Source organism: Populus alba, chromosome 6 (genome assembly GCF_005239225.2).
Source record: "Populus alba chromosome 6, ASM523922v2, whole genome shotgun sequence".
NCBI lineage: Eukaryota > Viridiplantae > Streptophyta > Magnoliopsida > Malpighiales > Salicaceae > Populus > Populus alba.
In genome coordinates this window covers 4,229,731-4,373,489 of record NC_133289.1, presented here as the reverse complement: position 1 = coordinate 4,373,489, position 143,759 = coordinate 4,229,731, and the positions used below count along the sequence as shown (strand labels likewise).

At 32.7% G+C, this 143,759-nt stretch overlaps 10 protein-coding genes, 1 long non-coding RNA gene and 1 other non-coding gene across 26 annotated transcripts in view; 6 read left to right on the top strand and 6 right to left on the bottom strand.

Annotated features, from left to right (window-relative positions):
- Positions 1-1,101: 1,101 nt before the first annotated feature.
- Positions 1,102-22,672, bottom strand: LOC118032535 (DNA-directed RNA polymerase I subunit 1). Of its 2 annotated transcripts, XM_035037246.2 has the most exons (21): positions 22,485-22,672; positions 21,980-22,146; positions 20,339-20,498; positions 19,863-20,180; positions 18,036-18,260; positions 17,732-17,905; positions 17,294-17,453; positions 15,120-15,304; positions 14,215-14,451; positions 13,061-13,149; positions 12,758-12,905; positions 12,430-12,648; positions 11,714-12,076; positions 11,464-11,611; positions 10,538-10,746; positions 9,040-9,242; positions 7,938-8,136; positions 7,541-7,824; positions 5,588-5,728; positions 2,756-3,749; positions 1,102-1,971 (listed from the first exon to the last, which is right to left on the bottom strand). In XM_035037246.2, exons 1-21 carry the CDS (start codon positions 22,497-22,499, stop codon positions 1,375-1,377), a joined length of 5,235 nt encoding a protein of 1,744 aa, XP_034893137.1. In that variant the 5' UTR covers positions 22,500-22,672; the 3' UTR covers positions 1,102-1,374. The 2 variants fall into 2 exon arrangements, with proteins under 2 accessions (XP_034893137.1, XP_073265910.1); XM_073409809.1 differs by lacking the exon at positions 22,485-22,672 and having other exon boundaries at positions 20,461-20,498; positions 21,980-22,122.
- Positions 22,673-42,453: 19,781 nt separating this feature from the next.
- On the bottom strand, positions 42,454-47,083 carry LOC118032536 (1-acyl-sn-glycerol-3-phosphate acyltransferase 2). 2 transcript variants are annotated; one of them, XR_004684666.2, is made up of 12 exons: positions 46,702-47,083; positions 46,419-46,541; positions 46,008-46,047; positions 45,802-45,875; positions 45,470-45,529; positions 44,847-44,924; positions 44,527-44,685; positions 44,104-44,229; positions 43,629-43,721; positions 43,347-43,433; positions 42,900-43,240; positions 42,454-42,722 (listed from the first exon to the last, which is right to left on the bottom strand). XR_004684666.2 is itself a non-coding variant. In XM_035037249.2 (11 exons), the coding sequence occupies exons 1-11, from the start codon at positions 46,780-46,782 to the stop codon at positions 43,004-43,006; spliced, it is 1,158 nt and encodes a 385-aa protein (XP_034893140.1). In that variant the 5' UTR covers positions 46,783-47,083; the 3' UTR covers positions 42,713-43,003. The 2 variants fall into 2 exon arrangements, 1 of the variants encoding a protein (XP_034893140.1); XM_035037249.2 differs by having other exon boundaries at positions 42,713-43,240.
- A 7,577-nt stretch (positions 47,084-54,660) lies between these two features.
- On the top strand, positions 54,661-56,180 carry LOC118032537 (uncharacterized). Its single transcript, XM_035037250.2, has 4 exons — positions 54,661-55,079; positions 55,201-55,256; positions 55,354-55,415; positions 55,509-56,180. The coding sequence occupies exons 1-4, from the start codon at positions 54,932-54,934 to the stop codon at positions 55,993-55,995; spliced, it is 753 nt and encodes a 250-aa protein (XP_034893141.1). The 5' UTR covers positions 54,661-54,931; the 3' UTR covers positions 55,996-56,180.
- A 4,906-nt stretch (positions 56,181-61,086) lies between these two features.
- Positions 61,087-69,672, top strand: LOC118032538 (uncharacterized). Of its 4 annotated transcripts, none has more exons than XR_004684667.2 (17): positions 61,087-61,345; positions 61,428-61,469; positions 61,880-62,264; positions 62,513-62,606; positions 63,110-63,296; positions 63,392-63,647; positions 64,252-64,467; positions 64,543-64,629; positions 64,704-64,838; positions 66,187-66,300; positions 66,428-66,675; positions 66,766-66,846; positions 67,137-67,368; positions 67,742-67,840; positions 67,928-68,113; positions 69,079-69,328; positions 69,442-69,672. XR_004684667.2 is itself a non-coding variant. In XM_035037252.2 (16 exons), the coding sequence occupies exons 3-16, from the start codon at positions 61,920-61,922 to the stop codon at positions 69,178-69,180; spliced, it is 2,382 nt and encodes a 793-aa protein (XP_034893143.1). In that variant the 5' UTR covers positions 61,087-61,276; positions 61,428-61,469; positions 61,880-61,919; the 3' UTR covers positions 69,181-69,672. The 4 variants fall into 4 exon arrangements, 2 of the variants coding, with proteins under 2 accessions (XP_034893143.1, XP_034893142.1); XR_004684668.2 differs by having other exon boundaries at positions 69,402-69,672; XM_035037252.2 differs by having other exon boundaries at positions 61,087-61,276; positions 69,079-69,672.
- Positions 69,673-73,505: 3,833 nt separating this feature from the next.
- On the top strand, positions 73,506-73,665 carry LOC118032680 (U1 spliceosomal RNA). The gene has a single exon (XR_004684685.2). It is a non-coding gene; the product is annotated as a U1 spliceosomal RNA (small nuclear RNA).
- Positions 73,666-78,933: 5,268 nt separating this feature from the next.
- On the top strand, positions 78,934-84,075 carry LOC118032539 (cation/H(+) antiporter 20). Its single transcript, XM_035037253.2, has 4 exons — positions 78,934-79,250; positions 79,337-80,353; positions 82,456-83,382; positions 83,495-84,075. Exons 1-4 carry the CDS (start codon positions 79,050-79,052, stop codon positions 83,882-83,884), a joined length of 2,535 nt encoding a protein of 844 aa, XP_034893144.1. The 5' UTR covers positions 78,934-79,049; the 3' UTR covers positions 83,885-84,075.
- Positions 84,076-88,363: 4,288 nt separating this feature from the next.
- LOC118032540 (uncharacterized) lies at positions 88,364-95,705 on the top strand. Of its 2 annotated transcripts, XM_035037254.2 has the most exons (15): positions 88,364-88,533; positions 88,664-88,768; positions 88,849-88,917; positions 89,006-89,095; positions 89,208-89,291; positions 89,846-90,010; positions 90,496-90,683; positions 91,028-91,100; positions 91,629-91,682; positions 92,789-93,046; positions 93,748-93,954; positions 94,075-94,178; positions 94,753-94,897; positions 95,042-95,176; positions 95,301-95,705. In XM_035037254.2, exons 1-15 carry the CDS (start codon positions 88,444-88,446, stop codon positions 95,475-95,477), a joined length of 1,944 nt encoding a protein of 647 aa, XP_034893145.1. In that variant the 5' UTR covers positions 88,364-88,443; the 3' UTR covers positions 95,478-95,705. The 2 variants fall into 2 exon arrangements, with proteins under 2 accessions (XP_034893145.1, XP_034893146.1); XM_035037255.2 differs by lacking the exon at positions 88,364-88,533 and having other exon boundaries at positions 88,675-88,768; positions 88,853-88,917.
- Positions 95,706-96,167: 462 nt separating this feature from the next.
- On the bottom strand, positions 96,168-97,701 carry LOC118032542 (dehydration-responsive element-binding protein 2F). The gene has a single exon (XM_035037256.2). The coding sequence runs from the start codon at positions 97,625-97,627 to the stop codon at positions 96,770-96,772; it is 858 nt and encodes a 285-aa protein (XP_034893147.1). The 5' UTR covers positions 97,628-97,701; the 3' UTR covers positions 96,168-96,769.
- A 5,722-nt stretch (positions 97,702-103,423) lies between these two features.
- Positions 103,424-104,290, top strand: LOC118032543 (uncharacterized). 3 transcript variants are annotated; one of them, XR_004684670.2, is made up of 3 exons: positions 103,424-103,545; positions 103,761-103,966; positions 104,053-104,290. It is a non-coding gene; the product is annotated as an uncharacterized lncRNA (long non-coding RNA). The 3 variants fall into 3 exon arrangements; XR_004684671.2 differs by having other exon boundaries at positions 103,430-103,545; positions 103,785-103,966; XR_012170104.1 differs by lacking the exon at positions 103,424-103,545 and having other exon boundaries at positions 103,552-103,966.
- Positions 104,291-108,910: 4,620 nt separating this feature from the next.
- On the bottom strand, positions 108,911-125,997 carry LOC118032544 (uncharacterized). Of its 3 annotated transcripts, XM_035037259.2 has the most exons (24): positions 125,685-125,997; positions 125,507-125,607; positions 125,216-125,426; positions 125,040-125,121; positions 124,374-124,656; positions 123,538-123,640; positions 123,303-123,439; positions 122,656-122,829; positions 121,595-121,797; positions 121,374-121,517; positions 121,187-121,275; positions 115,349-115,493; positions 115,157-115,209; positions 114,544-114,599; positions 114,025-114,188; positions 113,286-113,476; positions 112,003-112,063; positions 111,841-111,913; positions 110,935-111,036; positions 110,743-110,839; positions 110,544-110,669; positions 110,216-110,457; positions 109,963-110,103; positions 108,911-109,291 (listed from the first exon to the last, which is right to left on the bottom strand). In XM_035037259.2, the coding sequence occupies exons 1-24, from the start codon at positions 125,857-125,859 to the stop codon at positions 109,109-109,111; spliced, it is 3,336 nt and encodes a 1,111-aa protein (XP_034893150.1). In that variant the 5' UTR covers positions 125,860-125,997; the 3' UTR covers positions 108,911-109,108. The 3 variants fall into 3 exon arrangements, with proteins under 3 accessions (XP_034893150.1, XP_073266074.1, XP_073266073.1); XM_073409973.1 differs by lacking the exon at positions 125,685-125,997 and having other exon boundaries at positions 125,216-125,359; XM_073409972.1 differs by lacking the exons at positions 115,157-115,209; positions 115,349-115,493.
- A 5,058-nt stretch (positions 125,998-131,055) lies between these two features.
- On the bottom strand, positions 131,056-135,980 carry LOC118032546 (zinc finger CCCH domain-containing protein 30). Its single transcript, XM_035037266.2, has 2 exons — positions 135,645-135,980; positions 131,056-134,405 (listed from the first exon to the last, which is right to left on the bottom strand). The coding sequence occupies exon 2, from the start codon at positions 134,291-134,293 to the stop codon at positions 132,194-132,196; it is 2,100 nt and encodes a 699-aa protein (XP_034893157.1). The 5' UTR covers positions 134,294-134,405; positions 135,645-135,980; the 3' UTR covers positions 131,056-132,193.
- Positions 135,981-141,549: 5,569 nt separating this feature from the next.
- Positions 141,550-143,759, bottom strand: part of LOC118032545 (zinc finger CCCH domain-containing protein 30) — a 3,870-nt gene continuing 1,660 nt past the window's right edge. For all 5 annotated transcript variants that reach the window (XM_035037264.2, XM_035037265.2, XM_035037263.2 and 2 more), the window contains exon 2: positions 141,550-143,759. This exon is cut by the window's right edge. In XM_035037264.2, the coding sequence (XP_034893155.1) occupies positions 141,921-143,759 (1,839 nt within the window). In that variant the 3' untranslated portion in view covers positions 141,550-141,920.

Sequence of the window (143,759 nt, the reverse complement as noted above, 5' to 3'; positions counted from 1 at the left end):
CTTTCATGACGCGAATCCCAGGTTTTACAGGATAACCTGGTTTGAAGGGTTAACCCAATTAATTCATTTTTTTTCTTTTTGTTCATAGTTTTTTCCTTCCTGTTGATTTTTTTTCTTTGTTTTTTTTTAATTAGTCTATTTAATTACCACACTTTTATGACACGACCTTATAGTCAGACCCACATCCAATATTCTTGAGTCCGGTGTTGCAGTCAAGCTCACTTAAACTTAAGTCATGCAAGTTTAATTTTATTATTAATATTATAAATATTATTTTTAGGTCAGGCGTTGCAGCCAAACCCAAGATTCTTGGGTATGACCTTGCAAAAAAACTCAAGATTTTTAAATTTTTATTTTTTTTAATATTTTTTATATAAAAAAAAATAACCTGCGGCATCGCGCGGGTCATGTGTCTAGTAGAAATGATTGCTTGTGGGATTGGGTAATGAGCTTTGCTTCCCTTTAGTTTAAAGCATAGATCATAAAAAAATAATAAAAAAATAACTTATGAATTTTTAATTTGAATATCTTATGCTTGTTCGGAGTTTCATCGCTTAATGAATAGGGCACGAGGATAACGCCTCAGGAAAGCATCTGTCGCATAATTTTCTTGGCATGCATCAAAGCTGTAAGCATATTCTCCCTACCCTTCGGTTTTCTTTGAAAATTTGATGTTTTCTTCTCTGTAACGTGTTGGGGGTGATATTTCTTACCATATAGCTCTCTTTAATGCTACATTTAGGACTTAAATTGGTGACAGAAATATTTTTGTATATACATAATTACTCTTTATCACATGTCTTAACGGTAACGGAGGACCAAAATGAAATGTTTCCTCTCCTTGACTTGATCAAAAACTTTTAACACAGACCGGTCTGCACCTCAAAGCACAGCTCCAAATTATTCGGCGTATTTATGAATTTATAAACGGGAACTCGAATTCCCCAAGTACATAAAAATTTAACTGCTAAAATGCTTGAATTTTGTGAAATACATTTTTCTCACGACAGATCCATTATCAAAACTGCATGTTTGGAATTCAAATGTCTTGGAAAGGAAAAAAAAATGTCTTCCATGAAAACTATAAATTCAAAATGATAATGACTGATACAATATCTCATGTCATTGAAAAAAAAGGCATCTCTTAACCCCTCTTATCTAAACAAAAGTATGATTTGCTTACACCTATATTACAAGGAAAAAAAATAACTTAAAAAAAAAAAAAAAAACAATGAAAGGGAATTTCCAAGAAAAAGAAAAAATAAGGCGCGTGATAGACTAGATACGTTCATCAGAATAATTAACCAGCAAGCACCTCAGAGCCCCCCTTCAGTATGATTTAACAGGTGAAAAAAAATTAAAAATTACAGGGTATCAAATTTCCAGTTTCTGCATCAAATCAAAAGATCCAGTGCCCATTTTCACTGGCAATCCAAGACAAACCCTAGCAGATGGAGCTTCCAAATTATCGACCTCCCCGTGCAATGCTGCTTCAACTATGAATTTGGACGCTGTCTCAAAAGACATTTTACTTAAGGGTGATATCGACTCTGATATGCCCCCAATACGGCTCATCGGGCGGTACTCACCGGTATGGGTCATATAATCAGCAATAAGAGACAAATGCCGTGTATTGACAGATATTCCATAAGAATTGAACACGTGCTTTATCTCCCTAATGATTGTCTCTCTTGCGGCCTCTACTCCATAAGCTTTCAACATACCATGAATGCTATTTGAATACATATACCTAACATCAAGGTGATCTTGCATTTTCCAAAATGTATTGAAGTCCACTCCAATTGTATGAAGCGCTGGGATTTTTTGTTTTTCCCCAGGTTCAATATCAATTCTTCTCTTGGGGTCTTTCCCATAGTAAATCACTTGATTTTCTTTGCAGTCAGTCACTTGACACCGTTGAACCTTCCCGGGATTCTGGATACAGACCTTCTTGGCTGTCTTCTGAGCAATCTATACAAAATTAAATGAAAAACTTTAATTTCATCTATGGACAAAGTGATTAACAAAATATAAAAAATGCTTGGATGTTGAAGAAACAAAGCAATAAATGCACACAAGAATGTACCAGCATGATTCTCCCCCCGGAGGATATGCTCTAATCCAGCTAGTTGTTGAAATAAGATGATAGAAATGATGCTAAAATTACCTTTCTTATTTAGGCATTTATGTTAAGAAATTTTGAATGCCAATCTAACTTGTATTCAAAGCATGCTAGAAGATCATCCAACTTATATTTCCAAGTGTTCTATCTGCTTTACAGATGATGTTATTCCCGCAAAAGTACAGAGATCAAAGCAAATGATAAATTGTAGCCCTGAGAAAAAAGCAAGCCATAAACGTGTAATTTGTGACCCAAGTTGCAAGGAATATTGAACATAGCTTCCTATTTATCTCAACTAATGCTAAGAACAAAAAAATTGCATAAGCATGTATACAAGTGCCTGCATATTTTTAAAGTTTCTTGGCGGAGGGGAGGAAATCACACTTTGAAGAAGAAAACATAAAAGTAAATTTCAGCACCAACCAGACAGTAAACAGAGAGATACCAAAAACTAATGTTTTCAAGGTCAATTTCCATAAATAGGCAACAAAGACAAGAAAAAAAAAAAAAAAAAACAGAAAATTGCAACCTATCACAGAGAACATACTTGGCTAGTAGATTGAGTGCCCACAAACAAATAGTCATATAAATAGTTTCTACAATGGAAGCTCTAAACTCTATACGATAACATACCTCGGCCAGTAAAATATGAGGTTCTTTGTCGAATTTAAGATGGATTTCAAAGTGCAATCCCTTGGCTTCCACAAAGATTGATCTATCAAAGTCCTTTTTAACTAATTTTGATCTAACTTTCTTTCCCTTGGCCTTTTGTTTCTTCTTTTCTGTTGACTTTAGCTTAGAATGCATTTCGACTTGTGATGAACTTTCTGAGGTTTTCTTCCTTGACTTTGGCTTAGAGTAATTTCCAAGATGTGTTGGCTTTTCAAAATATTCACTGTCATAGTCAACCATATCGGTGTTACTGATCTCACTTTCTTTATCAGCCAGTTCAGTATCACTTTCAGATCCAGATGGAACCTGGCTTCCTGATAAATCCCCTTCATCTTCATTCAGTAACCCCTCAGAGCCATCATCATAATCCATCTCATCTGTAACTTGCTGTTTTCTTTTCTGCACATCTAACCCCTCAGAGCCATCATCATAATCCATCTCATCTGTAACTTGCTGTTTTCTTTTCTGCACATCTAACCCCTCAGAGCCATCATCATAATCCATCTCATCTGTAACTTGCTGTTTTCTTTTCTGCACATCTAAACCTAGATCATCAGCCTCTTCCCCTTCTTCATCATCACTATCATCATCATTTTCACCCTCGCGTGATATGTTGCCAGAAACATCTTCTTCTGCTTCAATTGGCGTCCCTGAATGTGATGCCTTCAAAAAATTCTTAATGCCGCTAATTTTAGAAAGCAAAACCAGATGATTTTGTATAGCATCCTCCAACTCTCTCACAAACAACACCTCAAGGGTTTCTTCCCAATTTTCTACTGATATATCAGTATGTTGTGGGTAGTGCGCTGGTGTATAAAGCTTCATTTTAAGCTTATAAATTCTGCAAAGGTCATCATTCTGAACAGCAAATGGCATGACAGACACTTCCATGCTCTCTACTATATCAGCTACAGTGACCTTCTTCAACTTATCAGAAAGGCGCTCAGCATCCTCTCTGCAGATAACAATATATCAGGAACTCAATCAACAAATTCTCTCATCTGTACAGGGGTGTGGCCTAGATGTCTATTCTTAAAAGAAGGAAACGACAGAAAAACCTGTACAGATAAGTTCTAAGAAAAAAATGAATTTGAAAATACAATAGAATACAGCTCTTGGCAATCTAAATGTTGATTTTATAAGAAGATAATGCCTGGCTGTCCAGAGACAAGTTCAATGACCAAATACTAAACAGCAAACATTGGCTGTCATAAAAGTTTGTGCAGCAATTTAAAGAACTTCAGAGACAGAAAATTTACATGTTTGGATAATGGATCAAAATGCGAACTTCCATAGAATTTACGTGCTGATGATGAAACCATAATCTCCATCGGCCTCTTCTTTTTTGTTTTTATTAATTCCTTACATAATTAATCTTCTGATTTATTCATCATATGTAATTAAACAAGCTGCAGTATGCCACTAAACAAAGCAAACTACAAGCTAATGCCAGCTCTTTTCCGATACCCCTCATAACTACTCTTAATAAATAAAGACAATAATTGGTAAAAGAAAACCTTCAAGCAGAAGATGGTTGATGCATGTCTCCACCAATGTTACCAAGAACACGGATCACAAGTAACAGCAGTTAAATGGTAACTATACATAACAATTTTCATAGCCAGTTGAAACAGATTACCATTTGCAATACTAACAATTTGAAATAATTCTCAATATGTAATAATCTTGAGGAGTTATATTTAAAAAGATATGAATTTTTAAGTTAGATCAATTTCAATTTAGTGGTCGTTACATTTGTGTTAGTGTATTTGAAGTTAGTTTGGTTTAGACATGATCTGGGACCGCCCACTAAAACAAATGGCACATGCCAAGCACTTAAGACTTGAATACATATTATTTTAGTTGGTAGCATGGTAACGCTTGCAAGGGGAATAGATACAAGTATCTAGGTCTTATCTGGCGCAAATGATGAAGCATCTTCTTGATTTATTTCTGGAGTTTTAGGACCTGGTGGATGCTGTCCTTATTTCCCCTTTTCTTCCCCTCCTTTCCCATTTCATTTCCTCTACCTCTATTGCAGCTTTCTCCCTCCCCTTTCCCCTTTACTTTCTGTATAGTTTCAGGTTCTTTCCCTAATTCTTTACTGCTGTCTTATTCCTCTCCTCTGTTTCCTCTCTGTATCAATAAATTGAAGCACAAAAAAGTTGTCTCGGGCTCTCAGCTAGTTGCTTAGCTTTTCCTTCCAATCAGCTACAGTCTACATCAGTCTTGATGCCTCAGTTTAAAGACAAGACTATATCACTCTTACACGAATTGACTTTCTCAACTTGCTTTCATCCTATCCTTAGTTCACTTTAAAAATAGACAGATTGGTTTTGTTTAACTACGTTTAGACTAGCTTGCTGTTTAGACAGTTTTCAGCTTGTGTATCTGGGTTGGAATGAAATATTTAATCTGACAAATGCTACAGTACAGATATAGCTTCATTATTGACGCTGTGTACTTTACCATCTTATGATCTCTAAATTAATATGATAGTCCTGAAGCTGCACCATAATCTCATATCACAAAAGTTCCACTGTTAGATTAAACACCCCAGATAAAGTTGCTAGCATTGGGGATTAATGGGTAGCTTCGGTTTTACATAATGTCACTGCAGTCCTAAATTGATTGTCAAAACCAATATTTCTGTGAAATGACATACGAGATGCTTTGATGACATTAAGTGGAAGCAACAGACAAGTATATGTTACTCTTATAAGAGACTGGCCAAATTTGTTGACAGTAAAATAAACAGAAATAACAGATGTCAGTAAAGATTTAACAACTTACTTAGTTCTCCCTTCCTGCAAGGGGCAGGTCATGATCGGAGTCTTGATATCAGCTGAAGCAGTCATCAAAATCTCTTGGAGACGTGGAATTCCAAGTGTTACATTCATTTCACCACGCCCGGCTAGATGGAAAGTGTTCAGCCTGAAAATTAGGAGCAATATTAAATAACCTGGGGAAAATGAAGAGCACACATTGATAAATGATGTTTTGCTTAAACAAACAAAAGAAAATTATAAACTCTACCCTACAAAAACAAATATTAACTCTGCCTAGTAATGCCAGATTTGGAGCCCTATCAATGGGTGCATTGTATTTACAAAGCAAAAGGAGAAATATGAACCATTTTATCTCAGCCATACACATGTTAAATACATATTATGAAGTGGTTATTTTGAAAATAGGGGATTAATTGTTGGTGGAGAAATTCTTACTTGGGTAATGATTAAGGTTATAGTTGGCTTCCCAAAATGATTGGTGAATTTGCTTATTCTAAAGGGCACAAAAGACAGAGATACAGAGACTAGGGATGTGCGAAGGTCAAATAACCAGCCTACGAGCTAACTTTCAACCAAACTGAACAGAATCTGCACAAAATGAGAATCCACCATTGAACCAGTTGCTGTGATAATCACTGGCATTGAGTTATTTTATCAGTTTCATCTGCCACAACAGGCTATCAGGTTGATGCAGGAGCTTATGAAGTCCCTTTGCTTTCCCTTTTAGTTTCAGTGTTCTTATGTGGTATATGAATCATTTTGATATTTGCATTTTCTTCTTGTCATGATATTGGCATGAGACTTCCAATCAATTATTTCTTTTCCAACAAGTATTAGGAGGGCTTTAGACCATTATAAATAGATTATCAAGGGATATTTTACTAGAAAATCTTGTTTTGTGTTGCTTTCTCTACTCAAATGAACAGCCCATGGTCTCTATCTCCATCAGCCATCTCTATCACCAAAAACAAACCCATATAACCACTAACTCCTACATACATTTGAAATTTAAATCTAACAGAGAAGCAGACAACAAAAGAAACAAAATTATCTTATTTCTGTGTGATTTTCGTAGGCAAGGGTGTTTATGTAATTTCCAGATTTGCTGGAAAATATGGAAAAATGCCTGCACATAGGTTTAATTTTCTGTTTAGGATATTACTATTCATAAAGTAATTAGATTTTTTTCCTATTCTAAATAGGACTTGGTATTTTCTATTATAGGATTTTAAAACCTAGAATTTTGACGTAGTCTTTCTAGTTCTTCAATGCAATATTATCCAAGAATTTTCCAGCAATTTGTTTCTGAAACACTCATCAATTATCCCTAATCAACTTCTCACACACACCACCAACCTCACAGCAATTACCCATCAAATATTCAGCTTCATATCCCCTAAACCACTGTTCATGGCCCACAAATATTCAAACCCAGAACAGCCCCTATGCTGTCCTGGGTCAGAAAGCTTAGCCAGAACTGTCAGCTTTCCTTTTTCTTAACAATTTAGATTCACTTTAGCAGAAAACCTGGGTGGGATAAAAATAGATATTGAGAGCTGAGTAGACAATGGAGATTTTATATGCAACCGTTGTGGTGGATGATCAGCCATTAAACCTCGAACAAAGCTTAAATTATTATAAAAAATAAAGATGAATTTTTAGTAGGTTTGCTCTTTGATTGATTCAAGTAAAAGATCTTCAACATCGAAATATATTAACGCTATTCGCTGCAACTCTACAAGGAGAAAAATCTCACATAAAACGTCGTCTCTACAACTATGGATATCTGAAAACCAACATGGCCCTATATCAGGAACAGAAGCAACCCATTTAACAACTGTAACCATGCTCATGCACACATAATATGAACAAGCATACAAAGCATCTTTTCTTGGATAAAGAAAAAAGAGAAGCATTTATTATAGAAGAATAGACATAAAAAAAGAAGGAACCTTACGTCATCTGTGTTGATGGTTCTCCTACAGACTGAGCAGCAAGGACACCAACTGGTTCTCCTGGTTGTGCAAGACTCAGGAAAAACTTTTGCTTCAGTAACTTATAGAAATCATGTTCCACTAAATCAGAACTCCGATCCTTTGTGGGATAATGTAAAGAACTCTGCTCCTTTGCGATATTACGTAGGAATGTTTCTGCTTTTTCTTTAAGAGCTTTAGGCAATTCCGAAATATAAGCATTAAATTTGCCAAGCTCATCACTTTTTTCGTACATTATTTCTCGATTCTGAACATAGAAAATTAATAAGAAAAATCAAATTTGGAATCTGGAAATCATTTTACAGTTCAGAGACAAGAAAACAGCACAATATTCAGATTCTGCATACATAAAAACCTCACCGCTGCCAAGGCTTCAAATTTAGCAATAAAGCCCGTTTGATGAACATCCACACCATCTTCTCCATAGTAAAATTGAACAATTGAGCCATCAGCATCACGAACTGTATGATCATAGCCGATTCTGAGGCACTCAAGATTTTTAATCAGGCATCTTTGGAGGTATCCACTGCGAGATGTTTTGACAGCTGTATCAACCAACCTATAAAAAACCAAGTCCTATAATCAATACACAGTCAATCAAATGATTAACCATGAAATGTCAATTCGACCAATATCTAGAGACCGCATCTTGTATTTTTAACATTGATAAAAAACAGAAGCAACATCACTGAAGTATTATACAACAGGTAGCCCAAGCACAGGTATTAATTCTGATGTCAAAGCAAAACATTTTGAAATGTCATGAACCATGAGAAGAATCCTATCGCAGGCTGCAACATTATAAAAAAAAAACTAAGAGTACTAGGTAGAAGCAAGTCTCATGGCACCATGGATATAATGATGTTTTTGCCCCCCCTCAGTGCAAGCCAAAGAAATGCAACTTTGGGGGCAAAATGATCTTCGCACGGGATTATATTGGCATTAATAAATGGAATGGGGGTGAATCGGTCTCTTCACTTTTTTTTTGCACAGTAAAATTACTTATTTACCCTTACAATAAAAAAAACAACCTGGTTTACAAGGGCTTCTTGGTCTTTTTGCTTTTTTCAAAACAATTAAAAAACTAAATTACTTTTAAAAGAAAAAAATATAAAACTTCCTATCAAGTTTTTTCGTTATACTCAATTTGAATGAAAGACAAATCAATCCTTTAACAAATAAAAATATCATAAAAAAGCAACTCATGCCCTTTAAACAAGTTAACCGGGGTTGACTCAAGTTTTTTTAGCGTTTTTTTATTGATTTAACTTTGATATTTTTTTATCTCAATCTCATTTTTTCAGGTTATTACAAGTTGACTCAGGTTATAATTGTTTGGATATTTTTTTTTACGTTAGAAAAAATTCACCAACCTGCAGCATAACACAGCCACCTATCTAATATTACTTAACAGAGATTCAAAAAAGGAGTCAAAAGTGGTTGAGATTGAATTTCCATTTACCCTTCACGACCAGCCATACAATGGAAATAATATTCTTGAGGACGCAGACCGGTGAGAAAACGATCAATAATATAGCCTCCAGCACGGGCTGCCCAATCCCATGGATGAAAGCAGGGCAAGGTCTTTCCAGAAACCATTCGAGGAACTCTTTTACCTTCCAACTCCTGTTGACCCAGAAAAGAAGATATCTGTTGGAAATTGACCTGCCCAAGGAATATTGCAATTAGCAAATAGGACTTCAACATCAATAAATAATGTAAAACAATACGGAGTTGAAGTCATAACATGTTACATAGACACTGAGATCCAACCCAATATAGCATAACTGAATTGGGCACCATAATCATCAGGACTGATGTAATTTAAAAAAAAAAAAAATGGTAATTCTTATAGTTCACAAAGGCAGGCTATTTCAAAAGGTATTATCTGTTGAATAAACATGCACAATAAGTTGATAAATGCAAAAGAAAATGAAACCAAAACTAACTGGAAAGCGACATACTTTTCAGAATCTGATTCAATCTCAAAAGGAAGAAAGAACTTTGATTTTATAAAATAATAATCTTGATTTTCTCCTCTTCAAATAGCACATGGTTCAAGATTCCTTAATTCTCAATTCAACTATTCTCTAATCCAATGAGGTTGTAAGACCCCATAAAGGCTTAAATAACGTCCTCACCAATTGGGAAGAGGAGATGTCTAACCCTGTTGTTAACATCATAATTAAAGCTATATTCTGTATCAATGGTCACTCAGCACAGCTTTCTCTAAGCAGTTATCATTCAGCCAGTATTTGCAAGCTGCTTTTCTTCCATCACCTTCCCTACTCCAGCACTCCTTTTCCATTTCTTTTTATTTCCTCCCTTGCTATGTTTGCTTCGCCATGAACCTTTATACTATCATTTTTAGTAGCAGGAATTATTATGGAAGTAACTCCAAGAACTCCGGGGCTACATCAAAGATTACTGTTTTAAGTTGGATGTCAATAAGTCAATAGATTGCAACTGGCAATTTTGGGCAAAATATATAATTTGAGAACTCCAGAGAGCATTAGATCGTTAGATTGTGGTTGTGGATGTGCTTGTGCTTTAGGGTAAAAGCCCAAAACCAGATGCTTTGGCCGTTCTATAATAGTGGATAAAACAAAAATCAGGTCACAAGGCTGTGGACAATTAGGTTAGCTGTTTGGTCAAGACAACAACCATAGCTTTCAAAATAAAATTTCAATATCAGGGGTTGCATTATAATTTACAAAACTCAAGATTCAAGTCAAAGTTGTAGTGAATATTTAATTGCTGAATTTTAATCTATCAACACTTCTTAAACAAGTTAAAATTATTTTATTCGAGCCTACCCTATGTTCTATAAGGAATTCAACTTACTATAACCTTGTATCAAAACCATGAGAGATAACCACAGATCTAAAAGTCATCAATTACTACAGCTATTGCATATGAGAAGGATTATTCAAGCATCGCTGTAATGCAAAAAAACTTACCTTGCTACCTTTAGCCCCAGATGTAGTCATAAGCGATATGCAATTCTTTCCAGAGGGTTTTAGCAACCCTTCAGACAACAGCTCATTGATGACTCCTGAGCTTGTTTTGGAATTTAGTTCATTTGTCATCTGCCTATCCAGATATGTCAAGGCAGACTCACCATCACTGCGTATAGTTTTCTCAATATTTGATTGTAATTCCAATGGATCTGCAAACCAAACAAACAAAAACATAAAAAACACAATCCTTGGAAAAGGGGCATAACAATACATTATTGCAGAAATGTTAAAAAGCAAGGGCATGGAGAAATTAAGGTGCTACTAGATCCATTAAATTTAATTAAACCAGTTATCTGGATTACAAAAAATAGCCTGGCTACAATATTCTTTGAAGCCAAAGAGTCTGGCGATGACACCAAATATGATGTCAATGAAACGTCAAACTCCTGTCAGTGCAAGTCTAGGAGGAGTAGTAAGACAATTGAGCTCAACATAAACAAACTCCATAACCTAAGCAGGCAAATCTTCAAGTTAGAAAACAAATGAACTCGTGCACCTGTATTGTTATTAATCAACCAGGTCCAGAACCAATCAAGCAATCTCTCACTCTCTCACAAGTCTTTTCCAACAATTCATTTAAATTTGAGGAGGAAAGTTGAAAAATACAGGCAAACCATTGAAATCATTCTTTGCAAATTCAAAAATACATGCTCTCGCTTTCATATATCCTTTCCAGCAATTCATCTAATTTTGCAGAGGAAAGTAGAAAAATATTGCCATATCCAGTTGAACCATCCTTGGCAAACTCAGTTCATGAAAAGCTATTCACCTCAATCACGAAGGATGACATTAACCTATGAACTTGATGGAAATTTTTCTGTGCTAAAGAGCAGTCATCTAAGAAAATACCAAAAGAAAAGGCATACCTATCTTAATGTTCTCATCCTTGATTCCGATAAATTTACGATGAATTTGTTCCCCACACTTTTCACAGTTTTCAAGTTGCTTCTTCCTTTCATCGTCTTTAATTTTCGTTATCAAAAGATCATCAACTCCACATGTGAATCCATGCATCTGAACCATTAAATAAACCACTAAAAATATGATAATGCATGATAACAAACTTGACACAAAATTAGCACTTAAAGCAAATATTTTATATTTAAGCTCCCTGACCTGCAAATAAGCAGTGAATAAACGACTGAAAACAGAGAGCAGGGTGCCAGCTGCTTTTGCACCAAACAATTCTTGAACTGTGTGCACCAAACCGTACTCACCAAACTGGGCCTTGTCAATCACCCCTTGGACCAATACATTCCTAAAGATAATCATCTTATCATCTTCAAGCTGCTTTTCTTTTGGATTGACTTTGCCAGACTCTTTTTCCTTCATTGGTTTGCTTACACCACCTTTTTCTCCATTGCTAGATTTGCCATTCTTAATTTTATTCTTGAAAAAATCATACGAAAGCTTCCCACCTTTCTCAACAGTGAATGGTGGATGGCCCCTTGTAATGTGATTCAACACAGCAGTAATCAACTGAAAAGGGCAAGGCAGATTTAATTAAGTTAAAAATATAGTTCCCATTAATTATATGCGGAGCAATTCACATCCTTGCACTGGTTTTTGTTGTTGGTTACTGCATCACAGGCAGTGATATTGCTTTGCACTGAAATTGTGCACAAGTAAATGACCACATCAAACTGCTAAGCAACCAAAAAAATTGACAGAAGCATGACCCATGCTGAAAAGTCAAAGAAGTCTTTGACCATCATATTCATGCTTCAGAATCCCAAAATAAAAATGTCCCGTATTTCTTTCACATTTAAAACTATTTAAAGAGTACAAAAAACTATTAATAAATCCAGCTGTCATTGTCATAAAATGCTAACCTGTTTTCCTGACCACAGATAAATGGGTTTCCTTATTGCAGGATCAAGGGTTTCAATCTCATCTTCATAACTTAAGAATATAACTTTCCGGCCAGCTTTGCCACTGAAAGATGTTGGACGAGCATTTGACACACCAGAACTATAAAGCAGTTGATAAACTTCATCCTCAGTCAAAAAAGTGTCCTTCTTTGTTAAAAGCACAGCACTAATAATATGATCCTGGTACATTCAAGAAAGAAATATGATAGTTCAGTAACATGTACACCAAGTGTATCGAGCAAGACAAAGAGAATAAAGGCCATGGTTAAGGGTAATCATCATATGAAACCTGAATCAAGGATCTAAGTGGTTCGCCATTGGAAGGCCTGACATATTGATTATTTGCATTAACAATGTTGTAACCTTCAGCTCGAGAAACTTCATCTTGTGGGAAATGAACATTCATTTCATCACCATCAAAATCAGCATTGTATGTACTGTATTCAGAACAATAATTGAAATTAGGATTGCAAGGAAAATCTCCTAATTTTACCTAAAAATGGTACAGGCACACATCCAGGTACATTTATGCATATGGTCATGCACTGCACATTGGGAATGAGCATGCATATATTATATGTATAATATCAACCTGCAATTTGCATAGTGCATGCGTAGTGTCTTCTCCCCCTTCAATACACGAACTACATGTGCCATTATACTTGGTTTGTGAAGTGTAGGCTGCAATGAAAAATTCAAATCAGATAAAAGCAATAACAAAGAAGCAGATGTGAAACATTATGTAGAACAAGTTTTAGTGTTTTCTTGAAAGCAACAGAAAGCAGCAAGCACAACTTCACAGCCTGGATAAATTAATAGTCTTCTTGTGATAGAAACCAATTCGCATAATCAAGCAGGGTTAAGAATATTTTTAGGGAAAAAAAGCATTCAAAGCTATAAAAAGACACTTCTTGAAAGAATGCTCTGCCCAAACATTTCCCCCTTCAGCTATTCAATTCAGCTATAAAAGGACACTTCATAAGTCTTCCACCTAGGCATCTCACCCTTTACTGATGGAAACTTGGCTGCCATTATCTTCCTTCATTACCTCTTCTAAAAGCCAAATCTTAAAAGATAAAGCTCAAATATGCTTGTTGTGTGCCACACCCTGTTAAAGATCAAGACTTCAACTTGTATGCCTACCATTGACATAATGAAACAGGGTCCTAGGCATGCAATTGAATCCAATGCTGCAAACAATATTGCAAGCCATGCTAGTAGAAGATGATCAAAATATATAAAGTATAGTTACCAATACCAGCATGTACGAGCATAAATAAGAGCTATCACCAGAAACAGAATCTTCATGTCAAATTAGATCTAACAGACTAAAGAGCACTTTTTTTAACTCATAATTATGGGAACTTAAAGAATTATGACATTTAGTGAGATGCAAAGAAATTTAAACAAGTTAGAGAAAAATGGTAAAAGGATGATTGAACAAGGAGTCATCCAGGCATCACTTCCATGTGAGAATATCTCCAGAGTTATCCATTCTCACAAACAACTTTCTTCTTAAAAATTTAGAATCTTTATTCACCCAGAAGCACAGATTTTTGAAACAGTCAGCATGTGAAAACATAACACTGAATATAAGCCGAGTATTAATTAACAAAACAACAGATAATGCTTCAACTCAAACAAATCCTGTCATTCTAAATATTAAGAATCACAAAGACAAATCTTCCATGTGTCATCATATATATGCATACTGAATGAGAGAAATCAAGTTGGATGGTTATTCACCTGTCGATTGACAAGCACAATATCTCCATCTTGCAAATGGCGATATACAATTTTCCCTTCATATTCATAATCAACACTCCTCCCAGATAATTTCCTTGCTACAGAAACACGCATTTTTCGATTCGGTGGAAGCTTAGTAGTAGACAGCTTATCCACATAGTGTGTAGCTCCAGGGTGACTTTCAGCTCCATTGATTACAGCATTTCTCAATTTGGCAACATTCCAAGGTGTCACTCTCTGCAAGTGCATAACATCAATAAATGCAGGGAAAAGAAAGGAACAAAGCAACCAAAGATGATAAGTGATTAAAAGAACAATTAAAATCTCCACCAAAAGAGTTTGTGTGCCTCTGGGAAGCTTAAATAGAACAGAAATCAAACAAATCCTATCTGTTACATAATGGAGTAAATTCTTTGTTTGGTATTGCGGTGCAGGGCACTTTTCAAAAGTGTTTTTAGCTTGAAAATGCTTTAAAATGATTTTTTTCAGTTTTGTTTTTATTTTTGACATCAGCACATCAAAATCATCAGAAAACACTAAAAAGGCATCAATTTGATTCTTTTTCAAGCCAAACACACCCATTTTGAAACACACTCAAATGCAATTTCAAACACAAAAAAAAACGATGCTTAAGACAAGGAATGAATATTCACACAAACTGATGGAATAGATATCATCAGTGACACATTAATCAGCATGTGGTTAAGTATATGACTTTAAATCGTGGACAATTCTAGATGGAATCAAAACCATTTGATACAAATAAAATATAAAATAAACAACTAGTTCACAACTAGTACACATGGAAGACACAGTCAACCATGTCTTGGCATGGCTGACCTTAAATTAAAATGACAAAACAAAACAAAACAAATAGGTCAAATTTGTACATAAAAAGACCTAACCTCAGGATATGTTAACTTCACTGCAAAGCACGGAGGAATTCCAATTTCGTTAACATCTAAATAAGGATCTGGGGAAATAACAGACCGGCATGCATAATTAACCCTCTTTCCCATCATTTTCTGCCGAAACATACCCTCCTTTTTCTCAAGTATCTGGCATATCCCAGAAATCACATCCTTCTGACCTGGACCCACAATTAATAAAAGGAATCCACTGCTTAGTTGGAGTTGATAGCTTTATAAGTAACATTTGAAACAGTGGGCATAAAACAATTTGATGTGGGCATAGACAATACAAACATAACAGGAACAGCAAGTAACACTGTGGCACAATGTTCTCCTTACCCTTCCTGCCTACCACTATCCCAGGATTATGTAGGAGCTTTAAACATGGTAAGGTAAGTTTCAGTGCATGATTTTTAAGAAAGATAAGAGCATGGATATCAACTAGTATAATATACAACCATGCAACCATAATTTTTAACCAAATCCTAAAAAACACATGCCACCAGCATTATTTTCCATCATGGATTTCAACATAATTATCCTCGTCACTATCCATAAATTCATAGAAGAGGGGGGGAGGCATGTCTTATCATATAAGAGATTAAAGTATGAGCAAGGGAGGGAGCACCTGTTAGCATAGAGACATAAAAGTGCAACACTACATAGTTTTATTGGCATGCAACATTCTCAAGGTATTTTTTGTAAAGAAAAAGGCAGCGTGCTTGACAGCCTTGAACCCACAAAACAAGAAAGTTGATGCATTGCTAAGTTCCCCCGAGGCTCACGAGGAGCAAGAATAATCCTAGAATTGACATAGTACAAGTTAAGAAAACCCAAAAAAAGCTCATGCCCTAAAATATACACTTACATGGCATTTGGTTCATGGAATCAGAAGGGAAAGTGAGCAAGGAAAGTGGGATTCCACGCATTGTTGTGTTTGGTATGCCTTAGGAATCCAAGTTCCTAAGTCCACTTTCCCGTCTTTGGGGGGAAGTGATTTCTTAGCTTAACCTAAGGAATCTCAATTTCTCAAGTGCTAGAAAGTGAAATTTAATATTACAACCGATATATCCTCCTTGCTAACAACATAAGTTAAAAATACCCTAAAATTAATTTACACACTAGTTAAACAAATATTCATTTCTTTAACCTAAATTATTAATACTAGAAACTAATTCAAAAGGATGATAAACAAAATTCTACTAGAAAAAGTATCATTAATTTTTTTTTATAATGAATCAAATTTATTTTATGGTATTAAATTACTAATTTTAAGTATTACATTATTATATTAGTTTGTACGATAATATTTTCTGGGATCCCTTTTACTAGTACACATTTTTTTATTTTTAAAAACATTTATTCATACAACTAAGTAGACATTAATATTAATTTATTGTATGACAATAATAAAGCATAAGAGACAAGAATTTACTTCAAATATCTTTAAAATTTTCAAAGAAACAACAAACAAATAATGATGCTTACCTAGGAATCCTATATTGTAAAAACAAAAACAAATTCTAAACTCCCAAAGAGTTCCAGAGGGGAAAGTACTAATCCATGAATCAAACTCCACCTAATAAAAATCCAGTCTAATATGGCAGTCATACGTGACTTGATCCTGGATTGGAAGAAGAAGTTCCTCCACCATGTAACAAGCAACTAAATTCAACTTGATCACAGCCTAACAAAACCACAAAAAACAACTAAATTTAATTTGCTAAAAAAGCATTACAGTCACCAAGCATATTGGTTTTTGTTATGATCAACAGCCTATAGAAATTTCTCATTCTTCGACTTCATGAACTTTTGGGAGACAACATTGTCTAAGTTTTTCATCCACTTTTTTTTTTCTATCGGAACAATTAAAATCTACTTTCTGCTTTTCTTCCCTCCCATTTCAATCTCTCATCTAAAAATGTGAGCATCAAAATATCTTTTTTCCTTCATTCCCTCATTTTCTTTCCTTTAATCCATCATCACCAAACAAAAGTTTAAAGGGGATAACCCCTGCTTCCCTACGAATTCTGGAAAATTCTTTTGCTAATTACTTTTGGTTTTAGAGATCAGTTGAGAGGTTGAGGCAAAGCCCTAAAGCCTATTACAAACTGAATCTCAAATAAAGGGAGATGAAGACAGCAACAAAGAAAAGGACATGAAATTACCCTTGGCAGTATTGGAATCAAACAAGACATTTATAGATTGCTGAAGTTCCAACCACCGCCTAGCTATTAATGGGAAATCATTGCTTCTATGCGCATCTGCCAAAGATCCATTCAATTCCAGCACCTTGCTCAGCAAAACAGATAGAGGATGTTCCATCACCTGCAAGAAATGCCAGCACAAGTGGTTACCTAAAGAGGAGGGAAAATTAAAACCTAACAAATACAGGTTAGTGAGAAAGATAAGAGCATGCATCTACAAGTTTATCAGACCCTCCCTCCAAGTAATGCTTAGGAACAAAAACTGAAGTGGAACGGTCCTAAACAGAATCCAGAAAGTGCATCATATCTTACCAACCTCCCATAGCATATATTTAAACAGTCCTCCAACCTCCAACACACACAAAGAATAAATAAATAAACAATCTATCAGGTACTTACAGAGTCGCCTCCCTTGGTCGGAGGCCTGAATTTGATTGGAGGCACTAAAACAGTGTTCAGAAAGAACATAGAATGTCCTGCCTTTTTCTTTCCAACTCCTTGCTGCTGAATGTCACTCATCAATGAGCAGAGTCGAGCTTCATTTTTCCACAAAAGCTTTAAAATATTCATCGCCTGAAATAAAATCAAAGCTTCAAAATGCTTTCCAATTTAAAAGGTTTCATCACACAATATAACCAAAATGACAAATTAACAACCACCAAAGACAAACAACAAAACAAGTTTGACAGTGCAAGAAGCATACTTCTGATGGTAATAACTGCGAGGACAAAGCATCTTTCTGGCTAGTGAACTGATGTTGCAATTTCTGGTGTTCTTTCAAATTCCTGTTTGTGGCAGACTCTTTGTTACGAGGAGATTTGGTTACATCTTCTGCATCTATCAACTCTTCAAATGCACCCCCAAATGGCCCTTCAATTGTCTGCTGCTTAATCAGATTTGATCTGATAGCTGCATTTGATAAACCTGCCTGCAACAATCAATCAGCTGGGAAAAGTGATTACCGGCAGGGGAAATAAGCTTTTGGTACAAAGTAGAAAATCATAATTGGACCAAGTGCTCCAATGAAAAAAAATAAAGGAAACTAGGATCCCTGAAGATGGAAAGAGATCAGAGAATGTTGACACATGTGAAATGTATAGCATTCATCAACATAACAAGGGAAACCGAAGAGGAACAACAAACAAGCACAATGACAAGAAAAACAAAATAAACAATTCCATCATGCCTCATTACAAAGATAACACAAAATAAAAAGGTAAAAAATTGGAATGCTAATCACCAAATCTATGCTTGAAGTTCCATTTGCATACTCAGGAAATGGAGATAGGAATGACAACAGCAACAGCAATAATAAAAAAATGACATCAAGTGAATTAGAATAAATCAAATTTTAGCAGATACAAATGCAAATGTTACAGCATTGCAGCTAAAAACCAAAACCTTTTAAGATACTGAAAAGAAGACATATAACTTGTTTAAAGTTCCTTAATACCATTATTCAAATACAGCTGATTTTCTTGTAGCCTTAGGAGTTAACGAGGTTTGACAATATGGTTAGGAAACATCTATTAATAACAATCTGAGGCAAAAGTTAGAGAGAGAAAAAGTGTCATAAAGCAAGAGCATTGCAATAGGAAAAGAAGTTCTGTAAAAACATGTCCACCATCACATAACCAGGAGACATATCTAGAACCAGCATCCACTGTATAAATTGTTAGAATAAAAAGGTTTCTATTAAGGAAAGTGATAGAAGTAACACAAACATCAAAAAAAAAATCATCAAGGGACAATAAGTTTACAAACAAAAAAGACCCATGGAAAAGAGTGTCCATGCAATCAGATTTTATAGCTAGAAAAACCTCTAAAGAATTACACTCACGAAAAGTTAACCAATCATTTGTGTTTTAAGAAATGTTAAATATTTGCTAAGTTTAAGAAAATCCAACCACACCATTCCTAGGCATCTGCTGAAGTTGATAAACTTTATTCTGAAGGCCAGATATGAACATTAAAATCTCTTATTTTGCTAATAGACTGTTTATTCTTCAACTCCTATTGCATCACTGCAAATTTCAAAAAAAAAAAATCATAGGAAACAAATTCCTCATATAGTGTATATAAATTTCAACATAAACCTGAAACAATACACACCATACAATATCAACAACTCTCATAACCAAAAAGCCCAAGTGCCTAGGAACCATCTTTGAGCAGAAAGAAATTGTTCTCCAAATTTTGAGGATGAACACCAACAAATTTATCTCAACTAAGTGTATGGTGTAGAGTGCTTATCACATCAGAATCGATTATTTCTTTCTATAAATATATTTTTTCACAAAAATCCAATTCAATCTTATTCTTTGTACATTTGATACATGCGTATCATTTCTGCAATTTTGCATAAGCACAAAGAAACAAGTTGAAGCATTTGTACAAGAACACACAAAAACAAGTTAAATCATTTGTATTAGGACTTAACATGCATCTAAGAAAGCAGAAATGTATGTGATAAGATCTAAGATTTCCCAAAAAGAAACGAGAAATTCAAGCAGAGAATGTGAAAATATACCCAATGAAACCAACCAAAAGTAGGCTTCCGAATATTTGGATTTGATGTTGAACAGTTCTTGCACTTCTTTGATTCCAACTTCAGAAAATTATTTAAGATAGACATTGCTTCAGATAACTGAAGGGAGGTCCATTCGCTCTGCTTTGACTGCTCATTGTTTGGATGCCGTGCTCCTGAATGAATTGTAGAACAAGATTCACTGCTGCCATCACTGTCTTCTGGCAATGAGGCTTCAATTGGCGAGAAAGAATCCAACCTTTTAGCCCCAACAACATCACCTTTTATGATGAGTTCCAATTGAGAAACAAATTTCTCAACCTTTGTAGAAATAAAAAATTCAAAAAAAAAAACCCTCAGATACAGAAGACTGGTTAAACAAGAGGGAAGAAGAAGAAGAAGAAGCATGAGGAAGCATTAGGGATCAAAACCATGCAATTTATCAAAGCATCAACATTGACTGAAGGACACAAATATACCTGGTTGCTATCTGCTCTAAAATGAAAGCAGAAGAAACAGGTTCTTTGCAGAAGTTTATGAAGAAAATTAAAGAGCAGAGGATTGTAAACTGGACTAATCAGATCTATATGGCCACAATGACCTGTGCAATTAGTTGAACGTTGACCGCATGTTTTGCAACTGCAATAAAATGATTGACAAACTGTATCAATAATGTGACAAAGATATGAAAAAGATACTGCAAATGCCAAGTTTATATCAGCTATCATTAGAAAATTTAAATAACTTGGTGTGATCACTTTTTCTGTCTATTATTAACTGCAATCCAAAACAGATGCTACCCCAAATTAATATGAAAATTCAAAAGTCTCGTGCACAAAACGAAAGAATAAAGAAGAAAAGGTCACCTTCCGAGTACTAGAGAGCAGAAGATCATTGTGAAATTTATTTATTTTTTTTAGATAAAAAAGATTGTCGTAAGATAAGTTTATAAGAATGATGTGGTGAGGAAACAAAATATTGTCCAGTTGTTTTATATAGATTACATGGATTGTTTTCCATTGGAGGCAAATCATGGTTAGTCCAAATAGGATCAGATCTATTGATGTTTTCCTTTATGGATTTAAAGAAAATGGAGACCATAGAATCTAGCGGCATTACGCTGTTTCAGTTATTTTTTGAATAGAGAAGAATGCTAAAATCTTTAAAAACAGAGTGCTTAAACGCTGTTTCAAGGACCTTGTATCTTGAACCTTTATTGGGTAATGCTGAAAAGGCTTTTATGGTGAATGGTTGTTGCTCTAGCTAGTTATAAGAGGAATTGGAATGCTCCTTTACATAGAATTCACAAAACCTTACTATCATTTCTGGTGGTTGAATTAACAAACCTACCATGCTACTCCTTAAGGTTAATATCAAGTTCATCTCCTTGCCAGATCACTTCACTTCCCACTACTTTCATATTCACATTCAAAACACTACCTAGGATGATGGTCTTGATATCTTTTTCTTAGCATGGCCTTGTTGGCAGAACTTTTCTTGCTGACCAATGAAAACATAGGTCAATTGAAGAATGGTCTCAGCACTCTTTTTTTTCTACTTTTCCCTCTCTTTCCTTCTACTTTTCTTTTTTATTATTCAAGGATTTCCTATTTCCAAATTGTGCTAATGAAATCATACTGTAAATGCTTCTCTAATCCCAAGAAAAACTTAAAAAGAACCAATAGAAAAGTCCACCAGAACCCATTTTATAGCATTTTTTAAGAAAAATAAGAGTTTGATCCACGAAATACAAGCCCTCTAGGAAGTTCCACGTTGAATACAACACCTCTTCAAAACCTTAATAAAAACAAGTCATGAAGTGACAGGTAAGGGTAGGGTTATCATTTACCGATCACTAATCATGGAACTCCAAACGGAGAATTCTTCACTATGAAATCATTTTAGCATAGAAAAAAATTATTGAGCTCTATATTGAGAAATTAATCAACAAGCGAGCAATGGTAGTAAGTGCTGGTGCATAACAAAGAAAGCAACCCCATGTTCAAGTACATACAAAAAAGTTGACATCTCAATACATGCACAGGCAACATGACCCTTAATGTCAACAAAATTGAGCATTCAATGCAATATCAATGAACAAATGGTTTTCTGATACTTACGGCTCATCCCCTAGAGGCCCCATTGCTGGGTCATATAATCCACCAGGCACAGGTTTGTCCAAAGTATCAAGCAATCTGGCGCTGGTAATCTTTACAAAACTATGCTTATGAACCTCTTCATCCGTTAAGAAGCTAAACGCTACCGAATCAACTGACACAGTTGCACCCTGCAAAATCCAAAAAAAAATCAATAAAACCTTCAAGGAAAAAAACTACGATTTAGATAATTTCATATTTTAAATTACTTTGCCAAAACCTTCCAAAAAAACCCAGATAAAAAATTTCAAATTACTTTCAGCAACACTAGCAATTATTTTCCAGTCTTGATTTCACCTTTTCAAATTGGATAAGTGTACAATAACTATAAATAAACTCCACTTAATTAACCTTATTAATAAAAAAAATCATTAGCTTACAGAAATTAATTCCTTTCAAATTTAAATTAGTAAAACAAAAGGGACAAGAATGCAAGAAGCTGACAAGAAAAAAAGACAAATAAGGAAACCTCTAGGGCAGCCATGGAGGTATTCTTGCAGCGGCCGAAACAGAGGGGGAGGTGATAGAGTGACGGTGAGGCGAGAAAAGACGGCGCCGATGAAGTTCTTTTAAGGGAAGGGCTTAGAGAGGGTTTAAGAGAGGCGTGGGCTGTGCTGCCCTGCTTTTCTATTTAAGTTTCGCAAACATTGGAGGCAGTGGTAGTAAAGACGTAGAGTATTTATTTGTCGGAGGCGACTGTCGATACTCTGTTTTTATGCTGGCCCAATTAGTGTGGTATTGGACTTTTTGATGGGCTTTTATCTCCAATTAGGGCTTCGGCCAGTTTTTGTAATGGGTTAGAATTTAGGGGTGTATATATATATATTCGACATTAAGGTAAAAACTGTGGCAAGAAATATTCTAAATTTCGAGAGAATTATTGGTTTATGAATTATTCTCATTCTTCGATAGTGAAAACACTAAATATAAATGGATTTTTTTTGTTAAATTAGCTTACTTTTTCTGATTTCTTTTTTGGTGTGAAATTTGGGATTTTGTTTTTGTATCAAGATTAAATTATTAAAATATATATATGTTTCGATAGAATTAATCAAGTTTATAAGTACCAGTAAATTAAAAAAATTATTATTTTTTCTAAATATATTTAAATCATTTGTTTCAAAAAAAATAAAGGATAACACACTCCAATTTCCAAAATCTTAGTTAATTTTATTTTATTTTTGTTACTATTACATATACTTAACAAAATGATTTTTCACGTGCGGTAAAGATCTCTTTATATATAATTGAGACTGAATTTTATATATGTATATAAAGAGAGAGAGGGAAGCTTTCAACAATCGGTCACTAAACTCCTAGTATTTATATTACTTGGATCCAAATAGTGTATATATTTATAGGTTAAGATAAAACTTAGATTTGGTTCCTTTTTTTAAAAAAAAAAAAGAGTTTCATTAAACTTAAAATTAGAGGCTGACTCTAACAAATAAAATGGAACATGGTAGCAACATGACTTAATAAAACATGAGCTGCTTTATTAGCATTCCTAAAAATATAATTGAGACTGAAATTTAATTTCTTTTGTAATAAAATTTTGCAATCCTCAAACACAACATAAGTTTAGAAATATTAGTGAACAGCTTAAACATTCCATCAACAACAATCTTTGCATCCAATTTTATACTCACATCATGCATATCTTTATAGATCAAGCACTCTAAGACATCCTTAAACCTTAATGGTTCAACCGTTGTTTGAGAGAAAGAACCTAAAACTTTATAACAACCACATAACTCCACAAGTCCTTTGTTATTTCGCATGATAAAGTCAACTCCATGTTGCACTTTTTCAAGTTCAAATACTTGCATCCACATTGCACTTCACAAAGCCTACTGCAGGTTTAACCCATCTGTGATTAGGATGATGAAATGAGCTTAACCTTCTTGAGACCTGTCGAGCAATCCTTCATTGTTGCCAATTTTTATCTCGTGTTTCAGTAGCCAATTCGCATTAGACACATACTCATTCCAAATCTACACATTCCTTTGACTCTAGATCGGTCATATAGACACAGCCAACTTTGACAACTACTCCTCATCTAATAGTTGAACTAAACTGAAAAAACAGTGATCAAATTCATGATTAAACATCAACAACAAAGTCACAATCAAGAAAAAATTGCTTCTTTGTTTTGCCTGCTATAATACAGAAAATACAACAATTATGAACCTCAACTTCTTTCTGTGATAGCCTAGATCTATTAGGCAAACAATCATTACATATTCTCCAAATAAAATACTTAATCTTAGGTGGTATCCTAAGATTCCAAAGTTTCATTCATGCCTCTGGCACTGCTTCCCCCAAATTAGGAACCTCAACCTCAATTGCCACCTTATAGGTCGACTTCACACTAAAAATCATTTTCTTATTGAAGTGTCAAATAATCTTATCATCAACATTTCTATTGGATAGAGAAATAACCTGTATAGCGAGTTTATCTTTTGGCTGAAAAAGTAAGTTAATCATTTGCAAATCCTAATCAAAACCAATATCCGAAATAAGATCACAAACACATAAAAAATTTAGCCCTTTTATTATTCATGTCTCAATGAATCTATTTGCATCATACATTAATCATACATCAAAATAAACTTTAATATTATTGCCCCTACCAACCCGTCATCTACTACATTTTCTAATCACTTCTTGCGAGTTATGGATGCTTCGCCAAACAAAACTAGGTATATGCCTCAAACTAGCATTCATAAAGTCCATTTTAGGAAGCATATTGATTTAAGAATCTTCATCAATAATGAATGAAGTTCGGCAATTAATTTCCATCCTAACTTACCAAGAAGAGCCAAGCTAAATCAATGTAAATTCTTAAAACCAAGACCGTCATCTTCTTTCCTTTTATACAATTTGTCCTATCTCTATCAAATTATCCCACGACCATTTCTTTGATCACTACCCCACCAACAGTTATTCGTCAGTTTTTGCAACTCCTTATATAAAGAAAACAGGCAACAAAAAAACACTCATAGTATATATTGGTAAAGCTTAAGCTACTAAGTTAGTCAACATAGTTTTTCAGCCTAGACAATAATCTACCTCTCTTGACATGCTGTCCAGAAATTAGCTCATATTGGTGCAACAATTATTTCACAACATAAATCTCCTGAAGTTGCGGCCTTAAAGAGGAAAACGTTGTCATATGTAATGAGTAAATGTGAAACCAATGGAGCACTTCTAGCAACCTTGCAACCGTGAATTAATTGTTGTTGTTCAACCCTATGAAATAATGTTGAAAGCCCCTTACTACATAAAATAAAGAAATAAGGCGAGAGAGAATTCCCCGATGTGGTTGTATAGGACCAACTTCACTACAATTAAAACATAAAATATCTCACTATAAAGACACATAACATTATTAAGTCCACCCAATCAACCACAAATCCTAACTTTAACATAATAGTATGCAAGAAATTCCAATGAATCCAATCATATGCCTTGCTGATGTATGTTTGTAAAGCTACCCATCCCTGATTCCCTTAATTGTGGCTTTTCATGGAATGAATGGTCTTAAATGTAATCACTATATTATCTGTAAAAACTGTTTGTGGCAAAAATATTGCTTAATTCAAATAGATAATTAAAGTTAGAATCTCTTTCATCCTACTTGCTAGGACTTTAGATATTAATTTATATATACATTACAAATAGCAATAGATCTAAAGTTTCTTCATACTTTATGGATTATCACCCTTAGGAATTAGGACCACAAAAGTGTTAGATAGAGTTACAGGAAATTCTTTTTTAATTAACCAACTTCAATAAGCATCACATATATCAGAACCAATTAAAGATCAAAAGTTTTGAAAAAACTTTGGGTTTAATCCATCTAGACCTAGGGATTTATCTAAAGCCATTTGAAATATTGTTATTTTGAACTCATCATCTTGAAAATGAACAAGTAAGGAATCATCCATACCCGAGGTAACACACGGTATTACATAATCTAGAAGATAAGGATCTCATTTGAGATTTTCTGCTAATAGCTTTGTGAAGTAATCGTGGATCAGATTATGCATTTTTTTATCATCCATCATAATAGTTCATTCTTACTAATCTAGTTACTTTGTTCATTTATTTTCTACTTGATGTAACCGAGTGAAAATACTTGGTGTTCAGATCATAATCTGCCAGCCAAAAAGACTTAGTTTGTTGCCTCCAATAATCATCTTTCTGAGCCAATAGTTTAGAGATGCATACTCTAACATAGACTGATTATCCTATAGCAATCAAAATGCATCAAGTTTATTATAACAAGCTAAAATTTCTTTTTTAAAATTCTTACCCTGATTATTTTTCCATTCTAAAACCTAACTCATACAAAATTAAAACCTGTCTGTGAGATCCTGGTCATATGTAATGTCCCAAGAATCATTCAAAAGTTGTTTCAAATCTAGTTCCCTGAACCAAGTATTCTCAAATCGAAACTTGTTGTGATTTAAAAAAAAAAAACTATTGTTTCCTTACCACTAGTAAGATTAGATTATAATCAAATGAGGAGCATGTAAAATTATAAAGTTCAGCGTTGTCAAAGCAAGAAAGCCAATTATCCATGCACATAGCTCTATCTAGCCTCTCATGAACCCACATCTTTGCTCCACACCTCTTCCCCCACGTGTAAAGATACCCAATTAAGGGCAAGTCCCTTGATTTACAATCCATAATTGCTTTTCTAAAACCCAGTATAAAGCATTTAGGTGAGGATAACTCTCTATTTTATCCTTAACCCATAACAAGTCATTATAATCCCCAATACAAACCTGGGAAAGAGTTGATCGACAACTCAATGCTCATAGCAAATTCCAAGACTCCCTCATTTTATGTCTTTTAAGGAAAGCCATAAAAACATGTAAATCTCCATTTGAATTTATCCACTTCTACCACAGACAAATCCACATGATTATTAGATTAACCTAATAAATAAACCAACTCTAAATTCTTCCAAAACATAACTAAACCTCTCCCTCTACCCATTCTATCCACCATAAAACACCAATCATATTTAATATCAACACCTAAACTATCAATTCTATTAACATCTATTAAATTTTCTGAAAGAAAAATATATTTGACTTTTTTTAGAACGCTAGCTCTTTAAAAGCTTGAACTACACGAGGATTGAATAGCCCTCTGCAATTCCAGCTTAAGTAACTTATAATTCATGGCAGGCCCACTCAACAAGCTTTGCCAATATCATAAAAAGCATAGCCGAAGGCCCATGAGTTTCCAAAATCATACACACAACCCCACCTTCTTTCAAACTCATACACCTCGTTTTTCTTTCATCCACTAGTTGTAAGCACATGTCCTTCAACCCATCCATTACAATAGCCTTCCAAAACCCAAATTTTGTTGTCCACCCAATAATTGTCCAATCAATGACACATCAACTTCATGTGCGTTAATAAAATTAAATGTCATGAAATTATAAGGATGTGTAACTACCCATTGAATATGCTAGATAAGATTAGTCACGTGCAATGCTTGAAATGTTACTCCTCCTTCTTCATAGTTACCACCCTCTTCATGCAACCACCATTTGTCGTCATCATTTATCACTTTTTTTATGGAGCTTGAAACCAAGGCCTCCATTCTTTCACCAAATCCCACTCATGCATATAAAATTTTGTTACACAAAACCTATCTGAATGTCCAAGAATTCCTTGGATAAAACAAAAGGTTGGAAGCTTTTCATATTTAAATTTGATAATTAACTATGAATTGTCTCCTCTATGGATCTTCTTCCATCGTTTTAGACGTAGCCTAGTATCCACAAAGACCCTTAAATGCATAAAAGTCCTCTAAACAACAACATTGTTATTAACATCATAATCCAAAAAAGTTCCAATAAAATTACCCAATTCTTTTCCAATCCCAGCAGACATACAACCCACTAGAAAATCATGCACTTGAATCCAAAACTCAACATGGTGAATTGAAATTTGACCTGGAACATCCCCTTCTCTTTATTGGTGTAATAATAAAAGATGATTGTTAAAAGTCCAAGGAGTTCTTTCTAACACCTTTTTTATATCCACTAGGTGAAAAAAATTAAAACAAATATTTATTGGAGCTAAGATCATGGATACAAGTTTCTCTTCCAAAATGCCACAAGTTGACAATCTTATTGTGCTTAAAATTAATTCCTTTATCCGTGAGAAAGCTCTCAACGAGGCACAAATCAAAAGAGACCTAAGATGTCTCATTGCCTTTAACCTCAAAAACGAGCTCATCCTCATCATTCATAAATGTCAAATTCTTCATTCATGAATCCACCATACTATCACTTAAATCACAAGATTTTAAAAATAAAAACACTTTTAAAACATAAAAACAAATAAGTCAATAACTTAAGAATGCATCTGAATCTCAAATTTCTTGAAACTAGCATTCCAAGTCAATTAAAGACCAACAAGTATCCCACTTGTCAAGCTAATCAATACCATTTTTCACAAAATGACGCACCAACTTTTTAGTGGCAAAGGCACATGTTAATGAAGGGGGCAATTACCCCCTCTTAATTTTTTTATCTAACAAAAAAGTCCATGAATAAAATTTTTTACCCTCTAACAAATGTCATTTGACCTTTCTAATTGTCATCTTTTGCAATTTTATTAAGAATTTAAGGCAATTCAATGCCAAACCAACATTAAAAAATAATAATAATAATAAAAAACTAAAATAGAAATGCCCCTAGGTCATTTTAGTCACACAAAAGGCAACAAAATCAATTATTTATAAATTTTAAATTATTATATTAATTTTAAGACCAATGTATTAGGAATAATTCATTTTCAAAATTTATATTTTAAAATTTAATTTTTTCAATTTATAATTACTATTTAGAGTTTATTTTTTTCTATCTATTATGATCAATTGCAATTAGATCATAACTAACTAATTTCTCAATAGAAAATTATTGAAAATAACTAAACATATGTATCTTAAGTTGTTGTATTCTACATGATTATAAAGAAGTTGATTAAGAAATTAAATATTATAATTTAAAGGAGATTTACTAATTAAAGAACTCTAAAACGCGTGGTGTTTTCACTATAGCAGCTACTGTAGTAGTTTTTAGTTTTTTTTTTTTTTTTTCAGAGCAGTTTTTTTTTCTGCTTTTTTTTTTTTTTTTTAATTTTTTTTCAAAATTATCTTTGCTAATTTTTTTAAATATTGAGCTGGTTGAAAATTTAACTATGTATCTTTTTTCTTTAAAACATTGTGGATTGTTATAATGTACTCATACATTGGTTTTTTTTTGTGCTTTGTTTATTCTTTTTTTTTAAATGGTCTTTGTAGATTTTATTTTTTTTATATTGCGTTGGTCAAGAATTTAGCTTTGTAGTTTTTTTTTTTTAAAAAAAAAACAATATGGATTACTACAGTATTTCCCTACATAGTTTTTGTTTTGCTGCAGTGTTCCCCACATATTTTTTTAAAAAATTATCTTTATCGAATTTATTTTTTCAATATTGAGTTGGCTGATAATCTAGCTTTAGCTTTCCCCACATGTTTTTTTTTATTTCTTTTTCTTTTTTTCCACAATTGTCATTTTTTACATTTTTTTTTGTTTTTTTCAGAATTATTTTTGTTGATTTTACTTTTTTTTCTATTAAGCTGGTTGAAATTTTAGTTTTTTTGGTTTTTTCTTTAAAACACTGTAGCTTTCCCCGCTTGTTTTTTTTCTAGCTTTTGTTTCCTTTTTTTTACATGTTTCCTTTTTCATTTTTTTTACCCAAAATTGACTCCTTTCTTTTTTTAAAAAAAAATAATCTTTGTCAGGTTTTTTTATATATTGAGTTGGTTGAGAACTTAGCTTTTTAGCTTCTTTTTTTTAAAAAAAAAAAAAAACACTATGGATAGCTACAATGTTTCCCTTACATGGTTTTTGTTTGGCTGCAGTGTTTCCCCCACATGTTTTTTTAAAAAATTATCTTTGTCAAATTTATTTTTTCAATATTGAATTGGTTGAGAATTTAGCTTTAACTTTAGCTTTACCCACGTTTTTTTTTCTTTATTTTTTTAAATTTTTCCCAAAATTGTCTTTCTTCTTTATATATATATATATAATTATTTTTGTTGATTTTATTTTTTTTTACTATTGGACTGATTTATAATTAAGTTTTTTTAATTTTTTTTCTTTAAAACACTAGATTGTTGTAGTATTTCTCTACATGGTTTTTTTATTAAATAATTTTTTTTTCAGAATTATCTTTGTCGATTTTATTTTTTTCATATTAAGCTGATTGAGAATTTAGCTTTGTAGTTATTTAAAACACTGTAGATTGATACAGTGTTTTCCCACATAATTTTTGCCTTGCTACAATGTTTCCCTGCATATTTTTTTTATTGATGTTTTTTTTTTCAAATATTTTTTTGTCAAATTTAGTTTTTTCATACTGAACCGGTTAACAATTTGGCTTTTTTTTTCCTTAAAACATCGTTGATTGCTACAGTGTTTTCCCATATACTTTTTTTTCTTATGTTTTTTTTTTTTTAAATTGTCTTTGTCGTTTTTATTGTTTTTGATATTGAGTTGGTTAAAAATTACAACTGTAGATTTTCTCATGAAATACTATAGATTGTTATAGTGTTTCCCTGGATTTTTTTTTCCTTTCGTCTTTTTTTTATATTTGTCAAAATTATCTTTATTGATTTTTTTTTTAATATTGAGCTGGTTGATAATTATAGTTGTATATTTCCTCACAAAACACTACAAATTGCTACAGTGTTTTTTTAAATGATATTACTATTTAGCTGGTTGAAAATTTAGCTTTAACTTTCCCCACATGTTTTTTTTTGCTTTTTGCCTTTTGTTCTTCCAAAATTGTCATCTTCTTTTTTTCATTGTTTTTTTTGTTTTTTTTTCATAATTTTTTTTGTTGATTTTTTATTTTTAATATTGAGCTGGTTGAGAATATAGCTTTGTAGTTTTTTCCTTTAAAATATTGTGGATGGTAACAGTTTTTTTTTATATGATTTTTTACACAAATCCACAATAATGCACAAGCATGCTACAAGCCCGCGGCATTGCACGAGCATGTCACGCCTTTTACTAATATATTTACTTATTAATATATTATATTATTATAAATATAAATATTATTATATTGTGTTATATTATATTGTATTATATAACTATTTTTTCCTTTTTTTTCTCTTTTAAATTTTTTTTAATGAATTTTTTTTGTTTGATTTAGTTTGTTAATGTTAATTTTTTTTTATTTAGTTATTAGATTTTTATGATACGGATCTCGGGTTTGATGAGTTGGCCTGATTTGACAAGTTATTTTTTTCATTTAGTTTAGTTTGTTAAAGTTAATTTTCTTTCTATTTAATTATCATATTTTCATACTTTCATGACACGTGTTCTGGGCTTGACGGGTTAACTTGGTTTGATGGGTTAACCCAGTTAATTCTGAGTAAATTCGTTATTTTTTTTCTATTTAGTTATCAAACTTTCATGATGTGAATCCTAGGTTTTACAGGATAACCTGGTTTAAAGAGTTAACCCAATTAATTCAATTTTTTTCTTTTTCTTCATTAGTTTTTTCCTTTATGTTTATTTTTTTTCTTTGTTTTTTTTTTTTGAATTAATCTATTTAATTATCACACTTTTATTACACGACTTTATAGCTAGACCCACATCCAATATTCTTGGGTCCGGTGTTGCAATCAGGCTCACTTAAATTTGGGTCATGCAAGTTTAATTTTATTATTAATATTATAAATACTACTCTTAGGTCAGGCGTTACAGCCAAACCTAAGATTCTTGGATATAGCTTTGCAGAAAAACCTAAGATTTTTAAATTTTTATTTGTTTTAATATTTTTTATGCAAAAAAAATGACTTGCGGCATCGCGCGCGAGTCAAGTATCTAATATGATGTATAAAATGTCCCCACAATTCAATCACTACAAAATATCTCTTGCGTGAATAAAAGCTTTTTTAACCTATTGCCCTCGCTCAAAAGAAATCCTACCTCCCGCACTGCAGCTATATGATGTGGCTAGTGTTTTGTGTAACAGTCATATAGCATTATAGCTCTCTGCATTACCTAAAAACAAAGAAATAATATTAGAACATAAAAAAATATAAAAAAAACACTAAAAAATTTCATATTCTTTTAAATATATTTTTAAAATACACTCTAATACAATTTCAAAAACAAAAATAAACTGCACCGAAAAAACATAAATTATTGCTGGATTTTTTCAGTGATTAGTGGAAACAAATCAGGGGAGTGTTCAGAAGCCTTGCATTATTGTTAACTGGGCACCTATAAGCATGTACGATTAGAGAAATTCTCCAACAGAACACACCACCGACCATCAAATCAGCTGCCCCACCCTGGGCACGACGGTGTTTATCTAAATCTCAAATCAAAAAACATTCACGTGTCCTTCACAAGGGACACCATAACTTTTGGTCTAGGTTTAAAAAAGACATTGCCTGAAGAGTTGAAAACTTTGCTATAATTTCAATCAATCACGTGGGTTCGGGTCGTTTTCAGTTTATTCATGTCGCTTCCAGATTGCCTTGTCCGAAAGGGAAAAAATTACCCCTCCCCCGTATTAATTGCTGTCATGGAGGCCAGCATCAACATTAAATCATATAATTTTACATTTCAATGTATATTCAAAATCATGTAACGATTTTAATATCGATGTTACAGCAATTCAAAATTTTCAATTATTATGCTTATCATTATATATTCTTTTGTTTAGTTAGCATGAGCTCCATGAAAGCTTATGTTCATAATTTTTTTTAATCAATAATATAAAGATAAAAAAAAAAATAAGCTTGCTTAAACTCTTTTTGAGAAATAAAAATTATTTGTTATAAGATAGAATATTATGAATTTTTATTCTATAGGGATGTTTTTACAAACAAGAGTGATAGGTTATAGTTTGAAGTTTGATCTACCATGTGCTTTGCATAAATATCATAGTTTTTAAAATAAGTTTACAACAATCCGATTTCTATATAGAAAATCTTATGACTTGTCTAAGACATGATGTAGTAAGAAACCAAATTTTAAAATTAAAAAAAAAATCATACTTTGAATTGTTTGATATCTTTGTTTTAGCTCATAAAAATTCTATAATTTCTTACTGATTCACTTATTAAGATTAATGATGTGTAACAAACAACATCTGAAATTTATTAAAATATAAGGATATCTAAATAAAACACATGATAATATCTAAAAGTGATATATTATTCATCAAAGAAAAATACATCAAATAAGTTAAAACACTACAAATAATCATGCATTTAGAGGGAGCATTAGAACTAATGTTAGCCAACTAAGATGCATAGTTGTGAAGACATGGATATTTTCAATGTTTTTCCCTTGACGCATCGTCTTACCAATCACTTTTAAAAAAAAAATTTGGATCTTATATGGTAGGAATTTATCATGTAAGAATAAGTATATCGCATCTTTAATGAAAAAATTACTTATTGTTTGTATGAATCTTGAAAAAAAATTACTTATAATTTTATAGTATATTTATATAATTCAAGTTTACATTGTGTTTTCTAAGTCATGTCTAAAATATAATCCTGGCCAACATTTCTTCAACATCAAAAAAACATCACCTTTATAACGTGTGTTTGAAAAAGGAGACATGAAATGTTATTTGTGTTACTTAATTGTAAAATAACATGTAATTTCTATTTTAAGATAAATTAAAATAGCTTTGTCATAGAATATATATATGTTGATTTTATATATCTCTGTTTATTTAAAGAGATATTTTTTACTTTTGTTTGAAATATTAACTAAACACGATCAAAGAATTGTGGTTGTATTGATCAAATAGCTATCAATAATGCGGTGGCCATAAGCCTTTTCAAAAGATTAGAAAAGTTTGTGTGTTTGAAGTTAATTTTAATTTAATTTTCTTATGGTTGCAGTGGAGTTTTTTTTTTTTAAGAAAAAAAAATTTCAATTTTATTATCGATGTCCTTATTAATGTTTCAATGACGAATCAATTGTTGTAAATATTATCCAAACTAATGAAATAAAGAATTTTCGAACTCTAAATGTTTTATATTTAGTTATATAGAAATTTGTTAGAATGACGTGATGAAATAAGATCTTATATTTTAATTAATTAAAAATTAAAATTATTAAAATCATAAATATAATTTTTATATAAAAGTATTAGAATATATATCAAAATAAAAATTAAATACAGAGAGAAATCAAAATTGTGGAGCTCATTAAAAAATAACACACACATATCATTTCAAAAAGTAATGAAAACTACTCACTATTTATAAAAGAAAGAAGACTATCATTTTATTAAAAAAATAATTATACGGTAAATTAAAATAATCACAATGAATTTTTAACTAGATTTTTTTTCTCTCATAAAAGCTAAAATAGAGCTCACTATAAAATAAAATAAATAAATAAACACGAGGAGATGAACAACAAGAGAATGTATATGTGAAACTCGTCAAATAATACAAGTTTAGTTGTTTTTTCCTCCAAAATATGACTGGTATGTAGTACAAGCTGTGTGAATATAGCTTGTAAATCATATTTTAATTATAGAATACTTTTATTACAGTATTTTCTTTTTCCTTTTCTTTTTCTTTTTCACCACTCAAGCATCGCATCACGTTCATGATGTCAACAGTGGTATCAAATATATGACTAGCTTTTTACTTAATGATTATACCCTTACAATGATATAAAAAAATTAAATGTTTTCTTTCCTTGTACTACATCAGGCTTTGTAGTCCAAGGCTTTAATCTTTTATGGTTTTCTAATTTATTTATTTTTTAATTTTCAAACTATTTTATTTTTTCTTTGTATTCAATTTAAATCTCATTAAGAAAATAATATAATAAATTTTAATTCTGTGTCTTATATTTTAAAATATAAATAATGCATGTAATATTATTATTTAAGGTTTTTAATTAATTAGAAGTAGAAATTTTGATCTTATCAAATTATTGTAACAGGGTTATACGTGATTAAATTTTAAAAATTTAGAGACCAAATTTAGGATTTTCTACCTTGTTTATGTGGGGATTATTTTTCATAATTTTTCTAGTTTTAACTTAAATCTTTTAAACTCTGATCAAATTTTTAAATGAGTTAATTAGTATCGATATTTTGCCTAAACCCATGCAAGGATATATTATCCCATATCAACTCAATTAAATTACTCACAAAAACAATTTTTCATGCCTCATCTCCCGGGGAAAATCATACAAAAAACTTTATAATACATATATATGAAACGAGAAAATATTTTTCAATTTTGTTTGCATGGAATAGCGCAATGGCCCAGGGGCAAAGCACCCGATTATTGTCATTGTAATTTGAAAAAGTCTACCAAATATTTAGTTAAAGTCAAGCAAGAAATCAAGCATACCAGCTTGGATATTTATGATCTTGACGCATAATTAATTAAAATTCCGAAGAAAAAAAGGGGACTATGAGATTTGACGAGAGAATTGACCCTTTAGACTTTGATGGATACTTGAATCTTAGTCGCTAATTGTTTTACGGATGGGATATTCTTGAATGGTTGACTAAACAAACTCACTTTAATTTCCCAGGACAAACCCTAATATGTGAAGTTTGGGTATAACACTAGCTAGGTCCCTTGCGTTTGATATTTTATTTGCATTTTTTATCATTTTAGTTAACTTAAACCTTAGTCATTGCACTAGAGGATTAACTTTCAATAATAGCTGTTAACTGAGTTATTTTTTAAAATTATTATTATTTAATTTTTAAATTTAATTATGACTAGTTTGGTCAAATTAACCCTTTAAATCACTTGAAATTAACTAAGTTAATATTCAAAATGATTTAAAGTAAAACCTGATTTAGATTAAATTTTAAGTTAACATATTAAATCGAGGAGTTGGTTCAATATGCAAGATTGAAAAAAAAATCAAGGAAAAAGAGTTTGTAATGCCTAAACCTAATTAACCAGCATCACTAAGTTCTAAAAATGGCAATTCATGGGTTTCATGGATCAATTAACCAATTCCATACAGTTGGAAAAGTATCATTATATGTTGGTGTCATATCATTGAACTTTACTGGCAGCAGATTTTTTCTGAATAAGAGAACATGAGGATTGTTACGTGTCTCAATTCCGATTCTCAAGTTTTTGCCTCCCTCTCTCTCTCTTTTTTGTGAGAATGTCCTGTTTTTTACTTTAAAATAATTAAGGATTTTGATTTTTAAATAAACCTCTATTTTAATTCCAAATGCATGATCCCTCAAAAGACCACTTCATCGCATTATAGTATTGCAGCATGTGAAATCAAATGTATTAATTGATTATAACAAGGTTTTTAAGAGCTGTAATTACATTAAAAATGCAAAAAAGTATTGTAATCTTTCCTTTAGAAACTCCATAGAAACTGTAACATGTGCAGGTATGATTGGACAAGAATATAGTAACAACAATAATAAAAAAAATGTCTTTTCCCATACCTTTGCACTTAGGTTTCCATTTTGGAAAAATAAAAACGAAATTAAAAGGCACAAAAACTTGAGAATCGAGATGGACTGCAGTACGCTACCAAAAATTTATCAGCTAAAATATACAGACGGGGCAAGTTCCAGTGAGCTAAATATGAATTTCTGTGATATATAAGTGAAACTAGGTTTTGAATTGATCCTCGAGATCTAGGTCATGTGGGTGAGAAGAAGTTTAATAAGTTTGCTTTCAACATATTTATAAGCTACATCTAGCTAAAATATTTCCTTTAATCTTTCACTGCCAAAAACCATATGCTAGGTTGCAATATTGAGCTAAACATGAATCTCTATGATATAGAAGTGAAACTAGTTTGAATTTTAAATTATTTTGAATTAATTTATCTGACAACATATTTATAAGCTACAACTAGCTAGCTAAAATATTTCCTTTAATCGTTCATCTTTCACTGCGAAAACCAAATGCTAGCTTGCAATTAGCTAAAACATGAATCTCTATGATATATAAGCGAAACTAGTTTCGATTTTAAATTAATTTAAATTAATTAATTTGTTTAACCCATGATCTAAGTCATAGATAAAACCAAGTTTAATGAGTTTAAATTCAACATGTTTATATATAAGCTACAACTAGCTAGCTAAAATATAATTCCTTTAATCTTTCACCGCGAAAACGTACCAGATGCTAGCTAGCTGCAGTAATAATCCTGTCATGCATTCTATATAATAAGCTAAAGAAAATCCTAATAATTTATATATTTCAAGTGAAATATATAAAATAGTAGGATATTCGTGACCAGCTTAAATACTCCTTACATTAAGTTTCTTCGTTTAATTCGTTGGAGCACAGTAACATGGCGACACATCGCCGGAGAATGTAGAACCTTGCCCTTAGCTCCTTCACAACTCTGCAGCACCTCTCACCCAAGGATCTGCACGAGTCTCGCACGCGCAGCTGGTCACAAAAGCTTGGGATATTCTCTGGTTTCATGACCATCAATTTTCTTGCTATCTCTCTCTGCTGCTTCTTTTTGTATTGAAAGAATTACTGTGTTACGTACCAAATGGAGAGGGAGGGAGAGCTAGCTAGAAGCCAGTGTAAAGGAAGAAGGGTTTTTTAGGCTTTATATATATATATATACCAGTTCCATTTTGATCCAACCTCGTAGTAGTTCTCCTGTGTATAGATGATTGATGAATAGGGCTGATGGCTGATTGATTGCTGAGGAAATATTTTTCTGTCATATGTTTTAATTGGTTGAAATTCCGTAAATAGATATTTTCAAGCCTTTAAAGGACAATGTTAGCACCCTTCTGATCAGTATAATTGGTAAAACCATCCACACATCCATATTCAAAGAGTTAATTAACTCAAATTTTCTATAAAGTTAGTTCGGGTATATGTTAATTAAACATATTCAAAGAGTTAATTACCCTTTGTTTTTACTTTCTATTTTTTTTGTTAATCTTTCATTAATTTATGCTGGATTGTTTTTATTTTTATAACTTAAAGTTAATTATAACAAACGGTGCCTTAATGTTCTTTCTCGAGTGTAAAGAGTTGAAATATATATACTCATTTTCGTATCTCCACTTTGTCAAGCAACTTGAAATTATAAAAGCAGCATTGATAAATAATATTATTTGCATGTATATGATGCATTATAGTAACAGCGACAAACCAGTGGTAAAAACTGAGGACAAGTGCAGTATTTCTCAATGCCTTATTGTGGGTGCAACGCGGCTACTAAAAAAGTGTGAAAAGCCGTCATTCTGAAGTCTAGTCAAGACTTGCCCAACCCAGATAAAAAAAAAAAGAAAAAAGAAAAAAAAAAAGGGTTGAGGTCCATACACTTGTAAGAAAAATGCATTCATAGTCTATAAAACCGTTAAAAAAATTCACCCACGTTTGAATTTGTGTTGGATAACGAATATTGGGTCTCACTTCAAAAGGGCCTTTAATTTATCCATCCCTCCCCTCAAAAAAAAAAAAAAAGGGTGTAGCATGGAATATCATACTTAACAGTCACGTATATTTAAAAGGATTATTTCAAAACAATACTATTTTAGAAATATATATTTAAAACAATAATATTTTTTAAAAAAATTAAAAAATTATTAACCCTAATTAATTAATGACCTAAATTTTAAAAAACATTAATCCTAGTTAATCAATAACCTGAACCTTGTACAAGATTATAAGTTAATCCTAGGTTCATAAATATTAGTATCAATAAATATATATTAATTGAACTCATTTACTGGTTTGTTTGTATCAATTTTTTTAAAATTGAATAAGATTTATTAGAACTTTATAACTTAATTTAACTTGTTAAGCTTATTATTAAAATTATTTTTTTTAATGAGAGAATGATTAAAAAAAATTTAAAAGTCATTAACCTTAGATAATCAATGACCTAAATTTTAAAAAATCATTAATTTTAATAAATGACATGAGCCTTATACAAGATTATAAGCTAATCATAAGTTCATAACACCAATAGCTATGATTTTAAGTTATGGTTTGATCTTCGTCTCAAATGCAATTGCAATGAAATGGGTCGTCGTTAAGTAAAGCTAGTTGTTATATCACATGAAAAATATAATAAATATTAGTACTAATGAATATACTTGTTTATCGGTTTGTATGCACCAATTTTTTTTAAAATGAATAAGTTTTGTTAGAGCTTTATAACTTAACTTGTTAAATTTATGATTAAAATTATTAAAATTATTTTTTTTTACAATTTTGGTTTCAATAATTTTATTTTTTAAAATTATTATTTTTATTTAATTATATAATAACATAAATAAATATTCATAAAATTGAAATCAAAAGAAAAAAAAAAGAAACCGAAAAAAAAGGGTACCAAAATGGGAAAATAAAAAGGGGGTAACAGTATGTATAATATACTTTCTTAAGAGAAATTAATAACATAAAAAAACATGCCTAATATACTAATATTAGTATCTATACAAGTAAACTAATTTAAAACAATTGATTGTAAATAAATAGTATATATTAAGAATACATCATAAAAAAAAATTAAAAATATTTTTTTTTAAGTGTTAAGGCGGTTAAACCCACAACCACCACAAGATAATTACTGTTACTATTATGTTAAGAGATGTTATGGGGTCCATGCCTGCAAAATGCTTTCTCTTCTTACAAAATGGATTAATAATATAATGAAAGGCTTAGGATTAATAACATAATGAAACAGGGAAGCGAAGTGAGACTTTCGTTGGCACGTGGTGTTTGAGAATGTGATCGTAGAAAATGTATTAAAATAATATAATTTAATAATATATAAAAAATTAATTCAAAATAAAAAAAAATAATTTTATTATTTTTTAAAAATATTTTTTTAAATTTAAAAACAAACGAGCCTACATATCTTAATAAGTAACCTCTTCTCTCGTTGCTCAGGCAAGGAAAAGGATTCCAAGGTTAATAGTTTTTGGAGCTGCGATCTGGTTTCCGGGGAGAAATCAAAGATTGTTTTGAAGATGATTCCACTCTAAACTCCAGCCTTTCAAGTGCCATTCGAAGCTTTATCGTTGACATTCAATTTACCAGTGAGTTGGATTTAACACATTGCCTTTAGCGGCTGTAAATATCCTCCAGCTCAGTGAGTCAAATTGAATGTGGATTGTTACAGTAAAGGTAATCCAGGTATTGCTGGAGCAGGAGAGATTTGGGATAATTTTGGTACATGAATTAAAAGCTCCGCCATCAACACTGGATATTATTCTTCTGATTCAGCTGAGTTGTGGACATTAGTCTCGCGTATTGAGCTTTCTTGGTCTTTGGGTATTCGTAAACTGATTTTCGAGTCGGACTCGGCCATTGTAGTTGAGCTTTTAACGAAATAGCATGTGAAAATTAATGCAATCTATGCTCAAGATTTCAAGAGATTATGAGATTCAAGTACACCATTAACTTGTTCGGAAAGTATACTTGTAATTATTTTTAAAAATATTTTTTATTTAGTAATATATTAAAATATTATTTTTTTATTTTTTAAAAATTATTTTTAAAATCAACATATCAAAATAATTTAAAAACACTAAAAAATATATTAATTTGAAATTAAAAAAATTAAAAAAAATAAAATATTTTTAAAAATACTTTTATAACATAAAAATAAATAAAATTAAAAAAATCACTCAATAATTAGTGACTTTCTCGTGAGCTTTAATCTTGTAAAATAATTTTATGGGATTCACTTTATAATCTTGTTTAATATAATTTTTTTTGGGCCTTTAAGACCGATTTCTTTTTTTAAAAAAAAAACATAATGAAATGCTAAAAATCCATTACATTTAAAAGCCATGCTCATAGCACACCTATATAAAAAATTAAAAAATAAGATATTTTCGTAGATGAAGATAATCAAATCTAGATGCGCTATCTTTTTAAGAAGTCAATGACGTAATGCTAATATGAAATCTAACTAAATAATAGCTAAAGATTGTTTTTTTAAAAAAACTTATTTAAAAATATATTAAAATAATATTTTTTAATATTGATGGATTAAAACAATAAAAAATATAAAAAATTAATTGAAAACTAAAAAATTTTAAAAGCATAGTTAGATGAAGATACCAAACATTACATAACTCTATCCTTCTCTTAAATCTGCAACCGACCGGAGCAGGTCGCAGTCCTATTTTCTTTTCTGTTTTTTATTTTTTTGTGAGATTATACGGTGCATTGCTAAACCTTAGATCTGAAATCACGATTAAAAAAAAAAAACTCTTATGCTGCTATAGTGCTAATGAGCTATAAATCCATCAGTCTTTTGAAGGTCTTTTAATCATATTTGTTCGATTCTTGTTACAACAAATTGAATCCAGCCACTGGGTCACTAAATTTATCATGTCACAAAGCTTTGAAGTATCTAATCTCCCATGTGACAAATTGTTCATCAAAACCATATCTTGAAGGCAAAGGGTTTCTACACATATAATGAAAAATTAATCTTCTGGTATGCCGACAAAAAAATTCTTTAAGAAACTAACTTCGTTAAACGAATCGAGGTCCGGAATTGGTCCTGGAATCATAATTCCTGTCATCCATGGAGCCAACGAAGACTCCGACAACGATGAACATGGACCGGATTCCTCGTTTGATTTTGGATATATGCTCTTCTTTTTTGCAATCCTTCGCGGCATGTTACTCTCCTTTTCCACAACCCACATCGGCTGTGTTTCCACTGAATCGTCAGAACCCCAACGAGGCCATGTTTTCACCGCAATATTTGTTTTGGTTACGGTCCGTGATTTCCTTGGTATATGTTGCGGGAAAGAACGAGCCGTAGAGTGGAGGTTATTGACCGGAGGCTGGAGATTAGGTTTCTTGTGTGAACTCTTACGCGGCCTGCCTCTACCGCGTTGGCTTATCATGATCTGCACTAGGGTTTTTTCCTTTTCGATTCAAACAATCCCTCTCTTTTTCTCTCTATTTGAGGTTCTAGAGAAGAATTTATATTGGATAATGATTATCTAACTCATGGGGGTGGTTGCGCTGTGTTGTGTTTTATAGCTGATTCATCATTCATTCACAATCCTAGTCGTACAAGGAAACTTTAAAACCCCGATATTACTTTCCTTATACCACAAGGTATTCTACTTTAAAGCCACCGCCTACTCAACAATACAATGGAGGTTAGATGAAAAGGATCGATCCTGGCCGTCGAGTTACTAGGCAACGGTAATACCTGCTGTCAATTTTTTTTCCACAGAATCCATCGTCATAAATGACTGATATTTCACAAATCGAGTAATCATGGTATATCTGGAGAACTTCTACCCCAAACGACATGTCTGCCGTGAATGGAAATTAAAATTCCTCTAGTTAGCAAATCAAATCTCATCAATTCTACAGCACAAATTGTCCTCCTAGTGAACAAGGCATTATATAAAGAGTAATTGAATCAGGCAAGAGGATTGGAGGTTACATAATATTTGAACGATTATTTTACAGCACCGAACAGGGTTATCTGCATTCCATGCCCAAAGAGGTAAGAAATTTTTTGAAAATTTGAATCAAACCCTTCAATCATTGAAGATCACAGATTGAATGCATGAGTTTAAGAAGCCAGAAGTCACTGAAAAGCGTGTTTGAGTTTGAGTTCAAGTCCGGACCATCTGAAAGGCGCGCCAGAATGCGGGCAAGGGAAAACCTGTAAGTGGGTAAAAAGACTATCCTAATTTAAGCAGTGATGCATACAGGTCATGACCAATCTGGATACATTCTAGATAAAATAACCTATTTGACTGGCAAATAATGAATTGATATGAATACAAACTTTGCTAGTTTGCTGATATGAAACTATTACTAGTTTAGGGTGAAAACTCACAAGGTGAAAAGCTGGGGGGACACACATACTACACGTATTATCACAAAACTGATTGCAAATGACTTGTCAGTGCACGTGAGAATTGATAAACACTGGACTCAGTGCTACTTGTCATCTCCTGTCTCAGAAGGTTTTCCTTCGCACTTGGGCTTTGCTGCGGCAACTTTGGCAGTTGTTGAACGATCTGACTGAGAAAATCGAATCAAGATGTACATTAGGAGAGTGACGACTGCCAAACTAGACACTGCAAATGCTATACCCTTCCTTGAGGACAAGAGTGAAGACCGTTGAAGGAATTTCAGGGCCCCGGAAATAAGAAGGCATGCCCAGGAGGTAACAACCTGGTCACAGCAGTCAGTCAGATAATACTCCATATAAGAACTACAACCACTGAATGCCTGAACGAAAAACAGGCTACACTTGACTGGTTATTATAAAATATCTCACCACAAGAGACTTCTTTGGTCGACCAAGATCCTGCAATTCTTGATCACTGAAGGTGTCCTCAGCTATATGCTTGTCCAGTAATGCATCCTGGTATTCCAAATGGCAGCAAGCAACAATAATGCAATTAGATGTTGCTATATAAATGGTTGAACACCAGTCTCAAGAGCAAATAACAGTAAAGTCTACATCATGTTCCTTACATTTCAATGTTTCATATAAGATACAAGTGCAATTACAGAAAAGAGCAGCACTGAACAACACAAGTTGAGTAGCTATACCCACCTTAGCCACAAAAATATCTTTACACCATTGTGCAACACCGTCTTCTGTTTCAGGCAATTCCTTCATCAAATGCCGCTTTATGTGTACGTGTACCTACAAGAGAGTAACGTCGAATTGTTTCCATCATATGAATTAAGAGAGTAATGTCGAATTGTTTCCATCATATGAATTCGAATATATTTGCATGTGGTCTAACCCTTCAAAAATTCTTAAAAATTCAAAGTCCCAACTTATAAGATGCTTTCAACATTGTTGAAATATTTTCCGAATGACATGCCAGTTCAAACCAATGATCATAAAATGCAAGTGAAATAAGATGGATCCATCTTCACTACCACTTCACACAAATATTTTTGAATTCAAATAATACATCTACAGATGAAATGATTTGAATAATCATAATAATTGCAACAAAAACATTTGCAAACCTTCAACAAAAAGTGAACTGATTCATGCAGTTACTCTGAAGGCTTACCACAGAAGATTTCCCCTTGAAGAGGTTGAGCATCGTAGGTGGAGGAGAACCTTTTGGGATAGCCAATGTTACATCATAAATGGCTGGTACAAATGAGCGCATGTTACTTACTGCTGAAACAAATCCCTGAAAAACAACACAGATATTCATTACATTCCAACAACTGCATGAAGTCAACGGTGCCTAATTGATCCCTGAAAGTATGCACACTGCTCAACTTTATCCACTTCATCAAAAACTATTTTGAATAAAATAAAGCCAAAGCATGAGGTGTCTGATTCAGCAATGTGAGATGTTTTCAGTTATTCACTTCCTTATGAAATAATTAATTAATTTGTTGGGGTTGGGGTCAAAGGGAGCCCACAAATGAAAGGCAAAGTAATGAAAGAACTGAATTCAGAAACCATGCAATGAGAATTTGACCTTTGTACGAGGAATCAAAACATTTCTAGGGATTGGCAGCCCTTGAGAACCTGCATACTCCTGAGCTGCTAAAAGCTTTGGCAGAGTGAAGCGAGTTCCTTCCACAAAAAGAGCCAGCCAAAATGGACGAGGAAAGTCCTTTAGCCGCTGAAGACCAGACTGCATATAAGAGTAGCAGAAAATTCAAAATGGTATAAGCAAGGGCACATGCACACACAGATATTCAAAGGGCGTGCAAGTCTATGGAAATGAATATGGTGATGCATCAAGTGTCCGTACTTATTATTGTACAAGTATGTCTAGAATATATTTATTCATACCTTTAATGTGTTTTCATCCTTGGCCCAACTTCTTTCCAGAAAGAGGTATTCAGAAAACCACATTGACCAACCTATCACCTGAATAGGATGAGCATAGCAATTGTCCTCTATTGATAAGCATTAAAAATGCAAGTAACAAGGCAAGTGCAAATCTATTTCGTGAGTGAGCATTAGCAAGATAGAGATGATTTAAGCAAAAAACCTAAGATGCAAATATGTCACACCAAAGTAACATAAAAAAAGAATCCTTTAGTATCAAGTATGGACGTGCTAAATCACATTGTTTAATTATTATTGATCAAACCATGTGAGAATCTAAAGATCAGTTGCTCAAAAGGAAAAATCTTGGTGATGACAACAATGCTTCTTATGTAACTGATTATATATAACCATAACATGTGGGCTCCTTTTAAGACAAGGAACACTGAGTAAATGTAGTATGAAATCACTCTGAAGTTCCAGAAAGATTAAGCTCTACCAGAACGACGTTTCATAATACAAGGCCACCTTTTTGCAAGTGAGAATGTCAATCAAAAGTTTAGGACCATACATGAGAACTAAACTTAATTTTTTTTAAGCATTAAATTCAAACACAATATCAAGATGTGCAAGGATATACATACCGGAAGAAATTTTGATGATTTCTTCATGACAGCTAATGCGCTTCCCAGACATCCTGATCGCTGTCATAAGCAACCTCAAGAATCAGTTAGCAGTGGAGAACTTAAAAGAAATAAACACAGACAATAGAGAACAAGTTAACATAATTTTATGGCATGAGCTTATTTGATGTAATTCTGCATTGTAGATTATGATATCCCTTCATGAGTAATATATAGAATTGAACTGTTAAAATATATCAGTATGAGACACGCGCAATATTATGTGAACTTAAAGAGTGTGCTAGTTTGTATATCTATCACAAGTGTAAAAAAAGCTGCCATCAACAACACACCTGCGCCAAAACCCATCCAACAAGCCAATCAATATCACTTCTGTGGTTGCATATAACAAGAGCATGTTCTTTACCTGAAAACTTAACATGATGAGCAAAAAATGAGCAACTAAGAAGATTTCTGAAGTAGAAAAATTATCTATCCTCCAAAACATAAGAAGAACAATAGCCACCCAGCTTCTTGGTCAAAACAAGATTAGACATACCCATTAAACGGACGGTTTCCTTATCTGTGAACACTTTGATCTACAGAAACAAGGATGCAGATAAACAAAATTAACTAGATAGAGAACAAAAACTATAGCATAAATCCAGAGACATCAGTTCCATTTCTAAGACAATGCATTGCCGAAAATTTGGCAATTTAGGTAACAGACATCCCATGAACACTTTCAAAAATGTTCTAAACATGATTCGGAATGACACTGTCTAAAAACATTAAAATACTGCAATCGCCAAGGATCCACTTTAGCATCCATTCTTACTACAACGTATAATAATCTTTTTAATCAGCATTTTAAGCATCCCAAAATCAAATACATATCTAATTTAAAACACTAGAAATGTTATTCAATTGATATTCCACGCAAGCAAACTATAGCAGGGGGGTTAAAAACCTGGACTCCAGCCCACCAATCGAAGATCCAAACAAGTTCGAGCCATAACAATTCCGCTAATTGTCTATTGATTTTTCTGTACGTGCTCTTTGATAAAGGCCGAATAAAAACAAAGCAAATTGCCTGAAAAATAAATAAAAATAATCGCTGAGTCCTCTAAAAGAATCAATCCACTCTGTTTCTAACCAAGAGAGAGAGAGAGATTCGAGACCTAGATTTGAGATCGAAACGGAAAACAGAAATGAAATCTGAAGTTAAGAAAAAAAATTGCTAGTTAATATACCTGAATAATATTAACAATTAAACCTGAGCAAAAAAAGAGAACGCCTAGCGGCAAAATAACAAGCGCGGCTCCAATCGCCATAGCCAGACACCTTCACCAATTTGAAAATATAGAGGAGAGATTTGAGGGTGGAAAAAGAGAGGAGATTGTAGGTTTGGATTAAAATGTCAGTATGAATTTTAGAAGAGGAGTGTCAGGATCATTCACTAAGAGTGCGTGGACAGGGCGAGAGGAAGAGCTTTAATAGCGATTATTTCTCATTTCAAGGGAATCTTGTCAAACACTCTCTCTCTCTCTTTCTATGGGTTTTTCCGTCTTCGAGAGAGAAAAAGATCCTGTGAGAAATTAATGCCGTTTTAATTTACGACTCTCATGATTATTTTATTTATTTTTTATTTTATTCATCTTTCTGTGAGTGGTAGTAGCTAGGGTTGCAGACTTGCAGTAGTTATAAATGAATGGAGTTTGAATTATATTAATATTTTAAATATTTATCCATTCTACAGGGAGTTTTTATATTCATTCAAGTATTTATCGTTCGAATATTATTTTTTTTATTTAATATAAATAAGAGAATAATATAATATTTAAGATGTGTTTATATATCTCAAGTAAAATTATAAAGGATATATATACATGTATTACATCAATATTAATATACATGTGTGTGTGTGTATATAATATATTTAAAAATATAAATACTCTCTCTCTCTCTCTCTCTCTCTCTCTCTCTCTCTCTCTCTCTCTCTCTATAATACTCAAGAGTTAGATTTTGTTTATGTTTCACGTTTTAACAATATTTAAAAATTATTTTATTTATTATTTATTATTTAATAAAATAATTCAAGAAAAAATATTCATTTAAATTATTATATATAAAATTAGGATTAAATTATCAACCCTGAACATTGGTTGAAATGGTTTCCTCAGGTATAGTTACATTCAGTTTGGATTATTTAAATTGTTGTTTTCTTCTTAAAAAAAGAAATTATAGATATTACCACATGAATTATTTTTTTTTCTTACTTTAACCTAGATTGCCGGATTGAATCAGGAACATATGAATCTTGTTAACCATGGCAGAAAACAAAAAAGGTTATTTTAATCTATTATAATACAATTATTAAGTCCAGACTGGACTAGTTCTTGATCTTACTATTTCAGAAAATTTACATTTTTTTGGTACAATAAAAAGAAAAAAAAACTATAATCTTTAAGTTAAACAGAACCTAGAGAATCATATAACAATAAAAACCAAACTCTTGAAAAAGGGTTCTTCCATATACATAACTCGAGTCACTTTTAACTGCAAGCTTAACCATATAATCAGCACATGAATTAGCTTCATGTGAAGTATAAAGCAGACGAACTTTTTAATTTCATGTTAGGAGTTTTTTTTATGTCAAAAATAACAACTACTTGTTAAAATTATCATGAATTAATCAAATAACATCTGTAGAATTAGAGTTGTATATAATCTTTTCTGAAACCTCTACCTCGGGCCACCAATAAACCATATTTTCCTAATAGTTCTGGAAGTAGATTAGAGGCAAAACCTCTATGCTCGTAAAACCCATCAACCATCTCTTTTCATAATTTCTTAAGAGATTCCAAAATCCAATCATCCCCGGATTCCTAAGAGAGTTGTCATCCACATCCAGTTTAATAAATCATTCTTTCATTAATATCAACGGTTTCTTTCTTTCATTTATGATCTGCCAAGCTAACTTACCCAAATGAGCCATATTAGCCAATCTTGTTTCCCTAATACCCAATCCACCATAATTTCTTAGTAAGGATACAATATTCCAATTCACCAAATGAATTCCCCGACCTGAAATATGTCTGCCCTATACGAAATTTCGCATTATTTTATCAATTCCCAAGCAAATCAATTATGGAAGCCAAATTTGCTGCATAGAGTAGGTGGGGATTGTTTCCAAAATCAATTTTGCCAACGTAACCCTTCTAGCTTTATTCAATAAATGACCTTTCCAAGCTGCAAGAATAGATTGAATCCTCTCCATAATGAAATTTAGATTTGACTTCTTAACCCTGCCCTGAATTAGAGGGAAGCCAAGGTACTTACCAAGATTGCTAGCAAACTTAATATTAGAGATTTGTGAGAGGTCATGCTTCACCCTTACTAATATTTTTGGAGTACATTACTCTTGATTTATCAAAATTCACTCTTAAACTTGAAGCACTGCAAAGAGCTGTGAGGACATTAACAAGCGTACACATTTGTGCATTGATAGCTTTAGTAAATAAAAGGATATTATTCACAAAAAGTAGATGGGAGATACTTGGGCCGCCCTTAGAGACATGGATTGGCAACTAGGTTTTATCATATACTTTTTTATTAATAAGAAAAGCAAGCTTCTCCATACACATCACAAAATAAGTAGGGCAAAAGTGGCTCTCCTTGATCCAATCCCCTTATTGGTGAAAACACTGGCAATTTCAAACCATTCCAAAATAGAGAAATTAAAAAAAGACTAAACACAAAACATTATCAACTTAATATTACCTGTAGGGAGTCCAAAGTTTTCTAGAGTGGATTTTAGAAAATCTCAATTAATCATATCATATGCCTTTTCAAGATTAATTTTAGCTGTTAAGATCCCATGTCTACTTTTAGTCTTGTGCATATGATGCAAGACTTCTCAAGCGATTAAAATATTATCAGTAATATTGTTATCTGTTATGAAGCTGCTCTAAAGTGGGTCAATAAGATCATCAAGATAGGATTGTAGTCTACCATGATCTTGGTAATAAGCTTATAAATAATATTACATAAGCTTATAGGTCAAAACTGCTTGAAGTTAGAAGGATTCTTCTATTTCAAAATCAAAACCATAAGCGTTTTCTGAAAGATTTGATAAATGTTGTCTTAGATTATTCATAAGATGATGATTATATATTAATTGCATGTATTTATGTGTTCAACAACTTAACTCACCTTCTGGATTATGGTATTGTTCGTTTATGTAGTCATAAAATGTTTTTAAATTTTTTTTATTTTAAATTTTTTTTTATATTTTTAAATTATTTTGATGTACTGATATTAAAAAATAAATTTTAAAACATAAAAAAAATATTATTTTAATATATTTATAAGAGAATACTTTGAAAAGCGACTCATTACCCCAATATCAAACACTACCTAAACTAAAAGGCAATTGATATATAGACCATGTTTTGAGAGTGGGGTGGCTTATATTATTGATATTTTTAAAAAATATATTTACTTGGGAGAAATATTAAATTGATATTGTTTTTCATATTTTTCAATAATGTTGATTTGTTAATGGTGTAAAAAAAATCTGAAAAAATTATTTTAACACATTTTAAAAAAAATCACTTTGTACCACAACATCAATCACGCAGGTAGTTCACTTTAATGGTAGGAATTCCTTTTGTTATCATTTCTTATTTTTTTTTTATTTTCTTTGATTCTCTTAACTAGTTGGGAGATTTATATATGGAGTTATGATTATCAAATAACTTCACACGATATCAGGTGATTTTACCAAACTAAACTAGTTTAAATCCTCTTTACTTTGATTCCACATTAATATTTTTATGTATATGTAAAGAATATACGGTGTTGGGTGTGCATGGAATATATAAAATTTGACTGGATAAAAATCTAATTTTAGTTTATCTTCCTTGCCCTATTTCTTCATTCCTCTCATTTTGTTTCTTTTTATTTATCTGCTTTTTATAAACACCATCTACTATTAATTGTGGATGGGTTAAATGTTTTTTAAGGATCCATCCTCTCATTCATCATGTGTTGGTTGGAGTCCGGAAATTATTTGAAGGCTACATCTCAAATATTTTACGTGTAGGTCTTTATTTTGGAGGATAGATTTTATGGTTGTAGATTGGTAGTTTAAAGTCCTATTTATTTTTATATTTTAAAAGTATTTTTAAAAAAAATTAAAATTTTTTATTTTTTTTGCTTCAAATTAATATTTTTTTTGTTTTTTAGATTATTTTGATGTGTTTATGTTAAAAATAATTTTTTTTAAAATAAAAAATATATATTTTAATACATTTCTGAATGAAAAATATTTTAAAAAGCAATTATAACCACACAAATTTCAGTGTTATTGGTGGCAATAAAAGGTTATGCTAGATGGTTCGAGCCATTCAAGAGGCTGGGTTTTTATTTTGGAAGATTTTTAAAGTTTTTGTCGGAACCCAAGGCATGATGATGTTATGTGCAATTTGGGAAATGATACGGTTGATTTAGTGCTATGTCCTTCAAGAGAAACATAATCCAGGTCTGGATTCAAGGATGTATATTTTCTCCACGTTTGAAAACATATTTTTGTTTTAGTTTTGGTTCTAACAACGTGTTTTAAGATATTTTAACTCATTTTATTAAATGAGATTTTAAATGATACCAAAGAGATGGATATTTATTTTTTCTTTTAAAAGATATGTATTAAAATGAGTGTTTGGTATTGTAGTAGGTTATGCAATTTTGATTTAAAAAATGAGTTTTAAAAAAAAAACATTTTAGTTATGTTTTTTAAAAAATATATTTTTTTTTGGTTAAAACTGCAATCAAAAATATTTTTGTATGTAAAATAAATAAAAACTAAATCTTCATAAATTAAAATCATGTTGTTTTAGCTTGTATTGATAAACAAAACAATATTAAAGTTATATCTGCTCATTTATTTCAGAATTACAGGCTGCTTAAAAAGTTAATTTTGATAAAATGAGAAATAATTTTATTTTTTTAAATTTAGCCAACTCAAAATAAACCTAATATATCCTTTTAAAATAGATCTAAAACACCCATTGGACTAGGATCACCAAGCCCGAGTCCAATATATAGCGGGTGTTCAAGAAAAATAGGCTTATGCGTGGTAATCCAAACTCATACTGAGCACAGGTGCATGGGTTTAAGCAACATGCTGGAGTTTATGTTGGGATGAGCACACACCTAGGCATGGTGTGACATGCCCGACTGGTGCTAGGAGTGTGCCCAACACTTAACAGGGGTGCTGGGGTGCACCCCAGCACCCTTGGGTCTCGGCGCGCACTGTGAGCCTAATATATTTGAGTTCCGGTAATGTGTCTGAATTTATTTTTTATTTTTAATAGGTATAGGCACCTTGTCGGAGACCATCACTCTCCAGTTTACAATCTCTTCATTTTAATATTTTTATTATACATGTTTTCAGAATCAATCTCTTTAAAATATTATTATATTTTTTTTCTCTAAAAAATTACTAACTTTATCATTGGAAAATCTTCATTTCTAAAAATTAAAAAAAAAAAACATTTTACTAATACCAGCTACATTGATTTATTAGATACCTTTTACTACTAGCTATCAACTACCTGAACTTTTATATCAAGTCATCTGACATTTTAGCTAAAAAAAAATGAATTAAATTATTTAAATTAAGAAATTAATTAATTATTCAAAATATTAAATAAATATCTTGGATTTTTATAATTGTAGGAAAGAAACATTGATTCTACAAATGAATTCTAAAAATTTAAAACTCAAATATTTTTAATAGCATGCAAAATGAAGTCCTGCATAAAACAACAAGTCAGCATCGTCAATAATCCAGGTACTGACTAATATTTAGCAAGGAGTGGTGGCAGTGAAGCCTGTGGTCACTAGCCATGTTTGCAACTCGACAAAAATCAACCGAACAAGTGCCTCCAAAACACATTTAATTTAATTAGGGAAAGATAAAAAGTGTGGTTGTAGTTTATTTGAAAATATATTAAAATAATATTTTTTAATTTTTAAAAAATTATTTTTACAATTAATATATCAAAACAATTCAAAAATATAAAAATAATTAATTTTTAACAAAAAAAATATAAGTTGTTCGTGTTTTTAAATGGAATCTGATGTGAGGACTCTTGGGTCCGATATTCTGTTTTTCTTAACTTTTAAACATTGGCGTGAAGGATTGGCAAAAACATTGACGTGGAGGAATTGGCAAAAACATTGACGTGGAGGAATGCGCAAATTTGCCAAATGATCACGCCAATGTTTAAAAGTTAATGGTGATGGAGATCCTGCTCAGTAGCCTACAATACACGTAAGTCACCAAGGAAAACATATTTCTTCCTTTCTTTCTTCTGATTTCATGTTTTTTTATTGAAAAAAAATGTCTTTTTTTAACATAATTTTTTAACTCATGTTTCAATTAATACCCCTTCCTGTGATTTTTTATTTTGCTTATTTAGTATTTTTTAAACAACAATTGTTTTTTAATTATATATATATATATATATAATTTTTTAAAAAATTATTCTTTTTCATCTATAATTTTTTTTTTATATAGATGGTCTTTACCTTTAAAATTAAAAATATTTATTTTTGGATAATATTTCTAATATTTGTTCAATTAATTTCATGTGTGTCTATTTTTATTATCATTTTATTGAATAAAAGTTTGATTTTAATAAATAAATTCATTAAATATAATTAGATAGATGATCTTTGTTAATAATTATTTATTTATTTACACATATAATTTTTAATTTATTTAATTATATATGTGCATAAATTTTTTAATTTACACTTACGATTTTTCATGTCGACAAAGCTTACATATTTATTTTTTTGTTAAAAAAAAAACTAATTTACAATGTACCACAAGTCAAATAACTAGTGAATACTATATTTGTTAAAAGATACATGGGAAGTTGTAGAAAGAGGCTATGAAGAGGGGGGGAAATGAAACAACTTAAAATAAATTGCAAAAGAAAACTTTGTAAAAAGCTCACAAGAAAAATCAACAAGCTCCCACATACACGTGGTTACATAAAAACATGTTTTAGCACCTCATTTTATTTATAAAAAAAAATCTATATTTGATCTTTATCATTTCCATATCTTATTGGTATTTAATCCCCTCGATTTATAAATAAAACTCGAGATGGAGACATCAAGATGTCAATTGAGTTATTAATGAACAAAAACTAATTTGGGACGAAAAATCACCGTCGCAACAGACTTTTTCTAGCATGGTAGATTCGCACAGTACTGTAATTTTTCTTTTCATTAATTTCTTTTTACATTTGATCTTTGTGCATTTATTCCATTAATAATTGTCTGTGATGGTTTGTTTTCTAAAAGCTCAATATCAGTTTCATAGGAAAAAAAAAAAAAAAGATCTTCACATCATTTTCCCTGGGCTTGATTTCATGAAAGAATATTCAGGTTGAGGAAAAGAAGAGAAAGAAAGGGTGGGGGGGGGGGGGGGAACAGCTACAAATGTCCATGAGTTCCACGCAACTAGTGTATATATATATATATTCATGATCAATGGAATTTGCACATCATTGATTTATACTTTTTTTTATTTGATCAGTTCAACCTTATATATTATTGATTTACACATGACTTGTTTATAAAAAAACTCATGAGTCTGCTTATTATACTTCAAATTTATACCCGCAGTGAAGCATGAACAACAAGCCTAGTGACCTCTATTTCCTATAATAAATTAGTTGAGAAAAAGGAATTCATCAATACTTTAGTTTTTGATTTTTAAAAAAAATCAAAACATTAGGAGAAGTTTGGTATCATTTTTTTTTCTTTTCTTTTGTTCTTATAGAAACATAAAAAATGAATAATTGGTTGTCAAAATTTCTGTAAATCAAATAGAGTGGTTTTTAAAAAATTGTAATAGTAGTTGTTGGTTTTGCTTATTATTAAAAAAAAATCAAATTAAACTGAAAAAGCTTTGTATTTTTATTTCAAAAAATAAAAATAAAAAGTTATATAGTTGATACCAAACAATCCCTTCTATTTCTGATCTTAATTTTTGAGTTGTATAATGATATCTCTGTAATTCACCTACAGAGTTTGATTGATGCCTTAAAAAAAAATTGATTCATAAAATGGGATTAGAGGATTTTTTTTAAAAAAATATTTTTTTAAACCAGGTCCCAAAAGAAAGAAAACACACCAAGGAGGCGAAAAGGTCATCCCTTCTAACGGTCGAAAAAAAGTCTTAAAAACTCCTACTCGTTGCCGCTCCTGACGTTACATAATCCCCGTAACTCCTCCAGGCCATTAGCCATTCATTTACCTTCATCAAGATCCAAATCTCGAAGAAGGAGAAACCCCATTGAATTCCTTCGTTTTATCAGTCTCATAATCATAATCCATATAGATCACACAATCTTTTGTTTCTTACTCTTTTTTGCTTCTTTGGCAGGTTTTTTCAAAAGAATGGAGCCAGGAATCATTGATTGGGACAGCATTGATTCTGTATTCATCGAAGATGAAACTTATGAGAGCATGAATGCACCAAAATGGGTCGATTTATCTGCCTTTCCTGAACAACCTGTCAATGATGAAGCTTGGTTCTGCAAACCTGGTACGACCCTTTTGAATTCCCTGTGTTTGGTATCCAAGAAAGTAATAATAAAATATTGCTAATGAAAGAAAACCAATTTGTGCTGGGTTCTTACACTAGGGATTTGTTTGTTGATTTACAGGTTGCAAGCATCCAAAGACTATTGAAGATTATCTCAAGTCAAAACGTGGTTCGAAGGTCTTTAATCTATCTGATCAAATTTATAGATAGGTTATTTGATTTGATTCCATATATCAATTTATGAAAACTTGGTATACCTTTTTTTTCCCCTCAGGTGAAATTTCTGAAGTCTGTTACTATATCTGAAATGCTTCCTTTCAGAGACAGGAATCGCAGGTCTGAAGTTATCTAAAATCATTAAAAGAAACGGAAGCAACATTACTGACTTCTAAAATTCAGTTTTTAACTGATATTTTTTCTTTTTTCCAGAGACGACGCAAAGCTGAAAAAAGCAGAAATTCCCTATCCACATACCCTCATAACAAAAGCGTACAAATCTGTTCACGGTTTTACAGAAGATTGTGAAAACAAGAATCCGAACTTATCTAATAGAAAACCCGATACCGATAACCTGTCAAAGAAAGCAAACATCAGACTAGGAGAAGCTAGGGACGATTTACACGCAAATTCAACAAAAGCAAAGCTAAGGACTACATTTTCAGCCCGGAATTTGTTAGCAGGAAAGGAAGTATTAAGTCAGATAACAGAATACTGCTCTAAATTAAAGAGCCTGGCAAAGAAGGGAACGAATAATGGGTCAACGAAAAAGGCCTCTGTCAGGGTTTTGGATGAGAAGGAGAGAGAAAAGGAGAGGATGCCATTGCTTGCGGTCAAGGGAGGGAGGCAATCTGAAGTAATGGAACAGAGGGAACAGAGTAAACGACAGACAGGGTGGGAGAAAAATGATCGGTTTTGATCGAGATTTTGTAAAAATTACTTTGCTGCCACTTGATATTGCATACCCAAAGCTAGATAGAAACTTGAATAAGATACATGGGGTGCCATTGATCACCTAAATACATGTGATATGATCACAAACATAGAATAGAAACTGAATTATTTTGCTGTGATGGTTTCTCTCTATATATATTTTTATCCCAAGCTCTGTTTCTCATGAATTCAAATAGCATTTGATACAATAATCTAATAAATCACTTGAACAATAAGCGATAACATCGCACATCTCTTGTCATGCATTTTGTAAGGTTAGTGTGTATAATTTTTCTGTGTGGTGAAGGATTACATATACCTTGGAATTCATCCGTCCATTTGTTGAATAATGACATGGTGATTGCACTGCAGGTTTTGATGGCAGCAGCTTGGAATTCATCCTTACCTTTGTTGGTTGCTGATATTGTTGGGATATGGGTGTTTCGTAGCTGTTACTGGGCCTGGACAAAGCCCAACTAACTGTCATTTTTTATCAACTCACAGCTTTCTTTTGTTTCTGCTTGGAAAATATTTTTGAGAATATTTGATTTTTTTTTAGATTTATATTGATGTTAAAAATAAAAAAATATATTATTTTAATTTATTTTCAAATAAAAATTATTTAAAAAAACTTTCATGAGATAAAAAAAAAAACCTCCCAAGTCCCCATTTATTACGATGAAAAGAGAAAAATATTAATCCTTCCATAGACCTCTGCTCCACATGGAAGGGAAATTATCATAGGTAAAACCTGGGTTTATGAGATGACAAGGCAGGAGGTATTGAGTTTAAGTTTTGCTACGAAATATCGAGGTGATATATTTATGTTCAATTAATTTTATATAAAGATATACTTTATTTTTTAATTTCGATATGCACACACATAATGCCTTTAATTTTATATCCAAAAAAACAAGAGAGAAAATACATGTACACAGTTCACGGGATAGAGTTTATTTTTTGGTTTAAAAAAGATCGTGCGTGTTTTTCCTTGCTATTATAATATGTTTTTGATATTTATTTTTATAAAAAATATTAAATTGATATATATATATATATATAAATGGTTTAAAAATATAATAAAAAAAAAATTAACATCACAACATAGATACGTAGAAATGAGTATTTGAGAATGTAATAATAGTTATTTTAAAAGTATTTTTTATTTAAAAATATATTAAAATATATTTTTTAAAAAATATATTTTTAATATTAGTATATCAAAAAAAATTTAAAAAAATAAAAAAAATAATTTTAAATAAAAATTTTTAATTGTTTTTTTACCTCACCGTTATTTGGAATGTAATAACAAATGGCGGCAAAGACTAGAGAGGCCTGCGTACAGACACGGCAGGAGAGCTCAGTTCATTAACACCAGGCATCGCCAAAGTCAATAAACTTAGCGTATTAAACCAGCAATGTCCACTGAACAAGTCAACATAAACCAGATCTCTTTCATGTATGAACAATTAATATTCCAATTGAAACAGTCATGACAACGAAGCCTTTAGACTTTCCAATAAAAAACATAGATCAGCAGCCATTGCCGCAGTCCAACACCCTGCATGTTGCAAGACAGCGGGATAACATTATTGTATTCCACGTTCGGACCAGATTCACTTGCCATGGGAGCATTTTTTACCAATATACCAAATTTTAATTTGTTTTTTTTTTTTTTTGCGTATATTTTATTCTTGTTTAGAGAAAGCATCTTTTTTATTTATTTATAAGAAAAAAGAAAAGCTGTTCACAATCCAACCGTCTGTAGTTTCAAACTTTTTTTTTTAGATTGGTAATGTTTAAGACAGCTGAATTAGTAAGAAGAGTGATTATGGTTGATTTTTATAGTGTTTTTTATTTGAAAATATATTAAAATTAATATTAACGTATTAAAATTACTTGAAAATATTAAAAAATATTAATTTAAAATAAAAATAAAATACAAATTTAATTATTTTAAAATACAAATAAACAAAACTTTAAAATTCAAGTTATAGCATCCATGTACAGTATTTCTGGCATGACTAGACTACTGATGTTATTTCAGAAAAAAACAAAAACTCAACAAGAATAGACTACAAGACAAGCTATGAGCAATCCAATCATATAATTGACGCAAGAATTATCTACAAATCAATCATGTTTACGAACGATTTCGACATCAATCAATCCTTAATGAAATGACCCACGAGAAAAATAGCTTTTACATTGATCGTGTGATTGGATAGCACATAATTCGGAATTAATAATAACTGTACGATGATGGAAAATTTATCCTCAGTAAAAAAAATTTAATTTTTATCCTAATAAATATTATTTTATAATCAAATTTATCCTTAATTAAATTTACTAAGGATTGAATTTTATATATTAGTTTGACTTGCTTTCTATAAAATTTAATTTGTAATTTTTATGGTTTAATCTTCTTGACTCAAGTGATTTTTGAATTATTTTTTATAATTGAATTTTTATTTTAATTTTGTTCGTTAATATTGGGTTAATCGAAAATTAAACTTCATTATTTGTTTTCATTTGCTTTTTATGAAATTATTTCAGTCTCATGGTTCGAGTCACAAATTTGACAAGTTAACTCAAACTGTATGTAGTATTTTCTTACATCCTTTTTAATTTTCTTTTTTAGTTTTATTCTTCAATCATTTTCAATTTCACCCTTCAACGGTTGATTGATTAGGAATTGAACTTTATAATGTGTTTTAATTTGATATATATTTGGTTATCATCATCTTATGATTCAAGTGTAACAAGTTAACCTGAGTTGACTTAGGTCATTTTTTATTTTTTTTTTAATTGTTTTTTTCTTTAATTTTATCATTTAATATTGAGTTGGTTGAAAATTAAGCTTTATTTTTTTTACTTGCTCTTTATGATACTTGCTCTTTATGAGGTTATTGCGATCTTATGACTCAAATTATAAATTTTACATTTTAATCCGGATTGACCTATATCGATTCAATATATCATGATCCTAGTATTTTAAAAACAAGATATCGTTTTGAATTCCTATTCCAGGAAAGCTCTGTTTATTTTTAGTTGTTTATGTTGTCTTTGAATTTTTCAAGTTGATTAGGTTATATCAGGTTAATCTTTACGCGATTTTTTTTATTCTTCTTGAAAATATAATCTTCTAATGTATTATTCTTTTAATCCTCTCATTTTAATAATACATTGACCATTAAATAAATATGGCAATGTGCCTGAATATAGTTAGAAAATATTTCAAAAAATATCTCACAACAATTACATTAAGTTGGTTGTCTAGGAAGTTGATTGTTTCCATTTAGGCCATGTTTGTTTCCTAGAAACTAGTTTTCGGGAAACTATTTTTCAAACTTTCATGTGTTTGTTTGTCATTAAAAAACTTGGTCAACATAAAATATTTTCCGGTCAACGAAAAACACTTTCCGGTCAACGAAAAATATTTTTCAGTCAAAGAAAATTTTGGTTTGGTTTTCAGGAAAGTATTTTCTCTTTTAGCTGTGTTTGTTTTCCATAAAGTAGTTTCTGAAAAATCACTTTCCAAACTTTCTTGTGTTTGTTTGTCATTAGAAAGTTGGTCAATGGAAAACACTTTCCAGTAAAAGAAAATTTTGGCTTGATTTTCAGGAAAGTGTTTTCCTGAAAAATTTAGAAGGAAAACACTTTCCGGAAGTTGTGAAAAATTTAGAAATGTCATTATTTGCTGATTATATCAAATTTGATCCTCAAACTTTTGATCGCTATATATATTTTGTTTTGAATATTTATTTTCAATTTCATCTCTTAAAATTTTATTTTTTATATTAACTTTGGTCCTTATTTTTATAATTGCTATTTGCTTTTTTCTTATCATTTTTCTATTGAAATTTTTTATCTATCAGATTTGGTCCTCATTCTTTTGATTGTTACTTATTTTATTTGAAATAATTTATGAAATGTTGATTATTGTTATTTTAATTTCTTCATCTTTCATTTTTTTAAAAAAATTTTAGATTTGATCTCTATTATTTTGATTATTATTTATTTTATTTGAGATAATTTATGAATTTTTTTTTTTCAATTTCATTCTCATTCAACTTTTTAATTTATTAGATTTGTTTCTCATTATTTTAATAAACTTGAGAAAAATAAAATATTAATAAGTTATTTTCCAGTTCATTTTCTATGACATAACCAAAAATTAGAAAGTGTTTTCCAATTTATTTTTCATTACATTACCAAATATCGAAAAATACTTTTTTGGAATTCACTTTAAAAAAAAAACTACTTTTCAGCAAACAAACAGGGCCTTAATTTCTTAATATAATTGATTTTTTTGGATTTGAAGATATGTGGTGATAACATGACATGTTAGTTCAATGATGAAAGAGTAATTAATAATATTTTATTATTTCTTTTCTACACACTTTAAGAAAATAAATAATTAAAAAGAAAAATCATAGATAAAAATATTATTTTCATATACACCATGAAATTCTCTCAATCAACATAAAATCTCTAGAATTGATTGTCATACACCTAACTCTTCACTTCCCATATAAGTAAAAAAATAATCACATAATTTTCCTTTGATTCACGCTAAGCATGTGCAATTAATACTTGCTAAAATATCTATAAAATTCGCCACATTTCATTCTAGCGATGGAAATTCTATGAATTATTTTAATTATATATACAATGACTAAAATAGATATTTTAATCGAATTAAATGCTTCTATATATATTATACAATGACTAAAATAGTTATTTTAATGAAAAATTGATTGGTGCATAGCGTACGTTGAAAACCAAAAAATAAACACACAAAAATTACCGTTGGTTAAAATATAATTAGCCCATAATATAAGACTTAAGTACTCACTAGACAATTTAAGAAATTAAAAACTCATAACAGTTGTATAAAAGTCGGTTTGTTTTTGTGGTGATATTGTTTTATTTTTTGAGAAAAAATATTATTTTTAATATTTTTGAATTATTTTAATATTAAAAATAAATTTATAAAAAATATTTTAAAATAAAAAACATAAAAAATACACTTTAAGATACAACAACTGCAACAGTAACAACTGCGTACCGTGTACATTAGTTTTTGTTCAAAACTCCAACGAGAGACTTGGCGGCTTTTGCATTGACTCCTCTCTCTCCCCCTCCCCCCCTCTCGCTCTGCTAATCATGTAATTTTTCTTTAATTAATTAACGATTACAATGCCGATCACAACCAAATTATCTATCAAATTCTCTAATTACTTGGAATCTTGCTCAACATTCTGGTAAACTTTCTTCTCAAATCTCTTAATATACTCCCGCTCTAAGTACTTGGAATCTTGCTCAACATTCTGGTAAACTCTCTTCTCAAATCTCTTAATTTACTCCCATTTGTGATCCAGTTCCTCTCATTTTCGTATTTCTCGTTTTTTTCAGGTCATTTTCCCTAAAAAACTGCAATCTCCGATCCAATTAAAGGTCAGTTTTAGCTCAATTTTAGAATGTCCGTTTTGTTCAACCTTTGCAACCGGTAATTTTTCTTTTCTTTTTTAACAAAGTTGTTTAGTTTTTGCTAGAGATTGTCTAGTGTGAGTTTGTGCTAGCGTTTTATGGGTTTAGTGTTCAGATTCAGTGTCGTTTTTGTTCACTATGCTGCTGTTTTTTGTTGTTGGATTTTTTTTTATTATTAATTTGTTTATTCAGTTTTAATTCATGCGCTTGAATCGCCGAGTTTGGTATGTAGTGAATTGTTAATGGTAATGAATTTAATTTAAATTTTTGAGCTGTAAATTTTATGCTTTTCCTGGAACTTGTGGTTTTTTCCCTGTCTCTTGGTGACTGTAATTGTGAAATTTTGTATTGCTGATTTTAAATTGATTGATTTGCAGGTGTAGTTTTGTGTTTGTTGCTGGAGAGGTGTCAGGGATAATGATTTCAATTTCGAAATGGAAATGTTCATGGTCTTTGATGGCTACAATTGCATCTATAGTGGCATTAGTTTCGGTAGTTCATCTATTCTTGTTTCCCGTGGTGCCTTCTTTTGATCCCTTTAGTGTTCGGAAAGTTCAGGATTCTTGTGGCCCAAATAATGAATCAGTGGATGGAAGGACTGGTCATGACCCGGGTAATTTACAGCCAGTTTTGGATTTAGAGCACAAGTTTCCAGCTGACTTGCATCGGGCAGTGGTTTATCGTAATGCACCATGGAAGGCTGAGATTGGACGATGGCTTTCTGGCTGTGATGCAGTTACTAAGGAAGTCAGTGTTGTTGAGGTAATAATAGTTGTGACTAATGACTGTTAATTTGAATCTGTTTGTGAGATTGTTAACTTCCATTCATTATTTGTACTTGTGGGAAATGCTTATTCTTGCTGTACACACAGGAGAAAGGACTTGGTGAATTCTATCGGCTTATGAGGCTTTCGTTGAAATGCTCTTTCTCATCTTTTAGAGAAGCTTATGTTGATATCCAATTAAAATTTCAGTCTGATAGTTAACATGGTCAACTGCTTTGATCACAGACAATAAGTGGCAGGAGCTGCAAAAATGACTGTGGTGGTCAAGGAGTTTGTAACTATGAACTCGGTCAATGTCGGTGTTTTCATGGATTTAGTGGTGAGCCTTTTTTTCCCTTTCTGTTTTTGCAATTCTTATACTTCCATCCTTTTCCCAATTCACGTCACATTTAGTAAATGATGCCAGTAACTAGAATAGGTTGTCATGCCCCTTTCATTATACCTGTTATAAGAACCATTAGGTTGTTCTTTCAATGAACTGACAATGTACATGGAAGTTGAAGCTGTGGGGTTGAAAAAGTCAGATGGCTACTTGGAAGTTGATGTTGAAAATACAGATGATTGGATTTGGCATTTCGATTTCACATTGTAATTGGTAGATGGACGGTTGTTTTGCCCCATCCTGATTCCAAGTAGAGATACAGGAAAACTCTGTTAATTACAAATTGTGACAGATCTTTGCTGTGTTCTTTTTTGATAGCAAGGCCAAGCCTCTGTTTTTATGTGACTTAAACTACAAAAAGTTAAGAATTTAACGATGGATAACAAAACAAACAATAAAGAATATTCCAAATGATATTGTTTCTGGTGCTGATGTTTCAGGGGAAGGATGCTCTGAGAGACTACACTTGGAATGTAACTACCCTAAATCACCAGAGCTACCATATGGGCGATGGGTTGTCTCCATTTGCTCTGCTCATTGTGACCCAACGAGAGCAATGTGCTTTTGTGGAGAAGGTACAAAATATCCAAATCGTCCTGCAGCAGAGACTTGTGGGTTTCAACTGAGGTGAGTGCAGTTAGAATCTAAGGAAGAATATTTTGTACATATCATTTGTTCCAATTTCTAAATCCTCTTAGTCATGACTCAACATTTCTTATCAGCTTACCTTCTGAACCTGGTGCCCCTAGACAAGTTGATTGGGCAAAACCTGATGTGGACATATACACGACAAACAAAAGCAAACTAGGGTGGTGTAATGTGGACCCAGCTGAAGGGTATGCCAACAAGGTGAAATTCAAAGAGGAATGCGACTGCAAATATGATTGTTTGTCAGGGCGGTTCTGTGAAGTGCCTGTGCTATGCTCTTGTATTAACCAATGCTCTGGACATGGGCATTGCCGTGGTGGTTTTTGTCAGGTAATGTTTGTTCTTTCTTTAATTATGATTCCAGAATCACAGGTATTTGATTTGCACTGGGAAAGAAATAAATGAAAACCATGTTTACAGGCAAAATTTGTGAACAAAATAACATTTGGAGTGTTTACAAGGGCTTCCTTTCATGCATGGAGGGGTTTTTGCCCTCCTTTCCTTTTTCCTTTTTACCCCTGTGAAGAATATGAAATTGTGTCATGGAGAACTGCACAAAACCGATGAATCATTTGAACATTACTGTCCTGTATAGCTGATAGTAAATCAATTTTTGGTAATATGAGAAACTAATTCAGTGATTTGTTTTGGGAAAAATAAACAAATACTAAAAAATTTGCAGCATTACACATTCTATTTTTCTTGGTATTTGTTCTTGGTGATTTTTGGGACCCGTTGCTCAAGTGGATGAGAGGTTAGCATGCAATAAAAAAACCTACTGAATTGATAGAACATTATTTTGTTTCTAATTCCCCTAAAATCTTCTCTTTTGATGAATTTTCATTACCCTGAAAGTTATATTTTTTGAACTACTTTAAATGTCCTTGTCTTTCTTGCAACCTACTATCTAATTGTGTCAAGATTGTATTTCTAGTGTGCCAATGGTTGGTATGGAACAGACTGCAGCATCCCATCTGTTACATCATCTGTAAGAGAGTGGCCTCAGTGGCTTCGACCTGCTCAGCTTGATGTTCCTGACAATGCACATCTCACTGGGAAACTTGTTGATCTCAATGCAGTGGTCAAGAAGAAAAGGCCCCTTATATATGTTTATGATTTACCCCCAAAGTTCAACAGTTTACTTCTTGAGGTAAGAATAGCATTTCTTTTGTTTCTTGAAACTAGGAGCAAACTTCTTATGTTTGTCAATTAATTGGTTCTGTAGGGGCGGCATTTTAAGTTCGAATGTGTAAACAGGCTGTATAATGATAACAATGCAACAATTTGGACGGATCAGTTGTATGGTGCCCAGGTATTATTTGAACTGAGATTGAAATTTAGCTTATACCAGGAATTGTATCTAATGCTGTAGCTATGCGCTTACAGATGGCACTCTATGAAAGTATTTTAGCTAGCCCACATCGAACATTAAATGGTGAAGAAGCTGACTTTTTCTTCGTACCTGTTCTTGATTCTTGCATCATTACACGTGCTGACGATGCACCTCACCTGAGTATGGAGGTATACTTTCTAGATCTGGGATATGGATATGTTATGGATGCATGCGATTCTATCTTTTATGCTTATGTTTTCATAAAAAAGGGAAATGAAAGGATATTCTTTTATTTCCCTGTAGAGTTCTTATGCTAATCTTTAAAATAAAATGGAATTATGGCCGTATGTGCATGCAATAGTCTTGCAAACTATTAATCTTTAATTCCAAGCCATCAGATGCTGATTCATTTTGTCTGTTATCTTGCACTCAGACTTGTTTTGTCATTGAAAGCAAATGATCATTACATTGTAGCATATGTTCTCTCTCTTTGGCAACTCCATATAATCAGCCATTTTTCTGTTAGAGTCTTCAATTGGTACCACCATAGAGATATTATGAGCTAACTTTGGACAAAAATCAATCTATCTTGCTTTTTTTTTTTTTCCTGCACTTCATTGTTTGTTAATGGACGTGGTTGTATATCATAATATTCCGGTGCTTCTTGTGTTCCTATATGGATTACACAGGTTTCACATAAACTCTTTCAGTAGAATTTCCATTATTTTTTTTTTCTCAAATTGTAACTCCGGCATACTCCACCCTTTGTTCTCAGTTCTACTTTATTCTTATCCTACAAGTACTTTTGCTTTCCCTTTTTACTCGCATAACACATGGGTCCTCTCTACATATGCTTATTCATCCAATTCCTCATGAACCTAATTCGCCACTCTTACTTCTGATTTTGTGGACTCATTATCTAGTGCCTCAGTGTTAGCTTCAGATGCCTTTTTACTGCCCAAAGTCCTTGGAGCAGAATATGTTCTTGTGACTGTTTTATTAAGTTCCTTTCTACTTCACATGTGACTTGAGCGTTTCATTCTCTCCCCTGTTCTTAAAACTTCAAATTTCCTTTTATGTTGGATATTTAGAAGTTAGAATAAAATACTCCTATATGTTTTATCCAGAAACAAGTCTCGATGTGGAAGTTTGACTACAAGACATGGTTACGTAACAAGTCTCAAGCCAACTTTACATCACTCATTCAGTCAGTTCAGCAAGTATTAAGAACTAAGCTGAATACATAGATGTGAATTTTTTTATAGTGGTCAGTAATCCTCCTCCTCCTGGTATGTTTGTCAAGAAATCCTTGAGAATACATCTTCAACTCTGAGATCTTGTTGTCCCTAACTACACTTTCTGGTACCCATCCAGCCCAGTCCATTAACCAAGCCCAGGGCTTCTTGTGCAAGTTATCAATAGCAGCTTATTTTCCTATGTATGAAAACGTCATATATGTGTACCACGTGCAATTTTAAGTGAGTGTGTTGCTTGTCATATGCGGAGCCCTCATGGTTATGTGCTTTCTAATTTCAGCAACATTTGGGTTTGAGGAGCTCTCTCACTCTAGAATTTTATAGGAAGGCATACGATCACATTGTTGAGCATTATCCATTCTGGAACCGCTCATCAGGAAGAGACCATATATGGGTAATGATTTGCAGTTTAATTTTTTCCACTTTTCAAGTGAACAAAGTTATTTTTCATTGCCTTTTCTCGATACAACAGAATACTTCCGGGTTTATGCTAATGATTCCACCTTGATATCTGAAGGCAGTCTTTTTCATGGGATGAAGGTGCTTGCTATGCCCCAAAGGAGATATGGAATAGCATGATGGTGGTTCACTGGGGCAATACAAATTCAAAGCATAACCATTCTACAACAGCCTATTGGGCTGACAACTGGGATAAAATTTCTTCTGATAGAAGAGGCAAGCATCCTTGCTTTGATCCTGATAAAGATCTTGTGCTTCCTGCCTGGAAGCGACCTGATGTCATTGCTCTGAGCACCAAACTGTGGGCTAGGTACATTTCTCATTGAATTTTCTGGCTGAACTGTGAGATAAATTCCAAATTCATGCAAGTAAAGGTGAAAATATTATGTATTTGTCTCAGGCCTCTTGAAAAGCGGAAGACATTATTCTATTTCAATGGAAATCTTGGACCGGCATACCCGAATGGAAGACCAGAAGCTTTGTAAGTAAAACTGTAATACTCAATAGCTGTTTGCAATTTATTGAAAAAGGCAAATTGTTTTCAAATAGAAATGCATGGTCACAGGCCACACAGAGGCACATGGTTTGGCTACCTTTACTAGTTGTATCCTGTCTCATTCTCAATAAAATGATCAGCTGTCTCCTTCATACTAAATACATAATTAGTTGTCTTTGTCTGGTTCTTTTTCCAGTTTACAGAATAACTCCTTCCTTTTATTACGCTACAAAATTTTCAGCAGATCTTATAGTTTGCCGGTTGTAATTGTGCAGGTATAGCATGGGTATCAGACAGAAACTTGCTGAGGAGTTTGGATCAACCCCTAACAAGGATGGTAATCTTGGGAAACAACATGCTGAAAATGTGATTGTGAGCCCATTGCGCTCTGAAAGATACCATGAGGATTTAGCCAGTTCTGTTTTCTGCGGAGTAATGCCCGGAGATGGTTGGAGTGGTCGTATGGAAGATAGCATTTTGCAAGGGTGCATTCCAGTTGTCATTCAGGTAGGTAGTTCTGCATATCCTGAAAATATAGAGAATATGTTTGATTTAGCATACAAGCAGCAAGCTACTTGGCTGTTCATGGCTCAGGTAAGCACCTTGAAGCTTCTAGTCGTATGTCAAAATTGCAGATGGGGCCATTTTATGCTCAGCCCCAGTAGAACAGTAGCTTTTTCAAATTTGTTATTTTTTTTTTATTTTCTTTCAAAGCTGTGTGGCTAGGATCTCGAGCTGGCTTCCAGTATCAGTAGGTGATATAGTGTGAAACCTTCCTAATAGCATTTCTAGGAAGTTTTTAATTTATTTGTTTCAGACACTGATGATCAATGGTAGCAACTTATTTCTTGTTTGTTCCATCTTGTTTCCCTGTTCCTAGGATGGGATATACTTGCCATATGAAAATGTGCTTAACTATGAAAGCTTTGCTGTCAGAATTCTGGAAGACGAGATTCCAAATTTGATAAAGATCCTTCAGGTATTGTTTTGGTTTTAGGAATCTCTTTGTAAAATGGTTACTCTGAAACCTTAAAAGCTGATAATCATTAGTGCTCACTTCCTCTAGGGATTCAATGAGACAGAAATAGAAAACAAGCTGACCAGCGTCCAGAAAATCTGGCAGAGATTCTTGTATCGTGATTCTATGTTGCTTGAAGCTGAGAGACAAAAAAATGCTTTTGGCTATGTGGAGGATTGGGCAGTTGAATTCTTACGATTGACAGAAGATGATGTCTTTGCCACCTTTGTACAGGTATATGCTTTTGTTTATGCTGAATATAGAGCTATTTAAAATTATTTGGCTGCACAGCAGGATCCGACCCTCCCATTAAACTCTTATTCTCAGTTAACTTAAATCTCTGATGCTGCAATCCTCTCCTTGCATTTGCCAATATGAGACTCCAATTTAACCATAAGCCTTAATGTTTGAGTCCATATCAATCTTCAAGAAATAAGAAAATGATCTTAGTTGAAAGACAAGTAAAGAATTTCATAAACGAATCTCTTTCCAGGATAGTAGTATATTTCCTCGGTTGTGGTTTTCGCAAAAGGAATTTGATAGAATGCTCACATCACATTTTCACTAGGGAAAGCAAGTAGTTCGATAAGAAGTTTCATCTGATAGGGCAGGCCAGGAAAAAAAATCAAGTCATCAACTTTGTGTAAGTGAGAAGCTGAAACTTGATATAAGCTAGGAAGAGAGTTGTGCAATCAAAAAAACTGAAGAATACAGTTAATCTTGGAAAAAAAATATGATAGAATCTGTTGCAACTGTACATTGAAATCAAGTCATGTATGATTATTGTCTCTATAAGCTTCCGCAAGGGATTATTTGGTATGATAGATATTAAGCCAGTTAAAAACCCTAATTCTACATTCTGCCTTTAATTTTCCCATCTTTTGGTTCCTTCATAAATGGAGCATTTGCGAATGGTAGCAAAAAATAAGATATCAGGAAACCTTTCCTACATGCAGAAAGGTTCTCAGTTTTGAAGGATTTTTGCTAGAAAGACTGATGCTGTGGTAAAAGATAGTGCCCCTTGACTTGATATGAATCATACTTCAGATATTGAGATCATGTCCTGCAGTTTGTATTCCACGTTGTTGTTCAAATTTGCATTTGAACCTTCAAAACACAGCATTAAGTTTTAGTTCATTTGTACATGCATTTCTGCACGTTCGTTAATGGTACTGACATGCTATCACTGGCCTGACAAGGTTCTACACTATAAGTTGCACAATGACCCTTGGAGGCGGCAGCTTGGTTCTCAGAAGAAAGATTTTGGCTTACCACAAGAATGTTTAATGAGAACATCCTGAATAATATAGCTGCTGGCAGATCCCTGACGTGCAGTGATGACTGCTTCTGAACCTTGCTAAAAATCAAGGCAAACAGTGTTATCCTATCCTGATAGCCAAATATTCTGATCCACATGCTGCTGTCTGGCTAGATTGCTAACACATACAGGTAGACAGAGAATACATTTTTTTACAAAAAAGAAAATTAAATGCAATAACAATATTGATCATATACATGCCAGATGACTGTTTGCTCATGTTCCTATCAAACCTGTGTCACAGAGGAAAGTGCTGGAAAGGCCAAAGGAAAAGAAAAGTGTTTGCTTTGATTCTTGTTTACAGTGTTATCTTATTTGTGAAGATGGGAAACAAAACTCTTAGTGCCCCAAAAACATGGTAGAGCAGTTAGCTAGATTTCCATCGTTATTAATGATTTCTGCGTTGTCCATGACTATATCTTATGATTACAAGATCATTGGTACATGCTATAAAGTGTGTTTGGTATTGTGGTAATTGTTGCAGCTGTGATTTGAAAAAAAATATTTTATAAAAAGTACTTTTAGTTGATATTAGTTTAGAAAAATATATGTTTGGTTAAAACTGTGGTTGAAATATTGAGATTGAACAAAAAATAGTTTAATGTATTTGGTTAAAAGAATACTTTTTAAATTGAGATTATATATATATATATATATATATATTGATGGTTTTAAATTATAGATTTAACTACTATTATTACATCATGAAATAAATAATATTGATATCATTTTTTTTTTTAATTATTCCATTAAACTATGTGCATTTTCATCACGTATAAAATCTATCCAATAAGAACTATATTTTTCATGGTTTCTTAAGCGTTCAACAACATTAGATAAAAATATCATCAAGAATAAAATTAGGATTGCAATCAAATTCTGCAAATGCTACGTCGTCAAATGATTTTCTTCTAATTTTTTTGAATAAAACACAACTAAAAATAAAAACTAATTTTTTTTTTAACAGGGTTAGACCCAACAAAAAAATTTGCAAATTCTACATTATCAAGTGATTTTTTTCTAATTTTTTAAATAAAAAAATTAAAAATTAAAATTTTTTAATTAAATCAGATTTGATTTAATATATTTAGTTTTGAACCAAACTCATTTGGCTGGAATAGTGGAGTTCACTCTTCATTATCACTTAAGTGAACAGTAGGAAAGAGTACTTAAGTGAACAGTAGGAGAGAGTGAATTATCATTTACTCTCCACTACGTACATAGGTTAGAGAAAGTTACTTTCCACAAACTTCTGGTTTTGATCAATTTTAATTGGCCCCACATAAATAGTATAGATATTGTTTGGCATTGCGTTCCAAATAGTGTTTTGTCTAAATTCAATTTATTTTTTGCTAAAATTGAGTTCGGTTTGTACTTTTTGGATCGTTTTGATGTGATGATGTCAAAAATGATTTTTAAAAAATGAAAAAACATTATTGATATGTATTTCAGCACGAAAAGCTATTTCAAAAGCAACCGTTACCACACTGCCAATTTCAGTTACCAAAAGCTGCGGTTTGCTTTAACAAATAGCCACTTAGTATTAAATGCTTGACAGGATAAATCTATCTACCATGGAAATCTTTTCCCTCTAGTGGGAATCATCGTAAAGTCTTTGCTCCCAAAATCGCAGTGGATGGATGTCCCATGAATTCCTATTGCTCGGAACTAAATTAAGCACCTGCAAAATGTTGACTCTTTTTAGGAACACATCGATCCTCGAATGGAATTATTACCGGTCAGAGAACTTTTCTCAGCACCTCTGTAGCATATACTCGACTCAAGATCCAACTAAAATGCTGAAAGTATTAAGCTTTATCGTCGATAAGAGACTTTCTGACTGAAAACTAAACGTGTTAACCTTTACCATATTTTTGGCAGATGCCTTTTCTGTATTGCAAAAATAAAATCCAAAATTACTGTGGTACCTAGAAGAGAGTTTTATGTTTAAAATTATAAATTATTGAAAAAAACTAAAAGAGCTCATGAAAACACTGTATATCTACTCTGCTTTCTAATTATGCTTTGTACAGGATAATAGTTTTAATCAATGATATTTTCTCATTTACAAAATATCATTGATTAGTTAGGATACAGTCCACAGTGAAGTGCAGGCCATTCATCTAGATCAACTATATGCATGTACAAGCATTTTAAAAATGCTTTCCAACCAAAATGATATTTTTGTATTTTTGTTTACGTCAAAAAAACTATTAATTTAAAAATAAAAGCTTTCCCAGAGCAAACAGGGAGCCCGGGCCCCGAAAACCACAAATTTTGACAGACACTCTCCCGCTTGGGCGCAGCCACAGAGTGCAATGCGGGCTACCAGAGTAGGCCCGGACCTTGATTGCACAAAAGCGCAGTCTGAGAAAATATTGGGGCCCACCCATTTTAATTTATACGACTCTCGTCCCGCCTTCAGTTTTCTCTTCCCGATGTGGGATATCAACTCTTTGGGTCCTTACGAAACTATTATCCTGTACCCTGTACTAACAAAGTGCCGAAGTGTTTTTTCTTCTGGTTCTTCCAACTCGAAGCATGAAATCTTTTAAGATAAGCACATGTTTTATAAAGAACCAACTGCGAGATTATTGGCAGTGTAATTATAGTTATTTTTTAAATAATTTTTTATATTAAAATATATGTTAATGATATTTTTTTTATTTTTTAAAAAATTAATTTTAATATTAATACATCAAAATAATTTAAAAATACCATAAACATATTAATTTGAAATTAATAAAAAAATTTAATTTTTTTTAAAATATTTTTAAAATATAAAAACAAACAAGCGGTATTTAAAATACATAAAGTCAGTTTTCAGTTCTGGATGTGGTGGTGGCTTTCGTTGTTATAACGTGGCGTGATGTCTCTCTAAGGTGATGGCTTGAATCGGCGCCATCCTTCAAAAGCTCAGGGTCTTCGACACTGTACAACGAGATTTGAAAGGTCATCATGTCATCTGCCCTTGGCTTGGCCTTCTCAATCTGTCCAAGTACCTGAAGTTTTGCAGTATTGATCAAGCCAGATTCACCGGTGATCCTCCTTCCAGGTCTCATTAGCCAAGGGTCCCAAAGAGTGCCAATGATTCCGCCATAAACAAATGTTTTTTTTCCTTTCCCCTACCTGTGCTCCATCTATGCAGTCCTGAATCAGACCCTAGTCTTGGAACTTTCTTCCCATTCTAACCACGGTCATTTGGAATTCTGATCTCCCAGGCAACTCTACCCTCCACAACCCTTGAAGATCCATTGCCAACACAGACCGAGTTCCATTCCTTCAAAGAAAAATCTGAAGCCTAAACCACCCTCCGATCTTGGTGTGAGCAACGAGGTCCCAGGCTACCTTGGATTCGCTCTATTGAAATGCTCCCCACTTCTTCTTTTTGCCGAATTGAAGATGCGTTCTCGGAGCATGGTATTCCTGCAATCCCCTCTCCCACTTCTGCAGCAACTTGGCAAGTGCCAAGGAAACTGTGGCTATAGATGTGCTTCTGAGACCAAATAGTAGTTTCTTAGGAAAGCAAGGATTTTGGTTAACACCAACGAATTGAATTGGCTGCCTGACGAATTCTCATACCTTTAATTGCAGTTGAACGTGATTCATACCATCCAAAATTTAATGCGTCGGAGCACAAAGAAACCACATCTTGCTCTTGGAGAAAGATGAACTTTACATGTCAATCATATTCTCCCGTGGCATAAAAATTCAAATTGTATTCATTCAACTTTAAACGTCGTCAAATAATTACAACTTAATTTAGAGAACTCAACGTTATAGCAAGAAAAGCCATTACAACATAGACGAGGGTTTTTAAAAATAAAACATCTTTTTAGTGAAAAAATAAGTTTTTTTCACCCATTTAGCCTCAAGCAAATTCTAAATCAATACATCATTACGTTGATTCAGCCAAGTCTCTTGGGATTTAGAGATTTAAAAAGTTTGAATTACAGTGCAAGTATTTTTTAAATAGGTTTTTACTTAGAAATATATTAAAATAATTTTTATAAATTTTTTTATAGTAATACATCAAAAATATATAAAAACAAATACTAACATATTAATTTAATATTTTTTCAATCCAAAAATATTTTTTAATATATATATATATTGTGTCAATTTCCTCTTCAATTCCTTTAAAAACCTAAAAAAAAAAATTACACACGATTAATTTATTTATCTTTGGCACCTTACACGCGTATAAAGAACAGGATAAAGTTTATTGTTCGTATCCCACATCGGAAAGAAAGCAGCAAAGACAGGACGAAAAGCGTATAAAATAAAATGGACGGGCTTCTTTGTAACATACTTACCTGGACGGGGTCTTTGGGCGATCAATAAGGCTCTGGCCTAGGCTGGTGGCTCGCATTGCACCAAGCGGGTGCACCAGTTTAACATCTCCCCAAGTGGGAGAGTGTACGTCAAAATTTGTGGTCGAGGGGGCCTGCGCTAGCCGCGGCCCCTGTCTAAATGAGTTCGAAGTATTTCTACTTGTAGCCCATTGAGTTACTTATGGTTGAAATTCCTGCTTGAGAGTCTTAAAATAGGGGTGTAATTGAAAGATTAGTCTACAAAATTATAATCACAGGAAACTATGTACTATTCTACAAAATAAAACATTTGTGAAAATCTTGTCCTTTCCATATTATATAATAAAAGGTTATAATTACTGATCGTACTATGCATCACTTCCATAATTTCAATCTTGTCCTTTCCAGGTTATATCTGCTTGAGAGAGAGAGAGAGAGATAATTTCATATTTCAAGAGGATATATTTTAGTACTCTCTCTTAAACTCCACTCTTTTGGAGCAAATCAAATAAATTTAGAGGTAGTCCACCAACTTTGTGTCAAGTTGTAAATAGACATAAATAGAGAAAAACATTACGAAGTATACTAAAAGAATTGGGTTTTTCTCTGCTAATATTCATTATCTTTTTTTTTTAATAATGTAACTTTTAAAATTTTCATCCTTATGTTTTTTTTTCTTTTTATTTAATCATTTTGTGACATAATTCCATAATATAAAATTTTAAATTATAGTAGAAAGATAAAATTTAAAGTGATAGGACTTTTAGGATTTTCATTTGGGTACAAAATTTTATTTTATTTATTTTTCAGTCTATATATTTAAGAGAGGAGAAAGAAACTCACAGAAAAATAATATATTTGCTAGTTTACAACAATTTACTCCTTGGATTTAAGAAAACAAAGAGAAACTCACTAAAAACATAATAAAGTTGTATGTTAATAACATTAAAGTTGCAAAATAAAAAAATAAAATTGATCATTATATCAATAAATTCCTCTTCTCAAGAGGAGTTCAATGAAGATAAAAATAAGTTGGTGGGAAAAGCAGACCAAAGTTTGTTTTGATTATTTTGATTTAGTTCATTTTAATTTTTTTAAAGTGATTTTGGAGTTTTAAAGTGTTTTTTAGAGATTTAGATGGTGTTTTGAAGGTGTTTTCATATAAAAAAGAGTTGAAAATTAGTTTTCAAATTAAAAAATTTAAACCTCAATTTTTCATTTACGAAAGATGATAGAAAAACAACCGAGCAGTGATAGGTTGCTTGCCACTATAGTTGACTTATCACTTGCGTTTTAAAAAAATAAATCTCTTCGAAGTATTGTTCGCCTAGCTTTATGCCGCCTTCTCTTGATGAAAAAAAACCCAAGCACGAGCTTTACCTTCTAGAGTGTTTGGGAGTGTGGTAGCGGTTGCTTTTCAAATAACTTTTCGTGCCGAAAAGCATGCCAATAATATTTTTTTATTTTTTAAAAATCATTTTTGACATCAGCACATCAAAACGATCCAAAAAGTACAAACCACACTCAATTTTAACAAAAAAAAAATTTTTTTTGAATTTTTTCGAAAAGCCAATTTAACCGCAATGCCAAACAGGCACGATGCACTTATGTGTTTTTATTAAGGCCAAGCATGTGGGTTTGACCCATCAACACTTGGCTTTTATTTATTTATTATTTGTTATCTCTTTTTATTAATTGTTTCTATTTAAATATTAATATTTTTATATTATTTTAGTTACACAATATTTTAAAGAGATTAGTTTGATTTGTAATGAGTTTTCTCTCTCTTATATTTTACATGAATTAACTGTATTTGTATGAAGTTTGAATAAAAATAAAAATTATTTTCTAGCGGCTAAGATAAAATTGATGAAATTATTTAAATTAAAAATAACTGATAACATAAAATAATTATACATGCATTTCTCTTTTATTTTTACTATAAAAATGAGCTTTTCATTTTAATATTTAATCAATGCTAACAAATTTTTTTTATTAGTCAATTTATATATTTTAAATTTATTTTATAAAGCATAAACATCATCTCTTCATCCCTCAATTAAAAAATACAATGCATATAAAATTTTTATAATATTTTTATCTAATATAATCACTATACCAAACTAATTTGAAATTTATAATATTTCTCTTTAAATAATTGATCTCTTTCGAAAGTTTAAAATTCTTTAAACAAACCAGAATATCCGTAAATAAAGAAAAATGCAATAATACCATAAGCAAGCTAAAAAAATAAAAAAAATATATAGAGGAAAATTAAAAAACTAGTTCCAAGTGCTTAATGAGAGGTATTCCAATGCTAGACTTAGTTATAGAAGTAGACACGTGGAATCTCCTAGCAACATTCAAGCACTATCCAACATAAAAATTAAAATTCTAAGTTTTTTTATGAGGCTTATCCCTAACTTAGCCTTATCGATACATAATCATCTTTGCTAAGCTACCCACTAGGCAAGTCATGACATATATTCGCAATTGACTAATCAAAATCAACCACATAGTATAATTAGAATAAATAAAAGAGAGAAAAATGATCCTCGACGGAGACACGACCAATCTAGGCCGAATCGGATTCCTTTATATGTGGACGATATTCCCTACCAAGCCATAAACTCTTGCTGGTCTCGTGATCAAATACTCAAATAGGCCCTTGCTTCATAATCAAGCGCCGAATCGAATCCATTTTTGTGGATCATATTCCATATCAAATTCAAAATTTTAGTGTTGTTCCCGTAATCAAATCACACTGGAATCCATCAAAAGAAATCTGATATTATTCCATTATTGGTGGCGTATCCACTTAGAAGCAAAAGAGGGCAGTTTATTTTTTTTTAAAAAAATATTTTTTTATATTAAAATATTAATATAATAACTTTATATGGTTATTTTTTTTATTAGTTACTAATTGATCCAAGCTTTCTTTTTTATTTTTTTTATACTATTTTCCTTGTCTCCTTTTCTTCCTATAAAATTTCTCTTCAAGTTCTAAACTATTAATTAATTAAACAAATAACCTTTTATGCTTTATATTTTAGGAAAGTTTTCTTCATCTTTTCTATCTGTTTTATTATCTAATTTTAGCTTTATTTTTTTATAATTAGTTATTGAAAATGTTAGGGTTTATAATAATTTATGGGTTTGTTTAATAATATGTGTATTGGTAATATGATATGTGTATGAGTAATATTATATGATAATGGATATGAATTGAAATAAGCTTTGATGAATTGATAAATATTTTGCTTTAAATTTAATATAGAAGATGATGGTGATGAATTTACTAGTGATTAAAAATGAAGTATAGGACAACTAAAAAAAATTAGGGACATAATATATAAATTAAAAAGAAAACATTTAATATTTATGTTTAATTCACTTGTACAAAATAACAAGTCAGCAAGAACAATATCAATTTGAAACTATCCTTTTAAGTTATGATTTTAGATGTTATGTACTATATGTTAGCATATAATTGTTACCAAGAACTTTTCCTAGTTCTTAGAAGATTTAGAAATAAATAAATGAAAGTTTGTTATATGTATTGAAAAAGATATTTTTAATGACAATAAAAATAAAGTTATTATGAAGCAGTTTTAAAATATAAAGTCTCGAAAACGAACAATATAATATAAGTTTTTCATTTTAAAAGTATTGTTAAATTAATTTTGCTTGACTTGAGTTATCATATATATTTCAAATTAATTTCTTTACATAACACATGTTTATATAGTATATAATATTAATATTTGTTAGTAATTTACCCTTTTATTTAAAATATTATGGCTTGCCACTGTCTATTGTAATAACAACTGATCGTAGCACTTGGTATTTTTGACTAAACACAATTGGTCTTTATGTTTTAATTATTTTTATTTTGGTCCTTCAAATATTCAGGTCAAACATTCTTTTATGGATACATGGAATAGAGCTAAGTTAAAAAAAAAGTCAAACAACTAGTCTGAAGAAAAAACCCAAAACTTTATATCTGATTATTGAATTGTATTTAAATTTAATTAGAAGGGTTATATGCCCAATTTTATAAAGAAGTTGGTTAATTATAGCCATCGCTGGTTGAGAAGACAAACATTTAAATTAAACTTAGAAGATGTTGTTTTAACCATTTTTATTAGTTTTTATTTATTTATTTCAAGTTTAGTTTTAAATTTTATGTTATCTTTCTTACATATCCTTTTTATTTAGAATTCTGATTTTTCTGTTGGTTATATATTGTTCTATTCAAAAAGTTATAAACTTCATATTGGAGAAAAATAATCAATAATAAAATACGAATTATGATTCTAGTTGTTGAGATACTTTTAATCAAAATTCTATCGCTTTTTATATCTGCTTTCTTCTTTTCCGGTTGTCAATCAATTCAACTGAAGAAACTTTTCTACGATCGTGATTAAAATATTCTCTCCTATTCATAGCAGACCCGTTTGTTTTGGAGTTTTAAAATATTTTTAAAATAATTTATTTTTTTTTAATTTTTTATTTATTTTAAATTAATATGTTTTTAGATCATTTTAATATACTCATATCAAAAATAATTTTTTTTAAAAAAAAAAAATATTATTTTAATACATTTCTAAATAAAAAATATTTTAAAAAAACAATTACAATTACAATTATATTTTTAAAAAGATTCCAGTAAAAAAGTGTGGTAGATAATATAAAAGGGTTACATATAGAGATGGTATGTTTTTACGTTTTATACTTAGCATTGCCCGTGCTGTAAGAGAGCTGGTGGCTAAGTGAAGGTGAGATGAAAAGATCAATACTTATGATTCTATTGGTGGAAAGAATGAAACGAAGCAAATTCTTAGGCTTAGTTTGAACAAGTTATTTTTCTGTTTTGTGATATTTATTTGATTTTAAATTAAACACTACTAATTTTTTTATTTTAAAAACTAACCTTGATTATCTTAGATTACTTGATAATTAAATTTTATAATTTTAATCTATTTATTTTCTCTAACATAACCATGTTTTAACAAAAAAGTCTTTTATTGTTATTTTTTATCATTTTATTTATTATTGTTGTATTTTTTCTTTGTATAATGAAATTGATCGAATTCATTAAACTCAATCGAGTCAATGATCATGTTTCAATTTTTTTTTATATTTTTTTGTAGTTTTTTTTTTTTTTTTTGGGAAATCTTGCATTATCTTCTTATTTTTTTTTATATATTTTAAATTTTTTTGGCTAGCCTACAGTGTAATACAAGCCATCAATTGAAAAGAAAAAGACAAGAGAGTAATTGTTTCAAGAAAAGTCGAATATGCAATGACGAATCTCTTCCATCATTGGCAATAGCCCAGACAATTTCTTTAAAATATTTCCTAAAGTATAGTAGAATTTGCTCCTCGAGAAAGGGTACTTCTCACTCTATAAATTGCAACAACTTCTCTTTACCGCTCATCTCTTCTGGTCTCCACAATTACACTCAGCTCAACTTCTTCTTGATGAGAATTATAAATTAAATAGTTTAGCATAAAGTTATAAATTAGCAGAATATATATGAGTCCATCGACAACCATGCCAGTAATCAATATAACTTCCATCAGAACATCATCAAATGGAGCCTGGCAAGGTGATAATCCTCTGGACCATGCCTTACCATTACTAATAGTTCAGACCACCTTAATCCTAGTGGTTAGCCGTCTTCTTGCCCTCCTTCTCAAGCCCCTCCGCCAGCCCAAAGTCATTGCTGAAATAGCCGTGAGCTACTAAATTCTTTAGAATCATACATCTGTGATTTTATGTTATTGATCATGCATTGATGATGTTCAAATTTATGTTTTCAGGGTGGGATTCTGCTTGGACCATCAGCTATCGGACGAAACAAAGAGTACTTCAACTGGATTTTCCCGAAATGGAGCACACCGATACTCGAATCTGTAGCAAGTGTTGGTCTTCTTTTCTTTCTTTTCCTGGTAGGTCTAGAGCTTGATTTATCCTCAATTCGCAGGAGCGGTAAGCGTGCTCTTGGCATAGCAGTAGCAGGAATATCACTCCCATTTGTCTGTGGCGTAGCTGTAGCATTTGTCCTTAGAAAAACAATTGAAGGAGAAGACCAAGTTGGTTATACTCAGTTCTTGGTGTTCATAGGGGTAGCACTTTCAATCACAGCATTTCCTGTTTTATCCCGCATTCTTGCAGAGCTCAAGCTACTAACAACTCAAGTAGGGGAGACTGCAATGGCTGCTGCAGCATTTAATGATGTCACGGCTTGGATCTTGCTAGCCTTGGCAGTTGCTTTAGTTGGCAACGGGGAGCACAAAAGTCCCTTGATATCAATATGGGTTCTTATTTCAGGTGGTGCCTTTGTTGCCATCATGTTAACTGTGATCCGACCTGCTATGAAATGGATTGCCCGCAGATGCTCCTCGAAAACTAACGTGGTAGATGAAGCTTATATATGCTTCACATTGACCGGAGTTCTGGTGTCGGGATTCATTACTGACCTTATAGGAATTCATTCTATTTTTGGGGCGTTTGTTTTTGGATTAACTATCCCTAAAGGAGGTGTGCTTGCAGAGAGATTGATAGAGAGGATTGAGGATTTTGTTTCGGGTTTGCTTCTCCCGCTTTACTTCGCTTCTAGTGGTTTGAAGACTGACGTGGCTACAATTCGTAATGGAAGGTCCTGGGGGCTTTTGGTGCTGGTTATAACTACAGCTTTTGCAGGGAAGATTATTGGCACCTTCGTGGTGGCAATGATGTTTATGATTCCGGCGAGGGAGTCTTTGACGCTTGGTGTGCTGATGAACACCAAAGGATTGGTGGAACTCATCGTCCTTGACATTGGCAAGGAGAAAAGGGTGAGTTACTTGACTAATTTCCACTTTCTAGTAGTTACAAGTATTCAAGTTTTCTCGGAAATTTATTTTAGTGCTTGGAAACTAGAAGACGTAAACCCATTAGATACAGAGGTAATCTACTGTTGTGTTTTAATGTTTTGAGATAAAAAATAATAATATAAAAAAGCAAAAACATTTTTAGTTAAAAGAACATACATTCTTCTTTGTCCTCACAATATTTGTTTTTTTTTTTTCCCTTTCAAAATAGCAAACAAACTTATCTAAGAAACTAGGAAAAGAGCAAATGAGTTAGGTTTTTTTTCCTCTAAGGAATAGCACTAATCATTTTCATTAGCAGGGAAGAAATGGAGGAGAATAGGTGGATCGTATTTTATCCTGACCAGCACTGAAAAATTGAAAGATTTGCGTCCTAACCAAATTAAATCTGTGTTTGTTTTTGCGTTTTAAAAGTATTTTTAAAATTATTTAATTTTTTTTAAATTAATATTTTTTTAGTATTTTTAGATTATTTTGATGCACTGATGTCAAAAATAATTTTTAATAAATAAATAAAATATTATTTTGATATATTTCTAAATAAAAAATACTTTGAAAAACAATCTTAACCATACTTCTAAACACACAAGGTAAAAAAAAGCCTAATCTCCTAAAAGGCAATAGAATTATAGTCACCACTTCCTCTCAAAAAATGAAAAAGAAAGGGAGTATTATTCTTTGTTTCCTATATTGGCGAAAACAAGATTTTTTTTTTAAATTCATGACTTTCTATGCTAACTAACTGGATAATTGGCCAGTATTATATATTTGCGTAAATCATTTTAATATAAAAAATATTTAGATATTATTAATGTATATTTTTTTAAATATTTTAATCATAAATTCAAAATTTATCGCATATTAGATGGAACTCTTTTTAAATTTTAGATTGGCGATACGCTAAACAATGCTTTTTTTTTAATATTAAAATAATAATATATTAAATTAATTTAGATCAACCTAGAGTAATCACCAAAATTTATAGGTTGAGTTATAAGAACATGATATATTTAACATATATTTAATTAAAGAAAAAAGGAATAAAAATGCAAATAGAGTAAATCTAGGTAAACATGCCATATATGTCACACTCAAGTTATAAGTTATAAGAACGAGACTACCCTATAGAAAATAAATAAAAAAAATACAAAGATCAGTTCTTTACCAACCCATGTCAAAGTACGAAATTGAAAATCAAACTAAATCCAAAAAACTTCTTAAGCTCAGATCTACTATCTCAGGCAAGGAAAAAGACAAAGAAGACCTAGGTGAAACTCCGCTTATTAAATTGAACCTATTAACACTTTTTCTTTCTATCATTAAAATTTGACAACTCTCGTTTTCCTTTCTTAAAGCAAAGATCTAAATATAAGAAAAATGGAGGAGGAGGACACAAATTTCTTGTCAATTTTGAAACCACCACTTATTTTTTTTTAATTTTTTTAATTTAATCATTTTTCTTTCAATCTTTTTCTTTTTTAACAAATTTACTTAATTTGACCTTTAGTTTGGTCTAATAAGAGCAACATAAAAAAAAATACGGATAAAAAATTAGCATTGTTGCAATCCGCAATTCCATATGTCCTGGTCCACGGTATATTTTGCATGGCGATTTAGCCACGGATTAGTGTTTTCTATAATATATAATCATTAAGAACATAAAACTAATTTGTGAAAATTTATGATCTCTTTATTTACATATATTACCATTCATTGTGAAATTAAAAGGCAACAAGGTGCGGGAAATTGCGTAGAAATGTTTATCATCAAAAAGTAAACTTATTTTCATAATTGATAATAGATGTTATTGTTAGAGATGATAATGAGTATCAATATGTCAGGTTTTTATTTATATCAATGCTGGATTCATTATTTATCAATAAAAAAATAGATATTTATATTTATTCATTTCAAGTTTCTATATAAAAACTGATTATCAGAATATTATTTATTATTCAACAAAAAAAATCGAAATAAATTGTCTTTCCTATTTGAAAACTAAGAATATGGTAACCCACGCGGGCGCGTTATTTCATCTCTAATACTGTCAATTTTCTTTTCTACAGGTCCTTAATGATGAGAGCTTCGCAATCCTTGTTCTCATGGCACTCTTTACCACCTTCATCACCACCCCAACCGTCATGGCTATCTACAAACCCGCCCGTGGTGGCTCCTCCACTAGCTCCCAGCGCAAGCTAGGTGACCTGACCACCACAAAAGACACAAAAGACGAGCTACGCATCCTTGCCTGTGCTCATGGATCAGGAAATGTACCCCCACTTGTTAGTCTCATTGAGTCAATAAGGAGCACTAAAAAATCCCAACTCAAACTCTATATCATGCATCTGGTGGAGCTCACTGAGCGATCATCATCAATCATCATGGTCCAAAGGGTCCGTAAAAATGGACTTCCATTTATTAATCAATCTCGGTCTAGTGAATGGAATGATCGAGTCACAGGGGCATTCCAGGCTAATAGCCAACTGGGCCGAATTTCTGTTCGCACCATGACATCAATCTCAAATTTGACTAACATGCATGAGGATATTTGCCAAGTGGGAGAGAATAAGAACGTAACTTTGATCATTTTGCCATTTCATAAACAATTGAGGGGAGAGGGTGATCAGATCATGGACGATGTTGGCCATGGATGGAGAGGGGTGAATCAAAGGGTGCTAAAAAATGCACCTTGTTCAGTGGCAGTGCTTGTGGATCGTGGATTTGGAAATGGATCTCAAATTTCAGAGGCTAATACCAATATAACCCAAAGGGTCTGCATCATGTTTTTTGGTGGACCTGATGATCGTGAAGCCTTGGAGTTGGGTGGTAGGATGGCAGAACACCCAGTGGTTAAAGTTACCATTGTCAGATTCGTCCAAAAAGAAGGGCAAGAAAAAAACCATGTTGTGTTACAGCTTTCACCATCCGAACGTTGTAGTACTGAACTAAGTTACAGCTTCTCCACTGCTATAATGAACCCAGAGAAGGAAAAGGCATGTCCTCTCAACTTCCAGACCTACTGTGTGTGTGTGTGTGTGTGTGTGTGTTATTAAGATCATTTAAATTTCTTTCTATTTTTTGTTAATTTTCTGATGAACTTAGCAGGACCTGGACGAGACTGCCATAGCTGAATTTAAGAGCAAGTGGGAGGGGACAGTAGAGTACACAGAGAATGTTGTAAGCAACATTGTTGAGGGAGTGTTAGCAATAGGAAGGAGTGGGGATTATGACCTTATTTTTGTTGGAAAAGGCAGGTTTCCATCATCTATGGTTGCAGAATTAGCATACCGCCAAGCTGAACATGCAGAGTTGGGACCTATTGGAGACATATTGGCTTCATCAGGGCACGGTGTGGTCTCTTCAGTGCTGGTGATTCAACAACATGATTTAGCTCATGCAAAGGAGGCTCCAGTGTCGAAGGTGGTGCATTCCGAGCCCGAGAAGTCAGCCGACGAGTCATGGAGTGTGGGAGAGATTACAAAGGATGCTGTGTGACCTTATGGTGAAATGAACATAATATGCTGTGCAGATGTAAGATTTGGCGAGCTGTAATTATTAAAAAACTCTAAAAGGCGTGGGAAAGCACTGTAGCTTCCCCACGCCTTTTAATTATACTTAATATAATAATAATTATTATTATTATATATAATAATTATAATTATATTATTATATTATTATTATTATTATTTTCTCTTTTGTAGCAGCTTTTTTTTCCTTTTTTTTTTCTGTAGTCTTTTTTTTTTCATAGCACTTTTTTTTTCCCACTTTTGTTTCTTCTTCATTTTTTTTACATGTTTTTTTTCTTTTTTTTTTTTTATCCAAAATTGACTTTTTTTTTTTAATTTTTTTCAAAATTATCTTTATTAATTTTTTTTAAATATTGAGATGGTTGAAAATTTAACTATGTAGTTTTTTTCTTTAAAACATTGTGGATTGCTATAATGTTCTTCATACATTGTTTTTTTTTTCCTTTTTATGATTTATTTATTATTTTTTTTTAAAAAAAATGGTCTTTGTAGATTTTATTTTTTTATATTAAGTTGGTTGATAATTTAGCTTTGTAGTTTTTTTTTTTTAAAAAAAAACAATATGGATTGCTACAGTGTTTCCCCTACATGATTTTTGTTTTACTGCAGTGTTTCCCCACATATTTTTTTTAAAAAATTATTTTTATCGAATTTATTTTTTCAATATTGAGCTGGCTGATAATATAGCTTTAGCTTTCCCCACGTGTTTTTTTTTTTATTTCTTTTTCTGTTTTTCCAAAATTGTTATTTTTTACATTTTTTTTTAGAATTATTTTTGCTGATTTTTTTTTTTTTTGCTATTGAACTGGTTGAAATTTTAGTTTTTTTGGTTTTTTCTTTAAAACACTATAGTTTTCCCCGCGTGTTTTTTTTCTCGCTTTTGTTTCTTTTTTTTTACATGTTTTTTTTATCCAAAATTGACTTTTTTTAAAATAGTCTTTGTCAGTTTTTTTTTTTATATTGAGCTGGTTGAGAACTTAGCTTTGTAACTTTTTTCAAGGAAAAAAAAACACTATGGATTGCTACAGTGTTTCCCTTACATGGTTTTTGTTTGTCTGCAGTGTTTCCCCCACATGTTTTTTTTTTTTTTAAATTATCTTTGTGGAATTTATTTTTTCAATATTGAGTTGGTTGAGAATTTAGCTTTAGCTTTAGCTTTCCCCATGTTTTTTTTTTCTTTTTTTAAATTTTTCCCAAAATTGTCTTTCTTCTTTATATTTTTTTTTCATAATTTTTTTTGTTGATTTTATTTTTTTTACTATTGAGCTCATTAATAATTTAATTTTTTAATTTTTTTTCTTTAAAACACTAGATTGCTGCAGTGTTTCTCTACATAGTTTTTTTTATTAAATAACTTTTTTTTTCAGAATTATCTTTGTCGATTTTATTTTTTTTATATTAAGCTGATTGAGAATTTAGCTTTGTAGTTATTTAAAACACTGTAGATTGCTACAGTGTTTTCCCACATGATTTTTGCCTTGCTACAGTATTTCCCCACATGTTTTTTTTGTCGATGTTTTTTTTCCAAATATGTTTTTGTCAAATTTATTTTTTTCATACTGAACCGGTTAACAATTTAGCTTTTTTGTTTTTTCTTAAAACATCGTTGATTGCTACAGTGTTTTTCTATATGCTTTTTTTTTGTTATTTTTTTTTAAATGGTCTTTGTCGTTTTTATTGTTTTTGATATTGAGCTGGTTAAAAATTACAATTGTAGATTTTCTCATGAAACACTATAGATTGTTATAGTGTTTCTATTGATGTTTTTTTTCCTTTCGTTTTTTTTTATATTTGTCAAAATTATCTTTATTGATTTTTTTTTAATACTAAGCTGGTTGAGAATTATAGTTGTATATTTCCTCACAAAACACTATAGATTGCTACAGTGTTTCCTTAAGTGATTTTAATATTTAACTGGTTGAAAATTTAGCTTTAACTTTCCTCACATGTTTTTTTTTTCATTTTTTTATTATTTGCTTTTTTCTTTTTTTTTCTTCCAAAATTGTCATCTTCTTTTTTTCATTTTTGTGTGTTTTTTTTTTTATAATTGTTTTTGTCGATTTTGTTTTTTTTTAATATTGAGCTGGTTGAGAATATAACTTTGTAGTTTTTTCCTTTAAAATATTGTGGATGGTAACAAATTTTTTTTATATGATTTTTTTCACAAATCCACAATAATGCACAAGCATGCCACAAGCCCGCGGCATCGCGCGGGCATGTCACGCCTTTTTCTAATATATTTACTTATTAATATATTATATTATTATAATTATAAATATTATTATATATTATATTATATTATATTATATTATATAACTATTTTTTTCCTTTTTTTTCTTTTTAATTTTTTTTAATGAATTGTTTTTTGTTTGATTTAGTTTGTTGATGTTAATTTTTTTTTATTTAGTTATCAGATTTTCATGATACGGATCTCGGGTTTGATGGGTTAGCCTGATTTGACAAGTTATTTTTTTCATTTAGTTTAGTTTGTTAAAGTTAATTTTCTTTCTATTTAATTATCAGACTTTCATACTTTCATGACACGTGTCCTGGGCTTGACGGGTTAACTTGGCTTGATGGATTAACCCAATTAATTCTGGGTAAACCCGTCATTTATTTTTCTATTTAGTTATCAAACTTTTATGATGTGAATCCCAGGTTTTACAGGATAACCTGATTTAAAGGGTTAACCCAATTAATTCAATTTTTTTTCCTTTTCTTCATTAGTTTTTTCTTTTCTGTTGATTTTTTTTCTTTGTTTTTTTTAATCAATCTATTTAATTATCACACTTTTATGACACAACCTTATAACTAGACCCACATCCAATATTCTTTGGTCCGGTGTTGCAGCCAGGCTCACCCAAACTTGGGTCATGCAAGTTTAATTTTATTATTAATATTATAAATATTACTCTTAGGTCAAGCGTTGCAGCCAAACCCAAGTTTTTTGGGTATAACTTTGTAGAAAAACCCAAGATTTTTAAATTTTTATTTGTTTTAATATTTTTTATATAAAAAAAATGACTCGCAACATCGTGCGGGTCAAGTGTCTAGTTTAGATCTGTATCCTGTTGTTGGTTCCCGCAACTAGCTAGGTTTCCCTATGTTATATCCAAAGATTAAAAATAATTATTAAGGAGTCAATTATGATGATGGGATTTGGATTGCTCAATGGCTTTTAATTATTTTGATTCAAAAAAGAAAACAAAATTACTATCTTATCTACGTACTCTTTTTAAATTTGCATGCCTTCTAATTAAATTAAAATTTAATTAATATATAAATTGATTCGAAAATATTTATTATAAATGATTCAAAAAAGTAAAAATTATGACCAAGTCCTTAGCATGAAAAAAATAAAAATAAAGCAAATCTACATATAATTTTTTATATGTAAATTGATTAATAATTACTCTTTTTATTTTTTCACCCATCATTTAACTCACTATGGTATTCAACAACGCCAATGTCTTGAGAACCTAAGACCAGACACTAGACAGTCATTTCCTGTAAATCTATAAGGTATTTTAGAATATAATAATTGTTGTTTTTTTAAAAATATTTTTTATTTCAAAATATATTAAAATAATATATATTTTTAATTTTTAAAAAATTATTTTTGATATTAATAAATTAAAATAATTTAAAAATATTTTTAAACAAAAAAATTAATTTTTAAAAAACATTATTTAAAATACAGTTCCAAACAAAAATTTACCGCTTTCAAGTTTCCAATAGATATAGATTTTTGGGGCATTTACAAATTTTGCTAGATTTAGTTTAATCTTTCAAATTCATTTATTTTCATGTTTTTAAAATGTTTTTAAAAAATTTAAAATTTAAAATTTTTATTTTTTTATTTTAAATTAATAATTTTTTGATATTTTCATATTATTTTGATATGTTTATGTTATAAATAATTTTTTAAAAATAAAAAAATTATTTAATATTTTTTTTAAATAAAAAATATTTTAAAAAATAACTATTTTCAATTATGTTTATTTTGTGTTTTAAGTGAGGCCGCCCCCACCTTTATTTTATTTGATCATAATCAGGTTTTTCGCATAACAGGATGATAGAAGAGGTAAAAGGAGAATTTTTTATTTTAAAAAATATTAAATTAAGTTTTTAACTGAATTTTTAATAAATAAAATAATCTTAAAACATATTCTTTTAATATATTTTTAATTAAACAAAACATATACATACACATGGTTTCATTACAATTTGAGAAGTTAATTTTTTTCATAACAAAATATTTGAAAATATAATTATAATTATTTTTAAAATATTTTTATTTAAAAAAATATTAAAATATTTATTTTTAATATTAATACATCAAAATAATATAAAAATATATAAAAAATAAAAAAATTTAAATCTTTTAAAAAATACTTTTAAAATAAAAAAACAAATACCAATTAATCCAACTTTAAAAATTCAGGAAGAGAGATGAAAACTGCCTAGACAGACCCCATTCATCTCTCTCTCTCTCATATTCTCAGCAAGCAAAAGCAACGAGGAAGGATGGAGACAGAGAGAACGAAAAAGAAAGCAGCAGCTCTGTCGCTTCAAGAATTCATCTCCATTACGTATCCTTTGCTCGATTTAGAGAAGGTTTCTCTCTTCCGTTATCTTCTTCTTCTTCTCTCCAGTCTCTATTATTATCTACTGCTATCCTATAAAAATAAATTTATCGTTTTCAATTAAATCAAAAGTAAATAAATAAATTTATTTATTTATATAGGAATCAGAGATATCAGCATCTATTGGTTCAGGCGCGTTAAGAAATTTAGATTCTGCTCAGAAGAAAGGTTCTACGATTCTCAATTTGAAGTGCGTTGATGCTCAGGTAAATTACTAAATACTTTGTTATTGTTTAATTTTAATTTTATTTAAATTTAAACTCAAAATCTTTGAATTATATAATAGACAGGTTTGATGGGGAAGACGCTACTGGAGTTCCAATCTAATAAAGGAGATGTTTTACCTGCTCATAAGGTGAACATTTTATTTTTTAATAATAGTTGGCTGTGAATTTGATTTTTTATTGCTGCATTTTTGTTTATAATAATTTTTGTTGGTGTAGTTTGGCACACATGATGTGGTTGTCTTGAAACCGAACAAAGCTGATTTAGGATCCCCTGCTCTTGGTCAAGGTGTTGTTTATCGGTTAAAGGTAATAACCGGATATTTGAAATAGAGGTTCGGGTGATTACAGTGTTTGTTTTGGCTATAAATTATTGTTTGGTTGATTGGTGGCAGATGTTTTTGTTTTGGATATTGAACAGGACTCGTCTATTACTGTTGCTTTTGATGATGTACCGGATGAGGGTTTAAATAGTCCGCTACGATTGGAGAAAGTTGCAAATGAGGTACATTGTTTTAAATTTTCTAAAGATTTCTTGTTACAGGCTTTGCGTGACAAGTTAGTGTGGGATAAATGTTTGTGCGAGCTTATTGTTTCTTGGTTGTGGCATAGAGGATTTTATTTCATTCATTTGATTCTGTGAGTAGTTTAGTCCTGGATTATGTGAACCATATAGTAGGTGAAATTTGTGTTGTATTTTATCTGCCCTCTGTAAGCTTTTTCAGTCTTGTGGTTGTAAAAGCTCCCTTTTTGTATGCTTTTTTAAAAGAAGTCGAATGATGTTTTTGTGGTGCTTTTGTGATTACCATGGTGAAAGCAGCTGCAAAAAAGCTTCTAACCAAAGCATGCCAAAGAGTGCTTTTGAAAAAGCAGATATAATAAACAGGCCCTATACCTAATGGCTTGTAAATACAAGTTCTGCAGTCTGATAAATGAATGAGAGAAAATATAATCAGCTTCTGGTCTATGTAGGAATTAATTTTAGTTATCCTGAGGACTGCACTTTTTTGAATTATGATAGTTGGGCGAGATTGCTGTAGGTTTGAATTTCTTATGCAGGTGACATATCGGAGGATGAAGGATGCCTTGATTCAGCTGAGCAAAGGGGTGCATAGAGGCCCCGCTGCTGACTTAATTCCTGTTTTATTTGGAGAGAGACAACCAACAAAGTCAAAAAAGGATGTTACATTCACCCCAATTAACTCCCACCTTGATCATTCTCAGGTGTGCAAGTGCATTCTTATAGTTCTCTCTACAGCCTATATGATGGCTCCTCAGTTCTTTATCTCATTCCTCATTTTAAGATAACTCAAGTTTGCCACTAATATTAAATCTGATGGGAATGAAACATGCTGGCATTAGTAACCAAATGCACTCTCCCTGATAAGATCTAGCTTTTTATTATTCTGTGTCAACTTTATGTGAGGATCTCTGTGCATGCATGTATGGCTTCGTGTGTATGGATCAATCTTACTGTATAATCAAATGAGGAAGCAATGGTATTTTGAGTTTTTCTTATGAGCAAACTCTCAAGCATTTTACATCATTTCTGAAATATATTCTCTTATTAGAAAAGTTAAACCAGGTGCTTTTTGGTTTTGAATCTTGCATGTTACTGGTTGTATTTCATGCTATTCAACAAGCTAAAAAAAATATTCTGCTTGTTTTCTTTTTCTGTCTTTTCTCTTCTTCTTTTTCGGGGGCTCAAGAAAGATGCCATTTCAAAGGCACTGTCATCAAAGAATGTATTTTTGCTACATGGACCTCCTGGAACTGGAAAAACCACAACTGTGGTGGAAATTATCTTGCAAGAAGTGAAAAGAGGATCAAAGATTCTTGCATGTGCTGCTTCAAACATTGCTGTCGACAACATTGTTGAGCGACTTGTTCCTCACAGGTATGTTGATTCCCTAATGTATGGGTAAGTAAATTAAAATTTGGAATCTAACCTAGCATTAACATGATTATAAAGATTTCTTTTGCAATCCTAGTAGTGGTCCTTACTCAAGTTAAACAATGCGATTATGAATTTAAGATCTAATTTGGACCCCCCCTAACAAGTAAAGGTTGTTTGAGCAAATAGGAACTAAAATCATTGAACTGCTGGGTTTTTTTTTCCCCTTTCTCAGTCAAGCTAGTTAGATTAATGCTGAGCAGTTCTTCTGTGCTGATTGTTCATTAGTGTCATCATGGGTCAGTATTACAAAAATTTCTCATTCTCATTTTCCATTCCCTTATCAGAGTAAAGTTAGTGAGATTGGGGCATCCTGCACGCTTGCTACCTCAAGTATTGGACAGTGCACTTGATGCACAGGTATGCTAAGATATTTGATGTTTGGAAATAAAAAAATTAATAAATTGAATTTGAGGTTCTTATCTCCATGATCATCTACTTGAGGTACATGTGCTCTTTCATTCGGGTTGTTCACTTATTGAATTCATATTGTACATTACAAAATGTTGGGATTTGGGATTGTCTTGAGGATTCTTGTGGTAGCATATGGGGATAACTATCTTTATTTGTGTTTGCTTTCTTCAAGGAACTAAACTTAATGTTTACATGTATTTCTTGCTTGATAAGTTGTCATTTATCAACATCTATGCAGCTAGCATTTTTTATTGCATACGAATATAATACCTTTTTGCCATTTATCAATACACAAACCTTCCTCCATGTTTTCTAGTTGTGGATATGATAATGAGGAAGGAAGTTCCTTTGTTTACCCCGATTTTCTTCCGAAGTGGATAGAGCACTCTTGATGTACAATGATTTTTTTCACATACTACTTCCTTACATTTGGGTTATCATGTTTTTCTTATGCATTTGGTTCTTTGCTTTTAGGTTCTACGGGGGGACAACAGCGCTCTTGCAAATGACATTCGGAAGGAAATGAAGGTAGAGATTCAGATCATAACTTGCTCCTCCGAATATATCTTTATTTGCTATTTCAGGAAATAGACGGTTTGTTTCCTGTGTTTATACAATTAATCCTTCCCCACAGGACGCAAGTCATTAAAATTTGCAGAAACAAATTTTGATTTTAAAGCAGAAAGGTAGTCTGCATTCATTTTGTTTTGATAGTTTTTTGAGGCCTTGCATGGTAGATGACAAGAGTCATGGAATCTTTGAAGCCAAGGTATTTAGACTAGAAAAGGGGATGAATAATTGAAGTACTCATTCATCAAGTTAAATGTAGAGGGTTTGCTTGGTGAAGAGTGAAATAGTTGAAGGCTATTTAAAGTGCTCTCGTTAAGAGTTGAACTCAACCAATCCAACTAAGCCTAGCTACAAACTATTTGAAAAAACTGGTTTTTTCCTGTTCTGTTTAACAATAAATACACTACTTTTTTTTTTCTTATGAAAATAATTTCGAATGTGGACACAATTTACTACTATTTCAATAGAGTATAATACTCTCACCCATGAGGCTGAATTATTTTAGCTCTAATGCTGTGCACATAAAACCTGTAGTTTAATGTATTTAATTAGATGTGAAGAAAATACTTCTACTGCAAGGTTGTATTTGAGTTTGAACTTTTATAGCGTTGCATTAAAATATCATAGGTGTTGAATGGGAATAGATGCGATTCTTACAAGTTCTTAATCCTTGGATGCAAACGGGAAGGCTATAGATGTCCTCAGCAACCTCATGTAGATGCATCCTAATTCATATATATATATATATATATAAACAGTTGTAATAGGCAAGGAACTTTTTTCCTTTTTTTTTTTTTAAAAAAAAAAACATATAAAAGAATCTACTACTTTGCTGCACAGTGTTAAGTAGTTGGCAGTAGCTATAACTTCCTGAAGGATTGTGTAATAATACAAAACTAAAATATCAAGAATTACTACCGGAAAGGAAAAGGAAAAAAAAAACCCTTAAAAATAAGTATGTTAACCTCTCTCTCTTTTTTTCAAGTGTAAGCTTCTTTTTGTGCTTCCATAATTTAGTGAAGTGCCTCATATTCCCCAAATATATCTCCTCTGCATTTATTCAGGCATTAAATGGAAAATTGTTGAAAACCAAAGATAAAAGCACAAGAAGAGACATACAGAAGGAACTCAGGACTCTTTCAAAAGAAGAACGTAAAAGGCAGCAGTTAGCTGTGATAGATGTAATTAAAAATGCAGATGTGGTGTTGACGACTTTGACTGGTGCATTTTCTCACAAGTTGAATACTACTTCGTTTGATTTGGTGATTATTGATGAAGCTGCTCAGGCACTTGAGATAACTTGCTGGCTTGCTTTACTGAAGGTACAATATTACTACAGCTATCTGCACATCATAAGCTCAAAAACTTGTATTTGCACTTTTAGTGAAACCTGGGTGTGCAGGAATTGAACATATGTAGGTATGCCACTCAGAACATGGTACAGTCACTATCTGACCATTGGGGTGACCGGAAGAGCCAGAGAGGCCATGCCTCCTCCCCACACACATTCACCAAGTTTCCTATCTGACCATTGGGGTGACCGGAAGAGCCAGAGAGGCCATGCCTCCTCCCCACACACATTCACCAAGTTTCCTATGGCTGCCCAAGACCCATTAGTTGAGTAGAGCCCTTGGACAGAAATATCCTCCATACCCCCACCCACACACGCGCCCCCCCCCCCCACCCCCCCACAAAAGGGTGTGGAAATTGCCTTTAGACTTCCATTATTCAGAGTCGAATAGGTCTGAAAGTCTTCAAGATCTTGGTGGGGCTGGTCACCTCCCACCATTGCAATTCGTTATTATCTTTACATGGTTTGTAAAGAATACAAGGTTTTCAAAGACATGATATAAAATGTGTTTGTGCATAAGGGGTGCTTTATCCTTCAAGGTCTTTGGGGTGAAATCTTTAGAACAACAGTCAATGGACATGATCAAATTATATCCTAGTCCAATCTAACATTTAGAGCTGGCTGGTATTAACATTACAACCACCACTAAATAACATGTGATAATTTCTTCAGGGTTCAAGGTGTATACTTGCAGGAGACCATCTTCAGCTTCCTCCAACCATCCAAAGTGTTGAAGCTGAGAAGAAAGGGTTGGGAAGAACCCTCTTTGAACGCCTCACAGATCTGTATGGAGATGAAGTCACTTCTATGCTCACTGTCCAGTACCGCATGCATGAACTAATTATGAACTGGTCATCTAAAGAGCTTTACAACAGTAAGGTGCTCAGATCATCATTAGGTTTTGGCTGCATGATAAAATTATTAGTAAATAAAACAAAATTGTTGTGATTGTATAACAGTGTTCATCATCTTTTTTTGGGTCTATGATGTTTATTCTAGATCAAAGCCCATCCGAGTGTTGCTGCACATATGCTTTTTGATCTTGAGGGTGTCAAGAGATCCTCTTCTACAGAACCGACCCTTCTTCTTGTAGACATAGCTGGGTACGTAGTATATTATTGCAATATGCTAAATAGTCTTTGTTTTCTTAGAGGTGGTCAGTGCACATGAAATTGCCTGTATCTTTGAAATGCTTTAAGAAAACAGAACTTACTCCTTTTAATTGAAATATTAAAAATTTCAAATCAAATCAGAGCTGGAAACAGTTGAAGTATCAGGAGAAGTGAAGTAGATTGGATTTTGTTCCCAGATGACATAGCTGGGTACTTGGTATATTGTTGCAATATGCTAAATAGTCTTTGTTTTTCCAAGAGGTGGTCAGTGCACATGAAATTGCCTGTATCTTTGAAATGCTTTAAGAAAACAGAACTTACTCCTTTTAATTGAAATATTAAAAGATTTATTTATTTCTGAGTGAAAATAAATTTCAAATCAAATCAGAGCTGGAAACAGTTGAAGTATCAGGAGAAGTGAAGTTAGATTGGATTTTATTTCCAGATGATATCAGGAGGCCTTCTATGCTAGGAATCTTTTTTTCCCTTTTCCTCTTCCTCTACCTCTTCCTTTTCCTTTAAATTAGATTATAATTGGTTCACACTTCACACTTCTCTGATCCAGGTGTGATATGGAGGAAAAGAAGGATGAAGAAGATAGCACAATGAATGAGGGAGAAGCTGAAGTTGCAGTGGCCCATGCAAAGAGACTTGTTCAGAGTGGAGTCCAGGCTTCTGACATTGGAATAATTACTCCTTATGCAGCACAGGTATAGAAGTGTATATCTTTTGAGCGTTTCTTTTTGTTATGTGCTTCTAGATAAGTAGCTGCTAGGCAAGTGACAATATGCTCTGTGCACATTCTCAATCCCTGGGATAGTTTGGCCTTATATATGGTGCCACTGGTACTGCAGGTTGTCTTGCTCAAGATATTGAAAAACAATGATGCTAAGCTAAAGGATATGGAAATCTCAACAGTGGATGGTTTCCAGGGTCGAGAGAAGGAAGCTATCATTATTTCAATGGTTCGATCAAACTCAAAGAAAGAGGTATTTTAAGCCTCTTCAGTCTGCCTTTTTGTTTCCTGTTAGATTTAGATTATGAAGATCAGTTATAAAGATTATATAGCATCGTTAGCTGTTGAAACTTGGAAACTTTTCCAAAACATTTCAGGTGGGGTTTCTGAGTGACCATAGGCGGATGAATGTGGCTGTGACACGGGCAAGAAGACAGTGCTGTCTTGTATGTGACACAGAGACAGTGAGTGGTGATGGGTTCTTAAAGCGATTAATTGAGCATTTTGAGGAGCACGGAGAGTATCTAAGTGCATCAGAGTACCTCAATGAATGATCAAAGATAGCTAGGGAAGAGGGTATTTTTAAACTGTTGGAGATTATCAACTGGCTTGCTAGAAGACGTTACTTGGAAGTATTTTGACTATTTGTGTTTGGATCAAAGTAATCTGATAGTTCATCAGAGCATATTTTGCTTCCTTTAATTTATCTAATTATCTGGAAAAGATCATACTTTGTATTTTTTACTATAATTTTGAAATAGATAAAAAATCTCTTGTCCAGATATTCTTTTGCATTGTAGGTAATAGTTTTTCTGATAAATTAAACTACACAGGAAAAGTTTTATCATCATATGAAGTGAAAGGCATGGAATTTTAATAAATGTACGCAATTTTTATTGTGTAGTTGGGGTTTGAACTTTCTCATTAAATCAAGAGAAAAGGAAAGCCTGAAAGAATGGCTCCTCACAAGAGTCATACTCAATGAGGAATTATCTAAAGCCTCGCAAGAGAATTTTTGTAAAGGACTGCATTCGCATATAATTTTATATGAGAACCATTTATATCTTCTATTTTTCTCTCTTGTCTTTCCGTCTTTTCTTTTTGTCATTGCTCATTGTTGGGTTCTTTGCTTTAGCAGACCTTCACAGTTCAACTGTTGGCTAGCAAGTAGCAGCCTGATCCTTCCTTCCAGGTAAAATCCTGACTACTAAGCTCAATTGTTTTTTTCTCTTGACTCACAAATTGGACATATTTTTAGGTTTGATCCTGCATGTGAGCACAGATAATGAGAGGGCTTGCTGATCAATTTATTATAATGAACTGTGAAGGTCTGCTAAAGCATAGAACTGCGAATGTGAAAAATCTACCTCAATATTATTGTGTCCATCAATGATCTTGTAACATGCTTCCTTGTGAATTCCCCATGTTGTAAAGCTAGCAAAATTACAGAAGCACAAAAAAACCTAGCGCAGCCAAAATCAGCCTAACAAAACATTTGATGAGAGTTCACATCAGCCATGGGTCAAAAAGAAACCTAGTGAAATGCTACTATCATTGCAACAGTGAACTTCCCTCTACCCAACCCTTGCTACTATAACTTATACAGCAAGCCTCCTCCTCCTCCTCTCTCTCTCTCTCTCTCTCTCTCTCTGTGGTAAGGTCAAATGCTTTCTAGTCCGATCTATGTTGCCAATGGAAATGACCAACTACTATCACAGAGCAATTCAACGGGCAGTAGATCTAGAGCAAACTACAGTATGGCCTAATTAAGTGAAAACAGACATCCTAGTTCCAATCAAGTAGGCCGCAAAGTTAGCTTTCATTTTTCCTATATCATTTTATCCTCCTAGAAGTTCCAAATGGAAGTTGGGAAAGCCAGCTCTTTTTGGATGTCATAAACTGGGAAACTATTCAATTCCTCTCCTTGATGATCAGCAATTCCATGCATTTCAATCTGTGAATCCCAATCGAAACTCTTGTCTGCCAGGGCTGTAGGTTCGTTTTGATCTTTTTGTGAAGATTCTGGCTCCGTGAAATGTTCATCGACATCATTGTTATCTGGCTGATTCTCTTCTTTCAGTATGCCCAGCTGCTGAAGGAACTCGTTTAAATCAATCTGTGGTTTCTCGTCATGATTTGTTAGCAGCATCTTCTCTGATGATATCTCCTCATCTTTCTCTGCTGCAGAAACATTTGCAACATGGTTTTCATCACCTACTATAACTTCAGTTCTGGATTCAGAGGAAGAAGAGCGAGAAGCAACAGAGGATAGATTGAGGGGCCCGTTATTCTTGAGTTCTTGGAGCCGGTGATGGATGACATGAACGCTAGGCTGTGCATGAATATTAAGCAACCCACAAGAAGGAAACGTTGAGATGAAGTTTTTGGAAGGAATCCATTTGAACTTGTGTGATTTGTTGGGAGGACTAGAGTTTGACTGAAGGTGAGGTAGATTAAGATAAGCATTTGGTCCATACAATCTCCTTGCAGCCTCATCGTAGGCCATGGCAGCTTCTTCCGCCGTAGCAAAAGAACCCAACCATAGTCTTGCTCTCTTCTTGGGTTCCCTTATTTCTGCCACCCATTTGCCCCATGTTCTTTGACGGACCCCTCGGTAGTCACACATGGCGTTTTGAGGACCACCTTTGCCTCTTGTTGGACCTTTCTTCCACGGCTTCAATGGATATTTTCCGCAATTCTCCATTAGAGTTTTTAGGGTTTGAAAGTAAGCTCAGTGGGGGAGTTTTGAGTGAGAGTAGGGACTTGGGGAGTGCAAAAAAACGGGTGGAAAGGGGCGGGATATGTGTGGGAGAGAAGAGCTTTGGTTTAAATGTTGTCACGCTGAGTAAGTTCATGCCCATGTGACCGTTTGTGAGTGTTAGATTATTTCAAAACTTGGACTTTTTTTAAAATTATTTTGATGGTGGCGTTTTCTATTTTAAAAAACCTTGTAATGAAAACATGTCACATCTTGTATGGATGGAAGGAAAATGAGATTACCATACTAGAGTTGATGGTGCAGGAAGGAACCAAGTTAGCGAAGCTGTACGAGTTGGAATAAGTTGACAAAAGCAAAAAAGTTAAAATGGATGCCTAGACTTTCCTGCCCAAAATGTTGGACAACGCTACATAACCAAATTCCCTCTTATAATCACAGGGTGGTTGAACTTCAAAAGTCAGGAGGAAAGTAAATGCTGCTGGAGCTTGTCCTTCACATTAAACAGACTCGTGAAAATAAAGCTTGTCCTTCACATTAAACAGACTCGTGAAAATAAATTAAGTCAATCCTGAGATATAATTTAATTATTCGGGTCTTGAATTTAATTTTAAAAAATTACTAGTTTGAGTTTTATAAATTTTAAAGTCAATGAAAATTTATGTGGTTATTAATTTTAGTACCCGTAGAATTAATCTAGATATATACAAGCTGACTCGAACATCCACATTAATCTAAAATAATTACAATTCTGTTGTTTAAAAAATAAAATAAAAATTGGAATTGCTTGAAAGGAAACTAGTTGCAAGAAATAATTGCTTACTTTTCTATTTCGTTAAGCAGTCTCGATAATTAACACTATAACGTCAGAGATGAAAAATTATTGCATTAATCGAGTTTACCATTAGCACATAGATCCCACTTAACGTTACCACATTGAAAGATTTTTTTTACGAGTAATATCTCCGATTTGTCTTATCACCGAAAAAACATACATTTAAGATCACCCCAACCTAATATATATATATATATATATATATATATATATATATATATATAGATCTAGGACAAATGATGCCAAATGCTGGCGAGAGTGAATGATACGATTGCGTCGTGGTGGTGACTGGAATTGGGTCATGAACAGCTTGACTGCCTTTAGAGCGATGACGCTTACAATGAAATCCACCCTGCAAAGCAATCACTATCTGACTTCCTTTGCCTTGGATTCTATACTAGTGTTTCTACAAGAATTGGATTTTGACTTGGAGCAAGCCCACCTCAACATTTTTCATTTTCACGAGCCCTATTTCACATGGTGTCCTGCCTTTGACGACCTGGTTCCCGAGACTCTCACCTTTGTCCCATGTCAAAAGCTCTCTGTCTTCTGGGTCAAGTACTACTTAGGTAGTAACTGTAGCTACCAATGCTCTGCAGATCATCAAAACATGTCACGTGTCAAGTCGCTTGTGCTCTTCAACTTGCCCTATTCCTGTCACGAGTGGATTTTATCATTCTTCACTCATGGTTCTAGTGCTTGTGCGACAGTTACCATGATTTACTAATGACCAAGCAAATATGAAGGCGTCTATAATGAAAAAAGCTCACATGGCAATCAATGCAATGAGACCACTCATAATGCAGGTCATCTCAGATATTTCACCAGGACCTTGTTCACTGCAAAGAAACCTGTTTTGAGCGTAATGTATTCAATTCTTGCAAATTGTCAAACAAGTTGATGATTTGATTGCATTAGCTCTTCATGAAGATGAGCTCTGGGCCCTTAAAACAGAACAAGAAGACAGACGTGATATCCCCACAAAAAAAAGAGGAAAAACAGATGCGTTCTGGCCCTCATTTCATGGAGGTTCTCTGTTAAGTGATCCAAGGGGATGATTAAAGTATGTCTTCTCGTGAAGACAGATTTGATTCCGTTCATTAACAAACGCAAAATTTAGCTGTGTTGTCTTCAGATTGGGTGCTATATGTTCAGTGATAACAACACAGATCAGCCAGCAAGTTTCATGCTTCTCTCAGGTTTACCATTAACAACATACAGGAAAGAGCAAGGTGTAACTTAATGGACACAAGTTTCTTTGATCATCAGTGAGAATCCTGACAAAAAAGTAAGGCTGCGCAGACCCAAATATGAGAACACGTCCATATAAGCAAAGTGATGATGCTGGCAAAATTTTACTTGAATTTAGGGCTTACTTTGCACATGTTCCTCCATTTATCCTTAACGTCTATTGTTGTACGGTCACTAAAAAACACAGAGCTACCATACTCCAAAATGTCCTTCCATGGAAATTTTCCGTCACTTGAAAATTTCTGCACTCCCTTCTGTAACATTAAGAGAGAAAGAAATCAAAGTCTGACAGGCCTATACAATGAAGAGCTCAATGCCAAAACCATATGATATGCGCTTGTAGAAAAAAGAATATATAATGCACAACCAAGAAAATCTCTTCCCTTGCATACATATAAATGCATTTACCTAAAAGCATATCATTGAAATAATATTGGTGACAGAAGCAAATACGCAAGAAACAAGTACCTTGAGCATCTCCTCCTCCTGAACCGTCCATGGAACCTTTTTCCGCCTCAACTGAGGCATTACAGGGTATGTACTGCAGATCAGAATAAACATTAAGGCCAATTACAATTGTCACCAGTGCGCAAAAGGTGAAAGGTGCTAAAAGGCACCTTGCCTGTAAAATGCCCAAGGCACTAGGTACACGCATAGGCGCTAACCCAAATGAACCAAGATTATATGCTATAAATTAAAAATAAAAAAATATAATATTATATATATATATATATATTTCCAATTAAAATTAGATAATTAGAAAATCAAAAGAAAATATAAAATAACATAACACAGTCATATAAAGTTATATTTTTCACCCTTAAAACAAAATAAAATAATTTAAAGTAATAAGTAGCCAAATAGATTAAAAAAAAAAATTAAATATCGGTTAAAAAAAAATGGACACACAGGTCAAAAAATAAATCAGTTAAAAAAAAATCCAACAAAAAAAACCTAGAAAAAAAACTTCTTGCAGGCACTAGCCTTAACACCTTGCACCCACTCACTCATAAGGCACTCGCATAGGCGAGGCTCATTGAAATCCAATGCTTGAGGCTGATAAAAGCATTGGGGCCTCGCCTGGAGCGCCTCAGTGCCTCTTTGACAACATTGATTGTCACCACAATCAAATGCCAATTAGCAAGGATGTGGTTGAACAAGGGAGCAAAATGATTTGGACAGACACACACAACAAAACAATAATAATAAAAGTTGACATAGCATGAAATTGTTTGAAGGTAGAAAAAAATAAAAGTCAAATTATTTTAGTTCTGGAAATGGCATTTAGAAGCACTATAAGCACCTGCATGACACTTGGAATAACTGGAAACTTACTATTGTTTCTCTATGTTTTGGAATTGTATGAAGTAATTAGAAGTTGATGGCTTGTCATTTTCATCATTAGAGGTTTCTCCTCCATCGATGTTGGTGGCATAAACAGCTTTCTATCTTTGTCCATCTTTATTATGGCTTCTAGAGAAAACATCTTTTTCTTTACACGATTGATCAACATCACTGTCATTAGGATCAACACAAACTTTATGTTGGTTTCTATCAAGTCCAGTTCTAGATGAGTTCTCTTGAACCATCTCCTCCCCCACCTTTTCTCTATTAGATATATGATTAGTCCTAACAGTTGCATCAGGATGACACAAAGAATTTGATGGTTTTAGTTTACCACTATGATCAGAGTTATCTTTGTTTTCATTAACAAAGAATTTATTCGGGGTGCCTGCAGATGGTGCAGTGTTTGATATTTTAGGTTCAACACAGTTGATTTCATCCACTAAGCTATACAGGTGGAGTCCATCCCCAGATATATCTTGTGGAATTTTGTTGGCATTGTGAGCAATCTCATACTGATTATGCTGGAATGCATTATCAGGATCAAGACACTTTCCATGCCTATCTATACCATCACATTCATTATGACCATTCTCTACAGACTTGCTTTCTTGCAATCCATCTTGTGAAGTTTTTTTTTCATGTGACAATCTTTGTTTTTAAAATCCCCAATCACTCTTTGAATCGAATCCTCTACCATTTCCATGTGCTTTTGAAGAGATGAAATGTGTTTCAAAGACTGGTAATCACATAAGGCATCTTGCTTGAACCTCTTCGCTTGTAGATGAAGATGATCGTCGTCATCGACACAATTTTGGTCTTCAAGGTCTCTAACCAGATTTTCATTAGCCAAACCACTTATATCCCTCTTAAAGTGTAATGAGTTCCTGTTACATGAATCGCCTTCCACTTCTATCCCTCTTAAATGAATGAAATTTTCTTCAGGAGCATTAATTTTTTCATCAGTATCACTCCCATCAATCCTCCATGCGGGTGCACCAAGATCCCTATAATTTGCAGAGATTCTATTACACCTATCATTTGCATCCACCAGTCCACTATATTCCTTCAACGAGGCATATGGATGAATACCCTAAAGGATTGCATCCTTCACCTGCTTTCCAATAACAAAATAAAAACAACCACAAACAACTAATGAGGATCAACAATATACATTTCTATTTTACAAAGAACTTAACAAAATAAAGAAATTTCGGGTCACCTTTTCTAAAATGCATTTAGGCATAAAAGCTCTTTTATACATGATGAAAGGGTGAGTATCCCATTTCAATCGCTCCAGTCCAGCCCTTTTCAAATATGATACCAGTGTTTAACAAATAAGAAACCATGTCAAAACATCTCAAATATAGCCCACTTGAATACCAAGTTTTTATACTATAAATGTTGTTTCAAATCCAAATTGCTTACAGGTGAAAGCTAAAATTATAAATAGAATCAACTCTTGCAATATTGATTGAAGTACATCTTAACAACTCTCTGACAAATCAAATGTGACTTTGGGTTCTTTAGAAGGAACATCATTCGTGATTCCATTATTATGAAAAAAAAAAATCCTCTAAACATCTCAAAGCAACCATTTCACTAGTGTTTCCTCAAATCTTTAGCTATTTTCGGAGCCGCCTCAATCAAATCTGAAACAAATTAAACACAACATAACACCTCAACCACCCACCAGAAGAACCAATCAAAACAACTCAACTACACCACATTTCATTTCAAAGCATACAACTCGCATTTCTTACGCGAGAACATAGAGGGAAAAATGGATAAATTCGAGAATGCTGCACACATACCATGTAAAATCAAGGCCTCTATTTTAGGAAAACTTGCCAGATACTCAATTACCCAATGCCACGCAAGTGTGGTAGCTAAGCTAGAAGGGTCATCCATCTAAGCCTGCTTTTTCAACATTCAACAACAATAAAAATTATAATGATTAAACAATAATCTCATAAAATATAAATAAACTCGTCATAAGCTAGGTTTTAGCTAATTTAAAGAATGTGAACCCTACCGCGTGAGAGGGTGTACAGAGAGTAAAGCCAGAAACTAAAAATTGATAGAGTGGAGTAAAACCCTAATTTGATTGTTTGGTTTAAAAGATTGGAATAATTTTTTGTAACATCTAGCCTCGAGGGTTGATCTTACTCGGGACTCGCATCTTCCTTAGATTTTACAAGGTTAAAATAAGTAACAAGTTGAGTTATCAAGTCATCTAATTTTGATTTCAAAATGATTCTCTTTAGATTTGATTTTAAAAATAATCTTTTTAAATTTTTTTTTTTTTAATATATTTCTTAAAAAAAAAAAAACATAAACATTGTTTTCATTAATTGGCCGAAGAGGAATCTTGCCCAAATCAAGATCGCGCATAAACATATATTATCCTCTGAGTTGCGGGTGGGAAATGAGGATGGAATATCCATTCTTTTCTATCTTCAAAAAATCTTTCCAGGTATATCTTTTTTTCGCTGTTGTTCTACCTTGTAAAATATCTCTCAGCTCCCTCTCTGTCTTGAGGAATTTTTAAACAGGACTAGGGTTGCGAAAATTAGTATTAATGAAAAAGCTCTAGCCCTTCAGTATATTCATTTCTCTTCCATTTTTTACAGTAATGGTTTTCTTCACCATATTATATGATTGGCATCTGATAATCCCCTTTGTTCATAGCCGAGAATCTCTTTTTTCCTCCAGATGAATGGGAGAATTTCTTGGAGCGGATTGGCAGAGCAGAGTCTACCGGCGATGCAGATCTTCAAGAAAATTCCAGTGATTCCTTGGAGCTTAGGATCTGGGCATCTTATCGTGGACAGACTCTAGCTCGGACTGATTAGATTTCTATTAATTTTGAATTCGGGAGAAGAGGATGCACAAAGGTCATCTTGTATCTCTTAACTCTTAGCTCGGACTGGTTAGAATTCTATCAAGAAATAAACTCACAAAGATCATCTTGTATTTGCAGTGGTGGATGATTATTCTCAGACAAACTCTTCTACAGCACAAGGTTTTGAGTTGTCACGTGAAGCACGGGCACAAGCAGATTTGAAGTTCGCTTGTGTCATCTCCTCCCCCGTGAGTCAAAGTTTTTGACCTGCTGTCCTTTACTGGACAATTTCAACAAAATGGAACTCTTTTATTTGTTTTTGTTTTTATTTTAGGAGTTTCTCTATGTTTATATAGTGTTTTACACTGTGTTGCAATCATTTTTTTTATTTAGTTTTAAATTAATTCTTCTAATTTTTTTATTTTAATATCTTAATATTAAAAATAAAAAATTATTTTAATATATTTTTAAACAAAAAATATTTTAAAAACATTATGAAGAAAGTTAACCAACCTTTTTTTTCTTAAAAATAAAATAAAATTATAATCCCTTCTCCAGGTTTCTAATGAAATTATCAATTTTATTTTTTTGGTTCTAAAAATTGGCCGTGATTGCTAACCACCAATCCCTGCGCACCTTATTATTCCAGAATCACACAGTTCTCTGAGTCTCTCTCGGACCTCGCATTTATCATTTATTTCTATTATGCGAATTAATCATTTAATTAAAACCTAGTTTTGACAAAAAAAAAGTTCCAATGTATTTAAATTGTTAATGTTTGATAATGTGATTGAAAGTATTTTCAGTCCGACTCTAAACAAAAATATTTTTACAAACTAATATAAACAAGTAATATATATATACACACACACACTCACTTATTAATTTTTCTTGCCACAAACATGGAAACTAGTATAAACAAGTAATGATTGATAAATCATAAAACTACGACTAACAAAATCCAGACAAGCCTAAGTTAACTTAGTAATAAATATGTTGGTAAAAAACTGAGAAGAACATTTATACATCTCGATCCCAACCAATCACTGGCAAATGTAGCTAATAAAATCTTAACTACTGAAACCAAGTATGAACAGCCCAGCAAGCAACACACAGGCGCACAACCCTTTCTTGTTCGTTGCTTAAATCACTCACAAGGCAAACCTAAACACCGTGCCGGAAATTGTAGCAAAATTAACAGATTATGCTTTACATTTGAATCGCGAGGAAAAAAAGGAGACTCAAATTATATAATCACATATTACTTGCAGCAAAATACATTCACAGGTTCAGAACTGATCAATGGGAAAACGAAAGAAAGGGAGAATTGATAGAAAAATATATAGCCTTGTTCAATTTATTTTCCATCCACATCAGATCCTGTCATTTCCAGGATCAGACTCGGAAACAACAAGAAAAATAAAAACCCTTAACAAAAGAAGAAGAAGAGGAAGACCTAAAAAAATATGAGGTGAAACAGGCAGATGGGAGGGGCAAAGTCTACCTGAACAAATTAAAAATATTGCGAAAGACACTAGAAAACACAACACGAATCCTGGGATAAGCCCTGACAGCGTACAAGGATGTCTGGCGAAAGAAGTCCTCGATGGTCTCCACGAAGAGGTTTAGAGATCGAATTGGCGGCACGTACAGAGTCAAAGGCATCGCCGAGAAGGCCACCGCGAAGAACAATTGTAGCATGGTTCGATTGATTGCCTGGTTGTTTGTTAAGCGTTGTTTCTTGTGTTCAAAACCCAAACTGTGGAGTCGTTGGCTTCGGAGAGAGGGAGGGGGAGAGAGAGAGAGAGATTGTATAGTATTTTGTGTGATGATGATTTAGTTTCAAGGTTTTGATTGGGAGATGATATCACTAATTTGATGATGAATTGATTTCTTTATATATACAGGGAATGTTTTTTGAATGTTTGCCATTATAGCGAGGGTCTAAGGATTGTGAGATATTTAAGAGCCGCCACGACTAAGTAGATATTTGTTGGGTTTTTTTTCACGAAAAAATATTTCTTATATTATAAAACCACTGTGGATGGAGCAATTCTTTCTATGATTATTTTTTATTTGTATCCTTAAACTTTATTTCTTTACTATTTTATTATCACACTTGATTTTTTATTGATTTATGTGTTGGGATTTGCATTTATTTGCATACTAGTCTCTTATAAGTCTCTATAAATATTTTGTTAGTGAATTAAATAAAAATTCTATGAAATATAATTTTAGTTTCCTTTTGGGAATAAAACGAAAAGGCAAGGATTAAAATTTTTAAAAAAAAAAAAACAGAAAAGGCATTTCATTTTTTATTGTTCAAGAGCCACAAGAAATTTTAGTTTGGTCCTTAAAGTTTTAATATTTTACATATTTGATCCTTGTTGTTTTAAGATTTAAGTTTGGATCCTAAACTTTATTTTATTTTCATTTTAATTCTTAGATATTGAGGGTTAAGAAAGAAAATAATTGGAAAAACAAAGAGAAGTAAGAGAAAACATTCAATTAGCTTAATTATGATCTAAGTTAATTTGCAAACCTCGTGACCATGGAAATCGTGAAACCTATAAACCGAGTTTAATAAAATAACTTAATTTTTTTAATTTATTTTATATAGAATTATCTTGATCTCATGATTCGGGTTGTGAGTTTAGAAAGTTAATTTAAATTGACTCGTATCGTTTTTTGTATTTTTTTTTAATTTCATCTTTAAACATTTAGATGATTTAAAATTGAGTTTCATTAATTATTTTGATTTTTTTATAAGATTATTACAGTTTTATAATTCAAATCATGAATTTGATAGGTTAACTCTCTAAGTCATCTAATAGGTTATTGTCTCGATAATTTTTTAAAAACATATATTTATCTAATATATCACACAATCTGAATATTTAAAAAAAAAATACTGTACATTATGGATCGTATTTTGATTTCCTAATTATTATTTATTTTACTAGAAATCACACAAGCAATGTCTGGACAATGTGTGATTGTTTCATCTTTTAGCATTTTAGCTTAAAGGAAATTTAATATGTGATTGATCGCAAAAGAATTCAGATTACCCCAATCATCTATCAAAGTTAAAACGAGTGATGAAGAAAGAAAAACAATTCCGGTGAATATTACACATTCTGAAATGATTTTCCCCCCGAATTTATCCAAATAATGGAAGGCATGTCTAAAATTAAAAAATAAAGTTTAGGTTCCTAAAAGCTCGTACAATAATGCATGAATTTTCTTTAATTTATGGTTATTTAAAATATAGTTGTGGTTGCTTTTCAAATAATTTTTTATATTAAAATATATATTAATAATATTTTTTTATTTTTTTAAAATTATTTTTAATATCAGAACATCAAAATAATTTAAAAATACTAAAAACATATAAATTTAAAATAAATAATAAAATAAAATAAATTTAAATATTTTTAAAAACACTTTTAAAATATAAAAATATACAAGAATTCATTATTAGAAAAAGAAAATGCTAATTAACATGCTTCATGGACTATGAACTTTTTACTCGCACATGAACTTATATAGATGTTTGCTCGGCAACAATGCTATACGATTGCCCAAGTATCTTTATATAAATTGAACCACGGACTGGTCAATTTTGTAGAATATTCAATTTCTTAGCTGCCCCATTCACTGTTTGGTGAAAAATCGAGGCAACCAAAAGCTGAAACATAATAAATTTATTCTTTCGTCTCGTATATGTTTGCTGACGAACCTGTGGCTTGGGCAAAAATTTAATTTAACTTATGACTTGATTAATCCCACAATTGTATTTTACAGAAAAAGAATTCCTTCATCATCGAATAAAAGGACAGGATAAATTATAAATTGAAAGGGACTTCAATGTTTTTTTGGTTAACGATAAGTTTTTCATTAAATATTAAACACAACATGACATTTATGCTAGGAGACATTGTGATATTTAAGAGAATATTAATGCTAACGCAAAGGCAAGTGATAAGACTATAAAGAAACAAAGGTGGTAGCCGTGACAAGCAAGTTTTAGAAGTTCTTGGTGCCCATTGGAAGGGTTGCTTCCGGGGACTTCGCCGGCCAGGTATTGTTTTTGCACTGGAATCAACGGCTGCAAAGATGCGTGATTATGACTCAAACGTTGAACCATGTTATCATGGTATTCCAAGATTTTCAAAGTTCTGAAACAGTTTTTTTTATTTTTAATCTTGAACAGAGGTTTCAAAAAGAATTCTTAGAGGAGGATATAATATATCAATTCAGTTGATTGCATAGACGCTAATTTTCAAAAGATTATATTTATGATTTCCAATTTTCTTGCCAGTATAAACTATTCAATTTGAAGTAAGATTTTACTTCATCATTACAATGAACTTTGTTATTCCATTTCTACATTCACCACTCTTTATTTTTTTATTTTGACCAGCAAGGAAGATAACAGCAGCAACCAATAAAAAACAGTAACATACACAATATCTGTTTAGAAAAGCAAGAGATTATTTTCTAAAATATTCTTTACTGAAAATATATTAAAATAATATTTTTTATCTTTTAAAAAATTTATTTTAATAACATATCAAAACTATCTAAAAACACAAAATAATTTAAAAATAAAAAAAAAATATTTTTTTTTTAAAAAACATATCCAACCAATCACCGCTTAGCAGACCAGCACTAATAATATGTTATATTATTCGTTGCCGGGAGGGAGGGGAGAGGGATACTTGTTCATCATGACAAGCTCTTGGCAAGGAGCAATTGATTCGAGAAATGTCCAATAGCACACTTCCAATCAAAATGTGGTTGGGTCTCTATTGTTTTTTTGGGTGGATCTCTACTTAAGAACCTGGCAAGGATTAAGGATCGCACTTGTAATTTTGAAAAATGCCCCCTTCTCACTGGATTGCATTTATTGATATTTTATACTTGTTCATGGGCTGAGCTTGGCTTGGTTCGGGCTGGGCTCAACAAGGAACAAGCGGCCCTCGGGAGAAAAAAAGAGAAAAACTTTTAAAGTTTAAACTGGATACGCGTGAGAGCACAGGATTTTTATGTACAAGTGGGCCCAAACTCTATTGAAGGTGAATGACTCTTAATACTAACATAGATGAGATTATCCTCACATCTATCAAATTACATAGAGATAAGAAACAAAAAGTTTTCTATTCCAATTCTGACTTGGTACTTCGACAAGAGCTTAGGGAGAAGTTACGCATGCCAGCAATTGTTGGCATATTTGTTGTAATTCAAGTGAAGAATCTGAAAAGGATACGCGTGAGAGCACAGATCTTGCTTCTAGCAATCCCCCGGATATACTTTTCACAATCACATCTTCACTGGCCATAAGAGATGCGATTAGCTTAGCACTTGCCATCCTCTCCTGATAGAAAATAGCCAGCAATAGAGCACGAAAATAAATTGGGTAAGAAACTGAAAAGGAGGAGGGTAAAAATAGCCTAAACTGATATATCCAAGAAATTTTTTTGGGAAGATGAAACACCAAAAAGAAATCCATTTTGAAATGCATCCCACCATCTGATATGAGGCAAAGAATGAGTTGTGAGGAAATTGAAAACAAAAAATATTGTGCATGCAATCTTCAGGTCACTAAAATTCACGTTTTAAAATCTTAACAGTGTTTTTTTTTTTTTTTTTCAAGCATTAAAATTGCCTGATTTCAGTAGAGCAAGGTTTGTTCAACGATAAAATGCGGAAGCTTAAGCTCGGGTCAAGGCAGTGCGTGTATTGCAGGATCCTTAACACCCAAGTAATTAGGAAAAACCAGAGGGAAAGGGTAATAATAAATGGACAAATAGATATCAAAAGTAGGAGAACATAAAATTGTTGTCTTGAAATACCAGCCATATGAAATAATATTGAAGTCACATCCTCAAAGAGCCACATATACATGAAACATGTGCATGGAGTTGATCGTGTATGTCAATGCATGGAGGTCTATATTAAAATTACTATCCTCTGTGGATAATTGATTTCAAAATATAAGACAAGTAAAGAGCACTGAATAAAATCGTCTGGGACTAGGTTTAATACCTTCTCTGACCCCCGACTAAGAAATTTGAGAGAGAGGTTTAGGAGATCGGATGAACAAGGAAGAACTGCAGACTTCAGGTGGTAAACAGCTGAAAACAGAACCTGGATGCAAGCAGCTCTGATGTCTGGATGCATTGTGCCCTGCATGATGTGAAATTGTTTATTGTGCAAAGCAGGACTGCAAGTCATAGAAAGTATGACTGCTTTACCTTATTTAAGACTAAAAAGCAAAGTTAATAAATAAACAAGATACCTCAACAGCTTGAAGCAGGCGTGGAACAGTTTTTTTAGCAAAAGGTTTCTTGCCAGAGTCCGATATCTTCTGGCAAGCACTGATAAGAACATTGGCCATACAGACACGGAAAGAAAGAGTGGTTGGTGCCTCAGATGCAGAGTTCTCACTACCCGTCATGGAAGCAGAAACAAGTGCATTTTCATCATTTATAAGTAGATTGATTACATATGAGAGGGCACATTTTCCTGACGCAGCATTCCCTGTATTTTGAGCCAACAAGTTCAAAGTAAGACTTAAATGTCCAGTGAGAAGCATAAAATGCTTGTGCCGAGGGTAAGATACCAACCACAGTAACTAGTCTTCCTAGCTGCGCCTAAGTTCTTTGAGGATTCCTTGAATGATGCAGGAACTTGCAGCTTAGCACAAATCATAAGTGCCAGACAATCAATGCAACCATGTTGTGCTTTGGAAACTGAAAAACAAAAGAAATTCAGAAACATCATATTGGAGCTATCAGTAAGATGGACAAAAGTATAAATATTTACCTTCATCACCATCTAAAGAAGGCCATAATAGAATAGTTTCTATCATTTTTCTTATTTTCAGAATAGCAGGATGAGAAATTGAATCCACACCTCTAACCTACAAACCACAACACGCGTTTACATTAGCTGCAACATGATCAGTCATAAGAGACTTGTAAATATAGAATATGAGAAAAAAAATTGTATTATTACCACGAGCGAAGTGCAAACTGAAAACAAGCATGCTTTTATCTTTAGTACATCATGAGAAGCTGCAGCATGTTCTAATACGGATGAAACAATTGGTAAGAGCACCTACAAAATCAAGAAAGTGAGGAAGGCTATAAGTATCACTTTTTATGGGGTTCAAAAGAAAAGTTACTACAAACAAAAAGAAAGCATGTATACAACATCCACACACTAAAACTTCTTAACTATTTTGTATCCTTTAAATTTTGAAAATTAATATACATGGAACTCAATTTTCACATCTATTGATTCTTTTGAATTCCAACTTGTCGCTATAAGGCATAGTCTAACAAGATAAATCAGTATGAACTTCTTACAAGAAATGAAATAGCAATGCATTGTGAGAAAGTCACAGATGGGAGCTGAAACCAACCCCATTCTACCTCCATTAAAAACATTTCAACATATGGCGAAAGGAAACAAGATCAAAGACTAAAAAATGGATATTCAAGTGTCATGGATTTAAGAGCTGTACTGGATGCTATATTATGTTAAACACAAAAATGAAAACAACAGATAGGAGGACACAAAGGATCCTTTCCCACTTCTGCAATTATGTATTCAAATAATATGCCGAATGAAATACCAAGAGCAAAAATGATATTGAAACTTTTACTGCTTAAATCCTAAAATATTTATGCTTCTAATTTTAATTAATAGAGGTGCTTTGTGGGAGAGTTTTTGGTCATTCATTTAGAAAGAATCCTAAAAACTTTGCAGCAGATTAGTTAAGCTAATCACGTAAGAACAAGGTTAGAATCTCATTTGAGTAAAATGACATTGCCAGAATAGCAGACACTAATTGCTTTCCAAGTATTTTAAGGAAGCACAATGACCACAAATAAGTTGACGTAAATCCCTGTGGCATACCTGGGGATGAATACGGCCACAAAGCTCAGCAGCAAGTTTTCTTACATCTTCAAATTCATACTTATTAAATGCTCTGATAAGAAAAGGAGACCAAAAAAAACAATATATCAGCACTTGTTACAGGTCACCAAAACTTTATGGCACTCCTGCTCATGGATTAACCTCTTTAAAAGCAATGCAGCTAAACACTCGTCAATAATGTTGACATCTCCACATTCTGAAACTGCATTGGATAAAACAAAAGTTAGTTGCATCATCAAATTGTAAAGCTCAGCAGCTGACTATGCATTCTTAGAAATCAGACAACTAGTTTACAGCCACGGCTCAATCACGTAATAAATGGATATGAAAGTCGATGTGGTAACCAGAATTACATGAGAGCTAGTTTACCCCTTCTTGCATGGGTGTTTGATATTGTGGTGCAAAGTGTTTTTCAAAAGTATTTTTTGCTTGAAAATGCATCAAAATATTTTTTTTTTCAGATTTTTTTTTTTTTTTTGACATCAAAACCATCAAAAAACACTAATTTGATGTTTTTTCATGTCAAACACGCTCTTGAAATGCACCTAGACACAGGTTGAAACACAATGCTAAACAGCCTCACATATGCTGTTAGAAAAAGATGAGAAAATCTAGATATTATTTCACTAGCAGAAAGCAATTCACATATAAAAAAGGGACTTGAAAAGCTTTCTTTTGATTTAAAAATGTATAGTTTGGCACGCAAGATTTTTGTATTTTTTTCCACCCATTCTAAATCAATAGATATGCAGAAAAATTTCTGATACATTTAACCCTCAGAAAAGTAACGAGTAAGCAGATTCAACATTGTAATTGCTCTACAACACGTCATTAAAATCAGTCTGGATAGCTTCTGTCTTTGGCATGCTTGTTTATAAAATTTGAAGATGTTGTGCTGAAGCTCCAATTTCATCATGGAGCTAGTTCCTCGCTTCCCAGAGATGCTTGACAAATTTGTTATGCAAGAAATCAAATGTTTTATGTATTCTACATCCAGTAATTTTTATTGATCACTGGAATCAACTCTGAATACAACCTCAATGCATGTGCATGTGAGTACATACATATCCCTACATAGACACACATACACAAGCACAACTTCTGGATTGGAAGTCATGGACTAAGAAACAAAGACACGGAGCATTATGGACAACCAAAAATGTTATTTCTGTGCTTATATCATGTTATATCTTACAGGTTCATAATTCATAGAACATTCAGATTTCAGGCAAGATCAATGGACAGAAGTGTACCAGTGAAATGTTAATTGTTGAAAGAAGCTAGGCAATAGATTATGAACTTGAAAGAAGTCCACAACAATAAGCAACAGCACAGTCATCTTATGGAGCTTTTCATTGTAGAAGGAAGAAAGAAAAGGGGAAGGAACAAAAACGAGAAGAGGATTAAAGAAGTTACAAACAGACCATGAGCAATGCTTTGACTGGGAAGTTGACCATACAAAACAGATGAACTGAGGTTATTGAAAACTCTCAGCGGAAGGAGCCTTATAATAAGCAGCGGACAAAGGTGCTCAAAGAGAGATTGCTGCATTTTCACAGAGTCCTCGTCTGTATACGTTCTGCTCTCCCACATGGATATGAAGCCTTCATCAATCCTGACAGAGGCAAACATATAAATTCAAGAAAGGAAGATAGTATCATCATGGCAAATCAAAATCTGAGATCATAGGTATGCTTATGTCCTTTCTAACATCCATCTAAGCTTTGTTAAAAAACAAACAAACAAAAAGAGAAGGGGGGAGAGAGAGAGAGAGAGCACCCATCTAAGTTTGAAGTAGATTCATGCATTATTTAAATGAGGCAAGGTTTCATGCAATAATTAGTAAAGATGATCTAGTTTCAGGAAAACTATAAAAGTTGTCATTAAATGACACTTCCTGCAATTTGAAGTCTAATAGCATTGAATAGAGTAAATTGCCAGAACCAATATCTGGCATTATATATCATAAATAATTTTTTTAACTTGTTCAGTATTATCATTTTAAAAAAAAATAAAACTAAAATTTGATTGATTGAATTTATTGATTTCCACCAATTCAACCTGATCATAATCAACTATATTACCCAATAAATGGTGAATAATATATTTTCTACAAAAAAAAAAAATGGACCAGAACAGATTAGGTCAATATGATTTACTTACTCTTTCTGTCCCTTCATCTTCAAAAGAACAGGATGGAAGATTTCATTTACAACTTCTGCCAATTGTTCACTTATATAACTCAAAAATCGAACAATTGTGGCGTTTGCTGGCTCAGAAAACATCTTGTCAATTAAAGGTCCGATTAAGGGATTCCAGTCTTGAACCTATGATATTTCATAATGTCAGCTGACAGGTCGCTGATAAATAACAAAATAATCTTATAGTGAATTTGTTAAAAAAGTACTACACAATAAGGGTAGTAGCCTAGTGGTGGGGTATGCCTCTACTTCATTGAGGCATGGGTTTAACAAAGAGATATGCAAGCAGGATCATTTATAGAGAGATGATAAAAAAAGATTGATATTGAAATAAATAAATAAATGAAAAGATAAAAAAAAGATTGATGTTGAAAGTAATAAATGAAAATGCACATGGAGCAGGAAAAATGTTTGATGAAGTGATCAAACAGGGATAGCATTGCACAGGATAAATCCAAATTAAAGCATTCTTAAATCTTACTGTTTTAGACCACTCTGGGATCAACTTGAGTACTCGATCAATGTCCACTTTTGATCCTGTGCATTGTTAAAGGAAAATGAGCATTGAACAAAAGGCAGATGTCTTGCTCAAGGAGACTGATAAGTGTCATTAAGAAAAAAACATTTCAAATCAAATACCTAAGACTCAGTTATTAGTCAGGAGGATGGAATGAAAGAAAAAAAGACATCAATCATTCCTCGTTCAAAAAAACAAATAAAGAGTTTCTAATGAACCATATAGAATATCTGAATTTACCTAATTGAGGATAAACAAAAAAATAAGAAAGAAACAGAAACCTGTCAACACCCAAATTATTGAACATTCATGTAATAATCAACCCAATTAGCCCCTGGGCTTAATGAGTTGGATTCCCAATCTTAAGTTCAAACCTTGGGGATGAGGGAGATTTTTTAACCTCTCCATATTCCGCAAAAACTGCTGACATTTTCATCTTATTGGATGATTGCATGTGAATAATAGCTATAGTAAGCTGGTCATGCAACCTAAGGGAAAAGATTACCAAACGACACTGAGACAGAAATAGATGAAAATAAAAGATCTGCCAAATTGTAAAATCTAGCGAGAGACAAACCTTCCCTTATATCTCCTCCAGTGTTTGAAGGATCTGGACTCTTGTTAAGGTTGCTGTCAAAAGATGAGGGAGGAAAAGGTAAATAGCTAAAACTCAACTCTGCTAATATGATTCAAATGAGAACTCACTAAGAGTAATCCAGGAAATAGCAAGTTTTATTTCTCGTGAATGGGAAAGAGGAGAAATAAATACCTAAGACAGTCAAGTAGCAAACATATAACTTCAGGTCTAGAACTATGGTATTTGAGCATGGCAATAAAGGAAGCACTAGCAGATGATTGCTTCCCTGCTGATGAGCACACAAGCTGAACTAATGTAGGCAAAACTAATGACGGGTCTGCAAAGAGAGAGAACTTAGCAATATGGGCACATTGATAAAAGCATTAAATCTTTACTAACAAAAGAGAGAACAAAAAAGTTTTTCCCAAGACCAGGCCTAGAAGAAGAGACTTTGTATTATTTTTCACAAATCACAACAGAATTTTTGGAGTATAAAGTGTCCATTTATGTTTAGGTCCTCTGCAAACTGCCAATATAGCATAGAAATTGATCCCTAGAAGAATGGATTGGAGATAAAAAAAAAATTATATATATATATATATAACATCTCAATACAACCATTCTAAAACTTATAGGTTCTTTCAAATATCAGTATTATGTACATTCGTGTCAGAAGATATGAATATAAAGAGAATGGCTTACTGGTACAAACTATGCAATTCCTTTCTAGAATGAAAAAAACAGATGTTTTCAAGTCTATGTAACATTAATAGGAGAAATATGGGCAGGTTTCATGTAGTTTCAGAAGGCATCAAATAGACCTCTTAACACAAAGAAGCTAAGCAGCTATTACAATCCCTACAAATACATCATAAGGATTCCATGTCCTGTCAAAGAAGTTCAAGAAAGACATAAGGTAACACCTCAATACATCACATTGGATTGGATTAGAACCATCAGATTGCCCATGAATGATATAACAGCATCCCTACTACCAATAAAGAGCACTAGTTATGACGAGGAGCGCGTTACAACTATATTTATGAATTAGATAGACAAGACCAAACATTAAGAGAAGTCTGTGAAGAAACCCGAAAGCATTTGATATGAAGCCTGAGTTGTTTTAATTATTTTCCTAAATAATTTTGGATTTTAATTATTTATTTTTAATTAGTATTTAAAAATCCTAACGCTAAATAGATTATATTAATCATATAATTTTTAATTAGTAATCCTTTTTTATAAAGAATTTTAGTTTTAATTGAAAATCATTTCCCATAAAGGATTTTATGACTAATACAAATAGGGGTGTCTAGTTTATTTGGAGAAAAAGATTATTATTGGGACCTTTAATAAAACACCAAAGAGTTTTCTTTAAATTTCTCTACAGGTTAGGTTTGTAACCTTAGGGTTTGAGAGCCCTAATTTTTTACCATTATATATGTTGCATCAATTGGTATCAAAGCAAGTTGGCCTTTTTAATGGATGAAGATGGTAGCAACCCACTCTGCAATGCAGAAGTGGAGGCCCTCTGGGGCACTGTGCAGGCTCGGGAACAAACTAGATTGTTTAGAGCAAACTATAGTATATCTAGCTCGGCTAAAGGGTAACACAAACAAGGATCGTAAAGAGAGAAACTTGCTTGGAGACTTGCCTTGAGGCTGGCCGAATCCCAAACCTATTCCTAAAGATCCACCTAGAGAACCAGTTGTCCATGTGAAGGGTGTTGGTGGAGACGAATTTGATGGGGCCCGTGAGGGCTTAACATTCCAAGATAGACCGTTGTAGCAAACACATGATTTTAGCATTAAGATAGAAATCCTCGCATTCAATAGAGATTGGACATAGAAGAATTTCTTGATTGGGTCCTTGAATGTGATAGGGTTAAGAAGTACTCAAGTTTCTCAGAAGAGATGTTGAAACTGATCACAAATAACCTGAAGGGTAGAGCTTCTTCCTGCTGGAAATGTCAAACAAATACACTTAAAAGGAGGGAGACAACCTATTATTGCATGGACATGCATGAGACAGTTGTTGCATGAGAGATTTCTTCCTCTTGACTATGAGCAATATTTGTTTCAGCGATACCAGTGAAAACAAGTTGAAAATAACAAACCAAATAACCCTTCTACCAGGCCAATAATTGCCAAATGTTTTAAATGTGGAGAACCAGGACATCGTTCCATGGATTGTAGGACATAAAAATCACTCAAACTAATTGAAGAGCAGTATGAGCAACCTCCCCCTGATGACGAGGGCTAGCTATGTGAATCTGATGGGGGTGATGAAGAAAATTTGTATAAGCATGACGATGATGATGATGAGAGACAAAACTATGTGGTTAGGAAGATGTTGCTAACACTAAAGGTTGTTGAGGATTTGCAGCGAAACAAGTTATTTCATGCCCGTTGTGCCTTAAATAAAAACTTGTTTAGCCTAACTATCGATGGTGGAAGCTGTGAAAATATTATTAGTAAACATATTGTTGAAAAAATAAAATTACCACTAGAACCTTATCCTAAACCTTACGAGATTAGATGGATTAGGTCAATAGAAAAGATAAAGGTAAACCAACGTTGTAGAGTACTATTTCCCATTAGGAAGTATAGGGATGAAACATATTGTGATATGGTTGGATGCATGTAGTTTGATCTTTGGTAGGCCTTTGTAATATGATGTAAATGTTAAACACCTGAGTAAAGATTACTTGTACAGGATTAGAAAGAATGGTGTGAATTATACTCTCGTACCTTTGAAGCAAGAATCCAATCCTAATGCTTCTAAAGTAGAGGAAAAGACTTTCCTTACAATAACTAGTTTAGAGCTTGAGATGCAAGCAAAGATACAAGAAACTGAGCAAATTCATGCATTGGTTGTGAAGGTATTAGTGGATGAACAAGCAAAAGAGAGAGAGAAAAAGACATTCCCGAAGTAATTTAGCCTTTACTTGCCAAGTTTGAGGAGATTTTGCCTGATGGATTGCTAGATGGATTGCCACCAATGGGAGACATTCAACATCAAATTGATTTGATGTCGGGAGCTAACCTTTTAAATATGCTACACTATCAAACGAGTCTTAAGGAGGGTGAGATATTTAAGGAAAAGAAAAATGAGCTGTTGAAAAAAGGATAGATCCAAGAAAGTCTAAAGTCATTATGCAATTCCAGCATTATTGACTCTAAAAAAAATGACAGTTGGCATATGTGTGTGAACAGTCATGCCATCAACAAAATAACTATGGCATACAAATTTTTAATTCCTCGGTTAGATGACATAATTGATTAGTTACATGGGGCATCAATCTTTACGAGGATTGACTTGAAGAGTGGCTACCATATTGAATCTGGCTAGGTTATGAGTGGAAGGCAGCTTTCAAGACAAAGAAGGGACTGTATACGTGGCTAGTTATGCTTTTTGGACTGTCTAACGCATCGAGCACTTTCATAAGGGTGATGAATCAGGTCCTATGACCCTTTATAACTAAATTTGTGGTTTTTTTATTTTGATGATATCTTGATTTATAGCAGATCTGAGGTTGATCATGTAGGACATTTGAGGATGGTGCTTGAGTGACTGTTAGAAAATAAATTATATTAGAATATGAAGATGTGTAGTTTTATAACTGGTAAACTACTGTTTTTAGGTTTTTTTGTTAGTGCGGAGAGCATACATGTTGGTGAGAAGAAAATTCGGGCCATTAGAGATTGGTCAGCCATTAAAATATTTAGTAAGGTCCGTAATTTTCATGAGTTAGCTACTTTCTATTGGCGATTCATTCGAATTTCAATAATACAATGGTGGCCAATATTGAATGCATGAAGGGAAAATTTGATTGGGGAAAAGAGACAGAAATGAGCTTTGCTTTAATAAAAAAAATAATAATAATAAGCAATGCTCCGGTTTTGGCACTTCCATATTTCAACAAACTGTTTGAAATAGAATGTGATGCTTGTAGTGTTGGGATTTGTGGAGTTCTATCCCAAGAGAAGAGACCCATCACATTTTTTAGTGAGAAGTTGAATGATGGTAGGTTAAAGTGGTCTACGTATAACTACGATAAAGGGTTCTATGTTGTTTTTCAAAATCTTAAGAAGTAGAAGCATTATTTGATTGGTAAGAAGTTTGTATTGTATTCTAACCATAAGACACTAAAATTTTTACATAATCAGAGGAGAATAAGTAATGACATACATGCAATATAGGTCACTTACCTACAAAGGTTTCCAATCAAAATTGTGTATAAAGCTGGAGTTCAAAATAGAAATGTTGATGCTTTGAGTAGAAGAGCAGTCTTACTAATCACTCTTAAAGGGAGAGATCACTGGATTCGACTATTTGAAAGAGTTGTATGAGCATAATGAGGATTTTGACGAGATGTGAAAGAAATGTCAGAATATGCTCGTTGATGACTTTCACATTTATGATGGATTTCAGATGAAAGGCAATCAACTTTGCATTTCTTGGTCTTTATTGCGAAAGAAGGTGATTTGGGAATTGCATGGAGGAGGTTTGGCTAGTCACTTAGGGTGACAAAGACTACTGATGTTGTCATTGACATATATTATTGGCCTTACTTAAACAAAATTTTGCTAAATTTGTGCAAAAATGTTATATTTGTCAAACCGCCAAGGGACAAGCACAAAATATAGGTTTATATATACCTTTGCCTCTTCCTGAAAACATATGGGAGTACTTGTCAATGGATTTTGTACTTGGATTACCTCATACAAAATGGGGGATGAATTATGTATTTGTTGTAATTGATAGGTTTTCAAAAAATAACACATTTTATTCCTTGTAAAAAGACGAATGATGCATCTGCTATTGCTCGACTTTTCTTTCAAGAGGTGGTTTGTTTACATGGGGTGCCAAAGATCATCTCTTCTAGGACAATAAATTTCTTATCATTTTTTGTGTATGTTGTGGAAATTGTAAGACTCTTCATTATAGTTTAGTAGCCCGGCACATCCATAGATAGATGGGCAAACGAGGTCGCTAGATCAGATACTTGGAAACTTGATAAGGTGCATTTGTGGTGACAAGCCAAAACAATGGGATTATGCCCTTGTACAAGAAGAATTTACATACAACAGTACCAAACACAGTGCCACGAGTAAAGCACCATTCGAGATTGTGTATCTACAGTGTCATAAACATATGCTAGATCTTGTGGCAATTCAGAAGGGTGTTGGGTTTAGTGTGGCTGCTAAGAAGATGGCTATGGATGCACAAGCTATCATGGAGGATGTGAAACAGAAGTTGATGAAGACCAATACCAAATACAAGGAAGCTACCGAAAGGCACCACCGTGCTAAAGTGTTCGAGGAAGAAGAAAGGTTATGGTGTTCATTTGCAAAGAGAGATTTTCGATGGATCACATAGCAAGCTACAATTTAAGAAATATGGTTCTTACACTATCTTGAAGAAGATTAGTGACGATGTTTATATTATCGATTACTTGATAGTATGAGTATATCCAGAACTTTTAATGTGTCAAATATTTATCATTTCATTGATGATCAGCCTTTGTATCCAGAGCTTTGACATGACTCGAGGTCAAGTCTTTCACAAGTAGAGGGGACTGGCGTGGAGCATGTTACAACTATATTTATAAACCAGATAGACAAGACCAAGCCAAGCCTGGAGAGAAGTCTATGAAGAAACCCGGAAGCATATCATATAAAGCTTGAGTTGTTTTAATTATTTTCCTAATTAATCTGGATTTTAATTATTTATTTTTAATTAGTATTTAGGAATCCTAATGCTAGATGGATTCTATTAATTAGGTAGGTTTTAATTAGGAATTCTTTCCCATAAAAGATTTTAAGACAAATATAAATAGAGGTGTCTAGTTTCTTTTGAGAAGAAGATTATTATTAAAAAATTTAATAAAACCAAAGAGTTTCTCTAAATTTCTCTACGACTTAGGTCTGTAATCTTAGAGCTTGAGAACCCTAACTTTTAACCATGTTATACGTTGTGTCAAGTTAACAAGCAACAAAAAAGGAAAAGGTATTAAAGTCAACTAACCGATCATGGAGAGTGAGTTGGATGCTAGGTCACGAATTATTGTCTCTTCATCATTAAGGCATTCTAACAAGTTGTTTGCAATATCTTGCCTGAAATAGCCATATGGAAAGATTATAAGTGACAAAAAAAAGAAAAGCAAAAGAAACAGGAAACTAATGAATGATATAGCTTCTAAACAGTAAAATACCACGCCAAATGAGAATTTTTGTTATATGAATTTGATGATATGGAAACAAGTTCCGATATAACATCAAGGGCATTCCTCCTTTGCAAAGCATTTCCAGAAGCAAGGCGGCTTAGAACTTGTTTGAGGCAGTTACTGTCAGTGCTCCTGTTGAATCAAATTTTAGCATGAAGATCCAAATAAGCTACCACATACTAAAAGACAAATGGAAAAGGAAAGAATACATTGAGCAGCATTCTGCTATGAGCATCACAACAGCCCTGGCTGTGCCATCCCGCTCATCAAGAAGGTGCAGTAACAAAGGTAGCACAGCATCCATCTGTCTACTGTCTGTCAGGCCATTTCCAGATGAATGATTTGGTTTCAATATGACTGATTTAAGTATGTAAACAGCACCCTCCACCACATCTTCATCAGCACAGTGAAGCTTCCCACCAAAAAAAATGGAAAAGAAGGAAGAAAAGAGACAATAAGGATGACTACAGGAAACACAGTGTTCTATCAAAGAGAAGATTGGATTCTAACACAACAGGGTGGATGAGTAACTACTGCCGGGACTGCATTTCAGATGACACAATAAAATACAATGATCCCATCTATCTCAACTATGTAGGCCATTAAAAATTCAAGATTTCAAAACAAAAAATTTCAAACCCTGATCGCACAACTTGTGCTTCAGGGGGGACTCTTGGAATAGCATCAGCCATTTCTACAACTATAAAATTCTACGGATGGTGAAGAATGCATGTGTAACAAGAAAAGAGAAGAAGAAACAACATATTTAGTGCCACACTTCTGATGTGTCCCTTTTCTTTTGTCTTCTTGATGTATACAATAAGATTCTTAGTGTTATCTGTCATCACAACAACATAATTTTAAACAATTTTATTTCATCAACCCAGCCCCATGCACACGAATGCATTCATATTCTGTTTTGGTTAATATCCTTTACTAACCCCATGCTTAATAAAGGGCATGATAACTTTTATCTGGAAAAAAATGTGGTGCATGATAACTTTTATCTAAAACCTGATCCAAGTAGTCTAAGCCTGATCCAAGCAAACTCCAGGCAGCAGTTGCAAATTATTTGGTGACTAATTGACTGACAGCAGTTGCAAATTCTTTACTGATTGTTTGTTTAAGTAAATATGAAATCAATCAACAAATATGTGCATAACTTGCAGAGAGGCTATACAGTTATTAGCACGAGCCATATAACAGTAGGCAGATATAATTTAGGAGCTGATCAATTGATGGGTTTGTTCATGATGTCAAGAGCATTTACCTGTGACAAAAGAACTTGGGATATTTGCAAACCATTTTCTGACAACGCAGTTTCAAATTTCTTGTTGTCTAAACGTCCCAAAAGAAGGCATAGACATCTCAGGAAAAACTTTCTAGTCTCCAGACCACCATCCTTGTTCTCTGTATGCCCCTCGGTATGGTTATCTGTATAATACTGAACATGCATTTTTTTTCCCCATTTTAGTCATCAGAAAAGGATCAATCACTTGGAATTGAATTAAATAGACAAGAATTGTGAAAAGTTGAGTAATTAAGGACCTTTCAAGAATGCTTAAGTCAACACAATTTGCCAGAGTTTCCTGATACAGTCTTATATATGCCCACATTAAAATAGGCTACATGCCAAAGCATTCTTCTCTCAATTAAAAGCATGACTATGAAGTCTGGGTCCTGTGAACTTCAGTTCAGGCCTCCCATCATAGTAGCATAGATAGGAACTCTACATATCCTAAGAGTGACCATTATACCACTTCATGATGCAAAAAATATGTGAAAGATGGCATGGAAGATATGATCTCATGCCATGTCAAAATAGATATGGATCCAGGTACAGAGAAAAATGGTATGAAGAATTATTTGTATAGATAAAACCAGTAACATAAATCTTCAATGCAACTTACAACTAACCTGGATGCCAGATATGTACTGATTTAATAAATCATCGCAATGCTGAGAAAATCTACGGTCTTCCAAGTGCAATAGAGTGCTGTAATGCTTCCAGCATGAAGAGACTAGCAAGGCTTCTGTTTTGAGAATGTTTCCACCTGTCTTTGTAATTGGAGACAAACAAATGACAATGCATAAGACATCAGATATTATTAAAATTACAAAATCCTTAAGAAGCATATACTGGGAATTAGACCTGCCTCATTTTCAACGTGACCATGGTGCCTTTTTATCTCTTGTAACCATTTAAGCACTTGCTCAACCCCTTTAGCATGTAAAGGCCTACTTTTGCTGCTCCACTGCAAGGCATGGAAAAATCAACATGCTACAGATCATAAATGCATGTTTTAAGTAGCTGGAATCAAATCAATATTTGAAGCAATTAGATATAACTTCGAGATCATGAAATCAGAAAAATATCTAGCATTTTTTCTAAGATCTGAACTCATTTCTTGAAGAAGTTAATACTAGAAAGGAAATCCCAGATATAATGTAGAAATATTTAACAATGCTAATACAATTAATATGAATAATGCTATCATGTCCATGAAAGCAAGATAGATAGATTCATAAAAGTTTACTACTATGAACTTCACTCAAAACAGTTGGGAAAATAACCCTACTTAGATGAATATAATAAAATATCAAAGAGATATAAACTCATCCATCATCATATTAAAAAAGTCCAAACTTCTAAAAATTCAGTAGACTTCAATGCTTCAACATGGTGACATAAAATCTTCAAGAGATTGAAAAAAAAAATGACTTCATTAAAGGAACAGAAAACATTGACTGAAGATAAGTAGAGTCCAAAGTTATGAAACATTAAAACCCAAACAGAAAATCATTCTGGCAGACCAAAAGGTTTCTGGTTTTCTGATTGCATATACAGATATCTAGAGAGAATGCAGATACACATAAAAAGCATATAGATCACAGTTTCAGCACCCCAATTACATAGTCAATAAAGGACAAGATACAAACGAGAATTGGGAGGGAGATCAAACAAGAAAACTAATGTATAGAACATACAGCAAGAAGTCTCTGTAACAGAGTGATAAGTACTTCTATCTGCTTCCAAAGTAAGTGGGCCATTTCAATACTAAACACTTCTGATGATTCAGATGGTTTCACTTTCTTCTCTTTGATGGCAGTTGACACCAAACTAATAGCGTGTGATGTATTTGAATTCAATGATTTTGGCTTGTTACTCGCAACCTTGGTCTTTTTTGTCAAAGCTTCTGTGATAGACAAAATACAATCTGCAGCAGACACTGAAAGGCGAGAAGGCAACTCAAGTCTATCCTGCAAAGTGCTGCAAATCACATGGGCAAATAAAGGAGACCTATAAGAATATTGAATTACATCATCATGCATACTTTCAGATGAACTTACAAATGTGACTTCTTAAATTCCAAGCATGCAACAAAAGAAACCACATTGATTCACAATGGATGACAACACATAAAGAACACCAACCATTCAATACCCACACAATAAGAAGCTAAATTCAAGTATGAAAATCCCACAAAATAAGTGGTAAATTTATGGCATTCAGAATTAATTACACTCAAAAAGACATAATTACAACCAACTAAACCAGGCAAGCAACTCATAACATAGCACCTAGAATATACCACTAGTAGCAATAACCGACTACATCTTGCATGATTTAAAACAAACAAGAATAGACTATACCTTCCCTTGCGCACTATGCCAACCAAACGCGGGAAACATGAGCAAAGCATCTTCAACAACGCATTATAGTTATCTCTTATTCCTACCGCAAACAAAAACCAAACCGATCTTCACAAAAACAAACACAGTAAACTTACACAATAGCTGAGAAAAATAAACGAAAAATATCTCATTACCATTTAGCGTATGTTGCTCCGTAAAATTCTCATACTCCACTAAACCACGAACAAGAATACACCAACCAAGCGCAACATACCGATCCTCTTTCCTCTCGATAATATTAGCCAAATCCATAGCAACAGCTTCGAAAACAAACTCATCTTGAAATAACCAGTTAATTATTATCATAGCTTGTCCTCCATGCTTCAAATTTACATTCCTCAAACACTAATAATAAAATAAATAAATAGAAGAAAAATGGAAGAAAAAAATTAAAAATAAATTACAAGAAATAGCTGCATCCGTACATGTTGAGTGATAGGAACTAGAATCAGGTCCAATTTCTCGTGTCTCTCAATCGCGTCTTTAACGTATTTGTGCAAGAACCAAAGCGAATCCTCCAGCGAACCTACAAAGGACATAGAATTCAAAATCCGAAGCAGAAATTAGTTGAAACAAACAAGAAATCGATTGTTGAGTGAGTACCGAGAGAAGGATTTTTGTTGGTAGAGTCGAGAGAGAGGCGATGAATGGAGTCTTGAAGCTTCTTAGTTCGAGAACTGAGTAGAGTGGTAATAGCTCTGCCGATAGTCACTGAAATCATTGATTCTGTGGAATCTAACTTCCGAATTAACACTTCCTCTTCTTGTTGATTCTCCATTGGAATTATGCAACGACAGGGATTGGATTTAGGAAATTACTTTGCTGTTTGAGAGGAATTTCCAGGTACAATGGAGAAGGTTTTTATTTAGCAACCAGGGGTTTTGGAAAGAGCATCAGTTATTAAACCCGCACCGCCGGCTTATTGAATGGACCCGGTGACTTTAAATTCGATTTTATTTGCAACTCCGCTCCTTCAAATCGGTTTATGAAAATTGGTCCGGTTCAGGTATTTTAAATTAAAAAAATATTTTTTCTTGTATTTGTTTGAAAGTGTAATAAATGTTATATTTCTAAGTATTTTTGTTTATAAATATATTAAAATAATATTTTTTTAATTTTTTAAAAACTTATTTTTAACAAAAAAATATTAAAAAAATCTTTAAACACAAAAAAAAAAATTAAAACTAAAAAAATGATAAAATAGCAAAAATAATTTAAACTACAACATCAAATAAACCTTAATTAATCTCAAATGACTTTGATGGTCAATTCATGAACTATCTAGTCAAATTTAAATGAGACTCAATTTAAATTATGTTTGTTTTGTGATTATAAAAAATAAATTTGTAAAAATTTAAAATTTTTATTTTAAATTATTTTTTGTGTTTTAAATCGTTTTTATGTGTTAATATTAAAAATTAAAAAATATATATTATTTTGGTATATTTTTAAATAAAAAAATTTAAAAAAAAAAACAATTTTTTAATTTTTGTATAAAAAACCCCATTTCATTTTATTTTATTTTATTTACACAAAGATGTCATTTCGTTTAAAAAAACGGCTAAAATTATGTTATTTTAATATTGATCGGGTATAGAAAAGAGACGGAAAGATTGTAGAAATGAATTAGCTGAGAGCACATATGGTCCCTCTGGTATTGTATTTAGTCAAACAAAATCCCTTTCGTTGAATTGAATCAGATCAACCTGTTTTTTTGCTTCCAATTAAGGTAATTTGAGCATCTTAATCCAGTTTATTACTCATTAAAAGGACATGGTTCCTTTTAGTTAATCGTAAATGAGGTTTATTTACAACATGGTTCCTTCCTGCACAGTACAATCTATCATTCTTGAGATTTTGTGATGCTTTTTGCCTTTAGGTAGCTTTGGTAGATTTCAATGAACAATGGTCATGCCTAATTTACTTTTCTTCTAAATTCTGTTATGATTTAGATTGGCTATAAGGTATTTGTGGGTATATTAGTTATTGATTTTTTAAATGTTTTTTACTTGAAAATATATTAAAATAATATATTTTTTTGTTTTTATATAACATTTTAATTTATAATTTAACTAGATTAAAAAAGGTCTGGCAATGCGAACAGTTATCCCATGAAATCCCAAAAACAAGTGCACATGCACAAAATAAGGGGGACTGGATCAAATGCTTCCATAAGCTGCAAGTTCTCCCCCAGTTCTCTCAAATGCTTCAATCGACAGCAATGAAGGCATCATAGCCATGTGCTTATCCTTGCATGTCCGTGTCAATGGATGGTTTACATTCTGCTCTGCCCTCATTTTCCTAGCTATTAGTAATGTGATCTCAGATGTAATGAATTCACGGAGAATCATGCTTCCAGCAACATAAAAACAAAAACAAAAACGCAAATGCTCTGGAAAAAGGAAGGAGATAGGACTTTCTCACGAGCCACCATCAGCAGCTAACTCAGAAACCTTTCCTGTTTTTGCATAGCGGTAGATTTCCTCCTCAGCTTCTGGTGTTTTGTGAACAAGCAACTCAACAGTCTCAGATGTATTACTCAAAAACGCAAATGCTCTGGAAAAAGGAAGGAGATCTGACTTTCTCACGAGCCACCATCAGCAGCTAACTCGAAAACCTTTCCTGCTTTTGCATAGCGGTAGATTTCTTCCTCAGCTTCTGGTGTTTTGTGAACAAGCAACTCAATAGTCTCAGATGCATTACTCAAAAACGCAAATGCTCTGGAAAAAGGAAGGAGATCTGACTTTCTCACGAGCCACCATCAGCAGCTAACTCGAAAACCTTTCCTGCTTTTGCATAGCGGTAGATTTCCTCCTCAGCTGCTGGTGTTTTGTGAACAAGCAACTCAACAGTCTCAGACGCATTACTCTGCAATAAGATCATGAAAAGCATAAAACCATGAATATAAATACTCAATCAACTTCAATTTGTGTGGCAAAGAGAGAGATTTGATCCCTTTTTGGTAGGAAAAATATAGCAGTCAAATCGAAGACTGGTAGCTTCAGTGTCCAATGCCCCCACTTATCCATGCATACTACACCAAAGGCAGTTTAGTGCAGAACCAGGACTGAAACTCATTATCTACTCATCCCTTCAATAACAAAATTATACGAAATAGAATCATGCATTTTAATACGAACATAGTGCAATGGCCGCGTTGAGTGGAAACATCTTATTGTACTTGTCATCTATAACACAAATTTCCTCACTGATCTTTACTTCTATTAACTTAATTACTACGTCTGCATCAAAGAAATTGAGAGAGGGGAACAATAATTCAATTGGTTATTCATAGAGAGGGATGATAATTCAAAGTGATGTGAGTGAGAAAATTGCATGATGAAAAATAGGGTTTGAGAGATTGGGAAATTGAGATTTTAGGAGGCATGGCATGTTATTTTTAAGGATGTGAATTTAATCTCAACTTGATGGATATTAATTCAAACCGATCTATGTGGAATTTTTATGAATAGTTTCATTGCTTGATGGATAATGCATAAGGTATAATTATTGTCAAACTTAATCCGAATATATATTGACATAGCATATACACACATATTACTATTTCATTTTTTGTTGCGTAATAAATAACAGTTATAAAATAGGTATCCATATGGATACTTGAAAAATCAAAACTTAATGAATAAAATAGGAATATTTAAATTTTTTATTCAATTATTAATGGATAAATATATAAATATATGTAAAAAAAACCTTACTCATGAATATATATTATCATCCATTATTATTTTTTTTTAGGTACCGTGGAGTTTATACTTTGGAGTACAAGGTCTACCATAAGAAAATTAAACATCGAGGGACCAGTTTATATAAAAATAAAAAATTACTGGAACAATTCGTACCACTAACCCCATCCTTTCTAGTAGGCGTCATCAAACTCAACTATTTGACTCGTATTTTCTGAATTCAAATGGAAAAAAAAAATAGAAGTGTAATTAGAACTCAGAATTAATCTAAAAATAAAGATTTAATTTATGAAACTGTCTAATATAATTCTTTTAATCAGTTTAACCTTCTTGAAAACACAACATATCTACCCCAAAATCATCCGTGCTTAATATTTAGCTTAAATATATATTCCATGTAAGGTTTTCTTATATGCTTTTTAAAAAATTTAATGTGTTAATTCTAAAAATAAAAAAATATAACATCATGCACCACGTTAACAAATAAATAGGGTGGGGTGGGAGCATCAAAGCTACATGTGTTTGCAGGCACCAAGTGCTTTGCAATTTATGAAATCTAATGATGGTGTATAACAGATTTATTTTCACTTTATATCTCAACCTATAAATTAATTAGAATAGTATAATTTCTGAAAGAAAAAATAATGATAATAATAATGGCGGATGATATTATCAAGCAGAAGAAACATGGCGCTTTTCAATGCACATTTTGGATTGTTTTATTCAGGGTTTTACATAACTAGGGGAGGGAGGTGTCCATGCAGAATCTGCTCCCCTTGAAACGCCTGACCATATTTTTTTTTAATAATATTTAATATATATTTATTACAATAATATCCATAGGTAATCTTAAAATGTACAATAAAATCAATGTAAAATAATAAATAAATAAAACCCTTATTAAAAAATTATGCTGACTTATTAAAAAATTATGCTGACTAAGAGGCATTATTATTTTTATTCTAGGGTTAAATTAGTAATTTTAGTATGCAATAAATAATAAAATAACTAATCCAACCCATATAATTTATAAAAAACAATTAAAACGAATAGTTTTCTTAGTCTTGGTCAACAATAATGTTTTTAGGAGATTTAGTTTTTTTTAATTTAATAAATGCATTTTAATCACAAATAGACCAATAATTTGAGTGAATATACCATAGTTATTGTCAAGTCACAGACTATGCTTGATACACTGGTATGAATAATAGCATCAACAAATTCAAGACTGGAATTTACGAGAGCAAACATGATGGTAATATATCCCACCACAAATTTAACTTTCTATCTTTTTAGAGTAATTTCTGAAAATTAAAATAACACAGGAACGTAATCTCATGTCTGAATCTGATGCATTGCTGGTAGGGTAGAGTGATGCCTCTCTAATTTTAGAGCATTTAAGTGGTGGTCATACACGGACCTAATTCATGAACCTCGTAAAGGGTCTGTCTAGTGATTATTGGTTAGGTCATATCCAACACCCTACCAAACTCCCACCCAACCTCACCCTTCTTTAATGATGCAACTTTCTGTTTCCATTTTGGTGGCTCGAGCCCGTAAGCACCCAGTGTCCTGGTCCTACACTATTGTCTCCTCAAGAGACACTTGTTTCACGGCGAAGCAGCCGAGTCAACTCAGTTTCTCAGTTATGTTAAATTAACCTTTTAAAATGTCTAGCTTTCAAGCGTAAGCCACCCTAGCTTTCCTCACCACGTCAAAAAAAAAAAAAAAAAAACACAGAGAGGAGAAATTACCTACGACAGTATGGATTTGAGCTGAATAACTAGAACCAAATTTCATGCCTAGATGCCAAAACAATGACATGACCAACCACTCTTTGACACCACAACGACAACGTGAAAACCTAGCTCTTCCTGGAACATGAAATTGGTTGGTGAATTGAACTGTAATTATAATTATCTAATGTTGTGTTTGATTTCGTGTTTAGAAAAATGTTTTTCATAATTTTTTATTTTTTTTATAATTTTAAATAAATTTAATATGTTAATATTAAAAATAATTATTTTAATATATTTTCAAATAAAAAACATAACCGCTGCAATTACATCAAACACTATCTAATTATGCCACGATAACAAAAACTAAACCTTGGAAGCCCACCTAACTCAGCTACCCAAATCCACACCTTCAAAACTAAACAACAATAAGTAAGAGCCTTTCTATAAGAAATGAACTTGCACGTAACATTCATAAACCACCCTGATCAAACTTAGATAGCCTATTTGCAAGATCCAACAAAACTATAATTAAATGGAACCTTAAAAAAAATAAAGAGAGAAGCAAATATTCTTGCTATGAAGTGGAACACAAGAAAGTTCATGTGGAGGCATGGACTTTCCACTCCTTTGAGATAAAAAGCGAATAACAGAACAGAATTATTCCAACTTTTCACTCTTAACCCATTGGTTTTGGTCATGATAGTCCAAACTCCGAATCAAACTTTTTCTTATCTGCCAAATGAATCTTGTGATGACACAACCCCTGAAATGGGTAATCAAGGCCTAAACTAGTCAACATCATGTAGGCACTCCTTGTGATGAGAGAGCATTTGGCCACCTTGCTTGTAAACAAAGCCTAATCAAGAACCATCGTTCATCGTCGCTGTATTCTTGTCTCTTTTGCTTGGTTTCTTCATGCTTTCCTCTCTGGACTGTGTTAGTGAAATGTTAAGAGACAAAGGGAAAATACTTGTCAAACTCAGGCACCGAAAGGCGAAGGGTGAGGATGAGGATGAGGGAGCAGCATTCCCTCCTCCAACTTTCCTTCTGTTGTTTCATAATGTTTGTGAAAGAACAAAAGAAGGGGAGAAATGGTAGAAATTTACCACTTTTCAGCACCCTTTTTACTTTTCTTGTCTTCAGAACCGACAGATTGAAGTCAGAACGTCATCTATTTCATGCTGATATTTCAACAATCAAACAGAGCATCACTGTTTCCAGCCAAAATAAATGGTGCAGATTCCAGAATCATGTTTGCCTTAAAGGCCCCCGATTGATTTTGCATAAGTAAGAGGAGACTATACCTGAAATTTTGTTACATGGTAAATTGCTCATCTTGAAAAGGTTAACAAATGACACCAATAAAAATAAAATTTTGAAAAATAATAGACAAAAAAATACATCCGCCCTCGCCCTAGCCCGGGCATTGTTTTTTTTTTTTCACTATATATCCCAGGAGTTATCGATCTCAACCTTTTCTAACTTCTGATGTGATAATAAAATGCTGAAAATGAATTTCCTTGTAGGAAGTGACTTTCTTTCTCCCTTCCCCTCCTCTTCGTTACTGTTACCTTCAACACTGGCTACCGCTAAAATCATAAAAAAAAATGTAATTATTTACCAAAACCAACTGTGTTAGCCACCTCCGGGCTCCATAAAACTGCCTTTAGTTTTGCTGAACCACAAGATGATCAATGTGCAATTGCTCAACCCATGACCCTACTGCATGGTCAAGGTCAACAGGTTCGATATGGGAGTTCATATTTGAACTCTCACTTGATGAAGCACTCGCTGTTATGCTTTCAGATACATGCACTGTTGACTTTTCTTTCATCTCAGTTGGAGATTCTTTAACAAGTGATTGAACCCAGGATAAATCAGGCTCATCTCCATTACCAAGCTCAAAGGAATTTGACCTGCGTAGCTTACCAAATTCATCTGCACTAACAGTCCAGTCTGGTTTCCCATTAGAGGAACCCCATTTCGACCAAGAGTTAACTGGTGATCCAACAATGGCAGCAGTATTGGAGACTAGTTCCTGAGAGCTAAGGCTATGCAAATGCTGTTGCTGCTTCTCTCTATGGGCTAACATAGACACTCGAGAGCTCATTGGCGAGATAGGTTCCACATTTCGGGGTGACATCCTGCCTGAAGCAAAAGATGCCTGCAATAGAGGGTGATCGACATTTTTTGGAGAGAAATTTGTGTTGATTGGTGATAACATGCTTTGCTGCTGCTGGAACTGATTGAGAACAGCAGATTTATGGGAAGGGGAGAAAACTGCTGAAGCCAGTGCTTGATCAGCATACTGAGGAGATAAGCTCTCAGCAGAAAATAGAACGTCAAGATTTGAAGGGGCTAAGGTTTTCAATCGACCAGAGCGATTCAAGGAGTTGTTGCTCAAAGATGGTTGACTGAGACTGGATAATTCACTAAGAAGCTGCTGTTGCTGCACATCAAAATCCGGAAGCAAATTGTAGTCTGCTTGAATGTCTCTAGCATTAAGGGAAGATCTCAAGCGACTGGACTGGAGATTGCTTCCAGGAAGATGCAAAGCTGGGACATTTGGTTGGAGCCAAGCCATTGAAGAATGGGACAAGCCATTGGCAGATGGAGACATGGGTGGAGAGAATGGTTGAGGAGACATGACAGATGCTGAAGGAGAGCCTGGCAAGAGGCTCATGGCTGCAGCAAAATCCATGGCAGTAGCACCTGATGTACTAGAGCGAGGAGAGGGAACAGCAGAACCTGTGGATACATATAATGGGCGGAGCTCCTCAACGGTGTGAGCAAAAAAGCAAACTCTCCGTGCACAATTTGTACCGTCTTTGCACAGCCGGGTTCTATATTGAGCAGGGTGAAGCCAGCACTCAAAAACACCATGAGCATATTCACACATATCTCCACGTCTACAAGCCCCTTTTCGGAAATCAGGGCATGGAACGCAGCTATAATGAAACTTTCTAGGATCCCTTCTTCGAGCATTTTCGCCAGGGTGAACAAATGGGCACTCAGTCCAATCATGGGAATAGGCACGGGAACAAGGCCTTACCTTGAAAGAATACATTCGGAATTCATCAGTAGAATAGATGCTGTTCTTGATATCTGGGAGAGATGGATCAACAGGATATTCTTTCTTCTCTGATACAAAGGGAACAGGTGCTTCATTCAGCTTTGACTTCATTGGGGAATCTGAACCTGACAGAAGAGACATGTCTTCCAGAGTAGGTGAGAGAGGCGGGGAATTTGAATTTGCATTGGACATGGAAACCCTTCGATTTTGCTCAATAACATAACCTTCAGCAGAAAGGAGTTCTTCAAGAGTTAACCTCGCTTCTTGGAACTTTGGCGGAACAACAATAGCATCAATTGGTCGATGACCATTGGCATCTACCACATTAGCATCAGCACCTGCTGCTAAAAGCAGTTTCACGACATCAACGGCATTCACAGCCCCACCCGAGGCTGCACAGTGAAGGGCAGTGCTCTTGTCAACACCGCAAGAGCGATTAACATCAGCATCAGAGAGAGAAAGAATCACCTTTATAACACCAATGCTACCATATGTAGCAGCTACCATCAACGGGGTCCTGTATTCATTAGCCATCTGCTTAGAGCCCTTTTGTCGACCATACCATAGTCCAATCTGATCAACACAAGAAGGATCGCGCTCAATAGATCGCTTAAAGCCCTCAACATCATTGTTAGCAGCAAGCTCAAGCAAGCTTGCAAGTGTATCTTCAGTTTCAACAGTTAAGTGATTCATGTCTATGTTGGTGGGTATACTTTCGTCAAAAGAAATTGAGGTATTTTCAGAGTCAGTGCAAGCTTTAACTGCTCCAATCCACAGAACATACTTTCATTTGCTAAAAGTACATCTGAAATTCAAATACAATCTCATTAGCATCAACCTGCAGATAAATACCGTAACTACCTTATCATCACTATATCGAACAAGAAGTGAACAAATATTGTCATTCATAGAAGTACAAGACAAGTTGGTCAATTAAATTAAACAATATCATCAATCTCACCTATCCATAGAACACAGCACCGAGCATAGCAACCAACTACAATGAATGGACAAAGAAGAAATGCTATACAAGTGTTTATAGAGGAGCTAATGAAGCAGACCCATTAGACTAGTAACAACCCCGGATAATTTTAAATTCTTTGTTGCAAAGGATCCAGGAAAAATTAAAAAGCACTAAATGAAACCGATGAGGAAATCGAAATCCGGCGCAACAAACGGAGAAAAACTAGGAAACAGGATTTCTTAGATTTTATGCAAGTTCTTACTTATTCTCATACTGGATCAAAAAACTGGAAACAAAAGTATCAGTCTTGAGAAACAGTTCCATCTTAACTTCAGTGAAGGTCTAAGAACAGAGGGGAAAACAGGAGAAAGAAAAAGAAACACTGCAGTGTGGGATTCTTTCGATTTTTTCAAATAATTTGATGCACAAGAATATATATCACTAACTGAGCAAACAATAATCTGTGGTTTAATATTCTTTTTTATCTTCACTTCCATGTTCCATCTTCACCCTTCCTGAGTTTACTCGGCAAAAATTAAGGAAACTAGAATCATAACAAAAACCAGAACACATCTCAATCCCCAAAGAACATCAAAAACTACCATACAAGAAAAGGAAAAAAAAATCAAAACAACAAAAATAATGTCAAAACACTCAGATTGAACAGTCAATACAGACACGAAAGTAAACAACCACAGAGAAAACAAAGTACACACTCAATCCAGCACTGATTATGTGCATTTTTAATCAAAGAATTTAAAGTAAAAAAAAAATGACCAGATCAGGAACTTGTAAGAGATCTGGTATTTGGAGGCAAAAATATCACTAAATTTTTAACCTAAAAAAGGAAACAAAACTAAGAAACACAAAAGATCTTTCCTTTACGTGTTCATTCAAAAACTATTGTTACCTCCAAACAACAAAGCTGAACAAAAAAAAAAACACAAACTCAGAGACATGATAAACAGACAAGACAAGAGATCCCAGATGAAGAAACATAGAGAAGTAAACATGTAAGTGATCAAAGTGAGCCCAACTTAAGTTTTCTTAAGGTTGCAAGAAGGAAGCAAGCTTACTTACCAGTTCGTTAGTTCAAAGCTAAGAAAATGGAAGTTCCCGTTTTTCTTTGACAGATCCAGACAAAACAAGCTAGTGACTTAAAAAACAAGCTTGGCAAGCCTATGAAGTTTCAAACAACTGCTCTTTTCGTGTTAAGAGAAGGAGAGAGTTTGTGGAATGAGTGAGAGAAGGAGAGCATCTTCTTCTTCTTCTTCTCCAAATCCTATGTTTTTCTCTTTGCTTTCTTTTCATGAAAAAATATAAAAAATCATTTAAAGAAGGAAAAAGTTTCACTCCATTTTTTTTTGTTAAAATCGCCTATCCAATAGAAGGAAAGTGAAAAATGAAAATAAAATAAATAATAAAAAGCACTGAATATTCTGTGCAGTACTTGCTACTGTTTCTTCTTCTTCTTTTTTTAATAATCGACCGTACATGTAATTTTATTCTGACTGATATACCCTTTTGGGTCATTGAACAGGGGTAAAACTGTCACTTGATAATGAGCACTGAGTTTAGTGGATGAGGTGGCAATTTGCGAATGGTAGTGGTGAATAAGTAGTACAGCTTGAAAAGGAAGCTAGAGCCTTTCGGTTGTAAGAATTTAACCTTGGCTTTAAAGAGAGTGATGTAAAATTTACTAGTGTTAAAAAAATCGGTTAATCTTTAATGTTTTTATTATTTAATTTCATCCATTAAAATCAAATAATATAAATATTATATATATAATAATATTTTAAAAAAATTATAAATTAATATCATAAATTAAATTTTAAATTTTAAATTTTAAAACTCAAGTAAACCGACCCAATCAATATATCAAATAACAACAAACTTGATTTATTATTATAATTTTCATCATTTTTTTTCAATTAATTATTTTATTTTAGTTGATTAATTCATATTGAATCCAGATTATTTTTTATAGTTTACAACATGTTCTCGGTTAATCTATGAAGCTAAAATTTAAATTTAATTAAATTTAATCTATAAAAATTAATAATATATAGCCAACTTGATATATTAAACTCACTCAAATCCAAAAATATTTGAATGTGTTGAGTTTAAATTTTGTAAGATATCAAAAGTTAAATTAAATATAATTATAGATAAAAATTTAACTAAAATATATCCATGAATACCATCATCAATAAATTTCTTGAAAATCCAATCTAAATTTACCCTACATGAAATTAAATTTAAATATGCAAAAAAATATAGTGCAGCCAATCTTGAAAAGACAGGAAAAGCTACTAGTTGAATTAGAGTTAGTGCATTGGATGTTATTATTTAAGGTTGAGCTTGGTTAATATAATAATACAAAAATTATTGGAATATACTTGAATTCAAAATTAACATAAAATAAAATTGTTTTTATTATAATTTTATAATAAAGTCTTATTGTTTCAAAACATGAAATATAAAAACATAGAAGAACATGTGTTTTTATCTTTCTTGTTTTTATTCTTCACTTTAGAAACACTAACAAAACATGGGTGAAAAACAACCTCGTGCATTTAAATTTGAAAAAAAAAAAAAAAAAAAAACACCTCGTTTACGGGCCATTTATGATTTTTTTGGTAATATAGATTTGATGGATGTTTGATAACAACAACACACACAAAAAAGAAAAAAAGTGGATGGATGTGATTATTTGGCCATAAATTCGGACAATTATGCATCTGGGGTAGGTCAAGTAGATGAAAGGTTTGGTCCCTTATGGTCATCCACGTGTGTTGTTGTGTCAGGAGGGTACAGAGGCCTAAACTAAATGTAAGAATCTAGGCAATCGAATCGGGTTGGCGGATTGGGTTAGACCCGTTTTGTATTCGTGTTCGGGTCATTGTATATCTGACCACAATTCACTTGGATCAATCTACAGATATTTGGGAAATCTGCAAATGTTGGATCGAGTTAAACTCGGATTGTATTTCTGTTTCAGTTATTATATACTTGATTATAATCAATTTGGACTGTAATGAATCCAAAGGCTTGAGATAATTATACAATGTAAGGGAAATATCATCAATTCCATGTTGATTTTTAAACCACCAAACCGAGTATATGCAACTACACAACATATTTTAACATGTCGAGGGAGATAAAAAAAAAAAACTAACTAATGCAACACATTAAAAATAACTATAACTCTACAGGTTTTGACTGCTCAATTGTGAGTATATTTGTTATGAATTGTAATAGTAAGGTGTCTTTTTAAAATGTTTTAAAAAATCATTTTAAGAATTCAACATGGGTAATAAGGTTTTTTTACTTTTGTTTAGCACAATAAAATTACTTCATCTCCCTTAAAAGAAAAATCCTAAACATGGACTTAGAATTTTTTAAAAAAAACTTTAAACAGTAAAATTATTAATTTAACATTGGATACTAAAAAACAAATTAATACGTATTTTTTGATCTATTATTATTCAATTTAAACACATTTAAACTACTTCATTACTCTTCGAAATAGAAAAACTTGCCCTTAATTTAAAAGTACTTTTAGATTTGGTTATTTTGTTACTCTCGAGTTCTATTAAGGGCATTATGAATATTTTACAAATAAAAAATTTTTTAAAAAATATAAAGGCCTGTGAACAACATGCACAAGTTTTGAATAGCTTATACAATGCTTGAATGTTTGTTTTCAATGTGCTAATTAAAGCATTTTGGTAGCCCCTTCACTATTTGATAGCACATGTGGACTTTTTTTTTTTTCCCTCAATTTTTCTCCTTGATTTTTATAATGGCCAATCAAAATTTTTAAGCAACCCTTAAATTTATTTTTTTCTTATGATTTCGTCATTATTTTTTAAATTATTATTTTATTTTATTTAGAATAATTTATTTTTTCCCTTGAATTTATTTTTTGAAACTATATGATTTTTCCAATTTCATCCCCTATGGATTTTCTTTGTGTGTAAGATTTAGTCCTCGTTATTTCAATCGCTATTATTTTTATTTATGATAGTTTTCAAAATTATTTTTTTTCAATTTCATCCTTATTGAGTTTCTTTTCTATTGAATCTAGTCTTTTTTTATTGCTATTTTTTTACCTTGATATTTAAAAAAATTGCTTTTTTTACGATTTTATCCTTTAAGATTTAACTGCTCGAGTATTCAACTTTTTGGCTGGGTCTAGATCTAAAATTTAACAATTTACAGGTTTAAGAGATTGGCTTAGGTCTTCTCTTTTAAGCTCTTTTTTTGTTTTATACTCCAACATTGTTTTCCACTTTCTATGGGATTTTTTACTCATGTTGAAAATAATCCGGGTTGTATTGGGTTTTTTTTCCTTATGTTTGTTAAATTTAGATTTTTAAAGGGGAGTTTTGTTTTTTTAATTAAATTAATTGATTTCATCAATCGACATTAAATGAGTCGAGTGATGAGCATTCTTGATTAAACTTGGGTCTAGAATTAATAAATCACGAATTTAAAAGATTATGGTTAAAGAGATTAACCCCCTTTTTATAGTTTTTTTAAATAACGAGGGTTACCTCAAGTTTTTTTGGCCTTTGTTGAAAATGACTTTTTTAAAAGCAATTTTATTTTTAAATCAAATCAAATTGATTGATTAAATATAAGCATGTGATACCCACTACATGATGTTTTGTTTTTTTGCTTTCCAGGCTACTACTCTAACAATGTGTGCCGTCTTTTCAATTACTTGAATCTTAATTTTTTCTTACTTCTTTGAAAATATTGGTGTCATCATTCTATCTTTCAAGTTTTTTCATCTTTTGATTGAATACTTTTTGCCTTTTTTTTTTCCATTCAATTTCATGTGTTAATATGAATAGTGAAAGAAGTGAGACCCCCTCTTTTTTTCTTATTTCCTTTTTTTAAAAAAAAAATCTACCTCATGATTTTTTTTTATCAAATGCTTTTTGTATTTTCTTTCCTTTTAATTTCATCATTCAATATTTTATTAGTTTTGAATTGGTCATCATAATTTGTTTCAGTTTACTTTTTATGAAATTATTGTTGTCTCAAATAAACTTCCCTACATTTAGTTATTGCTCGATTTCATGAACGTTTATTTTTATTATTGTATTATTAAACTAAAACTAGTTTTTAAAAATAAAGTTTCTCTAAATAGTGAAGGCGGTGGGCCTTTTTTTTTAAAAAAAAAAATTCATCTTCTGAATTTTTTTCTTCTCTTGACTTATTGCTTTTTTACTCTCTCTCTCTTTTTTTTTTCCTTTCAAATTCATCCTTTAATATTTTATTGATTTTGAATTGGTCATCATAGTTTATTTTAGTTTATATTCTACGACGTTATCCATTTCTCAAATAAACTTCTCATTATTTAATTAGTGTTTAATTTTACAGGTGTCTATTTTTGTTTTTGTATCATTAAATAAAAAAAGATAGTTTTTTTTTTTCTTAAAATCAAAGTTCTTAAACCCAACGAAGTTCGGGATCTCAATTATGGGTTTGACAAGTTAGGTTACCAAGTTCAGATCGATCTAATATGTCGTTGTCTCAATATTAAAAAAAAATATCATTTTAAAAATTATTTTAAAACTAGACCTCACTTTTACCAGTTGTTTGGGTAATGTAGAGGCAACTCTCATGTATGTTAGTTTTAAACCCCGGTTAGGTAAAGGGTCAAATCGAGAGGTTTCAAGATTAACCCTCTAAGTTGAGTTTGATAACAATATCAGATATATTTTTTTTAAAATCAATCTTCCTTTTTTTCTCCCCTTTAATTAAATATTTTTTTTGCTCTTTTTGTTTTTTATGAAGTCATTATTATTTCAAACAAATGTCATAGCATTTAGTCTAGGCTTAATTTTATAAGTATTTGTTTTTGTTATCATATTATCAACAAGTAGAAATAGTTTTTAATTAATAAAAACAAAATAAAAAAGATTATGATTTAACAATAAGCTTAGGTCAATTTTTAAAAATTAAATCAATCTAATATGTCACTATTTTAATATTAAAAAAATTATTATAAAATTCTTTTAAAGTCAAATAATATTTTTTACTGATCATTTAAGTAATTATTAAAACTTTCATGTTGATCAAGTCGTCAAAATAATTTTCATACATGTTAATTTTAATTTTAAAATAGAAAATTAAACATAAACTAGAAAAAGAATTGGTCATGAGAATTAAGGGTTGATGCACCAAACACCAAACGAGGTGTAACAATAATAACAAATAATTCATGAGAGGCCTAATCTTTTTTAAAAGTTTTAATCTGACGTGGCCACGAGGGAACTAGCATGACCTGAGCCATGTTGACAAAAGTTAACTTGTAAATACTTTTCAATCTGCCATTTTCATTTTGTTTACCACAACAGTTCTCTCCTCTAAGTAATACAAAAGCAAAAGCTAAATCCTTCACAGTTCAAGCAAGAACGGTGCCATCTCAGCATACTAAGATCTTATCAATCCCAGGAATTGAAAAAACCTGTAACGAGCATCTAATCTCTCAACAAAGGCTGAAGAATCTATCCTGAGCATAACAAAACCTGTTACTAGCATCTAAACCATCAACAAAGGCTGAAGAATCTATCCAAGAATCATATCCACATTCCCCACAATTCTCAAGTCCCACTTGTTGGATTTGGAATCCACAGCACAGGTTCCAATTCCTTTCCCACACACAACCCACCAAACGAGAGACAATGGAAAGTACCTGAACACAGTAAACAAGCAACTACGAGGGACAGAAGTTACTGTGATAAGTGATAACAGTAGCGAAATAGTTACATCAAGATCACTGTACTATACCTCCACTTTTCTGTTCCAAAACCAGAATATTCGTCTCCGAGTTAGTAAAGAAAAAGAACAAATCCATGTTTACATCCAAAAAATGGTGCGGATCCAAGCACAACAAAGCCTTGAAAAGTCCCCCATTAGTCTGAGGCTCCGCTATAGATTTTGTTAGGGTCATAGTGACTATAAGAGATACATATAAAATAAACCTGACAGCTTAGTTACATTAACATGCTGCTTATCATTGTAAAAGAGGTAAGAAAAAATAATAATTAACAATAAGAGAATTCTAAATTTTGAAAATATTGGGATAAAAAATACACCTAGCTGGGGCATAATCTTTTTTTCATTATAACCCAGGAGTTATCTCACCCTTTTCTAACTACTGATGTAATAATAAAATGATGAAAATGAATTTTCCCTCTTTGAGCTTCCCCCCCCCCCCTTCCTTTTTGTTACTGTTACCATCAATGGTCGCTACCAACAAAATCATCAAAAAAACATGAGATTGTTTACCAAAAACTTGACAGCTTTTGCTGCCTGAGGGGCTCGTTAAGACTGATTTTAGTTTTGTTGAGCCACAAGCTGCTCAATCTGCAAAGGCTCAACCCATGACCCTGCCATTTTGTCAAGGTCAATGGTTTCGATTTGGGAGTTCATATTTGAACTCTCGCTTGGCAAAGCACTTGCTGCAATACTGCTGGATACAGGCATTTTTAACTCATCTTTCATCTCAGTTGGAGATTCCTTGACAAGTGATTGAACCCATGATAGATCAGGCCCGTCTCCATTACCAAACTCAAATGAATTTGATCTGCACAGCTTGCCCAGCTCATCTGTACTAAGGGTCCAGTCCGGTTTCCCATTTGACGAGCCCCATTTCGACCAGGTGTTGACTGGGGAGCCGACAATGGCAGCAGCATTGGAGCCCAGTTCCCTAGAGCTGAGGCTCCGCAACTGCTGTAGCTGCTTCTCTCTTTGAGCTAACATGGACACCCGAGAGCTCATTGGCGAGATAGGTTCCACATTTCGGGGTGACATCCTGCCTGATGCAAAAGAAGCCTGCAACAGAGGGTGGTCAACATTCTTAGGTGAAAAATTTGTGTTGATTGGTGATAACATGCTTTGCTGCTGCTGCTGGAACTGATTGAGAACTGCAGATTTGTGGGATGGAGAGAAAACTGCTGAAGCCAATGCTTGATCAGCATACCGAGGGGATGAGCCAGTATACCGAGGAGATGAGTTCTCAGCCAAAAATAGATCATCAAGATTTGATGGGGTTAAAGTTTTCAATCGGCCAGAGTGATTCATGGAGTTATTGTTCAAGGATGGTTGAGTGAGACTGGATAACTCACTCAAAAGCTGTTGTTGCTGCCCATCAAAATCTGGAAGTAAATTGTAGTCTGCTGGGATGTCTCTCGCATTAAGGGAAGATCTCAGGCGACTGGACTGCAGGTTGCTTCCAGGGAGATGCAAGGCTGGGACATTTGGTTGAGGCCAAGCCACGGAGGATTGTGAGATGCCATTGGCAGAAGGAGACATAGGTGGAGTGAATGGCGAAGGAGACATGATGGATGCAGCTGAAGGGGAGCCTGTCAAGAGGTTCATAGCAGCAGCGAAATCCATGGCAGTAGCACCTGATGTACTAGAGCGTGGAGAGGGTACAGCAGAACCCGTAGATACATATAATGGGCGGAGCTCCTCAACGGTGTGAGCAAAAAAGCAAACTCTCCTTGCACAATTTGTACCGTCTTTGCACAGCCGGGTTCTATATTGAGCAGGGTGAAGCCAGCACTCAAAAACACCATGAGCATATTCACACATGTCTCCACGTCTACAAGCCCCTTTTCGGAAATCAGGGCATGGAACGCAGCTATAATGAAACTTTCTAGGATCCCTTCTTCGAGCATTTTCACCAGGGTGAACAAATGGGCACTCGGTCCAATCATGGGAATAGGCACGAGAACAAGGCCTTACCTTGAACGAATACATTCGGAATTCATCTGTAGAATAGATGCTGTTCTTGATATCTGGGAGAGATGGATCAACAGGATATTCTTTCTTCTCTGATGCTAAAGGTCCATCGTTTAACTTAGCCTTCGTTGGGGAATCTGAACCTGACAGTGGAGATCCATTTTCCATGGAAGGTGAAAGAGGTGGAGAATTTGAATTCACGGTGGCTATGGAAACCCTAAGATTTTGCTCAACATGAGAACCATTGGCAGCAAGGAGCTCCTTTAGAACCAATCTCACATCTTGGAGCTTTGGTGGAACAACAATAACATCGATTGGACGGTGACCATTGGCATCAGCCAAATTACAATCAGCACCAGCTGCTAAAAGCAGCTTCACAACATCAACAGCATTCAGAGCCCCGCCCGAGGCAGCACAGTGAAGGGCAGT

Bases quoted from the DNA above. Each gene is read 5' to 3' on its own strand.
- LOC118032536 (XM_035037249.2), bottom strand. From the start codon at position 46,782: ATGGCGATTGGAGCCGCGCTTGTTATTTTGCCGCTAGGCGTTCTCTTT. The intron at 45,876-46,007 runs GTATGTCTAATC...TTAAGTTTTCAG, and splicing joins GGAAACCGTCCGTTTAATGG to GTAAAGAACATGCTCTTGTT. The intron at 45,530-45,801 runs GTGTGTTGTTGA...TGCTTATGACAG, and splicing joins TTGGATGGGTTTTGGCGCAG to CGATCAGGATGTCTGGGAAG.
- LOC118032539 (XM_035037253.2), top strand. From the start codon at position 79,050: ATGAGTCCATCGACAACCATGCCAGTAATCAATATAACTTCCATCAGA. The intron at 79,251-79,336 runs GTGAGCTACTAA...TTATGTTTTCAG, and splicing joins AAGTCATTGCTGAAATAGCC to GGTGGGATTCTGCTTGGACC. The intron at 80,354-82,455 runs GTGAGTTACTTG...TCTTTTCTACAG, and splicing joins ACATTGGCAAGGAGAAAAGG to GTCCTTAATGATGAGAGCTT.
- LOC118032542 (XM_035037256.2), bottom strand. From the start codon at position 97,627: ATGGAGAATTGCGGAAAATATCCATTGAAGCCGTGGAAGAAAGGTCCA.
- LOC118032537 (XM_035037250.2), top strand. From the start codon at position 54,932: ATGGAGCCAGGAATCATTGATTGGGACAGCATTGATTCTGTATTCATC. The intron at 55,080-55,200 runs GTACGACCCTTT...GTTGATTTACAG, and splicing joins AGCTTGGTTCTGCAAACCTG to GTTGCAAGCATCCAAAGACT. The intron at 55,416-55,508 runs GTCTGAAGTTAT...TCTTTTTTCCAG, and splicing joins TTCAGAGACAGGAATCGCAG to AGACGACGCAAAGCTGAAAA.
- LOC118032538 (XM_035037252.2), top strand. From the start codon at position 61,920: ATGATTTCAATTTCGAAATGGAAATGTTCATGGTCTTTGATGGCTACA. The intron at 64,630-64,703 runs GTATTATTTGAA...ATGCGCTTACAG, and splicing joins ATCAGTTGTATGGTGCCCAG to ATGGCACTCTATGAAAGTAT. The intron at 67,369-67,741 runs GTAGGTAGTTCT...CCCTGTTCCTAG, and splicing joins GCATTCCAGTTGTCATTCAG to GATGGGATATACTTGCCATA.
- LOC118032546 (XM_035037266.2), bottom strand. From the start codon at position 134,293: ATGAATCACTTAACTGTTGAAACTGAAGATACACTTGCAAGCTTGCTT.
- LOC118032540 (XM_035037254.2), top strand. From the start codon at position 88,444: ATGGAGACAGAGAGAACGAAAAAGAAAGCAGCAGCTCTGTCGCTTCAA. The intron at 90,011-90,495 runs GTGTGCAAGTGC...CGGGGGCTCAAG, and splicing joins CCCACCTTGATCATTCTCAG to AAAGATGCCATTTCAAAGGC. The intron at 91,683-92,788 runs GTAGAGATTCAG...GCATTTATTCAG, and splicing joins ACATTCGGAAGGAAATGAAG to GCATTAAATGGAAAATTGTT.
- LOC118032535 (XM_035037246.2), bottom strand. The intron at 18,261-19,862 runs GTATATTTTCAC...TGATTGTTGCAG, and splicing joins CTTTTGGTTGGTTTCATTGG to GCAGGTTTATCAAATGCAGC. The intron at 17,454-17,731 runs GTAAGTACCTGA...CATTTCTTGCAG, and splicing joins CGACCAAGGGAGGCGACTCT to GTGATGGAACATCCTCTATC.
- LOC118032544 (XM_035037259.2), bottom strand. From the start codon at position 125,859: ATGGAGAATCAACAAGAAGAGGAAGTGTTAATTCGGAAGTTAGATTCC. The intron at 114,189-114,543 runs GTAAGATTTAAG...GAAATATCATAG, and splicing joins TCCCAGAGTGGTCTAAAACA to GTTCAAGACTGGAATCCCTT. The intron at 110,104-110,215 runs GTATCTTGTTTA...CACATCATGCAG, and splicing joins GCCTGCTTCAAGCTGTTGAG to GGCACAATGCATCCAGACAT.